Genomic DNA, 144,179 nt, shown 5'->3' on the forward strand with positions numbered 1-144,179 from the left:
GTCATCTTTCTGCATTCAACACTAAGGAAAGCTGTACAATTTGACATGATAATGAGGAAAAAAGGCCTCCGACAATGCAGATCATTTTTTGATCATATCAATTTTAAGATGCGGGTCAAGGCTTAATATTTGGGAGCATAGTGTCCCTTGCCCCTTTCAGGAGCCCCACTGGATTGGCTTTGATCTGAAATATGTGTATAAAAAGCTTGTTAGCTGGCTGTCCATCTCATAATGTTTACATAGAAACTAGCTGTCAATAGGAAATATCAATCAGAAGAATTATATTTTCATGCAAACATCTGTCACAAAAAGAGGTTGCACATTTAAATGCAGGTGTTGTTATGGCAACGTCAGTGGCCAGACAGCCACATTTACTGCTGCAAATACGTTCAAACATGCTGTCGACACGTAAAGCAGTGGCAACTATGCCACCATTGCAGCTGACTTTTTCTCAGAAATACTGTCACATAACATCCATATATTTCAGTGCTAGGTTGATGCTTAGCTAAGCTAACTATGAAACACTTTAACTGACAGGACTCAGGATCAACTGTGTACTACTGTAAGGTAGCTTCTAGCTTCATGTCGAACACAGACAGTAAGTCAACATTTCCCAGAGAGCTTTCTTTGAAATCACCAAGTAACGCTAAAAAACACAACATTTAGATTGTATGACAAAGTGTTTATTTAATATATCTGGCTAGTTACGGCCCCTACACACGGCGGCGTGCGTTGCCGCTTCAACGCTTCTGCCCATTCACTTTGAATGGGGTGACGTCACGATTCGCCAAACTGCATTATGGGAGCAAAGCGTAGCTTCTCTCGAGGTGCTCGCTGCAAAAGTAGAGCAATGTTCTACTTTTACCGCCTCGACGGAGGCGTCAGCCAATCAAATCCCTCGTATGTAAATCTGACAGTACAAGCAGTAGCCAATCAAACCGGGTGTATGTTGGGAGAGCCAGACCGCAGTTATATCCCATATGTCAACAAAAGGAGGAGAAAATGATCGTGGCGGTAGGGAACATACAGGGACACAAACCGGAGGAGCCGGGGGGAGGTGGCAGAGACAGTGGGGGAAACTGGTAGGTTTTCGCTTGTTTGGGGAGTTTATATCCAGTGTATTTCGTTTGAATGGACAGCTAGCAAGCATAGACAGTATATTTAGCCAGCATGGATGTAGCATGAATGCTTTGCTTTGTATGTCCGGGGTGGGACATTCATGTGGTTGGTTGTTGGTCGGGCTGCTCGCGTTGATTCCCCAAGCTCAAGACACGCCCACCGCCAAGCGGCAACGCACGCCGCCGTGTGTAGGGGCCGTTATAGCTACTTGCTAACGGTTTAGCTTACCCGCGCGATTCAAAGTAACGTCAACGTAGCTATAATTTATGCTTTGCTTACATGTTGACATAACTTGTAAGTTTACTGACAGGTACATACCTTGTTCACCTGGCTCCGGTGGTGGCTCTGGGGTTGTTGTGTGAGCCACCACTTGAGAATTGTCGTCTTTTTTATTAAAGAAATGTCTAATGTCCATCTTCAGAATCTCCGCGTCCGGGGCTGACAGTTTAAAGTTTAAACATTGTCACAGAGGAGAGGTACGTACCTGTCAGCCAATAAAACACGTTTATTTCCATGCAACTCTCTGACTGGTCTGGTGGCATCGTCTTGCCTCTGTGTTGCATTCACCGAACATGGGAAATTACAATTCTACCGTCCGTCCTATAGGTAAAGTAGGTTAATGTATTATATTATTGAGGGAGAATTTGTCCGGGGCTAAAGAAAAAACATCCGGGGCTTCCAGGCGACGCCCCTAACAACAAACTAAAATGGCATTCATTTTTTTAAATATGTCGTGTAATAATAGATTTATTTATTTTTATTCTCAAGAGAGTACCAGAATGTGTATTTTATTAGTATTTTAAAAAATTTCCTGGGGAAGAATCCCCCCAGACCCCCCTACAGGGGTTGGGTTTTCAGCATGTCACTCTTTCACCTTTGGGGAAATTGCAGGATTGGCTCCAGGTTGCCCTTTTTATTTACTACAAGACAAATGTGCCTTTTTATTTCATACAGTTCCATTTGGATTGAGACAGGGGAATCATCTAAACCTCACGCGTGGCGTTTCACTGTCAAGGGGAGCGTGTATGTAATTACATTGCAAATACTGACTTGAGCCCCACCACTGTATGGGTTAGCCCTACCATAGATTACTCAACACAAATACTCCGGAGCCGATAAGTCAATGAATTGCTTATCGCGACAGGCATACAATAAAACAGTGGAAACAAACATGTGTTTGACTTTCATTAGTGAAGGAAACTGTGTGCCCTTTATAGTCTGTGTCCAATATTTTGTATTTGTATATTGTATATCCTATTATGCTAAGGTCCCGCTACTGACACGATAGCAGTCATTTCGTGCGCATACTATGTGTAATTAAACCCATGATATAAAAATCTCACTCCAGCCAGGTACCCAAAGTTGGCAACCCTGCGTTTGTGCACGAGATGGAAGGCTGACGGGCCATCCAGTTATTTTAGCCGGGCCGGCTAAAATAATTGGTCTTGCTTTTTACAGCACCACGCAGCTTCCACAGATGCATTTTTTTTTTTTATTTATTGTCAAAGCATTTAATATATTCATTGCTATCGGGATGTTAAGAGCATTCCATGGAATATAACAAACAGTGTTTCTGAAGTGAATTACCTACCCTACCTTTAAGAGACAGGTCAGGTGTGTAAACTGGAGGAAGTTTGAGTAAAATGAGGTGAAATAGTACAACCCAGTCTCACGGCATTTCGTGTTCACCAACACGATTTTTAATCTATTGATTCGTGTTCACCATCACGATTTGCCCCTTTTTTTCGTGTTGCACAGCACGATTTTAAAAGCAATGTATTTCTACTGGTAATGTGTTTCATGCCTGCAGGCTGCAGCACGTCTTTTTCTCCGGTCGGGTCGTGGAAGACCGGAAGCTGTGTGGTTCATAAAAACATGTTCTTACTCAATATCAAGCTTTTATTTTAAATCGTATAATTTCGGACTTTTTTTGTCGTCTGTGAGGAAAATAAATGGGGCTCAGAGCCTCAGGATACTGAAATCTGTATTTTTACATCTTTTTTCCTTCTAATTTGTTATTCTTTTCAAAATAACACACTGTTATTTACTCACCACTAACACACAATTATCCTTGTTTTTATTTATTGGTTTAATTCCATAATCTCGGGCTTTTTCGGCGTCCGTCAGGAACTGAATTTCAAAATAAATATAACCGGAAACAGACGTAGGCATTTCGAGCGATTACCCAAGATCCTCAGCTATGGTTTTAAGCTCGCTGATTGGATGTGTTAGCCGCAATGCATGCTGGGATTTGGTGTTTATATTATATGAAATCCGGAAAACATTTTAAAAGTATAAAATAATACTTAATTCCGAGTGCTCTTGCTTTTCTCTTTGAAAGTCATCACATAACGGCATTGTAATACACGGTTCGGCTGCATTACATATTACAGATCTACCGTAGTTCTTTATTTAGAGAGCCCTGGTGAGAAGACCTTTGGAAAAACTGGAAGAAATGGCGCCAAAACTGAATACTTGACGTGGATCATAAATATATCAACAATTAAACAACATCTTCAATTTCTCTTCACACAATACGTCTCCTTGCAGTATCAACACTAATTCGGCTGCCTTTTACATTTGATCTAATTCATAGATAGGTTATATTTACACCATAACGGTGCACAGCTGATAGAAAAGGACTGTAGTTTTTAAAGATATTACTGATTTTCTTTGAATGTAAGAATGTAAATACTGAGTCTGAAATAGTATAGCAATATGCTGTAAAATGATGTGAAAGCATGCATAAAACTATACATCTTCAGATGTTGTACATACACACTAATAATACAAAGTTATTATGGCTGTGTGCACCTTGTGTACACCTCCTAGTGGTTAAAGCACGTTATTGAATTATTGTTTTTATGTGTTATATTTGATTAAAAAGATATTAAGAGTACATACTTTCATAGGGGGAAAGTATAAATATAGAAATATAGAATATAAAAAATCAAGAAGATACTATAAGTGATCTCTACAATAAAACAGTTTAGTGCAGGATGTACACAGATATTAATAGGAGGAGGTGCAAAACAGAAAAACGGATTAACCTTTATTTAAATATTAAATATTAAGCCTGACAAAGTAATTAACGTCTAATATATTGCTTTCCTGCAATGTTAACTATGTTGAAGCACTTATTTTAACTGATGTTATACACATTAATTATACTCTTATGTATGTAGATAGAATAAGACATGTGCAGAATATGACAGTTTAATGGTGGAGGTACACACATATTGATAGATGTCTTGTAATGCACTGTTGAGGAACCTGTGACCCAAGTTTTTCATTCATTGCATAACTACACCGTAGTTGTGTGTGATATGTCAATAAACCTTTGAAAATCTTGAAAGGGATGTGCAAAATAGCCATAATATACAGTCTTTAATTAACTATTAGTAGAGAATAACGAGTAATGAATATACTTTATTACTTGTTTCCATTCATGTAAATTGCAGATACATGTTTAGTAGGGGTGTAACGGTTCACAAACATTTCGGTTCGGTACGTACCTCGGTTTTTAGGTCACGGTTCGGTTCGGTACGTTTTCGGTACAGCAGAAAAAATTATCACAAAACATAATATATTTTTTAAAAATTATTATTAAACTGTGAATAATGTATTCACTCAAATAAATACAAAATATAATAAAATAAACATTAAGGTGCGGCATTTCGATGAACTGAAATAATCTGTATTTGATCTTTACTGTACTAGTACTCACAAAACATAAAATATTAGTTTTGGGTTTTTAATTATTATTAAACTATGAATATTCACTCAAATAAATATAAAATATAATAAAATAAACATTAAGGTGCAGCTTTTCGATGAACTGAAATAATCTGTATTTGTACTGTACTGTACTAGTACCTAAGCAGCCAGTTTGACATTAGGACTTGCTTGTCATTTCATGTTTTTTTAAAGAAAGATGAACTTGTCCACATTGCTTGCCGAAAGGGCAGATCAGCTGGCACTAACGGAACGTCCACACTACAGCTCCAAAAATAGCTTGGAGCTGGGCGTGTCTGGAGCTTGGGGATTTTATTCAAGCAACACGGCCAACAACCAATCACATGAATCTCCCGCCCCCGACATACAAAGCAAAAACCCCCGTTTTCGGGATTTTATGCGAGCAATATATATATAAACTCCCCAAACAGGCGAAAACCTACCAGTTTCCCCCACTGTCTCTGCCACCTCCCTCCATGCCTGGTTCCTCCGGTTTGTATCCCGGGAGGTGAAGAGGGTCTGGTCATACAAAACCGGGTGATTCGCTACGGCGATAGTTAGTTTCTCCTCCGACTTTTTTTGAAAATATAGAAATGAACGGCGGGATATCTCTCCCAGCTTAGACGCGGTTTGATTGGCTAGCGCTTCAGCTGTCAGATTTTGGGAAACGGGATTTGATTGGCTGGCGCTGGCTACTCCGGCGTCCAGGCGACCAGAAGTTGAACAATGTTCAACTTCTGGTCGCCTGGGTCGCCTGAGACGCCTCGCTCGGCTACCCACAATTCAGTTCGGCGAAAAAGCGCGGCTACGTGACGTCACCCCATTGAAAGTGAATGGGCAGCTTGGAGCTGCTTGGAGCTTTCGACACTCTCGACGCTGTAGTGTAGACGGGCCGTGACAATGTCTCCTGCCGTGGAGAACACCCTCTCGCTAGGGACAGAGGTAGTAGCAGATACAGCCAGGTAGCGCTTTGCTAACATGGCAACATAAGGATATTTGCCGTTTGTAATAGCTTTGGCTCGGTCTGAAGTTTTTGCGAGTGGTGGAGGCTAAATGCTAGTGGGAGTTGGGTTTGCACTTCAGTCTTTTGGTACCGGTGATATTCACATTCGGGTGATGCCTTTTCAAATGAGTGTGCAAGTTTGATGTATTGCCAGCCGCGTAACCAATGTTAGTTGAACAATGCCGACAAACAGCTTTGGTTCGGTCCACCTGTCTTTGTCCGTCATCCTTGTACGTAACTGCGAAACCAAAATGTTCCCCAACCGGAGACTTCAATGATGCTGGAGGATTTTCGAGCTCAACTTTATCTGCGTTCACCATTTCGACAGTTCCTTAAATTACTGACTACATTTGAACGCATCCCTCTGACCAGCTCGTCCAATGAAATGACTTGCTCGCTCTATGACGCGTTGAACACAATGGGAGCAAATTACTCTGAATGCTGCGACGCAGCACCTGAGATTACTTCCAAGAAGTTGTTCACGTTCTCAATTTTTTACGTTTAAAGTTATATTTGTTCGGTACACACATGTACCGAACCGAAGGGCCCGTACCGAATAATTTCGGTACGGGTACGTGTACCGTTACACCCCTAATGTTTAGTCTTCTCAAGCACCAACTATCAAATATCTCTCCTGATTGTTGGCACTTGACAATCACCTTACCTGAATTGTACTCAGGTGTAACTAAAGTCTGATTTAAGGGTTGTTTATATTTCACATAATTAATCAGAATCTGCAAAGTAACTCAAATAAATGCAGTGGAGTAAAAATACCAGGTTAACCTCTGAATTGTAGTGGAGTAGAATTACAAAGTAGCAATGAGCTGTCATGTGGGTATACGGCATTAATATAATGCTGCGCATTATGGACACAAGTGATTTTCACCCATTTATTAATTATATGTTTTACATTTGATAACACCAATGTGTTTAATAATGGCAACTTCTAATTGTGGGAAAAACGAAAACGTTCAGTAGAGACGTCCCATAGAACATTTTGCGAAACACAATAGCCAGCATGTGTAGTTCTGGAGGGGTGTTTGATTCCAGTTTTGGATAGTCTGGCGTGTTTTCGTTCCATTTCACACAGCTGTTTGACGCTCTGCGTAACCTTACGGGAACTGTAGTCCTAAACGATAGCTGGGGATTATGGGTAGTGTAGTGTCTTCGGCCATCCTAAACTAAAGAAATGTTGACAATCACAATGATGCTCGAAATGTCCCTTATAGGCCTACGTCTGTTTCCGGACACCAAAAAAGCCCGAGATTATGGAATTAAACCAATAAATAAAAGCAAGGATAATTGTGTGTTATTGGTGAGTAAATAACAGTGTTATTTTGAAAAGAATAACAAATTAGAAGGAAAAAAATATTTAAAAATACAGATTTCAGTATCCTCAGGCTCTGAGCCCCATTTATTTTCCTCACAGGCGGCAACAAAAGTCCGAAATTATACGATTTAAAATAAAAGCAATAATTGTGGCTTGATATTGACTAAGAACATGTTTTTATGAACCACACAGCTTCCGGTCTTCCACGACCCGACCGGAGAAAAAGACGTGCTGCAGCCTGCAGGCACAAAACACGTTACCAGTAGAAATACATTGCTTTTAAAATCGTGGTGTGCAACACGAAAAAAAGGGGCAAATCGTGATGGTGAACACGAATCAATAGATTAAAAATCGTGTTGGTGAACACGAAATGCCGTGAGACTGGGTTGAATAGTAACAGGAGGTAAAGACGGCAGCACACAAACTACATAATTTCAGTTACAGCTGAACATTAGTGTTAGTGACACTCTATGAGAAGCCTACTAAAAAGTGTTGTGTTGTTGTTAGCGGCTAAGCTAGCGCTAGCTTGCTCATAAATTGCTAGCTTATGTTTCTTGTTGTTAGCTTGTGTGACTAGTTAAATAATTGATGGACTACTATGGAGTGTGAGCATGCACCCGACTGGGATTTAAGGTCAGATAGACCCCACAGTGAATGGGTGAGTGATGAAGACCAATTTTGGACAGTTGGGATGCTACAAGGTCAGATAACTACTGCTGACCGGAAAAGCCTCCGACGAAGCTGTCCTTCGACAGCGTGCCCTCGGGACCAAACAGACCGGTAAGTTACCCTACATTTTGTCTGTCCATCCTACCTGTCTTTACTAATTTTCTTTGGTTGACATCAATCTCTGTCAGTCCCTTAACAGTTTATCTGTGTCTGGGCTTGTCAGCTTTAATCAACCTCACTTAGTCTAGTGGAGCATATCATCTCCACAATGAGGGAGAGCGATCCCTGCATTGGGGATACACTCAACCAGCTTCAGTACTTTTTGGACTGACTAGAAGTTTGAGTACTTCTGCAGAGTTACAATTCTAATTGTGGTGGTTGTACAAGATGTACAGCTCTTGATTATGTGTTATGCTCCTTCCTGCTTGCTAATTACTTTGGTTTGGATTCTCCAAGATAGACAACTTTGTACTAAGAACAATATGCCCATATGTGTAAAAAGTCTATGCACCTTCCTTGTATAAGTGTACTGTAGTTAACTTCCAAGAATCCATAGCCATGTTCTTAAAATGTTTTAGATGCTGCTCTCCCAGAATGTAATCTGCCTCAGAGGTACAGAAAATAATCATAGAATACCATTGACGTTTGTGGTGATTTCTCCCGCCTCTCCCTCCTCTCCCCCTCCAGTAAACAGGCCCTGACTCAAGCCACACTGAGCTTCATGGCTGCCAAATAGCCTAAGGGAGGACAAGGAACATATTGCTCCCCCTGCCTAACACATCCAGGATTAAACATTAATTCACAGGGCTCTGAAACTTTAATATCTGGGCATGTGTGAGTGAGTTATGTAAATTAAGCTCACACTTGTCATGTAGGTTGGATGATATAACAATTGATTTTTTACAGATATTTGATCTATTAAATGGTACAGAATGTAGCCAAAGTAAATGAGCAAAAGTCGTTTGAATTATTTTTAAATGAATAAATATATACATTTGATCTTGGTTATGAATGCTGTCCGGCTGTTAGATATGGTTTTCCAAGAGGCAGATATAATTATGGATATGATGATGAAACTGGCCAAAGAATGAAATAACCAGAACATGTGAAAATTGAAAAACAGCATGTAAAATGTAAAACCTTCTCAAACAATCAAGCTTTTTCTTCCTGAATAAAGCGTTGCTTATTCTCTTGAGTGATTTAAAAATATGTTTTAAATTGGTTTAGGTGACCTTGGTGTTGATTGCTTTATAGTGAGGAAATTAGAAGCTTTCAGAGAAAGAAATGTAACGACACCCCACCATATTCAATCAGAATATGTAATGATGCGAATATACAGTGCCCTATACTGTATGACTAACTCTACAGCAAAAATGCAATCACATCAAACTTTAATTGAGAGAAAATGAAGGGAGGTTTTGATTTTCCCACTCGGCAGAGAGTGAACCATTTTAATAATAAAAAAACCTGCCTAAATTCAGCTTATGAAAGTCTGCCGCCCATGCACTTGTAGTGTTTACCAGCACAAGCCAAACACAAGCTTTCTCTCACTCAAACACAGCCTCAATCTCCATCCCTCGTTCTGTCTTAAAAAATGACATCGGCACACAAACATCTCTAAATAATGAAAATGTGCTCTCAGGGTCAAGCACCTCCTTAGCTCAACCTGTTTCCTGTCAAACAGTCAATACACTGCTGGAGTGAAGAGGGAGAGTGAGGATATGAGAAAAGATCCCACTTCAACCCTGAGGTTAGAATACAGCTCTCCCTGCAGTGGAGCAGGCAAACCGGAGGAAGCAGTAGATCGGCTGGGCCCTTGTGTGTAGTAGCCTTGACGCTGTGTGATTCATATCGTCCCCTCATCTTTTTTGCATGCTTTCAGGTTTCAACAACAAAAAACAGTTGCGGGGCCCGAGTTGCACAATGTGGTGCGAATGTGGCATATTGTGCTTAGGTAAAAACTGTGAGGAAGCACTTATTGCCACTTTCCGAACATCTGATCCACTTTAAAAGTCAGGCATCCCTAACATACTGTAGCCTTGGCCATTGTTGGGGCTAACTATTTATACAAATAAATATACAGTACAAAACAGATATACATACATATGAATTATAACATTTCATTTTACAAATAGGACAGAGGATGAAAAGAGGTGCTGCATGAGAAAAATAAAGAGCTTTTTGAACATTAAAGAACAATATAATCCTTTATTGTCATTATACGATCAAATCCTTTTTTACAATGTATACCCACCGAGTTATGCTGAGTTCACTATTGTATAACTCACTTTCATTTAAAAAAAGATTGTTTAAAATGCATTATTTTTTAAGTCTGCAATGCTTATACCGGACAGGAAGTCAATTTAGGCCTGGCAGAAACCCTGGTGTTTTGGCTCTCCCCTGAGCAGTCTCTCCAACCTGCTGCCTCCTTCTCATACCTGCCTGATCTTTAGTTTTTTCTCTCTGCATAAGTGCTTACACAGAAGCATAATAACTTTGGGGGATGGTGACTTTAACTGTTACATTCTCCCCATTTTCTTGTCCTTCTATCATACGTGACATGATTGCAAATGTGTTACTTGCGTTTTTCATTTGTTATTGTGTGTGCGTTTGAATCTCTCTATAGTGTCTAGTCCTGTGGGGAATAAAGATGATCAGTCTCTAGAGAATCTTCACATCTTTACACGTTCATATGCAGAGCTCCCCGCGGGCTCTGCCGCCGTCTCAGCATATCATCTGCAGACAGTTAAGACATCTCAAAGTTAAAAACGCTGAGTTTACTTATTGAGTTTTGACATTGTTCCTTCAATCCCCTCTCGCGTTATCCTGACTGGGGTTCTTTATTCCCTTCTGAATTGTACTGAGCAAAACCTGTACTTCATTGGACATACGTTAGTGTCTTAAAACATAACATTTCTTTCTAATGGGAGAGTGTGTAGAAATAAGGAAAAAATAAAAGATACATCTCAGTGATCAGAAGAGATAGCATGCCCATTTATATGCTACAGGAAAGCAGTTAGCGAAACGTGCACAGCATCACCCCTGTGAGATGATAGTGAACTGTTCATGAACTTGTCATGAAAAGTTCATGAAATATTAGTGAACCATATTCATGAACAGCTCATAAACAGCTCATAACAAAGTTGATGAACTGTTCATGAAAGTGACATGAACATTAAATGGCACTAGGGCAGTTCATGAACTACTCATGAAACTCCTGTGCTGGAATGGTTCATGAACAATTCATGGAATATGGTTTTAGGCAGGTTCATGAACAATTCATGAAATGGAGTTTTCAGTGAGTGTGTAGGGATATTCAACCAAGAACATTTCAAGAATTGTTCATGAACATATCAAGAACTGTTCATAACAACTTCATGAACCATTCATGAACAGTTCATACCCAGTCACTGTATAACATATTATGGAGATCACAAAAATACACTGTCAATGTTAATAAACAAAAAACAAGGCAATGTGCCTGCAAGACTGCACTCAGGTAAACAAAACATATTACCCGTGCGCAGCAGCTAACCTGCCTGCGAGCCTTCGCTCAGGTCACATTTACCCAGGTGCGGCTGAAGCCCGCGAAAATGGCATCTATTGTTGCCGACAGTTTAGTATTTTTAAAATACCGTTACTATGTCAAACATGCTCACAACCTTCTGACACACTCTCCTAAACATCTCCAACATCATATCTAATTCACACAAGTTAACATCGATCATTTTCATTATGTACTGACCTGTAGAAAACAGAAAAGTGGAGCAGCAATAATTATACACAGGATCCGGTTGATCGTCTGGATTGCTTCTGAGGAGGAGGGGGCGGAAGTGTCCCCCCCTAAGGTAACCCAGATGTCACCGCTCACCTGCCAAAGGTTCCACCTTGGCGCTACTTACTCGTACTGCTTCTCAAACAGTACAGATAAACCATAAAATGATATGAATGTCACCAAAATAAATACAGATAATGTTCAGTTTCAAATTCACTATTGTTTTGTTTTAAGATTAAAAGTTTTAAAAAAGAAAGAAATGTTCAAATAGTAGATGAATATTCAAGAGGTCTTTAAAAACATCACACTGATCATCAAAAGTTCATAAAATGCTCATGAATATTCCAAAATATTCTGAACTTGCCACAATCATCCAAAATTCATGAAATGCTCATAGTCATGAAAAGTTCATGAAATACTCATGCACACTTTTTGGGGTTTTAATTATAATGTTGTGATTGGCTGGATCATGAAAAGTTCATAAATTGCTCATAAAAGTCTGTCATGAGCAAAACAGGAACTTTATATGAATGAACAATGTTCATAAACATTTCATGAACTGCTCTTTAAAATGGTTCATGAGCATTTTAAGAATTTTGGTTCATGAACATGACAAGTGAACATATAATGAGTTGTTCATGAATGTTTCATGAGTGCTCATGAACAGCTCATAAAGTCATGAACTCCATCTCGCAGGGGCATCAAGTCACTTCACCGTTTGGAAAGAGTGAAGAATTTAATTGTAGTTAGAGTTTCCGCTGCAGCCTCTTTAACTTGCATTAGCAGTCAACACACAGGGCCACGCGAGGCTCCAGAAAGTCCGGATTATCATGCAGAAGCACCCAGGACCCTGCCCCCACACTCTATTAAAACATCCACCCCACGGTGTATGATGCAGCGGGAAACACAGGAAATTAGAAGTGGTCCCCCCCACTGGGCATGGCTCACTTCATGGGTTCAAATATTTATCCTTCAGGGTCATTGAACTAAAAAAGGGGTCGTTCCACCTGGTTTCCCTGGAAACTAGGAATCAATTCTAATCTAAGTGGGATTGTAAAGAGATTTTTCTTTTTGGGCATTTTCAAGTCATTTAAATTCCTCTGAACAGACTTCACATGAATTGTCGTTTTATGCCCTTTTTATTTTATGTAAGACTTTTCTGGAAACATTAGTTGTTTATTTCAACCGCTCAGTTATGTTTTCCTACAATATTTAGTATGGCCTCTCTCTTGTTTCAAAGGACATGAAGCTAAACACACACAAACACATGCTTACAGACTCAGTGTGTATACATATAATATGACAAGTAAGTACATGACAGCACTCTGATGTCCTGAGGTGGAAACTGGCGAGATTTAATTTTAAACAGCAATTAAATATATTACATAAAAATGATTATTCCATGCAGCCTTTTTCCTGGCAGCACTTCAGAATGACTCAATGAGAACATTTAGTCTTTCTTCTGTCTTTTGACAAACAACTTTTATTCAGTACACCTTTTATTTATTATAGAAATGGAGAAAACTATGTTGCAAATCTCCCTTAATCTTACATGACAGTAACATCAATACTTAAAGTTTCTCTGCTGTAAAAATTAAAGAAAATTATTTTATAAGCTGACCTTCCCATAACACATCTATACGACTGAGTTAGGAATGCAATGAGCTTTCTTGTACTTAACTACATGTGTGTGGGTGGTGTGCTGTTGGAGGGCAGCACCTTACAGTACGACTCCTCTACCTGTCTCACGGCCTTCAATGTGGGTGCATAATACAAGTAAAATGTCACCATGATAAATCTAACCTTTCCGGGGAGCCCTTAGTGGCTGCATACCTGTGTAGTGTGTACTAGCATTAATAACCAGATTTATCAAAGGGAAGTTTTCAGTTGCATTACTGTTTGGGGAGTAATTGCTGTCAGCGCTGCGGGTCATAAATCCTGACACCTCAATCATAGCAGCTCAATAAATCACACTAAAAAAAGTTCACATCTGATGTTCACTTTCCCCCTGCGCTGGCTGCTAACTACAAACGGCTGCAGGACCGAACTGAGCGAACACTGTGTCTCTCATTATTCAAACTCCTGTATGCTTACATCCAGGTACCATTTTCCTTGTGGGTGAGAACAAGTTAACGACATTAAGAGAGCGTCATGTTCTTTCTCCAGATTTCTCCTAATAGACTCAGCCAGATAATCAAGTTCCACCTTGGGTTTAAACTTTTAAACCGGTAAGCAACCCCTCCCCCTGTCGGTTTCCATTGCTCTGTATATTAGTTACTGTGACAATTCACAGTCCGTGCCATTTACCTTGAGTGAAGGGGGCAAAAGTCACATTATTTTAATTATTTATTGAGAAAGCATCGGGGGATTTATTAAACAGCGAAAAATCTCCTGTGTGGAGGGTCCTTTCCTCTTTGTTAAGGCGTGTAAATGATCGCTCCTTTGAAAACCTGATGGGATGAATTTAAGCTCATGAGGAAAGCCGCTGTGTCATGCATCAGGCAAACAGTTTGTGAAAAGAATACTTCTAATAGACCAATTGATTATGTGATTGTGAGTGGCAACAGTATAGATGCTCATAAAGCTATTGGTAATCTATACGTATTTGGCAGAAACTTCTTTGAATCCCAACCTCTATTTTGAACTTCGAGAGGCTTAAAGTAGGTGGAGGTGTTGATGAACTGTAGGATAAAATAATGTGTTGGTATAAGGCTAATTGCATAGACTCTCTTGAAAAGAGAATAGTAAGTAACTCTTCTCTTCTTCACAGTGAGTGAGAGCTGAGCACACTGCAACTTAAAGAAAACACATGCAAATAAAGAAAACACAATATTTGATGCAATTTGAAACAGTACAAAAAAAAATGCAGCAAATAGAAACACGAGGAGGATTTGAAGCCTTTTGTTCTATTTGCATGTGTTTTGTTTAGCTCTCAGGTTGTGTTTTCTGAGCTATATACACTGTTGAATAACGATGCCCCTGCATACATGTAAAATAATCCATGCATATGCAGAATAATGAATAAAAAACCTTTTTACCTGTTCACTTGCCATTCCACAGGAATAGCAGGTGTAGTATTCCAACATGTTTTATGAATGTTTGGATGGAATGAAGAAAGGTATTTTGCATAGCAGTTCACCAAAGCCTCAGCAGCTCCGGTTTGAATTTGACTTGTTGCCCTTAACAGCACCCCCCCCCCCCCCTTAGTTTTTCTGGCTATCTTTGGCTGTGCTGTGTACAAACAAAAAGATTGTAATGTTGTTAGGACCATGACTGTGTAATTTGGACAGTCCATCACAATGCGTCAGACAGACAGACCAACTGTCCCCCACTGCCGTCAGCCAATTTTGTCTGTCAAACCCCCCCCCAAAAAAGACTGCTTTGCTCATGGAGCTCTTTATCATTCAGCCACAACAGTGTTCCTGATTGTGCATTACATGCTTGTCTCCGGCGTGGAGTATACTGTAAGTACAAGCGAAGCTCCTGTTGCTGATTGAGGGTAAATGCAACCTGATCTCACCAGAATGCGTGACTCCACCACGACTCCTTAATGTGGACCTCCAGATGTGTTATTCTTCTTTCATTGTTAGATCTGTAAGGAAAGATAGATGGAGCCTGTCCGCCTGCAGGTAATCTGATTATGGGACCATTAATAAAACATCATTCATTAAGAGGCTGTATCAATCCGCTGTCAACATCAAGTGGTTCTCTCATCAAAGAATAACAGAGTGAGGTGGAAAGAGAGACAATGACAGGAGACACTCTTCGTCACAGTATTGCTCTGTCCTTGTTATGTATTTTACAAAATCCCATTTTGTATTGATCATGTTGTCTTAACGTGCCTCTGCACTCTAGGGAGGCAGTTAAACAATGTAAATAATTGATTTAGGCTCTTCTATTGACAGGGTAGTGGAAATGTATGTTAATCAAGTTAACTACATTTTCCTATTTAACTTTTATGCTTTGTGATTATAGCTTTTCTATGTGCATTTTTTGCACCTTTCCGTCTCACTTATTCCTCCATCTCTTTCTCCATTCTTATAAATGCTTCTCCTGCGGCAGAGTGACAATAGCTGCCCAGCCTCCGGATCCCACAGGGCCTTCATTATGACTGACTATATTATGTAAAGCACTTAAAATGCCTAGTTATGCTCCCTGCCTGGCTCTATTTTAGTTCCTAAGTGCCGCAGTGTTCTGACTGATGGTCCTCAGGGACCTTACGCATTGGGTTTGAAATATTTTTCTCATATTGTCTCCTCACTTAGCAGTATATCTTCAGACACAAACACCTTCTATCAGAATGGGTGACAGTGTCGAGTAAGTGAAAGCAGGTCTTAGACTCCTGAGATGAATATAATGTGCCTGTAAAAACCAAATGAATGATAATTTTTTTGCGAATTTCAATATGTAAATTACAATAGAGAACTTTTGAATCATGAATACATGTTTGCAAAACTCATTTCAAATTCCTACTATTTTAATTTCCTTCCCCCCGATTTCTTCATCTTTAAACGCAATCATTTCTCGGTGGGAAGATGATTCAAAGCAAATGCTTACATAATTAAAACATAGCCATGGGTGAGAAAATAATTGATACTCAACATTTCAGGAAATTCAAAGCTGTTGTGAAGCTGTTTTCACTGTGATTCATGGTTGGTGATAACATAATGGAATGCGAACATAGAAGGTTATATCGTATGTATGGCATTTTCTCCACGGAGAGACATTTAATTGAATCTCCCCCTGCGTTTCCACTGATTGCACTGTCGCCCCTTTTCAACCTGAACACATTTCCATTCTACTCAACTTGCATACTGCGCTGAGCTTTGAGTGTGTGTGTGCACGCTCATCTGTCTGTGTGTGTGGGTGGATCAATGTGGGTGTGTACAAATGATTGAGAGAAAGTAGTAAAAAGTGATTGTGGATTTTTGTCTTGGCATTGTAGGTGGAATTTGTGGCGTGTGTGTGATAGATTTGTGTCTGATTGTCTCCGAAAATCGCCATGAACAGAACCGAACAAATCCCTAATTGGTTTGGCTCTATATTTACAGCAGATATGCCTGCAGTGAATTGCTGTCTCCCCTGAAACAGGTTTCTTATCATGCTTCCCTCTCCAGAGCGCTGGTTCATATGCAAGTCGTCTCCAGGTTGCACTCAGAGCTGAAAAGATGGCCATGCATTCTCTATAGAGAATGTAAGGTATTGGCTCTGCAGGTGACTGTAAACAGAGATGATTGGGCCATCGCTGAGCTTTCATTTTTTAAATTTCATTTTAAGAACAGATTAAAAAATAACAAATAACAAATGTGAAAAACAGAATACCGTATTGTTATAATACAGTATTTATCCACATTCATGGTAATATTTGTATATTCAACAAAAAAACAAAAAAAGTCTTCATATTAATAATGATAATAAATCATATGTGTCCGAAAGGGAGTAGGAGGAAGCAAATGCTTATTAATTCCCACCCCTTACTTGATCAATGATTGTCCTTTAAATCATTATGCAAGTTATTCCTACATACATTTACATTTATACATACATATACAATCATTTCTCATCTTCAATCACCTTTCTTCATTCTCATATTTTTCCAAAAAAGTGTTTCTGTACATCCTTTTAAACTGAATTATGCTTGTGCTTTGTTTTAACTCCTGCTCCAAACCATTCCATAAAATCACCCCACAGATTGTTATACTCATACTTCTCAGAGTTGTTCTGACCTTGAGTTGTTTAAAATGTAGATTTCCTCTCAAATTATACCCACCCTCTCTGTCGACGAACAATGTTTTAGTAGTAGATTATGTCTTACTCTGTACATGATTTGTGCCGTTTTAAATTTAACCAGATCATTGAACTTCAATATATGTGACTTCAAAAATAATACATTAGGGTGTTCAAGATATCCAACATTATTGATAACTCTTATAGCCCTTTTTTGTAATGTGCATAACGTCTGTAGGTTGGTTTTGTACGTGTTTCCCCAAATCTCCACACAGTAAATCAGATATGGCAATATTAGTGTGTTATATAGAGTATGCAATGAGTTGTAGTCCAGAATGTATCTGGCTTTTCCCAATATTGCGAGTTTTTTGATTTTAGTTTTAGCCAGTTTTGCTTTTACATGAGTGATATGAGGTTTCCAGCTGATTTTGTGGTCTAAAACCACACCAAGGAACTTAATTTCATATACTCTTTCTATGTGTATGTTATCTAGTATTAATTGAATCTGTGGATTAGTTTTATGTTTTCCAAATAACATAATCTTTGTTTTGCTTATATTTAATGATAATTTGTTTGTGTCAAACCAATGTTTTACTTTAATAATTTCTGCTGTTATCACTTCCATTAGCTCTTTGAAATTGTCACTGGAACAAAAAATATTAGTGTCATCTGCAAATAAAATAAATTTCAATATATTTGATACTCTGCAAATGTCGTTGATGTATATTATGAACAGCTTTGGACCCAACACGGACCCCTGAGGTACTCCACAAGTTATGTTCATGTATTCTGATTTATGTTCACCAATTTCAACAAATTGTTGTCTGTTGCTTAAATAATCTCTCACCCAGTTTAATCCCACCCTTCTGATGCCATACCGTTCCAGTTTTATCAGTAAAATATTGTGATCTATGGTGTCAAATGCTTTTTGTAAGTCTATAAATATTCCCACTGCTTGTTTTTTATTGTCCATGCAGTTTGCTATTTCCTCACTTAATTCCATTTGTGCCATAGATGTTGTTCTATCTTTCCTGAATCCATATTGACTGTCGTCCAAAAGCTGATGAAACTGTCAAGTCTTTTTGTAAAAAGCTTTTCAAGGATCTTGGAAAACTATAGGTTACTTACATAACCCCATTACTCATTCATAACACTCCGTTCAATGTCTCACTATGGGATGCGCCTCATCGCGGAGCAAACAGAAGCATCAATCTCATTACGCCAATCCTGATTGGCTGGTGATCTTGACGTCAGCGTCAGGGAAATCACCCCCTATAAGTAGCTTGCGCCACAACGCATGCGTCATTCAAAATAAGCACCTCTTCTCGCTTCACCATAGCAAGGAGGGCCGTCTGGTGAGACATCTCACTTCATGTTACTCTGAGACTGGGGTTACGTAAGTAACCTATAGTTCTCATTCATAACACTCCGTTCGATGTCTCACTATGGGAAATTGTAGCTCCCGTATTGCCAGACGAGCTTATCTCGAAAATCACCGATCAACCAGAATTGAACAGGTAGAGTCCCGACTCAACAAGGTGCCCAGCACTGCTCGGGCCACGCTTGGAGTGGAGATGTCTAGCCTGTAAAAGCGGACAAAAGTGAGCGGCGAGGACCAGCTCGCCGCTGCACAGATGTCTTGGATGGAAACACCCTTGAACAAAGCCCAGGATGTAGCCAGGCCCCGAGTCGAGTGAGCCCGCAGACCCGAAGGTGCTTGCAAATTCCGACTCGTATAGGCCAAAGCAATTGCCTCCACAATCCAGTGGGAGAGCCGTTGCTTAGTAACAGGCTTGCCCTTGTGAGGGTTAGCCCAGGACACGAAGAGTTGGTCATTGAGACGAAGCTCCTTTGATCTGTCCATATATGTGTGTAAATCCCGGACTGGACACAACAGATCCTGCTGCTGCTCCCCGGAGGAAACCAGCGGCGGAGGAAATGCCTCAATGTCAATTGGGGTACAGGAACCAACCACCTTTGGTGTAAAGGCAGGGTTGGGCTTCAACAACACTCTCGTTTGCCCTGGGGCGAACTGAGTGCATGAGGGATGTGCAGACAGTGCATGAATATCACTGACCCGCTTGGCGGATGCCAGGGCCAGTAACAGCACTGCCTTGAGTGACAGATATTTCATGTCAGCTCCTTCCAGGGGTTCAAATGGGGTCATTCTGAGCCCATTTAAAACCACTGCCAAGTCCCATAAGGGCACCAGCGACCTGGAGACAGGGAGGAGCCTGCGAGCTCCCTTCATAAAACGGCAGACCAAAGGATGTTGGCTAGCCGTCTTACCCTCAAAGCCCACATGGCATGCAGCAATAGCAGGCCAGGTACACCTTGATCGTGGAGAAAGCTCTGTGTTTATCGATCAAGTCCTGTAGAAATGATAAAATCACCCCGACAGGACATTGAAAAGAGATGTGTCCTTCTTGAAGGCACCACTCCTCAAACACCCTCCACTTAAAGTCGTAAAGAGACCTGGTGGAGGAAGCTCTCGCACTCTGAATAGTGTTTATCACCTTCTGAGAGAGTCCCACTGTATTCAGATTGTACCACTCACGGGTCAGGCCCATAGTGCCCCGCGCTCTGAGCGTGGGTGAAGGATCGCCCCCACCACGCAGGGACAGATTGTCTCAGGCGGGGGGGGGGCGATCCTTTACCCACGCGGGGTGCCATGGCTGATATATCTCCGCCAGCCCGTACGTTGAGGGCTAGGGCGGAACCATCAGAGTACGTGTGTGGCGTTGCTCTTTCACTCTGGCCAGAGTTGGGGGTAACAGAGCCAGGGGTGGGAATGCGTACAGAGGACCCGGAGGTCAATCGTGTACGAGTGCGTCCCCGCCTAACAGTGCGTTTAAATCGTGCATTAAAGAGAACAGCTGTCATTGAGCATTTTTTCTTTATGCGAACAGACTTAACGCGGCTCCGCTGTAACGCACCCACAGCAGACTCACGATCCTTAGATGTGGAGTCCAGTCTGCATAGAGTGGTGCGCCTCTGGACAGTAGTTCTGTCCCGAGGTGCATCACTCCCGGTACCTGTGTCGCTCTCAGAGAGAGGAGACGTCTGCCGCTCCAAGGGATCAGTTTGTGTGCCAGTGTGTGTGACTGGAGACAATGCAACCTCCCTTGGCGGTTCATACACGATATCGTGTTGTCTGTCCTCACGAGGACATGGTGTCCTCTGAGAGAAGGCAGGAAGCGTTTTAGGGTGGGGAACACCGCTAAAAGCTCCGGGTGATTTACGTGCGCCCGCTGGACGTCACTGCTCTAGAGACTCCTCACCGGGCGACCTTCGTAAATACCCTATCAGCCTGTCTGACATGCGTCCGTGGTGACCACCTTCCGTGAAAGGACAGCACCCGTAGGCGCGTCCCGTACTAGAAAAGTCGGGTGTAGTGCCACTACGCATTACATAATAACCAATACTCTCCGCACGCCGTGGCGCACAGGGTTTAGTTTTATTATGAGACCCATGTTGAGTGGGTGCTTTACGAGGACATTTGTCTGCGTAATCTGACTCTGCTCGGCGGGCATTATAGATAAAACCCTTCTTTCTAGGAGAGAGAGAACCTCTCTCTCCAGAATATGGGTTGACTCTCTCTGGGTTTGTGAAAACAGATAGTGTGTAACTGTTTTGAGAAGCCCAGGCAGATGTCGTGAGTATCTCCTGCTGTATGCTCCTTAGAGCCAGCTGAGATGTCACGCTTACGGCTCCAGCCGGCACTGCGCATGCGCGTGACGGTGGTGCCTTCACAGACCCGTCAGTAATCCGCCTTTTGAGAGATGCCGTAGCTGCTCTCAGAAGGGGAACAATTGACGGGCTGTTTATTGGTTTTATTGATTTTCTTTTCATTTTTTTTTTAGCTGCGCCCTTGGCCTGAAGCCTGGATGCGTCAGTGGCAAATGCTTTATAACAAAATAATCAATCAACGTGTGACATGTGTTTGTGCGGACTTGAGGATGGTGTTTAGGCATCTCTCGAGGCGGCGGGAACACATTCAGAGCCGGGGAATGAACTTCCAGCTCTGTCACAGAGGGGAGAAGGAGGGGCTGTCACACCGCTTGCTTCTTCTTCCTCGACTGCTGGCCGAAATTCTGGGTTGGCTGAGCCTGAGCTGCAGCCGGAACCGGAGATTTTCTCGGCCAACTTGACCTTGTCTCCAGCCTGGGCTGGGGACTCGGGGTGGGCTGCAACCTCTGCTTGTCCGGTGCTTTAAACCGAGCAGAGTTCGAGACAGCTTGGGTGAAGGACTGCTGCTGCGAAGGCAGCGGCTGGACCATTCGAGGGAGGCAGAGGTGGAGTGCCTCGTCCTCCTTCTTCTTCGTCTAGCACTTCCTTCAGGGAGGTTGGTGAGGTTGAGCCATCTCGCTCTTTCCTGCACCGCCATGATCCCCATTACCTTGCCCGTGGCCTGGACGGCGCAGCGCTGGACACGGAGGCAAATGTCCGTGACCGCTGCCATCTCGTCCAGAGTGGCTGCTCCCGGGCTACCCGACAGGTCCTCGCAGAGCTCCGCTCGAAGGCAGCGGCTGGACCATTCGAGGGAGGCAGAGGTGGAGTGCCTCGTCCTCCTTCTTCTTCGCCTCGCACCTCCTTTGCATGGAGGCGAGAGCGGAGCCGAAAATTCCCTCGGGAACGATGGGCATATCCAGCACATCCTCCTTTTCCCGGTCAGGGAGGTTGGTGAGGTTGAGCCATCTCGCTCTTTCCTGCACCACCATGATCCCCATTACCTTGCCCGTGGCCTGCGCTGGACACGGAGGCAAATGTCCGTGACCGCTGCCATCTCGTCCAGAGTGGCTGCTCCCGGGCTACTCGACAGGTCCTCGCAGAGCTCCGCTTGGTAGGCGGTTAGCAGCGAGGACACGTTCAGGGCCCTGGCGGACAACGCTGCAGCTTTGTATGACTTTTCAGTCATTGTAGACTGTCGACCGAAATGGGTATTTGGGTTCAGTCTGTGGACAGTGAAGCTTGCCCGGCTACTGTAGAGATGTGCTCTGAATCGAGAAGAGGTGTTTGAATGACGCATGCGTTGTGGCGCAAGCTACTTATAGGGGGTGATTTCCCTGACGCTGACGTCAAGATCACCAGCCAATCAGGATTGGCGTAATGAGATTGATGCTTCTGTTTGCTCCGCGATGAGGCACATCCCATAGTGAGACATTGAACGGAGTGTTATGAATGAGAACTGAGAGTGCAATGAAACAGGTCTGTAATTTGTGTAATGGTGTTTATCCCCAGTTTTATATAATGGTATAACTTTTGCTATTTTCATTTTATTTGGGAATTTACAAGATTGAAAAGACAATTTAAAGAGATGAGTTAATGGTTCTGCAATTTCTTCAATAACGTTTTTTACTATAATCATATCAATATTATTCCAATCGGTCGAGGATTTGCTTTTACATTTTCGCACAGTATCGATGATTTATTTTTCTTCGACTGGTGTGAGGAAGAAAGAGCTATTGTTTTCATTCCAAAGGCCCGTATCTTCCCCTTTAGTTGTTTCTACGGTTTTAATTTTTTCTGCCAGATCTGGCTCCACATTTACAAAGAATTCATTAAAACCATTAACCACATCTTCTGTATTATTAATAACATTATTTTTGTCCACAAAAAACTCAGGGTAACCAGAGCTTTTTGCTCCATTTCTAATGACACTATTTAATACTTTCCATAAACCTTTCATAGTATTCTTATTATTCTCTAATATTTTATTATAGTATTCTTTTTTACATATCCTCAGAATATGGGTTGATTTATTCTTATATCTTTTATACTTATTTTCTGCTTCTGAAGTTCTATATTTTATGAATTGTCTATATAGTGTATTTTTCTTTTTGCAGGCATTTTTTAGGCCATTAGTGATCCATGCACTGTGAGTTTGTTTGTGTCTCTCTCTGCATTGTTTCACAGGACAGTTTTTGTCATAAAGTGCTTTAAAGATGTTGAAATTCATCATAGGCCTTGTCAATATCGTCTCTCTCATATACTACCCTCCAATTCTGCTATAGTAAATCATTCTTAAATGCAATTATGAATTATTATTACAGTATGAAGTAATTGCGCATAAGAAAACAATGCAATACAGTTATTGGTATTTGTTTCAGTACACTTATTTATTTCAGATAGATCTTATAGTTATTACTGTTAGCTTCAGCTTAAGTTATAGTGCAATGTTTGCATTCACACCATAGTTATATAAAAATAAAGGCAATGAACAGTTACATCTCTACTTTACATAAGGGTGTCTGCACAATCTCAAATTACAGCAACAAAATCCTGCGGTTTTTGGCAAACCGAGTACCAGAAAATATACATTTAAAAAAAACAACAAAACACATTTTCATTGTTAGGGGGGCCACAGGGGGGTCAGAGGTCAGTGTTAGGGGGGCACTAGCCCCCCCTAGAACCGCCCCTGTTCATTAGGTCTCCTATGGGGGAACTTCTCTGTTGGGCCCATGTCTGCTACAGCAGCCAGAGCAGATGGCCGACTATTTACATGCAAGGAAGCCCATCTAATGCAGGCGCTGTGCTGCAGCGTTACCAGCGACAGGGGAAAAGGGTTGATGGAATTTAAAGTAAATTAGCTTTATGATACGTAAACGTTTACTGGAGCCCCGTGAGTTAACCCTTTGGGTGTTCTGGTGAATGTAGAGGAGAGCGGGAAATACATATTTTACAACTTCAATTAATGGATGTTTTTCATTCCATCAAACCCCGCTTATATACTATTTATGGTCAAAAAGTCATTCAAAATGTATTGTATCTGTATCGTTACTGCTAGAGTCCACCTTTCTCGTGCGGTTGTTCACATGGTATTCATGAGTACTTCAGTGTTAGGGTTACTTTGTAATTATATTCCAAATGAAAAATATATATTATTGCAAATAAAAAAAATCAAGGGTGCTTTACTACGGAGCCCCCTAGGGGACATGGAGAAGAAAAAAAATAATAATTTGAACAAAAATTTGAACAAAATGTTTTGCGAGATCTCGCAAAACCCCTTTGCGAGATCTCGCAATACTTTTCATTTAGTACTTCCTGGTCAGTTCGGCTGCTACGGCAACACAGAAACCACAACAATGGAGTGGTTCATCGATTTTACTTTGAGCTTGGCCTTAAATATAAAGATATAACATCAGTGCTTGGCACGGGTTTCACACATAGACTGTATATATAAAAGGGTTTCACATAAGTGAAGACACCTCAAGAAAACACTCAGACAGATTCAAATTTCGCGGATCAATAACTCATGAACATAACGTTGTAAAAATACAAACAACATGACTTTACAATCATAGCAAGGTAGACAACGAGCTACAGAGTCGTTTTTATCAGAACAGTTCGATACGCGCCGTCATCCGAGCTAAACATCAAGAATTGGTCACAATCTGCAGCTGGAGGAAGGAGAGGAGTGCTTAGGGACCGTCTACAAACCGCAAAGGGGTTTTGTGATATCTCGCAAAACATTTTATTTTTATTTTTTTTCAAATAATTTTTTTTTTCTTCTCCATGTCCCCTAGGGGGCTCCATACTTTACAGTTTGAAAGAATCGATCAAAATATATCATCAGGCAAATCGTTTTCCACACAATAAATGTGGTCTCTATTCTTGTTCTACAAAATATGATTTAATCATTAGCCTGAATGTATGTGCGTATAATTCATACATTTTACTTATACTTATATATTATAACATTCTTGTGGAGTCATTAGGATATTGGGCTCTAAAAATAGACTCACAGCCATGAAAGGTTAACATGATCTGCTGTTTGCAAACGTCAAATGCCCACATTTGATTCATAGCTTTTGCTCTGAATACCCAGACACACTAACTAAATGGCCCTCTATTGGCGTTAAAAAAAAAAAGGGGATTATAATGCATGCTATTAGGCTCAGCTGGCAAATAATGTCTATAGCTGCTAACTAAAGAAAGGAAAATAAAATCTGTTGGGTTTATTCACTCCTCAGCTGAAAGCCTCACTGTCCATCTTACCTCAGAAAGCCTTATCAGGTAATTAACGTCATGAATGGAGGTTTAATGACCCTCACATCAACCTTGTTTAAAGGAAGTAGAATTAAAGATGCTATCTGGACATGTAATAATGCAGGAAGAGCCGGGGTAGCAGGGAAGGCAAGCCTGCGTATCAATGTCATCGTTGTGCTGATCAGGCGCTGAGAGTTCAGCTCCTGCATTATGAGAGCCCCCCTGCTCTCTGCAGCAGACGCAGAAGAGTTCACACTCAATAATTGGTCTCTGACCCAGCACAATTTGGATGGAGGCGGTAGTTGCAAAACAAATCACAGATTAAGAAACTATCATTAAATGAAAACAGTTTCCCAATAAATGTAGGAGTACAATATATAATTTGAAAAAAATTCAGAATTGACAAAAACAACTCATTGAATACTAGTCTCATCCATATACTTGCAGAATATAGTGCATAAAAAGCCTTTTTCTGATTCAAACGGCACAATAAAAGGCCATTTGTTTTGTTTTGTTATTAGTTTGGTACGGTTTTAATGGGTGTTGGAACATCCTTGTATTGCAATCATGACCAATCAACTCAATTGATTTCCTTTCCTTTAAAAGCCGTGCACTCTGTACGAGCATGCTGAAGCTGTTTTATGATGAAGAGGCCGGTCTGAAGGGGATCCTCTACACAGAACCTCACTATACTCTTGTCTGAAGTGGGGCTGAATAACAACAGATGGATATACAGCTTCCTACATTTAAGGCAGGGAGGAGATTACACATCAGGGAGTGTTCCTCAGAGGGCTCTTCTCCAGAAAGGAAAACGGTCTTGCTTATGTTTCTCTTGGTTGGAGCACTGCACTGCGGCTCTGCTCTGGCTTTCCTTCTGTGCCTTTTTATTCTAACACAGACATTTTGCAGCCTTTTTACATTTTGACTTATTAACACCTTGTTTTCATTCAGGGTAACGCTCTTTCAAACTGAAATTCGATTTTTCTTTGTTGATCGTGATGATTTAAAACATGGATTTCAACACTTTATTTGACTCGCAATCCATCATGGTGCTTTCTGACAGTTAATCATATCAGTGACACAAATGTATGCATGTGATATACGGGGTGTTATTTTTAACTGAAGGGATTTGCTGAACATCAAAGCCAGGTTGGACAGTTTGTCAGCCGGAGAGAGTTGACAAGCTTTTCAAAAGGATTAGCACATTTATATAGAGCCTTGGACATGTAGGATCATTTTGCTGAGATGGCATCTAACAATAGAATTAAAGCTTGAATGGCAGTTGTTTGAATAAGTCGACAGAAATGTAAATTAACATAAAAAAAACAATATCTGTACAATCCAAAGTCCAGACCTTCTCTGTTACCAATCGATGACCTGAATCATCCTATAAAAGATAAAGAAATATGGTGGGGTGTAAAGAGCATCATTAAAACACTTCCCACTGAGTTTAGGTCTCTTAGGCCTTAATTATATGTCACATGTGTATGGATTGCAGTGAAGTACTATCAGGCTATTTCTCTCACCCACACACGGAAAGGAAATGTGTCCTAATGGCACCATTACGTGTGATGCACAATATTTAGTTAATTTCCTTTTTTAATATCAAAGTGGATATCATTGTACACGCAACAGGGAGTTAAAGATCAGCATAAGTGAACATAAAATAGCAATTAGAAATAATGATGCAAAATCTTCACACAAACATCATGTTAGCTCTTTTAGATTTATGGGTCGAGATGTAATGGAAATGCCACCTACGGGAGGAGATAAGATATGATTCCCGAAAGGGAAAGAAGCATAGATGGGATTTTATGTTCAACACTTAAACCTCAAATCGAGCAAATGAAAAACGTAGTTTGGCTGGTTGCCTTTAAAGACAGATTGTGTCTCCTCAGTCATGCTTCATGTTTTTCGCTAAAGAAGAACCAGTTTAGGTTGGTCAGTGGCCTCTGTAGTTGATTGAAAACACTGTCAGATTGTGTTTGTGAAATCTTTTTACATTCTGCCATGTGGTCGGCCCTCTTTGACAAACACAAGCTGCAGAGATGAAGGCATTTCTATATATCTTGATGTCAAAAAGTCCCCAAATAATAAAGATTTACAGTACAAAGTCAATTTGAGTTTAGTGCCTCACTCTTATAATACACAGAACATTAGCATATATTTGGGTTGGGCAAAATACATTATATACGTTGCAACTGTAATGTGTCCTCGCTTATGCAGCCTCTTAGCAAAGTAACCTGATTTGTACAAATGGATGAGGGGAACTCTGGTTATTTGACGTAAAGGGGACCTATCATACAAAATGCACTTTTTGATGTCTTTTATACATAAATATGTGTCCCCGGTGAGTCAGGGAACTCATGCAGCGTCAGAAAATTAAACCCTCTCTCTTTTCCTCCATACCCAAATCTCTAAAAACGGGGCTACAACGGAGCTGATCCAGATTTGCGTCCGATATGACGTAATATCGGAAATGTGATATCAGAAACGTTGCTATCAGAAACAATGCCCAACTGTTTTGGATGTAATATGGTCGGTGTTTACATTAGCATCGCTAACACTCAGAGCTAACCTGTACTGGAGAGCATGAAGCAGGAAATAAAAAGGAACTCACCTTGTGGTATAACCGGCAAGAGAGAAAGCCTTTGAGCTCCATGCTGTTTCAGAAATAATCCTTGATAATCCATGATATTTCGTTTCATCACGGCAGTAGCCCCCTACTTTTTATTTTTTTTATCAATTTTTTAAAGCTTTATACCCAAAATCAGCACTTTTGAAACAGAAAGTGAAATAGAGGGATATGAGGCATGAATGGGAATCTGTTTGGTATTTTGAGCAAAACACTTTATAGACATGTTTTTTAAATATTTTTACATATCCGAGACCTACGGAGCCCTGGAGGGTTCATAGAGAGAAAAATAAATAAAACGAGGCCACAAATTACATCTCGTGCGCACAAGTTAATAAAGCGTGGCCTCATTTATTTATTTTTCTCTCTATGAACCCTCCAGGGCTCCGTAGGTCTCAGATATGTAAAAATATAGTAAGTAGTAAGTATCTTGTGCGAACGAGTAAGTATCTCGTGCGAACGATAAAGTATATCGATACTATATCGATACTTTCTCGTTCGCACGAGATACTTACTCGTTCGCACGAGATACTGTTTCACTCCGGCAGGACTATAGCACTACATCAAGATTAAGATTAAACAAATGTATTTCACTTGGGAATACACATATGCAGTGGGGCAAAAAAGTATTTAGTCAGCCACCAATTGTGCAAGTTCTCCCACTTAAAGAATCCAGAAAATCACATTGTCTGATTTTTAAAGAATTTATTTGCACATTATGGTGTAAAATAAGTATTTGGTCATTAACAAAAGTTCATCTCAATACTTTGTTATATACCCTTTGATGGCAATGACAGAGGTCAAACGTTTTCTGTAAGTCTTCACAAGGTTTTCACACACTGTTGCTGGTATTTTGGCCCATTCCTCCATGCAGATCTCCTCTAGAGCAGTGATGTTTTGGGCTGTCGCTGGGCAACACGGACTTTCAACTCCCTCCAAAGAGACTGGCTAGGCCACTCCAGGACCTTGAAATGCTTCTTACGAAGCCACTCCTTCGTTGCCCGGGCGGTGTGTTTGGGATCATTGTCATGCTGAAAGACCCAGCCACGTTTCATCTTCAATGCCCTTGCTGATGGAAGGAGGTTGTTACTCAAAATCTCACGATACATGGCTCCATTCATTCTTTCCTTAACACGGATCAGTTGTCCTGGTCCCTTTGCAAAAAAACAGCCCTAAAGCATTATGTTTCCACCCCCATGTTTCACAGTCGGTATGGTGTTCTTTGGATGCAACTCAGCATTCTTTCTCCTCCAAACACGTCTAGTTGAGTTTTTACCAAACATTTCTATTTTGGTTTCATCTGACCATATGACATTCTCCCAATCTTCTTCTGGATCATCTGCTCTCTAGCAAATTTCAGACGGGCCTGGACATGTACTGGCTTAAGCGGGGGGACACGTCTAGCACTGCAGGATTTGAGTCCCTGGCGGCGTAGTGTGTTACTGATGGTAGCCTTTGTTACTTTGGTCCCAGCTCTCTGCAGGTCATTGACTAGGTCCCCTCGTGTGGTTCTGGGATTTTTGCTCACCGTTCTTGTGATCATTTTGACCCCACGGGGTGAGATCTTGCGTGGAGCCCCAGATCGAGGGAGATTATCAGTGGTCTTGTATGTCTTCTATTTTCTAATAATTGCTCCCACAGTTGATTTCTTCACACCAAGCTGCTTACCTATTGCAGATTCAGTCTTCCCAGCCTGGTGCAGGTCTACAATTTAGTTTCTGGTGTCTTTTGACAGCTCTTTGGTCTTGGCCATAGTGGAGTTTGGAGTGTGACTGTTTGAGGTTGTGGACAGGTGTCTTTTATACTGATAACGAGTTCAAAGAGGTGCCATTACGTAATACAGTTAACAAGTGGAGGACAGAGGAGGCTCTTAAAGAAGAAGTTACAGGTCTGTGAGAGCCAGACATCTTGTTTGTTTGTAGGTGACCAAATACTTATTTTACCGAGGAATTTACCAATTCATTCATTAAAGATCCTACAATGTGATTTCCTGGATTCTTTCCCCCCATTCTGTCCCTCATAGTTGAAGTGTACCTAGGATGAACATTACAGGCCTCTCTCATATTTTTAAGTGGGAGAACTTGCACAATTGGTGGCTGACTAAATACTTTTTTGCCCCACTGTACCTATGGAGAACCAGATTTGTGTAAATTACTGTTCGTGGTAATTTGAAAACAAATGCCGGCGGTGTCGCACACACACATGCACGCGCACACACACACACACACACACACACACACACACACACACACACACACACACACACACACACACACACACACACACACACACACACACACACACACACACACATGTATATCACTTCAGGGGACATTACATTGACTTACTGGTGCTGCTTTTCTCAGATTCTGCTGAGTTACACGTTACTGCCTCCAGTGCCCTGCACGACGAAGCCAGTTCAACAGACCCTGGATATGTTTGAGTTAACTGGCTTAACCCTAACAAACGCGATCTCGCTAAGCGGTCCTACGAAGCTGGTTATCAACTCAGTAAATCAACCAGGGTTTCTCTCTCCGGCTGTGAGCGTGTTCACGTGAAAGGGATGGGGTTAGCAGCATTTGACCAATCACAAACATAGACAAGCGTGCTGACAGCGCAGCATCATACTTCATGCATGAATAGTAAATAGCAAATCCTACTTCGTAATGCAGGCCACTGGTGCAGCAGAGATTTCATAAAGTGAAGGAGGTTTTCCTTCTATAAAACAGCTGTGGGCTGCAGATACTGTGAGAGTCACGGACAGGAATTCATAGATCAAAGCAGACTATAAAATATATCTCAAATTATGTATGCAATGCCATTTCTCCACATAAAAATAACAGTCTGCAATGAAACGGTTGTCTCCTCTGTGCTCCACTTCCTACTTGGCGCACCGGTAACTTTCTCGTGCGAACGAGAAACTAACGTGTGCACACAAAATAGTATTTCGTGCGAATGAGAAAGTATATCGTGCGCATAAGATACTTTTTTCCCCCTCCATGAACCTTTAGGGGCTCTGTAGAGACCTATGCTATTGCCTAAAAATAGCATGATAGGTGACCTTTAAACTCTTCAAATAATTTTTGACACTTAAAGTTTTACATTTTCAACTTTTTTGTTTGAATATCTTTTTGATTAAATAATGAACTAGTCAAAGGTGAATGAATAACGGATGTTTTTTTAAAAACAATTTATTCATTGAATTTTAAGAACAATTACTGTATGATATTACACTTGTATAGTGACACATAATGGTGTATACCGTATAATAGTTGGTCCATATGTCACTGCTGGCTTGTTTTTTTTTATATGCTGGCTGAGTCCTGCAGGGGAATTGCTAGAAATGTTGTGCTCTGTACATTTCCCCGCTGTGGGATCAATAAAGAATTTCTGATTCTGAATTTGACATTATAACTATCCATAATCCCTGACGTTTTACCGAGACTTTTTCAAGCTCTCTGTGCCCTAAAATATTCTTGCTTTTCGTCCCCAAAGTGGGCTCCTGGCAGCACGCCATATCAAATGCATTTGTTTGAATCCTGTTGATTCTTGACAACAAAATTGTACTATGGTTGCTAGTGAATTGTTACTGAAACATCCTCCGCCGTGCCTGTCCACCCAGTTCACGATAGGTCACCCAAATTCCTAGCTTGCAAAAGTTGGAAAACACCTTAGTGCAACTAACAGCCGCTTCAATTTTGACGGTCCACAGTCAAAGCGTTCACCACTGTGAAGGAAAATCGATTAGTGTCATATTTATTGTCAGTGGATCGGCTCAAGGCATTTTAACGTGATGCTATTTATTTCTTTAGCTGTTTTCGCCTAGCTTTTTGTGGATCTATTCGTTTTCTCTTATATAGAGAGTGTATCACAGCCAGTACATTCCTGCAAATACCTCAACATTGATAAACAATAATTAACACAATGACTTCAAATTGGCAGTAAACTACAAGATATATATATATATATATATATATATATATAGACATAGTTGTATTAATTCACATATTTTCAGACTTTGCGTAAAAACAATTAAAGGCCAAACCAGAGGTGTGGATTCACAAGTTTCCTACTTTCACTTTAACTATTTTCTGATTCTAACTACGAAACATTCACAAAACAAGTGAGTAGCTTGATAAACAACTACTTTATCCTGATCCTTCGCTGATTCATCACAATTAGCCGTGATTGACAAATCATTGTGCTTTGGGCTCAGTGTGGATGATGCACATGTTTCACAGTTGGATATCACAGCTGCCCACTTACCTGGAATTAAAGCAGATTTTATGAGCTGCTGTTAAGCTTGGAAGTCCCAGTGGGAATATAGGATGTTCAATATGAAAGGAAAAAACTAAAAACATGCTGACATTTTCAGTAATGCTGAACACCTTACATTTCGGCAACCTGTTCTTCAGCTGTGGGCTTGTCAGGTGGGCCGGCACACATTAATGCACATCCACACATGTTGCAGCTGTTTCATACTTAGTGTTAAATCGTGTGAAGGCTTGTGTTATCGGCAGTGTCCTGTTTTATTTGACAGCTATTGCCTTTCACTGCAATTTTTTCACACTGACCACAAGATGGAATGTGCCAACCTGTTCCCCCCCGTCACTGTCTGCTTTATCTCCTTTGTATTACTCAGAGGTAATTTACAATGCCTATGGCGTAATAGTTCCTTAGTATCCGTCCCCACTGATCATCAAACAAGCTTCCAGCCGTGGCCTCTGACTGCTGCCTCCCTATCATCCTCTTCACAGCAAACACCAAACAGAGAGGAAGGGAGACTGTGTATAAATAGAAAGGGAGAGGGAGCGATCAAAATGAACAGAGAGAGAGAGTTATCGGTTCGATTGAACGACGTTTCTTTTCTCCAGTAGCACAGGGGAAATTTCAATGAAAGGCTGTAGCAGTCTATCGATCGGCCCTCGGGGATAGATACTGTGAAGGCAAGGATGGAGTGATAGAGAGGGAGACAAACACAGGCAGAGTAGCATTCAGTTGTGTTACAGGAGAACAAGAGAGAGAGAAAGAACCGTAAGGAACAAAGGGTGAGAGACCTCACAAAATGTAGAGCCTTGTTTTTTTACTATGCTGGTCAACTGCTTCAATAGCCATGAGCAGTACACGCTGATCCTCAGTTTGGCAGGAAGGGAGGAAAGAACCTGAGTACAGGTTAAACCCTGGAGAGCGGTTCTCGTGAAAATAGATCAAAAAAGAAAAAAGGCATTGTGATTGAAACCGTGATACAAAAATGTGTTGAGGTTTTTCTTTATGAGCAATGCAACAAGTTTGCTATATTGATTTCCTAAATGAAAGTAATGTCTTTTTTTTTTTTTAATTGTCACCTATTAATAAACGAAAGGCCACATTCAGGACATCCACTTGCTGTTGTGAAATTATCAGTGACTTAAAGTGGACCTATCATGCTATATTTGAAATATATATTGTAGGGCCATACCTATATAAAACATGTCTGTGAAGGTTTTTTTTCAAAATACCAAACAGATCACCCATTTAGCCATGCCTCATATTGCTCAAACCCCTCTTTTGAAGCCCTGTTAGAGAAATGCAGATTTTGGTTCCTTAGCTTGAAAAAAATAAATAAGAGGAGACGGAGCAAATGCCTGATCAGAATTCTACCGATAAGTTAAATTCGGTTGTGATAAAACGCCATCCTGTTTAAACCACGTCAAGGATTATTTCTGAAATAGTATGGAGCTCAAATACTTTTTCTCTTGCAGGTTTACCACAAGGTGAGTTCCTTTTTTATTTCCTGCTTTTTAAACACATGTGCTCTCTACTAGGACAGGTTAGCTCTGAGTGTTAGCGAGGCTTGCTAATGTAAACAAAGACGTCCAAAACACGTCAGGCCTTGTTTCTGAAAGCAACTTTCTGTGGGTCCGCCGCCGAATTGACGTCAGTTCGGATGGAATCTGTATCCGCTCGTTGTACACCCGTTTTTAAAATATTTGGGTACGGAGGAAAAGAGAGAGGGTTTCATTTTCTGACGCTGCGTGAGTTCCCCGAAGCACCGGGGACACATATTTACGTATAAAAGACATCATAAAGTGCATTTTGCATGATAGGTCCCCTTTAAATCAAAAAGAAAGAAGGTCATCTTCAACTTTTGTTACTCTGACGTGCAAATTGGATCAATGGCAACCTGTTTTCCTCACAGCATACAAAATGACTGCCGTGACTTTTTCAGAATTTGACCTTTGACCGAAATTGGTGCTTGTGACACCCTAGGGCGAAATAAACGTCCCAGTACAGAAAGAAAAGCTGGAGGCCTTTAGAGCTATTGTGAATGATTAGTGGCTGGCTAGCAGTTGGCTCAGCTGCATCAGTAGTAGCCCTATGAGTAGTCCCTTTGTCATCTAGCTATTAGAACCACACTTTTCAAAAATAAATGCTGATAGGTATTGCATTATGTTGATACCATATCACTATATGTTCTTGTTCTTGGTATACTGATAAAAAAGCCACAATGGCTAAAACGACTTTTTCAGAACATGCTTCAGAAACTTTCAAAGCCACTAAGTATTTTGTTGAGTCCAAAACACATTCACATTTGAATCATCACTTGTTAAAAATAACAGCAGAATATAATAAAGAGCATATTGTTATTAAGTAGAGATGGCAAATTGTTCACATTTTAAAGACATTTTGTGACCAGGTAGTTTGCTCCCAATTAGCTTTATGTCAGCTTTACTAATCCCATTCCCGTCAAATTAATACTTTTTTAATTTTGCCTTCGTAATTCAAGCAGGGCTACAAACATATATTTTAATTTAAACTTTCCTGTGATCAAAGTGTTGTCTCTACACCCGAAAATAATCTTTAGTTGTCAGTGGAATAATAAAAACGCCTGAAGTGGAGAGATAGGAAAAAATGATTAAATGTATCTGGTTACGCCTTAAGCTGTATGTGAGGTTTGGCAACATGTGAATACTACTGAGCAAAACTCAGAGCAGCATCTTGCCATCAACATGTGTGTAACTGATCCTCTTTAAGGTCAGTCCAATTTAGGCAAGCGTTTGCCGAAGTTCCACCCGACTTCAGGGCCAAAGCCTTTAATCAGCAGCTGACAAGCAGGAACTTGCCCTCGGTTGAGGCATGTATTCACCAACAAATAGCTTACTGTACAATGTTTTATTTTCCTATGTAATCTGCACCTGATTCAAAATGTTCGGCACAGAATTAGCAGAGGTTTTTGTTAGGACTATTTGTCAACTTTAATGTAATCCCCTCATGCAGGGTCGTCAAATTCAATATGTAACGATTGAAGCTTCAAAGCATTCGGGTCAGCTGTAATAATTTAGCTGCCCTTACCTTGAATTTAAATTGTCTTTCTTCACAGGTAGGATTATGTGGGGATTATTATTAAGATTTCTAAGCGATTTGAAATATCCAATTTGTACCTCAGCATCAATCTGTACAATCTCAATGATTTCTTCACTGAATTATCATAGATCAACAATCTATTCTGTTCTGTTCTGTTCTATTCTGTTCTGCCTTTCACAGAAATCTCTTGACCCACTGCACAAATTGTCTTGAACTCAAGACCAACCTCTCTTTATTCGTTTTTATGCACTTAATAAACAAGAAAGACTTTACGTACTATCATCAAAACGAACAAAACAGAAAGAGAAAGAAAGAAAGAAGAAAAGAAAATAGAAACACAGCCCAAATAATATTCAAGTATCTTCATTCTCCCAATCATGTTGTAGACCATTATGCTCCGTAAAAGGTTAACTAGATTTTCCAAAACCTATCCAGTTTGTTTTTAAGGAAAACATTTATCCTTTCAAGACCAAGGTAGAAAGTCATCCCTTTCAGCCATTGAGAAAGTCCACAGGTTGATGGTTCCTTCCATGTGCGAGCTATGCACCATTTAGCCTCCAAAAAGCAAGCATTGAGCAGAAACCTTACATTCTTGGAAGTGACAAAGTCATGAGGGTGTTATTCAGGATACACAATTTAGGATCAAGAGGTACCTCTTTACCAATAACCACCCTGATCAACACACTCTCACTCCCTAAGCGTCCAATAGCGACGTTTGGTCAGTGTCCGTGGCGTCCAATTGTGACGCTCCTAGGCTCCTTCAGCGTCATAAAGGGACGCAAATAGCTTTCAACTGATTGCAATGTATTCCCATCTGCGTCGGGATTTGACGCTCATGGAAGCACGGCATTCGTTTGTGTCGGGTGCCCTTAAAGGTAATGTGAGCGTCCATTCCCAGGAGTAAAGGATGGCAGAAGACACTACACTACCCAGAATCCCCAGCTATCGTTTGGACTACGCCATGTGCTCTGTTTGACAAACCCCGTGATAGTCCTCAAGCTCTGTGATTGGAGAGTGTGCTCCGAGGGTTAAGCCGATTCTCGAACAGCACTTGAAATGGGATGGAACCACGGCAGACTGTCCAAAACTGGATTTGAACGGGTCCACCGCGTCCCCCAAATATGGCAGTAGCCATCGATCAGCTTAAGATAAGATATACTTTATTGATCCCAAGTTGGAACATTTGCGTTACATCAGCATGTGTAACAGTTAAATATGCAGTTGTGTTTATTTGAAAATCATTTAGGATAATCACACAAATTCTGTGTTTTATATTCAACAATTCTGTGTTCTTTATTTATTGATTGTTCAATACCTGACAAGGCCGGAGATGAAATATCTACATACATCTTATAAGAGTATAATACATTATGTATAATATCAGTTAAAATAAGTGCTTCAACATAGTTAACATTGCTGGAGGTATGCACAAATATTGATAGATGTCTTGTAATGCACTATTGAGGAACCTGCAACCCAAGTTTTTCATTCAGTGCAGAACTACACCACAGTTGTGTAGGCCTATATGATATGTCAATAAACCTTAGAAAATCTTGAAATCTTGAAAGGGATGTGCAAAATAGTCATTACATACAGTCTTTAATTAACTATTAGTAGAGAATAACGAGTAATGAATATACTTTATAGGGATCGTATTAATATCTAATAATACAAATAATTAAATGCAATAACATGCTTTAACCACCAGGTGTCCCTTTATATCAGATGTGCACCTTTATGGTGTAAATACAGCCTATCTACCAATTGGATCAAATATAAAAGTGAGCCGAATTAGTGTTGATACTGCAAGGAGACGTATTGTGTGAAAAGAAATGTAAGATGTTGTTTCATGGCTGATATATTTATGATCCACGTCACGTTTTCAGTTCCTCATGTTTGTCTTCTCATCAGGGCTCTATAAATACAGAACTACGGCAGATATGTAATATGTAATGCAGCCGAACCGTGTATTACAATGCCGTTATGTGATGACGTTCAAAGAGAAAAGCAAGCACACTCGGAATAAAGTATTATTATTATTTTTTTAAATGTTTTCGGTCTGTTTCCGGTATTTGTTAATGACGATGTGCTGTGAGATGTGAGACTGGAATTGCACAGGGGGAAAATAACGTAAGCTATTTTTAGATGCGGATTTTGTTAAACTAATAAATATGTTTAGGCTGTGGACCAACACTATACATTGACGGGGAAGGGGGTAGCAATAAAGATAACACCATTAAACAGTTACACAACATAACAGAAATAATATCGATAGCAGCGTCCCTAGCAAACACCTTGGTAACAATGAAAACGTTGCGATTTCCTGAAGTAATCTTCCTAATAACTAGCAAACTAAAGATCATGTACATCCACTGCACACATAATCTGAAATAACAACTCATATTTCTCGCATCAAATGACATCAAAACGCATTTTAATGGCCAAACTAATTTTAAAATAGTCATTTTCCACCTAGAATAAAACGAAGTTCGGCCATGTTTTCTTTTTCTGCAGGGAGAAATTTGAAGATCATGTGACATAGCCATCGGAATGAATGGTGAAAAAAACGGGGTTTGTCAAACAGAGCACATGGTGTAGTCCAAACGATAGCTGGGGATTCTGGGTAGTGTAGTGTCTTCTGCCATCCTTTACTCAGAAAAAATATTTGTTTCTCCGAATCGAAGGGGAAAAATACAAAAGCATTGCACACAATTTAAACCAATCAATGTTGTGTAATTAACAAGGATAATCTGGTGTTTTTTAGTCGATGAGTAGTGCAGATATCTGTGGTGGTTGCATTCTCCAGCCACCTTCCTTGTGTGTGTGTTTTCCCTTTCCCTGTCTGTGTGGGTGTGGTGCCTGTCACTCCTGGCTCCCGGCTCAAATCTCCACCAGCTGCAAACAGTTGAGCACTCTCCTCTGCAACACACCTGATTCCCATCAGCCATTACAGATGGTATATCAGCGGAGGCTCCACAACCTGTCAGCGCCAGATCGTTGTTAAACCCCAGTGGTAAAACTCTTAGCCTTCTCAGCCTTCTTATAGTATAGTGACTATTTTCGCTACACCTGAATTTATTCTTACCTGTTCTTCTTGTGCTCCAGGATTACACTTCAGTGGATTACGTTCCAGTGGATTAAAACTCCGGAGGATACTCTTCAGTGGATTACGCTCCAGTGGATACTCTCCAGCCGGATTATCTCCTCCAAATAAAACCTTTATAACACACTGCCGTGTCCTGCGTTTGGGTTCTCTCAGATAACCGTAACAGAACGATCTGGCCAGTATGGACCCAGCGGACACCGGCTACCAGGCCAAAACTACGGACGAACTCTGCCAAGCCCTGGCCAGTCAAGGCGCTCTCGTGGGGCATCATGATACAGTTCTCCGTGAGGCATTGGAGACTCTCCGGAACCTCTCCGTTAATGTGCAAAGAATCGGCACGCAGGTAGAACTGCTCACTTCACAGGCTTTTCCTCCGCAGCACGCTGCACAGCCGACAGCCCCTCCCCCCCCTCCTGCCGCACTCCTCCATCAGCTACGAGAGGCTGTCATTCCCACACCTGAACGATACGCTGGAGATTTGGGTAATTGTAGAGCCTTTTTGTTCCAGTGTACGTTAGTTTTTGAGCAGCAGCCTAGTACTTATCACACAGATGGGGCTAGGGTAGCATATGTAATGAGCCTGTTGAGGGGGAGAGCTTTAGATTGGGCTACAGCTGTTAGGGAGAGCCAGCCACACATTTGCTGGTCATATGATACTTTCATTTCCGAAATGAAAAAAGTTTTTGATCACCCGGTACGGGGGAGGGATGCTGCTAGGCGCCTTCTTTCTCTCCGGCAGGGCTCCCGTAGTGTAGCCGAATTTTTAGTGGAGTTTAGAACGGTGGCTTCCGACTCACGCTGGAATAACGAGTCACTACAGGATGCTTTTCTTCAGGGGCTGAACGAAGCAATTAAAGACGAGCTAGCGGCTAGGGATGATCCAGGTAGCTTGGATAATTTAATAGCCACAGCCATTAAGATTGATAATCGCCTCAGAGAGAGACGTAGGGATAGGACTAGCCGTCACTCCAATCCCAGCGACTTCTCACTTGATCCCCAAATTGGAACCGCCACTACCCCTATTCCCCGATCTTTCCCGACTCCTTACTCAGCCTCATCCCATGGAGATGAGCCCATGCAAGTGGGAAGGGCCCGCCTCTCACCATCTGAGCGTGCTAGAAGGATCCATGCTGGGGAATGTGTTTATTGCAGCCAAACCAGTCATCTCGTTTCCTCCTGTCCTAGTCTGCCAAAAGGTCAGGCTCGTCAGTAGCTGTGGGGATTCTGGCGAGCCCTTCCTCCTCTCTCAACCCCCGACCCAGAACACAGCTAGAAGCCATGCTTTGCTGCAACCAACAGTCCCTACCCCTGCTCGCCTTAGTGGACTCGGGGGCGGATGAGAATTTTTTGGACATTGACATTGCAGTTCAGGCAGGAATTTCCTGCGAAGTGTTAGATTCACCTCTTAGTGCTAATGCTCTAAATGGAAAATTCCTGGCCCAAGTCACTCACCGCACCAAGCCAGTAAACCTCATTCTGTCTGGAAACCATCGTGAGTTTATTCAGTTTCACCTAATTTCCTCACCTCAGGCCCCCATAGTGTTGGGCCATCCCTGGTTAAGAACTCACAACCCCCAGATTGATTGGGTAACTGGCAAGATCATTAGTTGGAGTTCTTTTTGCTTATCCTCATGCCTGCAGTCTGCCCTACCGCCAGCAGAGGCCGCCTCTCCACCACTCAAGATCGAGCCGCCTGACCTGTCATCTGTCCCCACTGAATATCATAACCTAGGAGAGGTGTTCAGTAAACAGCGAGCGCTTTCTCTTCCTCCTCATCGACCCTACGACTGTCCCATTGATCTCCTTCCCGGGGCCCCTCTGCCTTCCTCACGTCTGTTCAACCTATCTCGCCCTGAGAGAAAATCCATGGAAAATTACATCCATGACTCCCTGGCTGCTGGTGTCATTCGGCCATCCTCCTCCCCGGTCGGTGCTGGGTTTTTCTTCGTCTCCAAGAAGGACCGCTCACTGCGGCCCTGCATTAATTACAGGGGTCTCAATGCCATTACTGTAAAAAACAAATACCTACTACCCCTCATTAACTCCGCCTTTGAACCCCTCCAGGAAGCCACCATTTTTTCCAAACTGGACCTCCGCAATGCCTACCACCTCGTCAGAATCCGAGAAGGGGACGAGTGGAAGACGGCCTTTAACACACCACTCAGTCACTTCGAGTATCTGGTGATGCCTTTTGGACTGACGAATGCCCCTGCAGTCTTTCAGTCAATGGTGAACGATGTGCTCCGTGACCTCCTCAACCGATCAGTCTTTGTCTACCTGGATGACATCCTCATATTCTCTCGTAACAAGGAGGAGCACATTATTCATGTCAGGCAGGTGCTGCAGAGACTCCGGGAGAACAGACTCTTTGTAAAGGCAGAGAAATGCGAATTCCATGTCAACACAGTCTCATTCCTGGGCTACATCGTTGAGGAAGGAAAGCTTAGGTCCGACCCTGAGAAGATCCAAGCGGTGGTGGGGTGGCCCAAACCAACCTCAGTCAAACTGCTTCAACAGTTTCTTGGTTTCGCCAATTTCTATCGGCGCTTCATCAGGGACTACAGCAGAGTGGCGGGTCCTTTAACCAGACTCACTTCCCCCACAACTGGCTTTTCCTGGACCCCAGAGTGCGATGCAGCCTTTTCAGAGCTAAAGAGACTCTTCACCACTGCCCCTGTGCTCATCCACCCTGATTCCTCTCGCCAGTTCGTTGTGGAGGTCGATGCCTCCAACACCGGGGTAGGAGCAGTTCTTTCCCAGCGCTCGGAACGAGACCAAAAATTGCATCCTTGTGCATTTTTCTCTCGCCGCCTCACCCCAGCTGAGAAGAACTATGACGTGGGTAACAGAGAGCTGCTGGCTGTCAAACTTGCCCTAGAGGAGTGGAGGCACTGGCTGGAGGGAGCTGAACTCCCTTTTATTGTATGGACGGACCACAAGAACCTGGCGTACATCCAATCTGCCAAGCGCCTTAACTCCCGTCAGGCTCGATGGGCCCTGTATTTCGGCCGCTTCTCATTCACCCTCACCTACCGTCCAGGGTCACGGAACCTCAAGCCTGACGCCCTCTCTCGCCAGTTCGCTTCCGATGGACCAGCTGCCAGTCCAGACACTATCCTGCCTGCCTCCTGCTTGGTAGGGGCTGTTACCTTGGAGATTGAGTCATTGGTCAGGGAGGCCCAGCGAGTGCAGCCTAGCCCAGGTAACTGCCCAGCTAATTGTCTTTTTGTGCCTACCCCTGTTCGCTCCAAGGTCCTGCAGTGGGCACACACCTCTCGTTTCTCATGTCATCCTGGTGTCCATCGCACACTGTTCGTTCTCAAACAACGCTTCTGGTGGCCTTCCATGGCTCAAGACACTAGGGCCTTTGTTGCTGCCTGTACAGTGTGTGCCCGCGCCAAGTCCTCCCACCAGCCTCCCGCTGGCCTGCTTCACCCACTGCCAGTACCTAGTCGCCCTTGGTCGCATGTGGCATTGGACTTTGTTACTGGACTTCCACTTTCACAAGGAAATACCATCATCCTAACTATTGTGGACAGATTCTCAAAGATGGTACACTTTGTGGCTCCTTCCAAACTTCCCACTGCCCGAGAGACTGCAGATCTTCTGGTCAACCATGTAGTTCGACTTCATGGGATCCCCACCGACATCGTCTCTGACCGGGGCCCCCAGTTCATTTCCCACGTTTGGAAGGCCTTCTGTCAGGCTCTGGGAGCATCGGTGAGCCTGTCATCTGGTTATCATCCTCAGACGAACGGGCAAACAGAACGGGCCAACCAGGATCTGGGGTCGGCCCTTCGTTGTGTGGCTTTCAAGAACCCTTCGTCATGGGTCCCACATCTGCCATGGATCGAGTATGCCCACAACTCCCTGCCAAGTGCAGCCACAGGTATTTCACCTTTTCATTGTGCCATGGGTTTCCAACCACCTCTGTTTCCAGCCCAGGAAGAGGAAGTTGCTGTTCCCTCCGTTCAGACCCACCTTCGTCGCTGTCGTAAGGTGTGGAGGGACACCCGAGCAGCCCTGCTCCGCTCCGCTGCCCGCAACCGCCTCATCGCAGACCGCCACAGGACCCAGGCCCCCAACTACTTACCAGGTCAGAGTGTTTGGCTTTCATCCAAAGATCTCCCACTCAAGACAGAGTCAAAAAAACTTACCCCACGGTATGTCGGTCCCTTCATCATCGACTCCATTATTAATCCATCTGCAGTCAAACTCAAACTTCCCTCACACATGAAGGTTCATCCAACATTTCATGTATCTCTGTTGAAACCTGTTGCCAGCAGTCCTTTGTCTCCTCCAGTGAGTGTTCCCCCACCCCCCCGCATCATCAATAATCATCCAACGTACACCGTCAGGCGATTGTTGGACGTTCGTCGCCGTGGAAGGGGATTCCAATATCTGGTGGATTGGGAGGGCTATGGTCTGGAGGAGAGGTGTTGGGTTCCCCGGCGAGACATCGTGGGCGCATCTCTGATACGGGACTTCCACCGGGATAACCCTGGAAGACCTGGTAAACCTGGTAGACCGCCTGGAGGCGTCCCTTAAGGGGGGGGTACTGTGGTGGTTGCATTCTCCAGCCACCTTCCTTGTGTGTGTGTTTTCCCTTTCCCTGTCTGTGTGGGTGTGGTGCCTGTCACTCCTGGCTCCCGGCTCAAATCTCCACCAGCTGCAAACAGTTGAGCACTCTCCTCTGCAACACACCTGATTCCCATCAGCCATTACAGATGGTATATCAGCGGAGGCTCCACAACCTGTCAGCGCCAGATCGTTGTTAAACCCCAGTGGTAAAACTCTTAGCCTTCTCAGCCTTCTTATAGTATAGTGACTATTTTCGCTACACCTGAATTTATTCTTACCTGTTCTTCTTGTGCTCCAGGATTACGCTTCAGTGGATTACGTTCCAGTGGATTAAAACTCCGGAGGATACTCTTCAGTGGATTACGCTCCAGTGGATACTCTCCAGCCGGATTATCTCCTCCAAATAAAACCTTTATAACACACTGCCGTGTCCTGCGTTTGGGTTCTCTCGGATAACCGTAACAATATCACTGTAAAATCAATCGACAGTAAGAGGAATACTTACTTCCGGGTGTACAATTCTCCGTTATCCAATGGGAATGGACGCTCACATTGCCTTTAAGGGCAGCCGACATAAACGAATGCCGTGCTTCCATGAGCGTCAAATCCCGAATCAGTTGAAAGCTATTTGCGTCCCTTTATGACGCTGAAGGAGCCTAGGAGCGTCACAATTGGACGCCACGCACACTGACCAAACGTCGCTATTGGACGCTTAGGGAGTAAGAGTGTGTTGCCCTGATCAGCTCTAACACCCTTTTCCAAAAGGAGATTATTTGTGGACACTCCCAAGTAGTTATACAAATGCCACTTTCATCACATTAGTATGCATGGAATGTGACCGGTCGCCCCGCCCCTTTTGACCGGAAGTCCCGCCCCCTAAGCACCACCCCTTCCGGTATAAGCCCCGCCCCTCCTGGCGGATGTCCCGTCCCCACTTCCGGCAGAAGTCCCGCTTCCGGTTTACAAAATAAAATAAAATAAAAATTACAAAAATGAGAGAAATAAAATGCCGTTGTTTCAATCAATTAGTATGCATAGGATATATGTCCCGCCTCCTAACCACTTCCTGTGCCCCTAATCCTGTATACTGTATTGAATGTAACTTACAAATACTTGCAAATAACATGAAATTAATCAAAGTAAAGCATCTAAAAAAAACATATATTTTAAAAAAAAAAAAAAAAAAAAAAGAAAGTCAGCCTCTCTGTTTTTGCGAACAGTCTGAGACAAGTCAGGACATGAGGGGAGAAACCATAAACCCCCTATGGAGATGACCATATGGCGGCCGAGGGGAGGGGGGAACACAAACACACACACACTTTCCTCACCCCTCACCCCTCTCCCGTTAGAGGTTGGCTAAATAAAAGCCAGCGTCTTTTGGTCACTCTTCAATATTTTTCAAGTCGAGAGAAAATGGCCAAGAGACGTCTTGATATGAGTTTAATCAGCGAGACACCGGTGACATCCGCTGGGTGCTCCAATCAAAGTAAAGCATCTAAAAAAACATATATTTAAAAAAAGTCAGCCTTTTTTTGCGAGCAGTCTGAGACAAGTCAGGACAGGGGGGGAGAAACCATAAACCCCCTATGGAGATGACCATATGGTGGCCGAAGGGAGAGGGGTAATATACGTACTCATGTAGAGAAAGTCAGAGAATATTTATCTGAGCAGGACGCATATACTTTGCACAAGCCTGCTAGGGTGCATTTTGTAAGAAACAGAGTTTTCGTACTCAGACCGCTGCAGCAATTTCAAGCAGATCTCTGCGATATGCAGTCGCTGTCCGAATATAATGATGGTTTTAATTATTTGTTAACAGTCGTAGATGTATTTTCGAAAAAAGCCTATGCTCAAGCATTAAAGAAAAAGACGGGTATTGAGGTTGTCAAAGCCTTTGATACAATTTTAACACACAGTGAGATCCCTAAAAAGTTACAAACAGATGCGGGGAAAGAATTCTTTAATAAAGTTTTTCAAAACGTATTGAAGAAAAGAGGTATACAACATTATGCAACCGCCAGTGATATGAAGGCATGTGTGGTAGAGAGATTTAACCGTACGCCGAAAACTAAAATGTGGAGGTATTTTACAGCTAAAAACACTCATAGATATATAGACCTAAAAAAGTATTTGCTCTGCCATAAAAACCAATATAATGCTAATTTGTTAAACAAACAGGAATAACCCCATTGGCTGCTTTTTAGAGTCATTTACATATTGCGTTGCCTATATAAGTAAGATCCGAACCATCTAGACAGCCTCTCTTTGCTTTTCCCCCATCAGGCACAGATATCTGGTAAGTACTTTTTTTATGTTATAATATCATATAGTTAGTTAATGCTGCTTGATGTGTGTTAAAGAACCTCTATGCATCTGTTGTTTTTTCTATTATATGTTTTTTTAAAACAGGTGGCTGCGCCCATCCTGCAGCTTGAAATGGTCTCAGCTCAGATCTCTGCATCAAGTCAGGCTTGACATCTCAATACAGACTGTGCTTGAGAATTAAAAACTACCAGGTAAAAAAATAAATGCTTTTTATGTTTGCTTTTTACAATATGATAGCTAAATGATTTTTTTTTTTTCTTGTTAAATGTATAAGCCTGGGTATTTCAAAACATACTTATACCTTCTTCTTTTATTTCTCTATCTTTTTTCTCTATAGACCATTCCTCCCCCGTTATCAAAGGGAAAACGCTGTTTGTTAAGGTCTGCTTTTAAGGCCACACCATCTGATTAAAACTGTTATTGATGTATCCGCCAGGTATGTTGACTTTACGTCCATAAATGTAGAAGCAAAGTGAAATGTTTCTTCAGCAATGCCCCATCTATTTCTGATTTGTTTTTTTGTTTTTTGTGGGGGGGTGATTTCTTAAAAAGGGTCAAGCATGGATGATTTAAAAGATAGTGGAAGGTCTTTTAGCGAGGGTTAACCGGATACAAGTGACCTATACAATGATGAGGGCTTTGTGTACGAAGACATGCCATTTCCACAGTGTTCAGACAGTAACAGTGAGCTAAATCACGCCATAACAGATGGCGTGGCTATTCCCTTGACAGAAACAAATATAGATGGAGAAAGGTCTTTTATCGAGGGTTTACCTGATACAATTGAAATATGCAGTGATGATGGTGAATTCAGATATGGGGACCTGTCATTTCCGCAGTGTTCAGGCAACAACAGTGAGTTAAATGGCGGGGGCTCAGCTGTAAACGATATGCCATGTGAGTTAAATGGCGGAGGCTCAGCTGTAAACGAGCCCACGGCCTTGTCAGAAACAAATTCAAGCAGTCCAACAAAAACATTAGACGTTGTCTTGGATTGGGTGATAGACTGCTACGAGGACCGGGGATTTTTAGATCAGCCTCTAGATAATGCCCCCAGTCTGAGTGGACAAAATAGCAAAGCTTCAGCCAACGCCGGCCTACCCGTTTCCAGCATGCAAGATGACGGGTGTGTTAATGACAGCTCTAATGACTCAGAATCACCCGTTTGCTCCATGCAAAGTAATGGACATGTTGATCAGAATGACACCCCGAATTCTTCTGAATCACAGGACCCCCTGTCGCAGCATGGAGGAGGAGGCAATGCTTCTGAATCACAGGGCCCCCTGTCACAGCATGGAGGAGGAGGCACTAGCAGAGATGCCGAGCCAAGTGTTTTCTCTCGACCTGTATTCAATAACACAGAAATGAGACAGTCTCTAGTCCTACCGCCTATTAGGGCTGAAGCAGACTTTGGAGTCTATTTTGAGGGTCTGATGAACAATGTGCATAGCATGCTTGCATATGCTTTTGCACGGGCAGAGAGAGAAGATATCGTGCAGATTGAATTACATGGTGAACAACTAAGGGGTAACGTGTCAGCCATTTTAAATGGTCCCGATGACAATCTGGATGATTTTGAGGAGGGGCTGTTCAACGCCATGCAATCGAATATGATTTTAATGGCAGAAAGCAACATGGAGCTAGTGATTCAAACTGTTCAGTCCCCCCGCGGAGGGGTTCAGGGTAAACGGTTGATTAGTAAAATGTTAGACAATGAGATTGTTAAAAAGAAGGGGCGTTTTCTTTACGTTGTTCAGAACTCCTCCAACCAGCTGTGTTTTGCTATTAATTTAGCACTGTTGTTACACGACAACCTCAATGATCATGAAGGTGTTGAGCGGGGTAAAGAGATTCAGAAGAGGGCGGGTTTGACAGCTCATACAGCTGTGACATTCAGCGACATTGATCAATTCGAAGACAGTTTAAAATGCAAGATAGTGGTATTTTACCGAAGCAATGATGATGATCGTACCCTCTGTAAATTCCAGACAGACACCCCCAAACGAGACAAAACTGTGTTTTTGTTCCTCTTTCACAACCACTACTATGGTGTCTTCATATGTCTGTGAACATTGTTACACAGGCTACAGCTCTCAATGGAGTCATTCCTGTACTGGTCATTGTTATGTCTGCCTTGATCCCTCGTGTACTCGGGGAGAGTTTAAACCCATCTTTTGTAAAGACTGCAACAAAACATGCCGTACAGTCGGCTGTCATTCTCGACATAAAGAGCAGAGATCAACAGACATTGCCAGTAACTGTGATTTACACAAAAAGTGTGTAGATTGTCGACTTTCTTACTACACCCCCAAGAGTACAGCAGATAAAACACACAAGTGTGTGACGAAAAAATGTAAGACATGCAGGGAAAAATTACCATCTGCTTCTAAGGTCGGGTGTGAAGCACATTTGTGTTACATACAGATGTAGCGCTTCGTTTCAGACGCCTACCCGTGCGGGTCCGTGATCGGCACGGGGTGGGCCCCTGCTGATAAGGAAACCCCCCCCGCAGGACTTGAAACGCCCCCTTGATAAATACATTTAATTATAATGAAACCAGCTGCAATGGATCATGGATCCACCAGGGGGAGCCGTGAAAAGCTGCCACACTGAAACTCATGTGAAATAAACAGCTGATCTACAGGTATCTGATATAGCGGATATTTGTTAAGATCCATATATGTCACGGATAGGATCATATTCTGTGCTTAAGTAAGAGACATGTAATCATTTACTAAACATCACCATGTTTTTATTTAACAAAATAATGTTTAATTCACGTTGGCGTAAGTACAAAACCATCGCTATGTTTTTAGATCAGGAAATGCATCCAGGGTCAAACAAACGATGTTCGATCGTCATCCTCGCGTTCATTTAATGTATCATATGTTCACGAGTTGAAATGAATGCACTACATTTAATCCACGTGAGTTTACAACAACAACAATAATCGCTTTGTTTTTATATCACATCCGACGGAGGAAAATGCAGCGGCTCTCACTACCGATCACCCTAATCCCACGGGCAAACAATAATATGTACAGTGTTCATAGTTCACTGTATTATTAGTGTCTAATATTACTGCTATAATAATCACACATTGAGTTGTTGAAATCAGACCGTCGTTTTTTTTAAACGCTCTGAATGAAACGGCAGCTCTCGGGTGATCAGCTGTGTGTTTACACAATAAAATATGCAGAGTAATTTAATACCTTCCAACACACATTGTAAGAACAGTTCTGTTTCATATGAGTGTTGAGAGCTGTATCCACAAATCTACTAATTTTGCCCTCAGTGCACCAGATTGATGCATTTAACTTCAATTTAAATAAAAACATCTTCTGTTGTAACAACAATAACATTATAAATAGTAACATAGCATGGTATTGCACATTTACTGTAGCTTTGAGTGTTACTGGCCTGAGATTTTTTTATTACATGAATGAAGGTGACTGACGCTTTTTAATATAGACTTTTCAGTGTCCCACATTTTGCACAGAACTGTCCCACATTAGGAAAACAGATTGAATGAGACAACTTGGCACTAAGAGTACTAATATGTCTACCATTTCTTTTATGAGTTTAATATCTGCATGTTGTCTTTTGGTTTGATTAGGACACATCCTGGGGATTTCAGAATGTTACTGGATTTTGATTTATTGTATCGGCTTCATGTCGCAACATATTCCCGAAGTCTGAAATGCAAAAATGTTCCACATTAGGGCAATTCACCCTACATTTAATCATTTTGTTTATTTCTAACGAAATAAATGTGGTTTAATCCATCATGAAATTAATATAGGCTATTTACTTAGTACATATCTGACATTAACGATTAACACACTGTTCATACTGCTCACAGGCTGATATCTAGTGTATTCATATCCCTCACTGTTTATTCATCATTCAATTAATTATATATTTTATTCTGTAGATTGTGAACATTACTTTTCACTTTACTGCTTGTTGCACCTGGTTAGAAGCTAAACTGCATTTTGTTGTCTCAGTAGGCCTACCTGTAATCTGTGCAATAACAATAAAGTTGAATCTAATCTTGAGCAGGAACTAATGTAGGCTATTTACTTAGTACATATCTGACATTAACGATTAAACACGTTTGTGCATTCTTTATGAATGCAAACCGAGTCATTTCGTTTATTTTTAACGAAATAAATGTGATTTAATCCACATAATTTACTGTGTTAATTGTTTACTGTACAGTAGTATTGTTTAACTTGAAGGTGCCTGATGTGAACATTTAGAGAATGTATTGTCTTCACTTTTTAAATGCCTCTGTGATGTGCTGCAGACCAAACGTCACCAGCCCAACCCCCCATGTGTCCTATGAATGTTGGGGACCCTTTGTTTAAAACTAATTGGCCATCGGAATGTGTGTCACATTCCACAGCTCTCCCCCCACTCCTGTGATCCCCCGCACACAGAGAGGGAGATCGCTCTTCTGAAGAGAGCGGAAATAATGATATTGCAAGTTAGAAACGTAAAATGCATTTTGACAGACACTTGGGGGAAATATGCTGCATTTTGAATGTCCGATAGTCCATCATTAACACCTTAGTCCGGATGTAGGATTTTTCACTTTGTTTAGAGCAGTGATCTTCTACTATATGAACATTTTGGACCCAAAATCACAAAAAAAAAAACGTAAAAACAGATTTTGAAAATGATTTTATTTTTCATAACACAAACATACACAACGAAACCATTTAAAAGCTGGAAATATATACATGGGATGTGACTATGATAATGTGAAAGTTTGATTGAGGTAGCATGGGATTTCATTCTGATAAGGCAAAAGTGTTATTATAAATATAATACAAATATATATATATACACATTATGTACAACGATCTGTTTTTTCTGTCTTTATCTGTGCCACGCTTCAAAGCGGTTTCTGTCAACTACGACACAGAGGGCAACATCACAGATTCCTCCTCCTCCATGTCAAAAAACAAGCTTAAAGCTTGACTCACGTTCAGAGTTCTCTTCATCATAGTTGAGTCTTCAAAACTCTAAATCTATCTAACTATATCTAAATTCTCAATGTTTGTCTGTCACTTTACTTCAATCGCAGTCTCCCGCAGCCTATCTTCGTCTCCCGCCGCCTGTCTTCGTATATCTTCGTCTCTCTCCATTTCCTGCCGTCTCTCTTCGGTTCCCGCCGTCCCTCTTCGTCTCTTTTCGCCTCGTTTCGTATCACTCCGTTTAACTGATTACCTCACCCCCTCCCTGGTAAATACATCCTGTTGAGCAGAATCTACAGTTTCCAGTATTTTCCGTTTCGTAAAATGATAAAATACGGCGAAGATATTAAAATATGTGCTTCCATTATTCATACTTCTGAAATATATCTGTATTCACTTTATATCATCGTATGTCCGTGTTTATTGGGTATTTCTGCATGAAACAAAGACTGGCATATAGTTTCAAGCCAGTACTTTCGACAGAAATACACATATACATCCTGTTGAGCAGGATCTACAGTTTCCAGTATTTTCCGTTTCGTAAAATGATAAAATACGGCGAAGATATTAAAATATGTGCTTCCATTATTCATACTTCTGAAATATATCTGTATTAACTTTATATCATCGTATGTCCGTGTTTATTGGGTATTTTTGCATGAAACAAAGACTGGCATATAGTTTCAAGCCAGTACTTTCGACAGAAATACACATATACATCCTGTTGAGCAGGATCTACAGTTTCCAGTATATTCCGTTTCGTAAAATGATAAAATACGGCGAAGATATTAAAATATGTGCTTCCATTTTTGATACTTCTGAAATATATCTGTGTTAACTTTATATCATTATATGTCCGTGTTTATTGGGTATTTTTGCATGAAACAAAGACTGGCATATAGTTTCAAGCCAGTACTTTCGATAGAAATACACATATACATCCTGTTGAGCAGGATCTACAGTTTCCAGTATTTTACGTTTCGTAAAATGATCAAATACGGCGAAGATATTCAAATATGTGCTTCCATATTTCATACTTTTGAAATGTATTAACTTTATATCATCGTATCTCCGTGTTTACTGGGTCTTTTTGCATGAAACAAAGACTGGGATATAGTTTCAAGCCAGTACTTTCGACAGAAACACACGGCAATGTTGTCCGGACTGTTGTTTTTATGCGGCACCGGCTTGAACAGGTCATGTGATCGCCGGCGTGACGGTCGACTCCAAAGGGTTAATATTAAATACATATAAGTATTTTTACAACTTGTATTTAGAAATACTCTGTTGTAATTATTGATGCATACATGTGTTCATCCATTTAATTTGGCATCTGCTATAATGGGGTTAATGTATGATATTACTTAATAATACAATACATTATAATATATGATATGATAATTACATTTTAGTTTTATTCATTTCTTATTTCATAGTTTCTCATTATTATTATTTTTATCGCTCATCTTATTTTTGATTTTATTAATCTGTGTGAATCTGTGCTGTCCTGTTTTTCACTCTCACCCTGTTGCTGTTTGAACTACTGAATTTCCCCATGGGATTAATAAAGGTCCATCTTATCTTATCTTAATGTATAAGTTGATTTACTTCAATCTACTGTACAATATTACAAGAAATATACTGCATAAAGCAAACTATATACTTTATTTGATCTAAAATATTGATGTTTCTACAACGCCCATTGTGTATTTTGTGAATGAAGCGCCATCTCATGGTTAAATCCTGTAATTGAACAAATGGGGAAATTGGGCAACGCCCTCTAGCAATTTGGCAACACCCCCAGCCACTGGCATCCGCTGGGCTTTTGACTGGGACACACCCATTTGAGTCTGATCTGGAGTGCTACATCTGTAGGAGTGCTGCCTAAAGAGACAGAACACAATGACAACATTGTGTTTTATGATTTTGAAACAATGGCGGGGGCAGATGGGGTACAGATACCTTTCTTGGTTTGTACAAAAACCTTGGGGGGTGAAATTTGGGTCGGCGAGGGAATCAACTGTGCACAGCAGTTTCTGGCACACTTTAGGTGCACACAATTCAAGAATGCAACATTCATCGCTCACAATGCTAAGGGTTTTGACAGCTATTTAATTATCAACGCAATGATTGCACAGGGGTTAAAGCCCCCGTTAATAATGCAGGGAAGTAAAGTGATCTCTTTTACTGACGAGGATTTCGGGCACAAGTACATAGACTCACTGTCTTATCTGTCTATGCGTTTAGCAGACATGCCAAAAGCTTTGGGATTTGGAGATAAAATCAAGGGATACTTCCCTCACGGTTTCAGCTCCAAGGCTAACCTGAGTTATATAGGCCCTTATCCACCCGCACACTGTTATGGGGTTGAACGCATGACAACTGGTGAAAAGAGTGACTTTTTCACGTGGTATGAGACGGTACGCCAGGGTACTTTTGACTTCCGAGAGCAGGCAATGCTTTACTGCAAAAACGATGTGGACATTCTTGCCCAGGGGGCCACATTATTTCGGAAAGGTTTTCTCGGGGAGACAGGAGTTGATCCTTTTAGTCGCTCGACTATAGCTTCTGCCTGTATGAAAGTTTTTACCACAAACTTTCTATCGCCCAAAACCCTAGCAATTCCCCCACCCGATGACTACCGCCGTGAAAACAAGACGTACTCAGACGCAGGTATTCAGTGGTTGGAGTGGGTAGCTCAGACTGAAGGTGTTTTTATTCAACATGCGTAGAATGAAGGAGAGAAACGAGTGGGACGTTTCGCCATAGACGGGTTTGCCGAAGTTACCGGGGAAAAGATTGTCTGGGAATTTCTTGGTTGTTTCTATCACGGATGCCCCTCTTGCTATAAGGGGCATGAGAACAATCCATTGTTAGGTGACACATTTGAGCATCTCCATGCTGTTAGTGAGGCAAAACTGCATGAGCGAGAGTCTGTTCACAGGGCCAAAGTGAACGTTATGCGTGAGCATACATGGGTTGAGATGAAAAAATCCAATCAAGATTTGAAGGCTTTCCTCGGGGTATACAAGGCACCAGAACCGCTGACCCTTCGCGATGCTTTACACGGGGGAAGGACATGTGCAGTAAAGTTGAGGCACACAGCAGCTGCAGATGAATTGGTTCATTATTGTGATTTCACCTCACTCTACCCTTTTGTAAACTGCACAGGCCTATATCCACTTGGACACCCTCAGATCATATTCCGAGATTTCAAAGACCCTCGCAGTTATTTCGGGTTAATCAAAGCCACAGTAGAACCTCCTAGGGGTCTATACTTTCCTGTCCTGCCCCATCGAACTGCAGCTGGAAAACTGGTGTTCACTCTATGCCGCACATGTGCTGAGCTTAACAACCAACAGGGGCCCTGCATGCATAGCAAAGAGGAAAGAGCATTAACAGGGGTTTGGGTGACCCCCGAATTCACCAAAGCCCTGGACGTGGGGTACAAGATGACTGAGATCACAGAGGTGTGGCATTTTGAGAAGAAAAGTGACAGCATTTTTGTAGACTATATACACACATTTATGAAGGGTAAACAAGAAGCATCAGGCTACCCCTCAGAGGCCTCAGATGATGAGAGCAGACAAAAGTATGTGGCAGACTATCATGCTAAGCAGGGCATCTTGCTGGATGCAGATACAATCAAATCAAACCCCGCCAAAAGACAAGTGGCAAAACTATGTCTCAACAGTTTCTGGGGTAAATTTGCCCAGAGAAACAACCTGACTCAGACTAAGATTGTGACCAAAACCAAAGAATTTCTTAACCTCTTGTTTTCAGCTAAACATAAGGTTAAGTATTTCTCATTCCTCAACGACCGAACGGTTCAGTGGTGCTACGGTGACAATTGTTACTCTACTCCCAACAAGGTGGATAACATATTCATCGCCGCCTTTACCACAGCGTATGCCAGGCTGAAACTGTACAGTGAATTGGAGAAATTACAGCACAGAGTTTTCTACTACGACACAGATAGCATAATCTATGTCACCAGACAAGGAGAGAGTCCCCTACCGATGGGGGTCTATCTGGGAGACCTGACAGACGAGCTGGGGGGCGATACGATTAAAGAGTTTGTTTCAGCAGGCCCTAAAAGTTATGCTTATCAGACCAAAAACCAAAAAAAAGTTGTGATGCGCGTGAAAGGCATCACACAAACGCACGAATATTGCGAACGAGTGAACTTTGACAGTCTGGCCGACCTGGTGGAGGGCTACGTTCAAAACCCTGAGAGGGGGAGGGTAATTGAGGTCCCGCAACACAGCATTGCAAGGAATAAAGAGGGTTTCGCTTTGAGAAATGTGTCATTCACCAAAAAGTTCCGAGTTGTGTTTGACAAGAGACGTTTATTAGCCGGGGGAAATACTTTGCCTTTTGGGTATTGAGAAAATAATTGAAAAAGAGACAACATGTTTTCACCAAGTCAAATTGATTTTGACACCCGACTGCGTGTTCCTTTTTCCTGTCTAGTAGTGGGCCCTAGTGGGTGTGGAAAAACTTTTTTTGTCAAGAATGTATTGCAAAATTGTATTCATGTAATGGATGTCCAGCCTCAAAATATTGTGTGGATTTATACTTCTTTCCAACCCATGTATGCTGAAATGCAGGAAAAGAATACAAATATGAAGTTCGTCAAGGATCTGCCTGAATCATTTGAAGATGAATCGCTATTTCCTTCTGATCAGAGTCATTTGATTATATTAGACAATGTTATATTTCAGGCCTCTGAGCATCCGGAAGTAGTCAGACTTTTCACCCAATACCGTCATCATAGAAATATGAGTGTTATGATGCTTACCCAAAATGTTTTTCACCAGGGAAAAAACAGTCGCACAATTAGTTTAAATACTACTTACATGGTCTTGTTTAAAAACCCCAGAGACAGATTACAAATGAACATACTTGCTCAACAAATACACCCTGGTAATAAATAATTTTTCCTACAAAGTTTTGAAGACGCCCCCAAAGAACCTCATGGTTACTTAATCGTAGACATGACCCCCACCTGTCCAGACATCTACAGGCTTAGATTGGGAGCACTACCTAATCAATGGTTAGTTGTTTATGTACCAAAAACGAAGACTTGAAAAAAAAACAGTATGTCGGCCCGTTTAAAAAGAAACATGCCTCTGCTGAGGGCCTTATGTCAAGCCCCGCCTTCAAAGCGCAAGGATATTCTCGAGAAGTGCTCCACGGATTTTCTTCAATCATTCTATGAACTGTCTCTAAATCTTTTAAAAGGTAATATCCCCCTGTCAGGCATTCAGTATAAGAAGCTCAAGAAGCAAAATAAATTTTTCAAACTCTTGGCCAATAAAAAGACCAACTTAAAAACTAAATTCAAAGCCTTAAGAAAACAATCTGGAGGTTTTCTTTTGCCGCTGCTCGGTGCTGTGATCCCAATTCTCGGACAACTTTTAGAGGGGCTCGCTCGATCATGAGTCAAAAGATGTTTTTGCTATCACCTCACCAGTTTAATCAGCTCAATCAGAATGGTGTAAACAACCCTCATAGTAAGGAAACAATGAGACGCACTGCCGAAGATGTTCTGGATGAAAAAATGAGAGCCGTGCTAAATGAAACAGGATTACCCCCTTATGAAAAAATAAGAAAATACAACACCTTGCTACAGAGATATCTCACCTTACTCAAACAAGACGGGGATGAGGAACGACATATTACTCTAACTCTACCTGAAGACACGGGGGTGGTAAAAAGAGAAGAAAAGGATGCCACGTCCATTGATAAAATAAAACACGAGGTACTTCAAAACCTCCCTACGCGTTACCGTAAGAATGCCGATTACGTTATGAGCAAATTAACCACGAGTACAGATGGATGGACACCGGCGGGGGAATTTGTAGAAAAGGGTACAGCTGTAAAAGGTTCACACATGTTAGATTTATTTAAACATTTGTTCTACGCGTATAAAACAAATGTCCGGGAGCCTAAAGGCTGGCGGGTTTTTTTAAATAGTCTGAATGAGCTCAACATTCCTTTATCAGCTTTTCAAAACCTGCACGCTCGTGAACAATATCGTATAATCAGAGAGGGCGAACTAAACGGGGAGAATATTCCCCTAAAAAGAAGAAGAAGAAGAGGAAATAATAAATCTTCTCCTACGACCCCTCGCTGGGAGATGGCAGGAATCTCGGACCCCGCAGAGGAGGAAGAACCTCAGAGTGCCCCTCTTAAGAAGAAGAAAATAATAAGGAAAGATAGAATATTAAGTCCTAGCTGGTTACATTTTACCTCCTAAAGTTGTATTATATTTTTTGTATTCCTAATAAAAACAACAGAGCCACCAGAATTAATTTTGTCTCCAGACCTTTTTTAGTTTCTACATTTTGTAACAATCTTTAAACATTTGTAGAGAACAAACACTGTGATTAAAATGAGTGTCTTTATGACGTCTCTCACACCGTTGGTATTTTTTCACAAAATTCGTTACAGCAGCATCATTTTTTATCACATCATCCTGATACAGAGATAACACATTTTCGTAAGACAATCCCGACGCTCTTTTACATAGATAGAAAACACAATGCTGACCACAGGCTGTAGACATGACATTCTGAAGTTGCCGATTATGGTATAAAATAGTTTTACATTGTTTTTCTAGAAAATGTAAGATGGTTTTTGGATAATGATCAAAATCGGGGGGGAATCCGAAAGAATCAAAAAAGGTTCCAACCCCTCCCTCTTTCTCCAAAGTCACTGCTAGCCAGTGTTCTCCGGGCATGTGGGATGGGTGGGTGTTTACAATCATGTATACAGGATATCTAAATATTTGTTTTACTCGGGGGAGCTGGTCTGAGGCCCATACCCCCCCAAAAGAGTCCCCCACCATATGACGCAGGAGACTGTCCAATTGATGATTATTCATGTTGTAGTCTTCTTAGTAATAATCTACCAACACTTGGCATTTTGAATTAATCTCCAGAATCGAATCAAAACAAGAATATACGATTAATGTCACAATTCACATGTTATGTCACGTTTGTAGTTTTGTCTGTGTTGGTGTTTTTCTTGTCTTTGGGTTTCCTGTCTTATTGTGTTAAGTGTTCACCCCCGTTTCCTGCCTGTCTGCTTTCTGTCTGTTTCCCTCCCTGATTACCCGATTGTGTTTACACCTGTTGTCCTTGTGTTTCTCCTCCCCTGCCCGGCTGTTTCTCGTTGTCATGATTACCCCTTCTTGTATTTAGTCTTGTTTCTGTCTGTGTTCAGTGTTGGGTCATTGTTTGTTGGTGACGGAGTTCACCGGAGAGTGTTCTGTTCTGTGTTTGTCTGTATCCTTGGAATAAAGGGTTTCTCAAGAGTTATCTGCATTTGGGTCCTGCTTCCTTCGCTCATCCGTGACAGAATGACCCAACCTGAAATGGACCCAGCAGCCATGGTCCCAGTACAGGCGCCAGCAGCCATGGTTCCAGCCACAGTACAGGCCCCAGCAGCCATGGTCCCAGTCCCAGTACGGGCCCCAGCAGCCATGGTTCCAGTCCCAGTACGGGCCCCAGCAGCCATGGTTCCAGTCCCAGTACGGGCCCCAGCAGCCATGGTTCCAGTCCCAGTACGGGCCCCAGCAGCCATGGTTCCAGTTCCAGTATGGGCCCCAGCAGCCATGGTCCCAGTCCCAGTACGGGCCCCAGCAGCCATGGTTCCAGTCCCGGTCCCAGCAGCCATGGTTCCTGCCCCAGTGCAGGCTCCCGCAGCCATGTTTCCGGCTCCGAGGCCGGCCCCAGCGGCTATGGTTCCGGCTCCGGGAGCGCCCTATACGGCCGTGTTTCTGGCGTCGAAGCTGGAGCTTATAGACAGGATTCTGGCTTCAACAGCCATGATTCTGGCTTCAATTCCGGTCCCTGCAGCCATGGTTTCAGCCCCAGTTCTGGCCCCAGCAGCCATGGTTCCGACCCCAGCTGCCTTGGTTCCAGACCCAGAGCTGGTCCCAGCTGCCACAGTCCCATCTCGAGTTCCCTCCTTTAGTCCCTCCTTTAGGCCCTCCTCTAGTTCTCCTCTAGTCCCCTCTGTAGTCCCCTCTGTAGTCCCTTCTCGAGTCCCCTCTCTGTTTCCCTCTCGAGTTCCCTCCTTTAGTCCCTCCTTTAGGCCCTCCTCTAGTTCTCCTCTAGTCCCCTCTGTAGTCCCTTCTCGAGTCCCCTCTCTGTTTCCATCTCCAGTTCCCTCTCGAGTTCCCTCCTTTAGTCCCTCCTCGAGTCCCCTCTCTAGTTTCCCTCTCGAGTTCCCTTCTCTAGTTACTCATCTAGTCCCTCCTCTAGTCTCTCCTCTAGTCCCCTCTTTAGTCTCTGTTCGAGTCCCCTCTCTGTTTCCATCTCAAGTTCCCTCTCCAGTTCCCCTCTCTAGTTCCCCTCTCGAGTTCCCTTCCCTAGTTACTCCTCTAGTCCCCTCTGTAGTCCCTTCTCGAGTTCCCTCTCTGTTTCCATCTCGAGTCCCCTCTCCAGTTCCCCCTCGAGTCCCCTCTCGAGTTCCCTCTCGAGTTCCCTCCTCTGGTCCCTCCTCTGGTTCCTCCTCGAGTCCCCTCTCTAGTTCCCCTCTCAAATCCCCTCTCGTGTTCCCTTCTCTAGTCCCCTCTGGAGTCCCCTCTCCAGTCCCCTCTCAAGTCTCCGCTCGAGTTCCCTCTCCATTCCCTATTCAAGCCCCTACGCAAGTGTCGTTGGAGGTCCCGCCGTCTACTCCCCTGCCGGGGGTCCTGCCAACCCTTTCTCCTGTCCCGTTGGAGGTCCCGCCGTCTACTCCCCTGCCGGGGGTCCTGCCAACCCTGTGTCCTGTGTCGTTGGAGGTCCCGCCATCTACTCCCCTGCCGTGGGTCCTGCCAATCCTGTGTCCTGTGTCGTTGGAGGTCCCGCCGTCTACTCCCCTGCCGGGGGTCCTGCCAACCCTTTCTCCTGTCCCGTTGGGGGTCCCGCCGTCTACTCCCCTGCCGGGGGTCCTGCCAGCTCTGTGTCCTGTGCCGTTGGAGGTCCCGCCGTCTACTCCCCTGCCGGGGGTCCTGCCAACCCTGTGTCCTGTGCCGTTGGAGGTCCCGCAGAATACTCCCCTGCTGGGGGTCCTGCCAACCCTGTGTCCTGTGCCGTTGGAGGTCCCGCCGTCTACTCCCCTGCCGGGGGTCCTGCCAACCCTGTGTCCTGTGTCGTTGGAGGTCCCGCCGTCTACTCCCCTGCCGGGGGTCCTGCCAACCCTTTCTCCTGTCCCGTTGGAGGTCCCGCCGTCTACTCCCCTGCCGGGGGTCCTGCCAGCTCTGTGTCCTGTGCCGTTGGAGGTCCCGCCGTCTACTCCCCTGCCGGGGGTCCTGCCAACCCTGTGTCCTGTGCCGTTGGAGGTCCCGCAGAATACTCCCCTGCTGGGGGTCCTGCCAACCCTGTGTCCTGTGCCGTTGGAGGTCCCGCCGTCTACTCCCTTGCCGGGGGTCCTGCCAACATTGTCTCCTGTCCCGTTGGAGGTCCCGCAGAAGACTCTTCTGCCGGGGGTCCTGCCAACCCTATATCCCGTGCCGTTGGAGGTGCTACCGGGGGCCCTGCCAGCCCCATGTCCATCACCGGTCTCGCCGGGGTTCCTGCCAACTCCTGGTCCTTTTCCGTGGGGGATCCTGCCGAAGCCTGTCCGACCGGCTCCGGTTTCTGTCCGGCCGACACCGGGTCCTGCCCGATCTCCGGAACGGGCCCATCAGCGCTTTCCTGCCCGGCCTCCTGATCCTGTCCGGTCGACACCGGCTCGAGCCCGGCCCCCTGAGAGCCGCGGTCTTCGCCCTCGAGCCCGGCCTCCTGAGAGCCGCGGTCTTCGCCCTCGAGCCCGGCCCCCTGAGAGCTGCGGTCTTCGCCCTCGAGCCCGGCCCCCTGAGAGCCGCGGTCTTCGCCCTCGGGCCCGGCCCCCTGACTCTTCCTGCCGCGGTCTTCGCCCTCGGGCCCGGCTCCCTGACTCTTCCTGCCGCTGCCTTCGGTCCTCCATGGTCCCCACCTTGGACTCTGTTTTGACCCCGGGCCGTCCGCCCGATTCCCCCTTTTTGGACTGTACCTTGCCCCCCGGGCCGTCCGCCCGAGACCCCTTCCTGGTCCTCCGCTGTGTTCCTGGGCTGTCAGCCCAAGACCCATCCTCCGGACCCCCTCCGCCCACCCTGCTTGGGGTTTTGGACTTTTTTGTTTTGTTTTTTTTAGGGACGTCTGGAATCCGTCCCTTGAGGGGGGGGTTCTGTCACAATTCACATGTTAGGTCACGTTTGTAGTTTTGTCTGTGTTGGTGTTTTTCTTGTCTTTGGGTTTCCTGTCTTATTGTGTTAAGTGTTCACCCCCGTTTCCTGCCTGTCTGCTTTCTGTCTGTTTCCCTCCCTGATTACCCGATTGTGTTCACCTGTTGTCCTTGTGTTTCTCCTCCCCTGCCCGGCTGTTTCTCGTTGTCATGATTACCCCTTCTTGTATTTAGTCTTGTCTCTGTCTGTGTTCAGTGTTGGGTCATTGTTTGTTAGTGACGGAGTTCACCGGAGAGTGTTCTGTTCTGTGTTTGTCTGTATCCTTGGAATAAAGGGTTTCTCAAGAGTTATCTGCATTTGGGTCCTGCTTCCTTCACTCATCCGTGACAATTAAAGTGGTAGTCTGTGGCAGCGGTACTCTGAACCTCATTTCCAATCTTAAACTGCCGCTTGTGATGGGAGACAGGGCTTCAGCGTCTTCCGCCGCAGTTAAATTAAACACAAATAATGAGTATCCTTGTTCGAAATCATCTCTGTCTATACTTAGAGGTAAGTCTTTCATGTGTCTCCCTGTAGCAGTGAACATGTTGTAAAACTCTCTGATTGACGACCCCCGGTTAAATTGAGGCTGAAATGCTTTGGCCGGTACCTGCCTACCATCTTGACACAGAGCCATGTATTCCATATCATTATGAAGGAAATTAAAAGGTGAAAGCTCTCTCCTTCCAGTGAAGGCTTCCTGATTTACCATAACCAAAACTAAGTATTTTGGCATATTACCCAAAAAGAGATTTTCTTGGTTGCATATTCTGGAATTCATGGGGATACTATAGGTTTTGATATTCACCCTTGATAAGGGGTAGAGGGCGTTACCTCTCAGCAGAGCCGCAGCATGACCTAAACGCACAGCAGGGGAGATGGTGGCTTCCGTGATAAAAAGTGAAGCCCCCAGTATTTTTAGACGGTATGTAGAATCATTAGCACACATGAGTTTGATTCTCAAATCTACAGAGTTCAGGAGAAGCCCTTGTTTGGTCCATTGGCGATCACTACAGAGTCCATAGCCCCCGCGGTGTCTTTATAAAATAAGCCGGCAGTGAACTGAGTTTTTAAAGTAGAATCAGAGTAATTCAATAGCGTTTCAATCATAGCTCTGTAAGGATGAGTCGAACTGGATTGAGAAATTAGTCTGTCCCCTAGAATAACGTTGCATTGACTAAAAATGGTATTCAGAGGATAATTAACCAGGGCCACGGGGGCATCAGCTGCCAGATTAGTCCCATCTGCGTTGGTTATTTTGATCCTGAGATGTATCAAGGTGTCATTCATATCTAGGTATTTATCCCAGTCCCCGGGAATAGAAAATTCAATCGGTCCGTCCTCCGTAATGGCAGACAACGGAAGGACCTCTGTGTAGTGTTTTTCGTCGATAGAAAGTTGTGTCATGGGGGCAGAAAATAAATCCAGCTCTGCCATGCTGCATTCAGCAGATTTATGATGTAAAAGAGCCATATTTAACACTCTAAAATATATCTCCCCCCAATACGTTCCTTCTCCGAGGGTGTTTTTTGCCTAATGATTTTCTTTTGACTGAGTGTTTTACTTTCTTGACACCCCTCGGAACCCGTTTGCCTGGAGGTCTCTTCCTGGCCCTTCTTGCCAAAACCATCAGACCACCTGATCCTTCTTGAGATCCGGGGTCTGATTGGCGGCCGAATCTACGGACAGCCTTACCGATGACATCTGATGCAATATTTTTGGCCGCCGATTTCAGATGAGGTTTAGCTATGGCGAACCCTTTTCTCACCAGGGGGGCGACAAAACGAAACAATCTCGAAAATATAGAGCCAATGCCTCGCCCGTACATCACCGGTGCACCATAAAAACCAGGCAGGGATCCCCCCGCTTGATTTTCATATAACTCACAAAACGTTGAGGGTCTTGATGAATCATCGTTTTGTAAAAGATTGCCCTGCTTTTGAGGGTCGGAAATGAAGTTTCACTACACTTTTTCCGTAGGTGAACTTTACTGGTTTGTTCTGGTCGTTTTTTATTTCTACCTTTATATTCTCGATGTGTGTTTTTGTTACCGGCATGTAGTATGCAGGATTAAAATACTGAGTTACGGTATCGCCGAATGTTCCTCTTATATCTACGGTTCTCAAGATAGGAGCAAAAGCGTCACCTACCCGCTGATGACTGATCACGTCGCTATAACAGTATAGGTGTGTTGAGCCAGCATTTATATCCGCTGGATAGTCTGCTGATTTATCATAACATTTATGCCAATGGTCTGGTTGTATTCCAAGCATATAAGCGGCGGTTTTTGGAAAGCGGAAACGATGTTGGGTCCCTCCTAGAAATTCGATTTTCCTATGAATTGGATTATAGTGTAAACTGACATCAGTAAAAAATGTTGATGCAGGACTCAATTTCCTCTATGAGCTGAGTTATGCTACTATAGTAACCAGCTCTAAACATATGAAGCTTTAACCTGCTAGCCGGGGATATGTCGGGGGGTTTTGTTTTCTTTATCCACTCAAAAAAGGCTGCTTCCGTAGGTAAGTTATACCAGGTGTGTGGGTATGATATTTCTGTCAGGGCGACCTGCCACGAACCATCCAAGTGTAAAGGTTGTGCCAGGTTCACCTGATAACTAGAGCTTGTATTGTTTTGAAATACCTTCAGGCTGGCATTGGACGGCAGCGTAATGTAGAACCCTTCATTTATCTCCATGGCTGTAATGAAGGACTGAGCGTTGATTCAGTTTGCTTTTATACATCTTTGATTTCTCCAGCATCAACCCAGCTGTTGAATTTTTCGGGCCAATTATGCCAAGATACAAACATTTGTTTTTTCCCTCTCACCACACGCCTTTTTAGAATGTTCTCGACTTGAAAAGCCTTGTCATTGGTTATCTTCACTTTTTGTAACTCTTTCTCATAAAAAGTCCCCTTGATCTCTTCTCCATCATAATCTTTGAGCTTGTAAACAGGTGGCTGCCGAGGTAAGCCTTCAGACACCGTAAATAATTCGTCCGTATAACTCTGCTCATATTTTTTTTCGAATACTCTCAATTTGGATATCCTTACAAGCTCCCCCTCCTTAAAGTTCATTTTGACAGCAGCTTTTTTACAAAGGCTGGAGGGGTTATATAGATTCCGAAACACTTGAGCCTCATTTTCCTTGGTTACCTGCAGTGGCGTCATTTTAATACTTCGGTGATAACTATTATTGTAACTTTCAAGTAGTTCGGGTAAGACGTCTATATATCTATGAGTGTTTTTAGCTGTAAAATACCTCCACATTTTAGTTTTCAGCGTACGGTTAAATCTCTCTACCACACATGCCTTCATATCACTGGCGGTTGCATAATGTTGTATACCTCTTTTCTTCAATAAGTTTTGAAAAACTTTATTAAAGAATTCTTTCCCCGCATCTGTTTGTAACTTTTTAGGGATCTCACTGTGTGTTAAAATTGTATCAAAGGCTTTGGCAACCTCAATACCCGTCTTTTTCTTTAATGCTTGAGCATAGGCTTTTTTCGAAAATACATCTACGACTGTTAACAAATAATTAAAACCATCATTATATTCAGACAGCGACTGCATATCGCAGAGATCTGCTTGAAATTGCTGCAGCGGTCTGAGTACGAAAACTCTGTTTCTTACAAAATGCACCGTGCCGGCTTGTGCAAAGTATATGCGTCCTGCTCAGATAAATATTCTCTGACTTTCTCTACATTTATTTGTTTACCCATTTCATTCTGTACAGCTCTATGGAGTTTATCCACACCTCCTAAACTCCCTGGATTAGAAGGAGAGTAATACACTCTATGCATAGCACGTTTCTCAGACATGTTTCCTGTTACACCCCATTGAGGTAATGAGTACAAAAGTTTTTCTTGCCAAGCATTTTATTGATATGTCACACCCATGTATAGAAAAACATGTTAAAAAGAAGTAAAATATAAAAAACAGATCAAAATAAAAACATACTTTTAACGAAAAAGTATCAAATTTGTTTTTCCTATTGCTGCCAAAAGGCCCAGGCACCCCTTATATTCTTCAGTTGGGTCTCGTCGTTCTCTATCAGCTTTTCGTAAATCTGCTCCATTTTAGCCTCAAAGAGTCTGGTGTTTCTGAGATTGTGCAGAATAGCCTCTGTAGCTCCAAAGACTCTCCTCTCTGACACATGAAGCTGGTTCTGGTGTAGAGCATCCCGAATGGCTGGAATAAAACGAACGGTCCACAGTCTCTTTATCACATCATCATAATTTATATCCAGAAAGTAATCTTCGGACGGAAACAGACACTCGTGCTGCCTCTGACTGGGGTGAGCGATTTGACATCTGTTACATTTTTCCTCTCTGTACAGTTGCACGACTCTATCCAATAGATGGGCTACAACCGCTTCTACCGTATTCAGGAATGATGATGTCCGGGCACGTTCTGCAGCATCAACCTCAGGAACACAAGACAAGTATAGCATGGCATATCAACGCCTACTACTGTTGATTCCCCTGGAGACTCGGGTGGAGTAGATGGAGGTTGAGGCATATCCAGCCACCCCGTGATATCAATACCCGCCATATAGTTGTCGAGATCTGGTGTCCAAATTGTTGGTGAGGATGGCGGTCCTGTAGTCGTTTGATCCAGGCTGCAGCTCGCTGTGATAGAGTTGCTTTTTTCCAGATCCATGGTTGTTGATCACAGAACGTTCTTGAGGGGTCCTTACTTTTAAAATGATCTGCTGAGGTGGGTGGGACTTGTTATGTTGATTGGGGGGCGGAGTCCTCTGCAAACGTGAGGGTCTTTTTCACCAGTATAATGTCCATCGATGCCTGACTCTGTTTAAAAAGTTCTTTAAGCTTTGTAGCTTTTCCATCAATCATTTCCAGCCATGCAGTCAGAGGCACCCTCAAGGACGTTTGAAAAACCCCGCATGTAGAATTGAAATACTCCAAAACAAAATCATCAGAGGGGTCATTACCCAACGTCACCAAACGGCTTGAGCGGTAATACCAACGCCCAGAGGGTCCGCTTTTAGTTTCCCAGACGGTGCTTGTCAGGACTCTTCTCCCTTCTGGCTGTGTGGGAATATCTCCTTCTTCTTCCTTCACCTTGAGGGGTAGCGATGCAAACTCTTTAATCTCGCATGCTGTTTGTGTTTCTTTGCAAATATCTTGTACACCGGTGGTTCCACGATGGTTTCTTGATGCTTCTTCCGATACAGTGGTTGCGTGTAGATCTCGGGAAGACACCAGAGTTAACACAGCCCAATCTGTTGAGGTCAGTGTCGCTTTAACACTACGGGGTCCATACGTTTCTCCATTCTTCAGATTGTAGAAATGCAGTTCATTAGCCATATAGTTGAATATATAACCCCAAACATCGCCATTTTTCAGAGTCCATTCCTCGTGAAGTTCTTCGGCTGTAGGCGTCTGAACCCGGCATACAAACTGCATTCGTTTCTTGATTGGAGCACCCAACGGATGGCTGTAAGTTGTCACCGGTGTCTCGCTGATTAAACTCATATCAAGACGTCTCTTGGCCATTTTCTCTCGACTTGAAAAATATTGAAGAGTGACCAAAAGACGCTGGCTTTTTTTTAACCAACCTCTAACGGGAGAGGGGTGAGGGGCGGGGAAAGTGTGTGTGTGTGTGTGTGTGTGTGTGTGTGTGTGTGTGTGTGTGTGTGTGTGTGTGTGTGTGTGTGTGTGTGTGTGTGTGTGTGTGTGTGTGTGTGTGTGTGTGTGTGTGTGTGTGTGTGTGTGTGTGTGTGTGTGTGTGTGTGTGTGTGTGTGTGTTCCCCCCTCCCCTCGGCCACCCTATGGTCTCTCCCCTCATGTCCTGACTTGTCTCAGAATGTTCGGAAAAACAGAGAGGCTGACTTTTTTTAAATATATGGTTTTTTTAGATGCTTTACTTTGATTAATTTCATGTTATTTGCAAGTATTTGTAAGTTACATTCAATACTGTATACAGGATTAGGGGCACAGGAAGTGGTTAGGAGGCGGGACATATATCCTATGCATACTACTTGATTGAAACAACGGCATTTTATTTTTCTCACTTTTTTAATTTTAATTTTATTTTATTTTGTAAACCGGGGGCGGGACATCCGGTCGGAAGTGGGGGCGGGACATCCGGTCAAACGGGGCGGAACTTCCGGTCGAAAGGGGCGGTACTTCCGGCCAACGGGGGCGGGACTTCCGGTCAAAAGGGGCGGGGCGGCCTGTCACATTCCATGCATACTAATGTGATGAAAGTGGCATTTGTATAACTACTCTCCCACATACAGTGAAAGAAAGAGCAAATGTAACATTTGTCTCAGTGGACAACAACATAAACAACATATAATAAAGATACTTGACCCCTGGCTTCTTGATCTTTCAAAATTATGTTTTCTAGAGTGGACAGAGGGGGAAGTTCTAAGCTGCCCTGGCAGGACCTTATAAAACTCCGGAGTTGGAGATATTTGAAAAAGTGCTTTGCAGGAATTCCATTATGTGGTACTGAGCTCTTCAAATGACATAAACGTAGCTTCTTTATACATATCAGACACCTTAGCAATACCTTTGGTAGACCAGGTTTTAAAGCCTGGATCTGCCCTGCCTGGCCGAAATCCATCATTACCAAAAATTGGTGAGAATTGGGATAGATTCTGTATCTCACCAAGGCATTTCAGAACACTGTGCCAAACCACAATCGTGTTTTTGAGAAAGGGGTTCCTTGTCTGTTTAATTAACTTTCTTTTATTTGCTGAGTAAATATAAAGGTGTATGGGGACAGCAAGTGACAGGTATTCCATTGTGACCCATGCAGGAGGGTTGTCCTTCACAAAATAAAACAGTCCCGCCCTTATTTGAGCCGCCCAATAATAGACCAACGTTTTTAATCAGGCTTTTGGCTGAATTGTACTTCATTCTTATTATATTCTTATTTTATTCCTTTTTATTGTTTTTATTTAAATGTTTTATAATTGTGTTTTATTCAGTCCTGCGTTGCTTACTACTCTGGTTATGACCTGGAAAGGGGAGCTAGTATTATTTTTTTTTTACAATTGTGTTTGGTTTGTGAAGCACTTTGAGCTACCTTTGTCTATGAAAAGAGCTATATACATGAAGGTTTATTTGATTAAAGCATCAGTAGTTTCAGACCCACGTGACATAGTGTGAAAGGCCCCAGATACAAAAATGATAAAATTATACCCATTCAAGACTAAGGGTCCGAACCTCCTCCGAGTCCCCTCACTACTGTCAGCCTTACAGTGTGCCTGATTAGTCCAGCCCCTCCTCCAGCTGCCACAGTCCAGCAGCAGAGCCTTGGTCCATCCAGGGTGAGTGCGTTCTCCACAGGAACACATCTGTCCTCCAGGGTCACATCCAGCGCTGATGGATGACTCCTCAGGGACAAGAGACGGCTGAGCAGCTCCTTGTCTCTCTTTTGTCTTTGTGGTTAATACATGAGTAGATAAAAATACCCACAGAAAGTGTATATACAGACAGTTGGGCTGTGACCTTGTCCATGACCGCACACTTAAATGGCCGTGTTTCTGATGAGCGGTTTCCCAGAGGGGAGGGAGAACGGAAAAAAGGGGCAAGATGTGATGATGAAATACACCGATTGTCCCCTGATAGATTGGGGACAAGGCCCCTAATCGCTCTTTATGTCATGTGAATGACCTCCCAGGATACCGAGCACAGATTCATCACCTGCAGCTCTCCTCTCATTCACCACCATCTGAATCACTGGTCCTGTTCAGGTGTGCCATAAATAGCCCCTTTTTAACCTGATGAAATCCTCCATCAACCACTTTTCTCAGGCCTAAGCAACATAAAGCTCTGCTGATACAGTGATGCCATTATTATTATGTTTGGTGAACTTAGATGGAGTAGTCTGTGTTTGTAAGAGATAAATAAGTAAATAAGATTAGATTAGATGTGTTTATATGAAGAGGAGAGATGCAAGGAGCCTGTCAGTGCTCTCTCAACTCTGTGGATTCATTTATCAGAGCTGAATCTGCCCCTGGAGGACTGATGTGATCCTATGGTGCAACCACAGAATGGATCCAACGCTGAAACCAGACATATTTCTTATCCTTAAAATTACCTACCCAGACTGTACTCTTCCATTTAGAAATCCATTGACTAGGATACAATACACTTTTTGTAATGATTGTACAGCTGCAGTCTCACCAGAGAAACTTCACAAAGTATTCAAGGACACACTCTATGGTTTTTTGTTCTGGTGTGACTCTATCCTTTTTAAAGGGAACGTTTTTGTTGCCTTTATTTTGAAGAAATGATTTAACTTCCAGGTCTCAGTGATGTTGCAATCCTGCTTTGTTACAATAGCTGCTTGGGTCACAGTGCCCTTTTCCTTTTGTGCTTTTTATAATAGACCAAGAAGCTCTCTTAAAAGTAAACTACCCTCACTTACAAATGTGATGCATTTGATTACACACAAGTAAGATTCTACATACACATTTAAAAAAAAAATGCATCTTAATTTCCTTTGTGTGAATTGTACAGTGTTAAACCGGAAAGCCAAATGTAACTTTATTACATTGTCAAAACTGGGTTATTTTAGACTTGTAATACATTTCCTTATATCAGCCGGATTCTGTTATTCATAACATTCTCCACGCTATAGACCTTTCTATCCCTTTGAAAATGTTGGGAAACTTCTACTTCCCAGATAACAAAGTGGATTAAAGAGTTGGGGTAGTAAACCCTCCATTACATCCTTGTTGTTGTGTTTATGCCCCAGTGATCCCATTCCTTCAGAGCTCATCTCTATGCAGCCCGCCGGTGTTGTGCATGGCCAGCTCTGTACTCGCTGTATCTATTGCGATGCTCTGTGTAGCGTGACTCTTGCCTGTGTATCATCTATCAGGGGATAGCATAACCTCGCCTTAAAATCATATTCCACTGAATCAGAATTCAATTCCAGAGTCCTCCAAGAAAATATCATAATAATACATCTCCCCTGGATTCTACTCGGGCCACTGTCATAGTGCTTCCTGACTCATTGCCTGTACTGTAATTTCTCAATAATATCTCTGACGGAGACATGATGAAACATTCAGTGAACACATTTTATTGTCTATGTGGAGAGAAAAACCTTTGGGAAGGTGTAATTTTAGTTGCAGGAAATCTTAAGGTGCTTACATACATTGTTGTTGTTGTCTTAACAATGTTTCTTAGTCCTGTATTATTCATACCTCAGATATATACCAGTGTAAGATGGGAGAAGCAAGCTTAGACATGCAAAGCCATGCAGTGTTACTACTCCCTCCCCCCCGCTGTGTTTGAAACGTTTCTGATTGTACAACAATGCCAGTCTTCATTTTCTTCGCACTTAAATGTGGAATAGAGGTAATGAGATTGGAGCTGAATAACAATGAAGGAATTCCATAATGGACACTGCACCGTACACAATACCGTGGTTTCACAGTTTCCCCCGATTAGTGGTGCAAATGTAACACTTGTTAGGCGTTCTGTAAACAGCACTGAGGGAGATTATTTGTCAGGCGTGTAGGATTCTATCAACAGTCAGCCTGTGTGATGTATATGCCTTTCACAAAGCTCTCTGCAGTCACAACCGCTGTTTATCCACCGATCCCCGTCTTTGTTCTACAATGACAGATTGTATTACACAGCAATTCTGATAACACTACAAATACACGTTATTAAATGAGTGAAGCTGAAAATGGCGTATTAACTGTGTGTTTGAAGCAAAAATTAATTTCATTTGTGCTATACATAGATACAAATTATTTGAATAAAATCATTCATTACGTTTTTATGCAGTCAAGAAAGTCTTCGTCGGCTACAGCAAACTATAGTTGAGAAGATGGCCATTGGGCAGAATTTTCACATCGTAATAACAGTTTTTATTCGTTTGTAGTATTGATCCTATTTAAGCCCCCGGCTATAAAATTAAAATCCTTTCTATAGCTATTCCTTTAACCTAATGCTCCTTTGTCGCCTGCACATAACCATTAATATGTTAAACAAAACACAAGTCATGCTTAATCGAATGTACTTTCGGTAAACTTTTTGATAATCCATTCAGTAAGAACATTTTGGACTTTGCACATTAAGATCATTTCCTCCTGTAGGGCAGTCTATCGATCAGGCAGTTATACACTTGGTCACTCTTACACTGGTTTCATTGGCTCTTCGATTGATTTAACAACAACATCCGAATCCCTTCAGATAAATGGTGGAGGTTCATTCTACGTGTGACTTGCTGGGGGTTTAGCCAGACCCAAGGTCAGGGAAAATGATACGAGTGCAGCACACCATCAATCAAAACGGTGTGCTGTTTGATTGGACCTATCGGAGTGTCCTGCTTCTACTGCCCTAACCTCTGTACAGTGCCGCAGCTGTGCCATTACACTGACTTATTCATGTGTGATCTGAAGCGTGGTGCCTTATCTTCCAGGATCCATGTTTCATTGAGCACGAGACGTGAAGTCAGTGGTGCAAGTGTCTGGGGGTCTGTTTGTCTTCATCAACTGTAACACGTGTCTTTTGCTCATTGGCAAGCTGTGTGCTCCGTCCACGCTCCCTCTATAATCAATATGGTCAAATGCGTTTTATTGTTGCATGTTGCAGATTCAAAGTGCTCCTCTACCCCTATGTATTGATCCATTGAGTTGTCTAATGCTCTACAGTGCAACCGTTTTTGGTAATCTTTAACAATGCTTTTGAATACAAATAGTTTCCTTTTTTTAACAAGATTCTGTTCTTCATCCACAAGCATTGTGAATATTTCTTACATATTAGTATTCAGTTCTTTTCTCCTTTTGTTGTTTTCTTATAATGTAAATACAACACATCTGCTGTGGTTCTTTGATAATGTTACAGCTGTACTTGTTTTTTTCTCACTGTCCAATCTCCACTCTACCCATTAAGCGTTAAGAGGTCCTAGTTCTATTAGAATGTTGTCTCTAGTGATCTTAAGCCAACATCATTTTCGACCTCTGCGGTGGTTGTAATAGAGTTAATCTTGTAGTGTGAGATTCCAAGAGCTCATATTTTGACCTTTTTCATTTAGACTTACTCTGTGTAATTCCTCCACAGAACAGTTGGTCTACTTGACTTGATATTTTACACAACACGGCACTGCAATGCTATTTTCCAGCAGATTCCCCTCAGATGTTGTCACGGCAGAGGTAAATCAAGGTCTGGCCTTGCGAGACTAATGGTGGCCTGAAACCTGCCTGGTCCCAGATGCCTGGCACTTGCCTCGCTAGTAAGATAAGAGTAGTGGCTTAGTGTGATGAAATGAAGGTACATTTAGTGAAACTACTCCACTGATGTTATTTCTAATGTTTTTTCTAGTGTTATACATGTTCTTGATACTCATTCCTTATTTGCTTTTGTTTATTCGAGCTGATTTATTGTAGAACACAGCCGTGGTATAAAGACAAGACAGAGAAATCATAAAAGGTAACTGACTTGATGTTTCCATTGACACTTTGGCGGTCCAAAAGCCTCCTGACCTGAACACCCAGAGGCTTTCAGATCTATCATATCTGACTTTAGTTGTGGTTGTTGGTCAGAGATCATGTTTGAGCACTTGGATATACAATATAGGCACAATTATAGTAAAATGTCCCTTTTATATTTTTTCTCACCAGTCCAAGAGAGAGATTAAATAAGCAACTGAATTGAATTCAAAGATATCATGATTAACTAATTCCACTTCAAAACATCATTACATTATATTTTTCTTGGTGAGGTGCTAACTCACACACTGAATATTGAATTCGGGTTTACAAAGGCCAAAGCCTGAAATGAAATGAAATGTTGGGCTTAAAACTGTAAAACAGTTTACGGTTCATGGCGGCAAATTAAACTTAAACCTATTTAGTCCAAAATATCTCCTAACACTGCCTTGATCTGTTGTTGCTTTGCAGGCAAAGATAAGAGCCAGACCGTCTATTGACTGTGTCGATTTGGTTTGGTGTGTACAAAATCAATACCAGCAAGAACAAACCCACTGTCATTTTCGTGATTATTCTTTATAAATGAGCTGTCTGGTTTTAGTAAAGGATATGTCAAGCTAACATTACTTTCAATGAGGCTTCTCCATTCTTTTAAAAACATATCTTTCAAAAGGAAAAAGGGACATGTCATAGTTAAACTCAAAGCTGACTTGGTTTTCAGACAAAGTGTGGAGCAGTTCTTCTGCTGAGGTACTTTAGCAGGGGCTCTGCTTAAACGCTCAAAGGATGAGCTCCCTGTGGAATATGTATGTACAAAGTGGAGGTAAATAAATAATGAAAGAGATGAATGGGGGGGGCTATGCAGACAGCTGGTGATGCTGATCATAGGGAGGGGGGGGCTGTTCTCCTCGGAGGCTGTCAGCAGGGTGCGAGGGTTAGTGGTGATTAAAACTGCTTTCCTCTTACCTGTCAGCAACACACACACACACACACACACACACACACACACACACACACACACACACACACACACACACACACACACACACACACACACACACACACACACACACACACACACACACACACACACACACACACACACACACACACACACACACACACACACACACACACACACACACACACACACACACACCTCTGCCAAGTGAACATAAACAGCTTAAGCTGCTGTGATGTGCAGAAGAGTTTTTTTTTTTTTCCTCAACACAGACCCATTTGACTTGCTCTGCATTTCTCGCTTTTCTCTTTTAGTGCTAAAGTTAACAGCTTCTTCTAGGGATATAAAACGAATTCAGAATATTCTGAATTCATATATATTCAGAATATATATATTATTATTACATTGTATTTAGCTGACGCTTTTATCCAAAGCGACTTACAATAAGTGTGTTCGACCAACAAGATACAAACTTGAAGAAAACAGAATCATATAAGTGTCAGGATGCGTGGAAAAGGTAGGACCCAAATGCAGTATTCACAAAAAGCGAGCTTTAATTTACAAAAAAAAGCCGATGACAAAAGAAAAGAGACAAACAGCAGTGACTCGCCCTAAAATCCGAAAGTAAGCTGCGCTCGGTTTCCCTCATGTTTCACTCGACAAAAAAGCAATGGGATTTCTCCATAGGATTTTGGAAAATAGCTCGAAATAAGGTCAGTGGAAAACGAACCTGTTAGATAAATGCACATTTTGTTCAGTCGGATAATATCCACATGTCTACCCTACTTTTCAAATCATAAATCTAATCGATAGAAGATAGATAGCGTCACTGCACCACTCTCACCGCCGTTACAAAGTAGCAAGCAACTGAAGCAAGTGCAATTATGGAGGGTGGAGATTTGGAGTATTTTAATCAAAAATAATTGTACTAAACTTCCGCTACAGCAGCAACAACAAATACAATCTGATGACAGTCCGATGCCCAAACTGGAGCTGTGTACAGTGAGGAAAAAAGGAGCGAATCGGACATAAAACGTTAAAGATCTCCTGATTTAGTTTGTGAATGAATGCTTATTAGAGTTTCGGCTGGAGAGTGCGTGCGGACCTGTTGGTTAGATAACAGGCGTGTGTAAGTCCTGCATCTGTATGATACAAATGTGTGTAAAATGATACCGGGTGCTGTAATCACTCATCTGGTTACGTTATTACATTGACCACCACACCCCGACCCAAAAGAAAGAACGTATTATTGGCTTCCCCTAATTTTTTTCCCACGCCACGCTACTGGACTCGAGAGGGAACTGGAGAGGTGACTTGAGAGGGGACTTGAGTCGGTCGGTACGCCGACAGGACACGGGGAGCTGGCGTCGGCCAGAGAGCCAACAGGAGACGAGGTGCTGGAGTCGGCCGGTATACCGACAGGACACAGGGAGCTGGCGTCGACCGGAGAGCCAACAGGCGACGCGGAGCCGGAGTCGAGACCATGGCTGATGGGCCCGGTACTTGAGCCGGAACCATGTCTGGAACTGGAGCCGGAACCATGGCTGTATGGGCCGGTTCTGTAGCAGGGACCATGGCTGCATGGGCCGGTTCTGGAGCCGGAACTATGGCTGTGGGACCGGAACTGAAGCCTGGATCATGGCTGTGTGGGCCGGTTCTGGAGCCGGAAACATGGCTGTAAGGTCCGGTTCTGGAGCAGAGACCATGGCTGCTGGAGCCGGCACTGGAGCCGGAACCATGGCTGCTGGGCAAGGAACCGGAACACGGAACCATGGCTGTGTGGGATGGTACTGGAGCACGGTACCATGGCTGTGTGGGCCGGCACTGGAGCACGGAACCATGGCCGTGTGGACCGGTACTGGAGCAGGGACCATGGCGGCTGGGCACGGAACAGAAGTACGAGCTGGCTTCCTGACCTTGCGTTTTTTAGAGGTCCTTTGGCGGCTCTGTGGACCTCCAAACGCCAGGCCAGACCCCAAGAAAGGGTCAGGGGCTCGAGACAAGCTTTCAGGGCTGCTTGCAAAAGTTTTAAGCCACTCAGGCAACAAGCTCCTGAGCCAGGGCTTGCAAGCAACCTCCTGGCGTGCCTCCTTCATAGCAGCCTCTTTAGCCTGTCTGGATGAGGCTGCCAACTAAGTATAAAAAATGGCCTGTTGAGCCAACGAAAAAGAAACTGCTGAGTCCATTACTGGTCAGTTCATTCTGTCAGGATGCGTGAAAAGGTAGGACCCAAATGCAGTATTAACAAAAAGCGAGCTTTAATTTACAAAAAAAAGCCGATGACAAAAGAAAACAAGAGACAAACAGCATTACCAAAACAGGGGAGCACGAGTAAATAATCCAGGACCAAAACTTCAAGGACAAACATGGAGCGTGACATGAAGGGAAAGACAAACAATGATCCGACACCGAACACAGGAAGAGACTAAACACAGGGAGGGGTAATCACGAGACGAGAAACAGCCGGGCAGGGGAGGCAGAAACACAAGGGCAACAGGTGAACACAATTAGACAATTAGACACACCAGGGAAACTAACGACAGGGAGGAAAACACAGGGAGAAGGACCAGACAAGAAACAAGGAGGAAAACATAAAACAGGGAGAAAAAAGCAAAACAAAACCCATTACCAGACACACCAAACTAAAACCGTGACATGACATAAGAATCGTGACAATGAGTGCATCAGGTTTCATAGAGCTAAAACATTTCAAGTGCTACTTAACTGGCTTTAGATAAGCCAGTCCTTTATTAGTATATAAGTGCATTGTTAGTAATTCTATCGCTCGATGGGGAGTCGAAAGAGATGAGTTTTCAGTCTGCGCCGGAAGATGTGCAAGCTATCTGCTGTCCTGATTTCAATGGGGAGCTCATTCCACCATTTTGGAGCCAGGATAGCAAACCCACGTGTTTTTGCTGATGGGAACTTGGGTCCCCCTCGCAGTGCGGGTGCAGCGAGCTGTTTGGCTGATGCAGAGCGGTGTACAGTTTAACCATGTCCTGGATGTAGGAAGGGCCAGATCCATTCGCAGCATGGTACGCAAGTACCATTGTCTTGAAGTGGATTCTAGCAGTTATCGGAAGCCAGTGAAGGGAGCGGAGGAGCGGCGTGGTGTCGGGACATTTAGGAAGGTTGAAGACCAGACAAGCCACTGCATTCTGGAAGAGCTGCAGAGGTTGGATGGCACATGCAGGTAGACCAGCCAGGAGGGAGTTGCAGTAGTCTAGGCGTGAGATGATGAGAGCCTGGACAAGAACCTGCGTCGCTTTCTGGGTCAGGTGGGGACGTATCCTCCTGATGTTGTAAAGCGTGTATCTGCAGCAGCGGGTTGTAGCAGCAATGTTTTCAGTGAAGGACAGTTTGTTATAGGGTCACACCCAGATTCCTTGCAGTCTGAGTCGGGGAAACAATAGAGGTGCCAATGTTGATTGTCAGGTCAAGAGTGGGACAATCTTTTCCCGGAAGGAAAAGCAGTTCAGTCTTGTCAAGGTTGAGCTTGAGGTGGTGAGCAGACATCCACTGAGAGATGTTCGCTAGACAAGCAGAGATGCGTGCGACGACCTGGGTCTCTGAGCGGGGAAAGGACAGAATTAATTGGGTGTCGTCAGCATAGCAGTGGTATGAAAAACCATTCGGGCTAATGACAGATCCGAGCGAGTTTGTGTACAGGGAGAAGAGATGGGGACCAAGAACAGAGCCCTGAGGGACCCCTGTAGTTAATTGACAAGGGTCGGACTCGGACCCTCTCCAAGTTACCCTGTAGGTACGGTCTTTGAGGTATGAGGTGAGGAGGGAAAGTGCAGAGCCTGAAACTCCAAGTTCTTGGATAGTGCGAAGGAGGATCTGATGATTCACCGTGTCGAATGCAGTAGACAGGTTCAGAAGGATGATGACAGGGGAGAGGGAGGCTGCTTTAGCAGTGTGCAGTTCCTCAGAGACAGCAAGGAGGGCAGTTTCTGTTGAGTGACCTGCCTTGAAACCAGACTGGTGCGGATCCAGAAGGTTGTTCTGATGGAGATAACAGGAGAGTTGTTTAAAGACAGCGCGTTCAAGTGTTTTAGACAGGAACGGGAGGAGAGAGACAGGCCTGTAGTTTATAACATCGGACGGGTTGAGAGTGGGTTTCTTTAGGAGAGGGTTTACTCTTACCTCCTTGAGACTATTTGGAAAGTGACCAGAAGTTAGAGAAGTGTTGATTAAATGGGAGAGAAACGGTAGAATATCAGGAGCAGAGGTCGCGTTAACCGAATATTTTCCGTCTATGACGGATTTTTTTTAACAATGACGGACAAATCTGAAAGCAGTCAGTCATTTTGACAGATTAGAACAAACTCGGAAAACAGCGCCAAAGTTTCCCCCCAGCGAGGCTCCGGTGTTATGCCGTGTTATGCATGCCCTCCAAAAAGGAAATTATACCGTTTCCAAACCTAACTGTGCCGTACAAATCATTGAAATGTCCGTGAGTTTTGGCTTTACACTGTGCACGCTCCCGCGAGGTGTAGCAGCCATGCATAACACAGCGCATGTGAACTGTCCCCCCCCCGTTGACAGTTCACGAGCATGCTTCCCCCCCGTCAGAGTTGTGTAAAGGCCGACGGGTAATTATGGATTTTGACGGAAGTTTTACGATCCTTTCCGTCAAAATGACGGGCAGCGAAAAAGTCTAGCGCAACCTCTGATCAGGAGTGATAGTTTGAAGGAGGTTTGAGGGAATAGGGTCCAGAGGATTGGTGGTAGGGTGGGCAGAGGTAATGAGGGTAAGAACCTCACTTGGAGAGAGAGGGGAAAAGGAGGTTAGTGTGTGGGTAAAAGGTGGGTCTGGTGACCCAGTGGTGAGTAAAGTTGAGTCAGAAAAAGAAGAGCGAATATCATCAACCTTTTTTTCAAAGTGGTTAACAAAGTCGCTTGACAGAAGGGAGGAGGGGGAAGGGGCTTTGGGGGGGTCCAAGAGGGTGGAGAAGATGGAAAATAGTTTTTGGGGATTGGAATAGGAAGATTGGATCTTATCTTGAAAGAAAGTGCTTTTTGCCTGAGAGATCGAAGAAGAGAATGAGGAGAGGAGAGCCTGATAGGTTAGGAGGTCGTCATGGTGTTTGGATTTCCACCGTTTCCGCTCTGCTCTCCGAAGGATGGTTCTATAGAGAGGTGAAGTCCCTCCCCTTCCGGTGGGACTCATGGGACCTTATTTCGGAAAAAGTTTGTATTGAAGTCAATGGAGAGAGAAAGATTATCTTTCGATCACGTTTGAATTGTGCCACGAATTACACATATGATGTACAGTTGCAAGAAAAAGTATGTGAACCCTTTGGATTCTCCACACATAGCGTTGTGTGTTCCTTCCAAACAACTCAACTTTGGTTTCATCTGTCCACAGAATATTTTGCCAGTAGTGCTGTGGAACATCCAGGTGCTCTTTTGCAAACTTCAAACGTGCACAATGTTTTTTCTGGACAGCAGTGGCTTCCTACATGGTGTCCTCCCATGAACTCCATTCTTGTTCAGTGTTTTACGTATCGTAGATTCGTCAACAGAGATGTTAGCATGTGCCAGAGATTTCTTTAAGTCTCTAGCTGACACTCTAGGATTCTTCTTCACCTCATTGAGCATTCTGCGCTGTGCTCTTGCAGTCGTCTTTACAGGACGGCCACTCCTAGGGAGAGTAGCAACAGTGCTGAACTTTCTCCATTTATGGCTTTTAGAGATACTTTTGTAACCCTTTCCAGCTTTATGCAAGTCAACAATTCTTAATCGTAAGTCTTCTGAGAGCTCTTTTGTGCGAGGCATGGTTCACATCTGGCAATGCTTCTTAAGAATAGCAAATTCAAAACTGGTGTGTATTTTGTATAGGGCAGGGCAGCTTTAACCAACACCTCCAATCTCGTCTCATTGATTGGACTCCAGGTTGGCTGACTCCTGACTCCAATTAGCTCTTGAAGAAGTCTTTATTCTAGGGGTTCACATACTTTTTCCACCCTGCACTGTGAATGTTTACATGGTGTGTTCAATAAAAACATGAAAACATATAATTGTTTGTGTGGTATTAGTTTAAGTGTGTTTGTCTATTGTTGTGACTTAGATGAAGTTCAGAACACATTTTATGACCAACTTATGCAGAAATCCAGGTAATTCCAAAGGGTTCACATACTTTTTCTTGCAACTGTATGTCAATCTTAAATAATAATTTCCATGTCAAAAAAGTCACAGTTTGTCGTAAAACTGTTGAAATATAAGGCTATGAAAAATACGCAACTAGAAAGACTACAAATCCCAGAGTTGCGTAAGTGATGTCATAACTGTTTTCCTCCACTAAGAGATAGCTAAGATCAGCGCCATATAGATATAATCTATCTATATGGCGCTGGCTAAGATAAGATAACTTTAACAAGATGCCTGTGTGCTTAGTACCAGGTTGTTATCATACCAGCATTGGGTCTTGCTCGTTCTTTCGCTTCCCGTCTGATGAAAGGACCAGGAGTGGCTAGCATGTTAATTAGCATTACAGCCTTGTCATTTGTATTAGCCTTAACATGAAGTAACATTAAGTAACCCAACATGTTAAACAGTAAGAGTAGTAGTAGTCACATCTTTTTTTTTTGACTTGCAAAATTATCTTTTAAATTGACAAACATCATATGTATAATTCGTGGCACAATTCAAACGGGATCGAAAGATAATCTTTCTCTCTCCATTGACTTCAATGCATAACTTTTCAGAAATAAGGTCCCATGGAGCTCAACCGGAAGGGGAGGGACTTCGCCTCTCTATTAGCACGCATTGCGTCATTTAGCCAGGGAGCAGGAGGGGACTGACGAGCCTGCAGAGATATGAGAGGACAGAGAGAGTCCAGAGAGGATGAGAGAGTAGAGAGGAGAGTTTCTGCAGCAGAGTTTGGAGGCAGGAGTTGGAACGAGTCAGAGGAAGGGAGGGCTGAGAGCACCAATGAGGCAAGGGTAGAGGGGGAGAGGGAACGAAGGTTGCGGCGGACAGGTGCAGAATTAGAAGAGATTAGTTTGTTATGTTTGGAAAGGGGTAGAGAGAATGAAATGAAGAAGTGATCGGATGTATCGAGCGGGTTTACAGAGAGGTTACAAGTAGAGCAGTTCCTTGAAAATATGAGATCAAGGACATTGCCAGCTTTATGAGTTGGTAGGGATGGAGACAGTGAGGTTAAAAGAGATGTTAGTTAGCTTGAAGCCTCCGAGAAGTACAGCGGGAGGGCCAGTTTCAGGGATATGTGAGAGGAGATGATCTAATTCCTCCAAGAAGTCCCCCAAGGCGCCTGGTGGACGGTAGAGAACAACACTGGTTAATTGTATAGGATGGGTTACTGTGACGGCATGGAATTCAAAGGTGGAAGGAGCGAAGTTAGGTAGCTTGAAGAGGGAAAAGCTCCATTTGGGAGAGAGCAGGAGACCAGTGCCACCTCCTCTGCTAGTGGGTCTGGGTGTATGTGTGGGTGTATATATATTCTGAATTCGTTTTATATATTTATATATTTTCAGAAATTATATAAATAGCTGGGGAGTGGTCAGATTGGTTGCTAACAGTCTTATAAAAATTAAAAGGCGAACAAAAACTGTTAACCTGCTGAATTAAACATCATGTACATTAAACAAGCACTAATTGTTTACAATTACTGTTGTAAAGTATCCACTTACCATCTTTTGGCTCTGTTTTTAGTTTTAATGTTTGGCAGTTTGTTCCCAGTTTGTTTGCATGTACAATGAATTATTTAATTTTGACCAAACAGACTTGGTCTTTCAAAAAATGATGGTGATTGTGGTATATTTTTAAAGCAAAAGCTCACGACAGGCCGTGGTACATGCTCATTATATCACTAATAATTAGCTTCGCTCCACTTTCTCCGGTCCCCGAGATTCGGCTTCCAGTAGCTCTGGAGAGAGCTTTCGCACCTGTGGCCACTGACGGTCATAATTTCTCTGCTTTGTTTCAAGACCCGCATCAGAAAGCTTTTGAATGGTGGTACTTTTCCAGTTGGTCTACCTGTTCTTCACGTAGCTCTGCATGTTGTTTAGGTGCTTTTTTTGGAGATAGGCTCTCCTCAATCCACTCCTCCATAGTAAGACCCCCCCCAGAGGTCGAAGTTAACCTTAAATGTTTCCATCTTAAGCTTTGTAAGTTTGTTTCGTAACGGACAAAATGTAAATATATTTATAAGTCAAATCAAGCAATCTGATTGGTCGATAGCGTTTTTGCGGACCTTTTTGATTATAGATTTGAAAACATCGTTGCTTGCTTTAAAAGTAGCACAATTCATCATGTCAAACCTTGAAAAGTGTATCTAGATATCCCTGCCCTAATGCCAAAGTAACTGGCAACTGAATATGTTTTGCCGTTTGATGTCTATGTCTGGATCGATGCGTAAAAAGGAGAGTTTCTGCCCTGTTACTTCTCCGCTGTTTTCTTGTCCCAGTTGTATACAGTTAAATCGACCGGACTTCTTTCTGAAGATGTGAGCGTCCTTTAACAACGGTCAATAAGTCCTTGCTGCACATTATCCCTTACATGTTTCCATCTTAAGCTTTGTTAGTTAGTTAGTTTCGTAACGGACGTATGTAACAGTTGTAACCAGAGCCGGCCCGACCCACTAAGCGACATAAGCGACCGCTTAGGGCCCCGCAGCCACTAAGGGGCCCCCTAGCAAAAAATGATGAATTTGAATGAATTGTGTTAATATGCCTAGATTGCCTACTCTCAAAGTCATGTATTATATTATTGAGTCAATATATTATTGAGTCAATAATATAATACATTTACCGTGCTTTACCTGAACATCATCATGACACTAGAGAGGACGACAGGATTGTAATTTCCCGTGTTCAGTGAATGCAACAGAGGCAAGACACCAGACCAACCAGAGAGTTGAATGGAAATAAACATCCGTCGTATTGGCTGACAGGTACCTATCCTGTGAGCTGTGACAATGTTTAAAATAAACTGTCAGTCGGACTCAGAGTTTTTGAAGATGGACATAAGAAACATTTTTCTTAAAAAAGACGACAATTCTCAAGTGGTGGCTCACACAACAACCCCAGAGCCACCACTTGAGCCAGGTAAACAAGGTATGTAAATGTCAGTAAACTTCCAAGTTATGCGAACATGTAATCAAAGCATAAATTACAGCTACGTTGACGTTACTTTGAATCGCGGGGGAAAGCTAAACCGTTAGAAAATAGCTATAGCTAGCCAGATATATTAAATAAACACTTTGTCATACAATCTAAATGTAATGTTTTTTAGCGTTACCTGGTGATTTCAAAGAAAGCTCTCTGGGAAATGTTGACTTACTGTTCGACATGAAGCTAGAAGCTACCTTACAGTACACCGTTGATCCGGAGTCCTGTCAGTTAAAGTGTTTCATGTTTTTAGCACTAAAATATATGGATGTTATGTGACAGTATTTCTGAGAAAAAGTCAGCTGAAATGGTGGCATAGTTGTCGCAACAGCATATTTGAACGTATTTGCAGCAGTAAATGTTAATGTTGCTCTCAAAGTGCACCAGATTGATGCTTTTAACTTCAATATTTAAAACAAAAATCTTCCTGGCAGAGGATGCCCCCGGACCCCACTAGAGGAGGTTAGGTCCACGGTGTTTACATGCTTATATATACAATATGTGTGCTTATGCTAACATCACAAGACAAAAGTTGGTTCCGTGTTGTGTGTAGTGAGAACGCGCTAGAGTGAGGAGGGCCCCCAAGCCAAAGCTCGCTTAGGGCCCCCAAAAGTCTAGGGCCGGCCATGGTTGTAACGGTTGTAGCTTTTCTCAGACGTGCAGGGATACTGTTTTGTGATGCTTACTGCGATAACAAAATGACATATTATTGTATATTGTGCCCTTATTGCCCACTTCTCAAGTATATAGCGGTTTAAAATTGTCAGTAGGGTTTTACGATTTCTGGTAGCAAGCGTCTGCTTTGGGTGATATGGAACAACCTAACTCATGTCCAGATCATTATAAGAGAATGTGCAAAAAAGGTGTAAGGTGAAGGATGGAATATAATAATATTAAAGATTTATGTTGAGATAGAGGGTCGATACTTTAAAATTCAAAACGACAAAGAACGATGTGAGATACCAAGGAGATATTCCATCAGTACTAGTAGAGCATGTTAAACGACTTTTTCTCTCCATTAAAGGAACCATCTATCTAACAATTTCATTGGAGGGAAAGAATGCCACATTATTATTCATTTTCTTTAAGGCCATAGTGCATGTATGCTATGTATAATGTATCATTAATCTTAAGTGGCCATGAATGTCAAATGGACGTATTTCTCCTCGCTAGCAGGCGATGTCAGAGAGGAGAGGTCACTGTACTGTACGTGCTTAAAGAATATAGTTAGCCTTAACTAGCTTATTGTACCCGCTGCTGAGTATCTGTAATACCTGCAAATGACTCAACGTCCCTCCCTGTCATGACACGCTGATAGAAATACAGAATATGTATTCAGATATCTGGAGGTGCCTTTTATTTAACAGACAGAAGTTAACCTTTCAGCATAATGAGAATACAATGATGGATATTGAAAATGTTCAATATGGAAAAAGGCCACAACAAAGCAGATAATATATTCAGTGTGTGCAAACTCTGAAGAAATCTAATGAAACTATATTGCCTGTGCTATATTAAAATGTAAATATGAATGATCAGCTCTGAAATAAAAGCTTGGCGTACTTGATTAGATAAAGAAAAAACCTACTGTTCCAGATTACAGCATACGATGTGTTACTAGGTAAAACTACATCTGTGTACTGTTACTGATTACAGGGTATGTGCAACTGAACTAGCTTTGTAGAGTCTTTTAAATCTCAGCCTGTGTTTCAACAACATCCCTAATGTAGATAGATGAAGTTGTACTCAAGAAGGAGAAGATGGAGTGCTAGACAAAAGAGAAAAATAAGAGGTAAGACAACAGTTGTGAGAGTGGAAGGTTTAAACAAGGTGAAAACAAAGCAAAGAGAGGCAGATAATTACAGAAGAGGTAGAGGAAAGACAATGAAGAGCTCAGTGTGTATAGATAACAGTTCAGAGAAGGAGACAACTGAGGACATATAGGAGCAACAGTTAGAGAAATCCGAAGGGAAACAATAAGAAAGACCTGCCCTGTTACCCCCTCTCCGTATTTCGCTTATTCCGCTTCTTTCAGTTGTTCTTGTAGCAGGAGATGAGTGCTGAAAAGTATTAATTGTCTCGTCACCTCAGAGAAATGTGCCATGACAAACCTGCAATAAACCCCTCCAGCCATGACATCAGTGTCATCAACAACTTGGCACCTGCCTGACACCTCTTCTGCACAACTTCAACACATTTCATATGCAAACTGTAACAGTTTGTGCCTCTTATTTTTTTTATCTAAACATCGTAATACATTTAAGATTAAACATCAAATCATGAAATGAGATTGAAGACCAGGTCATACCGCCGGGTCATAAAACAGCAACAATTTTGTGGTGAGTCCATGCACAGTTTTTAGCATTGAGGTCAACCTTGACATTTAAATTTGTACCATTGATCAAAAGCAAACTGTGTTGTCAGCAGTGTTGGGCAAGTTACTTCCAAAAAGTAATATATTACATATTACTTATTACTCTCTTTTGAAAGTAATAAGTTACATTACAAAATTACTGTCTCTGAAATGTAATGAGTTACACTACTTTAGTTACTTTTTAGTTACTTTCACCAAAATAACCGCAAAAGAATGGCTAGGTATTTTAAATGCTGAAATGTAGTTTAGTGCAGCTCATTATACATCCAGTGAAGGGCAATGTGGTATAGCATAACAACTGTGTAGGCCCTTAAGGCTACTGACAACTTGTATTAAGTAAGTAAACACTAACAGGACACGGAATGGGCTCTGTAGTGTGTTTAGCATGTGGCCGTGTGCAGGCCCGGCTCCAGAACAAAATGACTCAGGGTGCCTCTGAGGTTACAGGGGGCGCAGCAGTAGTAGGTTTACATGAGCAATAGTGGCCGGCAACAGCAATGAGAAATAGCATTGATGGTCCCAATGAACAGATTATGGCATTTGTTATGTTTTGAAACCAAGCAAGTAAGAACATTTCAAGTGAGTTAAAAGTGCAATCCTGAAATATTTCATATAGTCCAAAATGGACTATGACAAAGAAAAGCACAAAAGCTTCAAAGCTGTAGCCTACTGATAAAACAAATGAGAACATATTGTAAATCAAGGCAAATATTATTTGAACCAGCTCATGGTTTGAAATGGCAAACATTGAAAAGCAAAAGTATTATTAAAACCATGTAGCCTACTAAACATCACCTTGGTCCCATCATATACTCTGGGAAGAGAACATTTACTGTGCTTGAGAACTGGTATCACATCATCAGGTTGACTTTGTGACCTGGAGATCATTTCAACTGCAACATCAGCTCGTTGATAAGCTTGGGATATGAGATCTTTTTGTAGCCATTCGTGGTGAAGGCATCTGTGCTATTGTGTGCATTATTTTTGACCCAACATTTCTACAGGCATGGCAGAATATGGCACTATTTTCACATATTCTAGCCATTGTCTATTTGTATACCACGAGCTGCAAAATGACCGCCTAACCCCACTGTACAGGCGGGTACTTGTTTAGATATACCTGGGCAGGCTCTGTGTTGCCGTGGTATCCTGGCTGGCACCTGCGGGCCGCAGAGGGGCGGCGGTGTTTCGGGCGATGAAGAGTGCTGCTCCGGGGTTGAGGGCGGCGAGTCAGGCGGGAGTAAACTAGTTTCCACAGCGGAGGGTAACGTGATGTCCCCATCTGACCCGTTGCTACGGTCTGCAGTAGATGCAGTGTTGCTGGCGTTTAGTGATGGTTGCTTTAACCATTTTCGTATAAATGATTATCCACAAATGTGTGTCACTGCTGTGGAAGCACTTTGGAAATGATGCACGCGCAGCGGAGCAGGTCACGCGCACCTGACACAATTTGTTGTTGGTATTTTTCGCTCCGTTCTCTTTTTTGAACATTCAACTGCCCCGAAGATCCCGGCGCGAAGCCTGAAGAGTAAACACCAGGTTTACTAATCTACCCGCACAATTTGTCTGGTGTCGGAATGTCTCGCTATGTTAGTACATTGTTACAAAACAAAACACCATTTAATTTCGGGTTAAAATGTGTTGTAACTGCGTTACTGAGCATTGTAACGGGTAATATATTACCCACATTTCATTAGTAATGCGTTACATTACTTCGTTACAGCAAAAAGTAATATATTACTGTAACTCCGTTACTTTTGTAACGCGTTACACCCAACACTGGTTGTCAGTGCTGACCTTTGAGGAACACAGAGTCAAAGAGTCCAAAATGAAGAAGCTGTCGCCTCTACGGTTTGTATTTATCCCTCCTCTGTCTTAATATAAACTGCCCCAAAGACGAATGCTTTGCAGACAGCTAAAAAACACAGTGGATGGTACAAATTAGGGTTGCAAAGGGGCGAAACATTTCCGGTAAATTTCCATGGGAAGTTAAGGTGGGGAATTTTGGAAATATTCCATATTGGAAACATTCCATAATGGGAATTATGAGAATTTATGGGAACTAACTGGGAATTGAGGGTAATTGTATAATATCCAAGCATAAATATAAACATTTTGTTTTGGCATAAGAAAACATCCATGCAAAAAATGATACAATTAAAGAAACATGACATTTCAACAGATGCATTTGTGAAGGCCGCTACACACCAACCTGAGACCAAAGAACGCGTACCGAAGGCGTCCCGACTTTTACGTCCGCTACGTCGCCTGCGTTGCCTACGCCGCCCGCCTACGCCGCCTGCCTACGAACACACCGCAAAGACTTCAGTTGACGAGTGGCAATAATTGTCCTTACCAGCAGGCAGCGGTAGTGTGTATTCGTCATTGAAAAGAGGCAACAACCGGAAGACAGACTATACACAGAGAGAAGAAGAACAGGCTGCGTGATAAACAAACAACAAATAGCGTCTGGGTTCCATTTTCACTTTCTCTCGTCGATCGAAAACATGTAAACATAAAAAAGAAACTCTTGCATCCAAGTGAGATGAAAATGATTAATTAATTAATTAATGATTAATCGTCTGTGTGTGCCTTCTTAATCGTTTGTTTTGGTTCCTCACTTCCACTTCGCTTCTCATGCACTGACTCGCTAAGCTGAACAGCCAATCAGAGTGATTTCTTTGTCCCGACTTTCTTTGGCGTAAAGCAACGACGGTGCGGGACCAAGCCCCCAGGAAGTACGCCGGACTCAGATGAAAATATTCGTGGTGGCCAAACGGCGGTACTACACTTCCGTTTGGTTGCCAGGCCCGCATTTTTTTTCCCATTGACTTATGGCGCATTTCCACTGCAGCGGGTAGCCCCGTTTAAGCGTCCTTAATCGTCCTCAAGCGGCCAGGCCAGTTTTTAGTGGCCTTTCCATATAGCGTAGCACCGACTAGCGGGTACTATTCCCCTCTGTGCTAATAACGTTATTCTGAGAGTTATTTCCCTCTGCATTATGAACGTGCATCTAACCCACGGGACCGCGCTGCCCGGCACGTTCATGTTACGTGTGCAGTACTACATGAGTTTCTCTTTACCCATGGATGCACAATAACAACGGACCATATCGCCTTACTGCCAGCCCACGGAGCTGTAATAATGGATATATTGCACATGTTTGCTGTAATTCATCATTTGTAAAATATTATACTACATGGGCTGTATGATTAAATCTTGTACCGTAAATGTTGTATTAAATAAAGTTAATATTACCGACGTAGATTAACGTTCCTGTAGCTTCTTATTGCACTTGCAATTGTTTTAGTTACTTGTGGGCTACTTAACATGAATAATCACAGTTACTATCCTTTTACTCCATCACATTTCAAAAAGAAATAGGCTATTGTTATTTTAACTCCACCACAGTAATCCATCATCAGCTTTACTTTTTAGATAAAGTTTTAACTCACAATTGATCATAACAGGCTTCAACATATACATTTGTATATATTACCAAGTGGTTTCATGTACAACCCACACAAGTATCATGCTAAATGAAGCTCTGTTGCTTGGATATCACTAGATCCTGATGTCAGCGTAATATAAAAGTACATAACGATTGATGTGTAACTTAGCATAATTTACTAGCTAGCCGCTAGCTGCTAACTGCCGCCTCGTTAATATAAATCCAGTACCATGCTGTCATGAACGCGCGGTGCTGTTACGTGTACGCAAATTCACGTGCTTAATGTGAACGAGCCTTTTGGGCGGCGTGGTTAAAGTTGCGCATGCTCTATGAGTGCACATACAGGTACTTCTCAGGCATGCCGGGTAATCTGTGACGTTTCGCTCTCTCAAAAGTAGAGCCATTTTGTCATCATGCACCATTGAGCTCTCATAGGAATGAATGAGGCCCCGCCTCCCACACTGTTTCCCTGGTGGGAGTGACTAGTCGCAGGGAAACGACGCAAGTGAGGGACACAAGAAATCCATTTAACCGAAGTGAGAAGGACCCTCTATTAGAGTGAACCTAAGTGGGTACACTCCAGCATACACCTCTATGGTGGACTCAGTGCAGTGCCAGTCATCTAACTAACTGTAAAAAAGAGTGAATGCACTTATTTTACACATGTGCGATGTGCCATAAGATGCTTGTAAGGTGGTGATTAAGTCGATGCACTTACTATGTGGGCCATAATAAGAAGTGAAACAATTGTCTTTTTTCCTTGGACCTTGATGTGAAGTTAATATTTTTGATTGATTGCAATTTCACACGTGTACAGAAGTAGCTTAATTCAACTGATGAGTGCTATGTGAATAAATGTAAGCGATGTGATGCAAGTAGCTCTTGACCACTTTCATTTTTCAAAGTAGCTCCCAGATGAAGAAAGGTTGGAGACCCCTGCTATAGTCTCAATAGCCATGCAGTAAGCTGTGTGCTATGTGCATGTGATTGAGGAATGGCATGGATATTCAAGTATACTTGAATGGCATCTGTTTTAGTCAAGTTTGAGCTAAAATATACTTTCCCCAACTATATTTAAGTTCCCTGTGAAGAGCCAACCTTCAATTTAGAAAATTCCCAGTTTATTCCCATTTATTTCGGTTAGTTCCCATGGAAAGTTTCCATCTTTGAAAATTCCCGGAATTTTGCAACCCTATTACAAATACGGCTGTTGAAGAAATTGTGTTGTTAATAACTAACAACAAAATTCCTCCGGAGAGATACAAGGCCTGGTACAAATGAAATGGAGTGAAGCTTGGAATGCTAACTGATGATTCTGTTTTACTTATCTTTAAAAGCAGTTTACTCACTAACCCTGCGAGTAGTCACTGTCACCAAGCTTCCAGAGAAATCCAATATTTGACAGAAAACGTGGATTAATTTGTTCCCCTTTTTGCTATATCCGAATTGCCTGTGTCCTTTTTTTAATGGAGAATACAGACCTCACACTAGTGTGGAATGCATTAGATTGAATTTGCCAAAATTAACCTGCTTTAGTAACAGCAGGTAGTGGGATTAGAAGAAAAAAAGTAATTACCTATATCGATTACCCTACGTCCAAAAGCAGGGCTGCTTTATAAATAAACATGCACATATGGTATTGGCCCACCTTCAGGGAAATATGTATGTTTTCATTTGGAAAGAATTTAGCTCAAGCTCTAATGAAATATTCACCAATCGATCCCCCCGCGGCTGCACCAAGCTCAACATATGGTCATTGTTCCACTCCCTCCCCCCTCACATTGCTTTTCTCAACTCTCATATGTTTGAAGGAGGCACTGGGCACCTGTGAATCATGTGTATACTTATTTGTGCACTTATACTTATTTGTTAGCCATTTCCTATCATCTAAAGATCAAGTAAGCCCTGAAGAGAGCTCTTGTTTCAGAGGACATTGGACTAAACACACCTCTAAACTGTTTTTTTAGGTTGGATAGCCATCATCTTTCACACCATTCAGAAGGTTTCAAATGATCGAAGACTAAATGGATTGAATTGATCTTTCATATCCTTGAGCTTTTTCCTTTTTGGCCCATTGAATTGAATTGTCTTGTCGTCCATGCTGTGAAGAGACTCGGTGATAGCCTAAGTCCAGTTAGTAATGCCATCATCTTAGATAACTGACAAGCAAATAAATCTAATGTGATGACTCAGTTTAAACACTCATTTCCATCCTTGTTTATTGTCCAATATCCATTAAAGCAACGTTCATAGCATGAAATATTAATCATGTTGTTTACAGTGCTTTGCAAACAGCAGTATAATGATATACAGTACAGCACTTTATGGTCCCCACAGGTGCTTTTAAAACCTTCCCCTCACTTTCCCCTTGACTCCAACACTAGTGTTTATAGCACAATCTGCTAAACAGTACAACAGCTTCCACATTTCAGATGATCTCCACAAACATTAAATCTATAAACACATTTTATGATGCAATTACATGCTCCAGTATTGTGCCTGCTTGACACACTGCATTGATGCATGTCCTAATGCCGGAGAAAAGAGGTCACGGAAAGGAGGAAAATATAAAAACAATCTTTCTGTAGAAAGTCATAGACCAGTGGCGTTCTATAAAGCAGCAGCATGATGATTAACTATCCATGTTCCTCTTTATCTAGACTGACAGGACACATCTGTGGAGGGGACTGGGTGGCTCCAAGCAGGGGGAGGCCAGGTGTGAATATTTCAGCAGGTACATGAACATCTGGACAGTTGGGTGGAGGGCTTAGAGAGGTGAATAAATACAGGACTGTGGTAACTGTGAGTGGAAATATTCGGATGAAATCAAACAGACATGGTCCATCTTTTCTTACAAACCTAAACTGACAAACACAGCTTGCCCACCTTAAAGTGACTTCTAGAACCTGATGAGTTTAACATAAAATGTCTGAAAATATATCTCGAAGGTTAAACTTGGTTTAGTTATAATTGCGTCAACCCAGGGTTTTCAAAAGGAAAGATACGTTCAAACTATACTGATTTTATTGATAAACAAGTAGATGGGAATCTAGTTTTCAGGATATAGGTTTTTAGTTTTCACGTTATTTCAATTCAATTCAATTCAAAACCTTTATTTATCCAGGTAAAATCCCATTGAGATCAATGATCTCTTTTTCAAGGGAGACCTGCTCCCAGAGATGTCAGTATTGGAAAAATGATGCTTAATTTTTCTTTAACCAACTTCTTAGTCAGATGTATTTATGTTTAGAAGCTTAGGTAATTTATCTTTGTGGATTCTCAATTGCATGACAGATGCGTTTTGATAATTATTAGATAGAAGTGGATGTGATTCCCTCCGGATCCCCTTGATTCCCATTTTGTAAACAAGAACATTTCTAAAAGGATCTACATTATGTATTTTTAATGAAAGATCTTGGATAAGCCCTTTTCAATGATAATAATTATACCAAATTACTTTAATCATCAGCAGCTTTATTGAAACTTAAGAATGACGTATAATTCCAAAAACAAACCAACAAAACATCTAGATATTTGGTGTAGTACTTTTTGCATTTTTAAAGAACCAAACAAACTTTTGAAATAAGTAGTTTAATGAATTATTGCAGTCTGTGCACATCTCTATGTTGTTTAAGGTTAGTAGTAGAATAAAGAGAGAAATAAGTGATAATTCAGGCTAGCAATTATGATAAAAATAAAACAACAATTGAGATTAAAATGGTTTTGAATCTGGGTAAACTTTCATGCATAAAGAGGAATGGTGTCACTGGTAGATTCAATGAAGGAAGCTGAACAGAAAACAATGTTTTATTTGACATTGTGAATCATAACTGACCGCTTACACAACCTGCTGTAAATGGAGTTATTTCATATGTTCTACATCAGCAGGTGTTCATTTACAGTAGTGTTTGTATGCCTATGATTTTGTGATGAGTGGGTGCTTATGCATTCACTCACTGCATAAAAATTGTTATTGTGTTCCCCGTCATTGCCTCCAGCTGCTCCAGAACAACACAAACAAAACGTTGCGTGGGCTCCAAACCCTGCCCGCCTCCCCCTGCCTCCCATTTCAGACACAAACATCGATCCCCTCTGGGCAATAGATGCTGCGCTCATTCATTAACAGAGATATCTAGGCGAAAACAAGCATGACCCCAGGGAATCTGGGAAGAAAAGAATAAGAGAGGTTTAGCTGCGGTATCCCTCTCTACCCCTTCTCTCGAGAGGTCCTAATTACCTATCTGATGTCTCTCTCATCTCGCTGTCTGTTCCCAGATACAGTGAGCCCTCGGTGGCCTGAGGAAGTTATCGTAGTGCCGGGCTGACCATGATGCCGTGCTGCTGAGATGAAGTCTTCCTCCTCTTCTGCTGGCAAGGTAATGCTCATTAACAAGGACACCGGAGGGACTGACCCTCAATCCTCACATTCTGCCCTACATATCCCCTCTCACTTTCACACAAACCAGCGAGGAGTTGCTATTTAAACTAATTCCATGAAATTCCCTTCACCACTGTCTGCCACACACTGCTGCCCTGAACCCCTTGCTCTTAAGGGGAGTGTGATACACTGATTGAGACCACCTCACTTCCTGCTGAGGTGTTACATGTGCTATATTGAAACCTGTTGCCTCCCCATCTAAGTGCTTTTTGTTCTTCTACAAAGTCTTTACCCTCCCTCATTTGAGGATTCTTTGATGTCCTCTTCTTTTACATTCCTACTCTGAAAAAATGAACGTGTCCATGACTGATGAGTCCGTCAGTCCTTTGACAAAAGTTTGAAACGTTAATAATACTTTTCACTACTGATGTTGGCAGTATTTGATGTTTGTCGGGCGGACAGACACAGGCGAGTTTGTGAGCATGATTGAATAATGATGATCCATGGAACTTTTAGCAGAACTCATCAAAAGCAGACAACTGCTCCGCCAGCCACTGTATTTCCCCCCCCCCCTCCAAAATAGATTTTCAAAGTAACAGTGGCCTGATTTGATCCTTGCAGAGCTGTTCCTCATGATAATTTACCCCCATCCCCTTCTGTTTATTCTACCTCCTTCAACGGCTCATATGCCCTCACCTGTCGCATCCAATTAGCCTAATTGGAGGAATAATTCCCCATCTGTCAAACACAGCACTCTTTCACCTGTGGGGTCACATTGATGTTAACCCTCACCTCGGCATAACGACTCAAGAAGCCTCCCAGCTGAATATAAATGAAAAAAGTTTGATGCAGTACATTCCTGTCTTTTATGTGTAATAGCACTACAGAGAAAGTTTGTGTCACATGGTTTCCCCCCAGGAGAGAGAAAACATACCCTCTCGCCTCCTGAACTGTTTAGATGACACTACATTGAAATCGTTTCCCTGTGTTGTATTTTCGAATATATGGGCAGGCAATAACGTGGGTGTGTTTGGCCATGAATTATAGATCTGTTGTTGGCACAGGGTGTGTGGATATGAACTGTGCATGCCGGGGCCAGATAAGGCCAGATTTATACCTTGAGCTGCCAGGCGCAGACTCGGGAGCCAGCTCTCAAATTAAATGGAAATTGAGTTTGAGGAAGCTAATAAAACAGCCGTAGCACCCTCACACAGCACCGTGTCCTCTTAGCATACAATGCATGCGTGATGGAAAAGCACGCTAGTAGATTGCTGAGGCTCTTCGTCGGAGACTAAATAGTCCAAGGCAGTATTTCATCATTCTGTCCGTCTTTCTATTTATATAGGTGTCCTTCCATTTCCTCCAATTGACTTAATACTTTAGGGTGTATTGTTGTGGACCCGCATGAAACGTTTCAAGTGTAAGCTCTTGAGATCTATAGGATATATTTCCTATTTATTTGTAGTGGGTTATATACACGCTGGCCCACGCTGGCCCCCTGTGAACTGTTACATCTCAAACGACCTGAAGCTGGCTCTCAGTCGATGGCTATAAAACAAACTGGCAATAATCTACAGTATATTCAAGAGCTGCAGACAGACAATCTGGAGAAACTGGAGATATATGGGACTCATTTATTACAAGTTTTCTTAACAGCTTTTCATCCAATCAACACGTCACTTGGCAGGTGTATTGTTGAGATCCAGAGGAAGTACAGTGTTGAGAGTGAAGTTGTTGGGAAGAGGGGTTTTAAAGAAAACTGCAAGCAGCTAAACCAGGGAACAAACAATTGGCCTTTACTGAGGATGCTTTTTCTGAACAGGCACACTTGTGAAGACAAATTCTCTACCCATTTGACTCTCAATATTTAAAACTTTTTTTAAGTGATCCATTTGTTCCTATTACACAAAGGGCACCATATTTATAAAATAGTTTTGTTCAATCATACATAACTGAGAGGAGGCCTGCTTTTGTGATAACTCTCTCTTACTGCTTTCACAAATGTTGCTGCCACTATTTCAATAATTTGTTTTATCAATGCGAACCCTCCATCTTCTAAATGTGTTATTAGAGTCGAAGAGATGCATAGTAGTTGTCAGGTTGGTAGTGTGCAGCCTGAGACAGAAGGGATTTGTTATTTTGCAGAGCCGGTCAGGCATCAAAGGATGCCACAAGCTAAGGCTTTATCAGTGATTGCACTCTGTCTCCTTTTGTGTCAGATAGATCTCATCAGGCTTTCTCTTTACTCCTTGCTCTCCGTTTCAAATGTGACAGGAGTATTTTATAAGACCAACTGATGCCTGTACTGCCGCTTCACCACATTGAAGAGGAAAGGGATTCTGCTCAATGTTCATACGCTTAGGGCATGTACTATTTCTTATTTGATGGTATCAAAAATCAGACATATTTAAATTGCATTTTGTAAAACATTTGAAATCTGCAGTGTGTTTCAAATATCAAGATCGAGCATTTCCTGACCTTGTGGTCTATAATCTCATCCTTACATGATGCACAGGCAGGCTTGAACAGTTATTGATTCCCTTTGTGGAGAGATGCATGTAATGAGCCCAATCTTTGTATGTTAATCAACCCAGTCTCACAAAAAAACGTGTAATAACTACGTTGTTCCACAACGTAGGACGTAGTATTTCTACAAAAACGCCTCTGAAATTGTAAGATCCCTACGTTTTTTTTCACCATTCATTCCAATGGCTGGCGTCTATGTCACGTGATCTTCAAATTTCTCCTTCTCTTCAAAAAATATGGCCGAACTTCGTTTTATTCTCGGTGTAAAATAACTATTTAAAGTTACTTTGGCCATTAAAATGCGTTTTGATGTCATTTGATGCGAGAAATATGAGTTGTTATTTCAGATTATGTGTGCAGTGGATGTACATGATCTTTAGTTTGCTAGTTATTACGAAGATTACTTCAGGAAATGGTGTCTATACAACGTTTTCATTGTTACCAAGGTGGTTGCTAGGGACGCTGCTATCGATATTATTTCTGTTATGTTGTGTAACTGTTTAATGGTGTTATCTTTATTGCTACCTCCTTCCCCGTCAAAGTATAGTGTTGGTCCACAGCGCAAATGTATTAGTTTAACAAAATCCGCATCTAAAATGGTGCAGAAACGTTATTTTCCCCTGTGCAATTCCAGTCTCACATCTCACATCACATCGTCATAAACAAATACCGGAAACAGACCTAAAAGACTTTATTCCGAGTGTTCTTGCTTTTCTCTTTGAAAGTCATCACATAACGGCATTGTAATACACGGTTCGGCTGCATTAAATATTACATATCTGCTGTAGTTCTCTATTTATAGAGCCCTGATGAGAAGACTTCTAGACAAACATGAGGAACTGCCGCCAACACTGGAAACGTGACGTGGAACATACATATATCAACAATTAAACATCTTACATTTCTTTTCACACAATACGTCTCCTTGCAGTATCAACACTAATTCGGCTGACTTTTATATTTGATCCAATTGGTAGATAGGCTGCATTTACACCATAAAGGTGCACAGCTGATATAAAGGGACACCTAGTGGTTAAAGCATGTTATTGAATTTCATTATTTTTATTATTAGATATTAATAGAATCCCTATAAAGTATGTTCATTACTCGTTATTCTCTACTAATAGTTAATTAAAGACTGTATGTAATGACTATTTTGCACATCCCTTTCAAGATTTCAAGATTTTCTAAGGTTTATTGACATATCATATTCACAAACGGTGTAGTTATGCAATGAATGAAAAACTTTGTGTATACCTCCAGCAATGTTAACTATGTTGAATCACTTATTTTAACTGATATTATACATATGTATTATACTCGTATAAGATGTATGTAGATAGTATAAGAAATGTGCAGAATATGACAATGTAATGGTGGAGGTATACAAATATTGAAAGATGTCTTGTGATGCACTGTTGAGGAACCTGTGACCCAAGTTTTTCATCTCCGGCCTTGTCAGGTATTGAACAATCAATAATTCTATAACACATAGGTGTGAGCAAGCTCTCTGATTGGTCAATAGGCGTGTTTGATTCCACGATCAAACAACGGTCAAATAGAACGTGCCTTTTCACAACAAGTCAGTATCCCTCCGCGTCTGAGAAAAACGGTATACCGTTGGGCCGAAAAGCAAACTGCCTGCAGTTTGCTTTTCGAACTGGAACAAGAAAGCAAATGCCCGAATCAGCAAAGGCTTTTACCACCATCCAAGGAAGTCGGTGAAGCCTGGGGATGCGGTGTGGTATAGCATGGAGCCCTTGGGGGTGAACAGCCTGGGGTCCATGATGACCCGCATTAGTGAAGAGGCTGGCACTGCTACGCGTTACACAAACCATTGCGTCAGAAGCACCTGCATACAGCGGCTGGCGGAGGCAGGGTTGGAGGAGAGGAATCATATCCGTTAGCGGGCATAAAAATGAGTCATCGCTTCGCAGCTACTGGGCTCCATCTCTGGACAACAGGCGTACGGACCTCGGCGCAAGCGCCTCGGTCCTGCCGCAGTACTGTCGTACCAATAATGACGTTCAAGAACGGCCTCTCGTGTATGATTGCTTAAATAAAGAACACAGAATTATTAAATATAAAACACAGAATTTGTGTGATTATACTAAATGATTTACAAATAAATAATCACCACTGCATATTTACAACTATACACATGCTGATGTAACGCAAATGTTCCAACTTGGGATCAATAAAGTATATCTTATCTTAAGATGATCGATGGCTACTGCCATATTTGCAAAATGTGCCTGAACCTTGACAAGTGCATGTTTCAGGCTTATCAATTAACAACAGGAGGGGTCACAGACATAAGACCAGCTGTTAAATAAAGCTCTTCTGACCTTAGCTGTCGTGTGGGTTGTGGTGACACGTCATTGGACATAATTCACCTCTCTTATTGTGTTGCCACACGGACCTTTTAGTGGGAACACCTGTAGAGTTAGCCCTCATTCCTGCTAGCTCGTTAAGCAGAGCAGACGTTGTGTTGACCTCTCTATAACTAAATGGATAATAAAGATTGGAACTCCGTTCTGAATACACCGCCTCCGACTCCCTTTTCCTGGCGCTACACTGGTGACCCTGACGTTTCCGAGAAAGTTCCCGGAAAATTAACGAGCATGGCTGAACGCGATGTTTTCGTAAAGCTGCCGGAATTCTGGGAGCACGCCGCGGAGGCATGGTTCGCACATGTGGAGGCGCACTTCGCCTGCCGACAGGTCCGTGACGGGGACCTGAAATACTACCATGTAGTAACAGCGCTGGGCAGCTCTACGTCGTCCAGGTTGGTGGGATTCATCGCAGCCCCCCCACATCATGGCAAATATGAGGCGATTAAGGCCCTTCTCCTTAAGATATTTAGCTTATCTGCTAAGGAGAGGGCCCGCCTGTTGCTTGACATTCAAGGCCTGGGAGACAGCAAGCCATCTCAGCTAATGGAGAAAATGCTAAATCTGCTAGGGGGGGAAGATCCCCGGATTTTGTTCATGGACATTTTCCTGCGTCACTTGCCTCCCCGGGTCCAGACGGCGCTGGCCAACACGCCTGCCACGGAGCCGCGGGCCTTGGCGGAGGAAGCGGATCGTTTTTTCCTGGCTACACAACAGCCCGGTGCAGAGACGTTAGCCGCGACGCGCAGCAGCCCATCTGCAGTCAAGACAGCATGGCGGGGGCCGGACACGGCTGTGGCAAGCCGGCGTGGAGACACCGGAGAGTGCTCTTACCACGCACGTTTCGGGACAATGGCGAAGAAGTGCATTGCTCCGTGCAGCTACAAACCCCCGGGAAACGGAGGGGCCGGCGCTCGGTAGTGGCCCTGAGCGTCGGCGGCACGTGCAGGCTCCTCTTCGTCAGCGACAGCGTTTCGGGGAGCCTGTTTCTGTGTGACACGGGCGCTCAACGGAGCGTAGTTCCCGCGTCAAGTGAAGACGTCACCCGGGGAGGGCACGGACCGCGATTGACGACGGCTAACGGCGGTCCCATTCGCACGTACGGCGTGAGGCCTATGTGTTTGTGCATCGGAGGACAGCGTTTCAGCTGGGATTTCGTGACAGCGGATATTTCTTTTCCCCTCCTCGGAGCGGATTTTTTGTGTGCTCATGGACTCTTAGTGGACGTTAAGAATAGGCGTTTGATTGATGCCTTGACATTTTCTTCCCTCGTGTGCACACTTGGCAGCGCAGCGTACGACGGGCTGTCGGGCTCGCTGTCAGGGGCAGACATTTTTCTCAGACTGTTGGCCGAGTTTCCAGACCTGTCGCTGCCCACCTTCTCTGCGCTTACCACTAAGCATGGCGTGGAGCACCACGTCACTACCGGGGGGCCTCCTGTCTACGCCAGGGCCCGGCGGTTGAACCCTTCTAAGCTGGCTGTGGCGAGGGCGGAGTTTGCAACCATGGAGCGCCTGGGCATTGTCCGCCGCTCTGACAGTCCTTGGGCTTCACCCCTGCACGTCGTCCCCAAACCGAACGGCGGGTTCCGCCCGTGCGGGGATTACCGCCGACTCAACGACGCCACTACGCCTGACCGCTATCCAGTGCCGCACATTCAGGACTTTTTGGCGCATCTGGCCGGTACAGGGGTGTTTTCCAAGGTGGACCTGGTGCGTGGATACCACCAGGTGCCCATGCACCCCCTGGACATTCCCAAGACGGCAGTGATAACACCTTTTGGACTTTTTGAGTTCCTGCGGATGCCTTTTGGACTCAAGAATGCCGCTCAGACGTTTCAGCGCCTGATGGATTCGATACTGCGGGACCTGCCGTTTGTGTTTGTCTACCTCGACGACATACTCGTCGCCAGCGCTTCAGTGCAGGAGCACCTGTCCCACCTCCGAGCCCTTTTCACACGGCTCAATGAACACGGATTAATCATCAATCCGGCAAAGTGCCAGTTCGGGGTGTCTGACATTGATTTCCTGGGGCACCGCGTCAACAAGGGCGGTGCGACACCTCTGCCAGCGAAGGTGGAGGCTGTTGCGGCTTTTCCTCGCCCGCTCACAGCCCGGTCGCTCCGTGAGTTTCTGGGGATGGTGACCTTCTACCACCGTTTCATCGCCCGGGCCGCACACATCATGCGGCCGCTGTATGAAGCTTTGAAAGGCAAGACCCCCGTCCAGGCGATCGACTGGACAGCAGAGGCGGACGTCGCTTTTGCTGAGGTCAAGACCGCGTTGGCTCAGGCGGCTTTGCTGGCACACCCATCATCTACGGCTCCCATCACCACGGACGCGTCGGACTACGCGGTCGGCGCAGTGCACGAGCAGTGGGTGGAGGGCGCTTGGCAGCCGCTCGCCTTTTTCAGCCGCCAGCTGACGCCCAGGGAACGCAGCGCCTTTGACCGAGAGCTCCTTGGACTTTATTTGGCCGTGCAGCACTTCCGTTTCATGCTGGAAGGCCGTGAATTTACGGCGTTTGTCGACCACAAGCCGCTCACCTTCGCCATGTCAAAAGTGGCGGAGCCTTGGTCGGCATGTCAGCAGCGGCAGCTTTCCTACATATCAGAGTTCACTACGGACATTAAGCATGTGGCTGGCAAGTCGAACCTGGTCGCTGATTGCCTCTCCAGAGTCGTCATCGGTGCCGTCCAGTTGGGCCTGGACTATACTCGCATAGCGGCGGACCAGGTCACAGATCCCGGCGTCCAGGCTCTGAAGGTGGAGGGCGCGGGGCTGCGCTTGGAGGACGTAGTGTTCGGCGACGCGGGCATTACCCTCCTGTGTGACGTTTCCACGGGCCTGGCGCGGCCTGTCGTCCCTGCCAGCTGGAGGCGCTCTGTGTTCGAGGCGGTGCACGGCCTATCACACCCCGGCGTTAAACCTTCGGTGCGCTTGGTGGCCGCGAAGTTCGTCTGGCATGGGCTGAAAAAGGATGTGAGGACTTGGGCCACGGAGTGCGTGGCTTGTCAACGCGCTAAGGTGCACCGCCACACGAAGGCCCCGTTGGAGCGTTTCCTGGTGCCTGAGAGGAGGTTTGATCATGTCAACATTGACCTGGTGGGTCCGTTGCCTTCCTCTCAGGGGTTTTCCTACCTCCTTACCATGGTGGACAGAACGACCCGTTGGCCGGAGGCAGTTCCGCTCGTTTCGACATCAGCCGCAGACGTTGCCCGGGCCTTCATTGCAACGTGGGTTTGTCGTTTTGGCACCCCGTCAGACATTTCCTCAGACAGGGGCTCTCAGTTCACGTCCGAGCTCTGGAACGCTGTGGCAAGCGGTTTGGGGGTCAAGCTGCACAGGACTACCGCTTACCACCCTCAGGCTAACGGCCTCTGCGAGCGCTTTCATCGCTCCATGAAGGCGTCCCTCAAGGCCGGCCTTATGGACGGTAACTGGGTCGACAAGCTGCCCTGGGTGATGCTGGGCCTGAGGACCGCACCTAAGGAAGATCTGCAGTGTTCTACAGCGGAGATGGTCTACGGTCAGCCGCTGAGAGTTCCGGGGGATTTCCTCCCAAATGCGTCAGCTCCCTGGTCTGCCACGGCCCAGCGAGTTTTTCTGCGTGACGCGGTGGAGGCTTTCGCTCCAGTCCCGACTACTCAGCACGGTGCGTCGGGGTCTCAAGTTCCCGCGGAGCTACGCTCAGCTGGGCACGTCTTCATCCGTCACGACGCACACAGAGGCCCCCTGCAGCCCCCTTACGACGGACCTTTCCGGGTTTTGGAACACGGTGAAAAACACCTGGTGGTCGACATGGGCGGTAAGGCTGAGCACGTCTCGGTTGACCGGGTGAAGGCTGCTCACTTGGACGTGGACCGGCCGGTGGTGCTGGCTCGGCCGCCGAGACGGGGCCGACCCCCGGCTTTGATTCCTGTCAGGGAGTGTGGACCTTTTGTTCCGGTCCCTCCTCTGTCAGGGGCCGCACGGGCGGAGGTCGCTGTACCGACTCCGGTGCGCAGGTCTCGTGGGGGCAGGCGGATTGTTCCTCCCCGCCATACGGATTTTGTTTATACGTGAATTCTGGGGGGGCTTGTGTGGTGACACGTCATTGGACATAATTCACCTCTCTTATTGTGTTGCCACACGGACCTTTTAGTGGGAACACCTGTAGAGTTAGCCCTCATTCCTGCTAGCTCGTTAAGCAGAGCAGACGTTGTGTTGACCTCTCTATAACTAAATGGATAATAAAGATTGGAACTCCGTTCTGAATACACCGCCTCCGACTCCCTTTTCCTGGCGCTACAGGGTATATATTAATGCTGCCCATTATGGGCACAAGCAATTTTCACCCATTTATTAATTATATGTTTTAAATGTGAGTGTTTCCTATCCCTTAAACCTCCAGGGATGTACACAGTTTAATACTGGCAACTTCTTATTATGGGAAATACGAAAACGTCTTTTAAAACTACAACTCCCAGTAGAAACGTGCCATAGATAGAGAACATGTTGCGAAACACAATAGCCAGCATGTGTAGTTCTGGGGACAGGGGGGAGGGAGGGGGGGAGGGGGGGACGCAGTGGACCCGTTCAAATCCAGTTTTGGACAGTCTGCGTGGTTCCATCCCATTTCAAGTGCTGTTCGACGCTCTGCACACTCTCCAATCACAGAGCTTGAGGACTATCACGGGGTTTGTCAAGCGAAGCGGAGAGAATACTTACTTCCGGGTGTAATATTCTGTAAAGCAAATGAGCTGCTCCGACCCTCGGTCCTGACGGACTCCAACTTGTGTTTATTAATCAAACAAATAAATAAACACAAGGATAATTATGTGTTATTGTTGAGTAAATGGAGAATTGCACAGGGGAAAATAACGTATCTATTGTGGTGATTGACATTATTCACCCACGGATCTATGGGTTAGGGTATTGTTCTGCACGGACATTTTAGTGAGCCGGACTTCCTGTCTCCGCCGGTCTTCGCTTCCCGGGCATGAAGCTGTTTACATGTGTTTTGAGATGCTAAATAAAAGTCTAGCTTGTACCTTTGATACCCCGCCTCCGACTCCCATCTCTCGGCACCACACTATGCCACAATTGTAGATGCGGATTTTGTTAAACTAATACGTTTGCACTGTGGACCAACACTATACATTGACGGGGAAGGGGGTAGCAATAAAGATAACACCATTTTACACAACATAACAGAAATAATATCGATAGCAGCGTCCCTAGCAACCACCTTGGTAACAATGAAAACTTGGTAACTAGCAAACTAAATATCATGTACATCCACTGCACACATAATCTGAAATAACAACTCATATTTCTCGCATCAAATGACATCAAAAGGCATTTTAATCGCCAAACTAACCTTAAAATAGGCATTTTCCACCGAGAATAAAACGAATGTCGGCCATGTTTTTTTTTTCTGCAGGGAGAAATATGAAGATCACGTGACATAGACGCCAGCCATTGGAATGAATGTTGAAAAAAAACGTAGGGATCCTACAATTTCAGAGGCGTTTTTGTAGAAATACTACGTCCTACGTTGTGGACCAACGTAGTTATTACACGTTATTTTTATGAGACTGGGTTGTGTTAACATGCACATCAAGTTAATCCCTCTATTTTGATCATTAATAGTTGTACAATGTCACAATCAATTCATAGACTTGGATTTAGTCATTCCCCATGTCCATGATTTCATAGAATACAATTCTGCTAGCCAGTATTTGTGAAAAACGTATAGTACACCAAACACATCTAAACTCAAAGGCTTATACCATGTTTCACGACAATTATGGGGCCGGTAGTTTTTAATCCTGAAGGGAGTCAACTTCGGCCCATCGAAAACCATGGAATCAAACACAGTTTTAATGATTATTACTTTTCTCCTCTACATATACCAACCCCATTCCAGCCTTCCATTTCCTGGACAGAGATCAGAGGAGCATAGGCTTCCCCTGGAGGTCTCAGCTTGGACATTTTTGTTGTTGTTGTTAATTCATTACCTCCCTCAAGTCTGACTGGGCATCCCAATGCCGAAATACCACCCAATGCTGTGTTCTCATTTTCTGCTTCGCTCTGCTCTCTCATTGCCCTCCTTTCCAAGCCAAGGAGCAGATCTAGCCTGGAGATAAGCCTCAGGGGACTGGACAACATCCATTTTGAAATGTCTTGGATATATATGGTCCTTTATCCATTTTTATATATATACTTACTTTTTATTTTGAGAATCCAGCCTGGTGCGTTATTTGGGAAGAATCTTTCTTCCATGTCATAAACTAGAAGGGGAATATTTAGTATAAAAGCATTACGTGTTTGAAGAGAGGTAAAGGATCTCTTGGGGTTTGCTGAAGCAGGAAGATACAGTATCATTGATTATTTATAAATGAGAACCTAAGTGATAAGTTGGCTAGAGATGTGACTTCAGCAGATTTAATAGAAATTAACAAACAGTTACAGCTTTCAGGCACTTAAATAGCTGAATATTAGCGCTGCTTTTAAAATAAATGAATGACGCGGTATATATTAAAATAATGACCTTTAATATATGCCTTATTCTTTGAATACATTAAGCTTTAACCCAACAAGCAATATTTTGTTGCTGGAGCCTTTTCTGTGAAGCCTAAAGGCAGATGTCTTGTTGCAGAGAGGAGCATATAAACAGTTTTATCGGGGAATAAGCAACTTGTTTGTTTTACGGAGTACTTTCCCACATCATTTCAACATATATTGCACTGTAGGACATGGTAGGTCAGCATGAGATTGACAAAATTATATAACTCATGACAGTTTAATCCAATGCGCAGTCAAAGTTGAATCAAGAGATCTAAAACTGAAGGAAAGATGGATCGTTAGCCTGCTCTGTTGATTATTTATCTTCTTAAAAATGAATAACTTTGCTTGTAGCGGTGAGTTTTTACATGAGATCAATTAAATCAGTGTGTCAGGAAAGGCAAATTGTAACAGTTGAATACACCAGTGGGACTGTGGCTGCGAGGGAGTGTGGTAGTCTTTCAAACAGAAGGTTGTGGGTTCGATCCCAGCCCATGCAGTCAACATGTCGATATATCCTTGGGCAAGATACTTAACCCCGAGTTTCTCCCGATGGCATGGCCAACGATGTGTGTGAATGTGTGTGAATGTTAGGTCCTGGAGCAAGTGGTACTGCTCTGTATGAATGGGTGAATGACATGTAGTATGTAAAGCACTTTGAGGGGTTGTAAAGACTGGGTAAAGTGCTATATAAGACCATTTACCAGGTGGGTGTTGGAACAATGGCTTCCAGGCCTAACATTAGGTTGTTATGGTGGTACACTGCGGGCCATCATGCTGTGCATTTTTCTATTCATCACTTTCTCAGGTACAGGTAGAAGATCTGCTGCATGGCCAGCCATAACGGGATGAAGAAACACTTACAGACAGTAATGTGCATCAGGCCAATGAGCCATTCATTGGCCTGGTGCCATCTCATTAGTCTTCCAATGACACCGGCAGAAGCATGCCTAACGTCCCATTGTCTGTCGCAGTGAGAGACGGGAAGGGAGACAGCCCAGGTTAACGTTGCTGAGAAAATTCACACCAAAAGTGTCTGGTTTGTCTCTCTTTAACTCGCCTCCTTCTCTTTTCACTTGGCATATTCCTGTGGGATGCAATTTTTTGGAAAGCTGCCTTTAAGCTTTCATTTCTGGTGACTTTTGAAAGCAGGGCTTTTGGCCATTACTATGATAATAGCTTAGAGTTTAGATTCTGACTATGAACCTTTATTCAGTTTTCAACGAGGTCCCAATGTTCATGAGTGAATAATGAGTCCACTTAATAATAATAGAAGTTCTCACCGGTCACTATCCTAACTCTGTCTGATCCATTTAAAAAACAGCTCTCCTTTGCAAAATAAAGTATAATCTTAAGCATATAGCATTGTTCTTCACACTTGACTCATGTAGTGTTGCTTTAGAAGGAATGTAAATTCCCTCAATTGACCCTAAATTAAACCCAGGCTAACACTATCCTAATCATGCTATTAGGAATGTTACAAAGTCCTCCTGTCAAGCTTCTGATTTCTCCAAATGCTGAAGTAGTTTGTGTAATGTGGTACAACCCAAGACATTTATTTTGTTTACCAAGTTGCTACATTTGACAATTTATAGCTGCATAGAAACAATTATTTTGATAACTCCATTGTATCTGAAAACGGGGTGTAGAGTTACCCTTGTTTAAGTAAAACTGTATATACATTGACAGTGTCTAACTAAAAATCATGGACTTGTTTTAAAAAAAATACTCAAACATGTCAGGTGCTGAATCTCATTTCAAGCTGCATACGTTTAGTGCAACATTTGGAACATGCTGTGCTGTAGCAACTAACCGTAACCAAGGGGGATGATTAAAAAAAAAGCAAAAAAAGTACTATTGCTAGTTTTTAAATCATTACATGGTTTAGGACCAAAGTATATTGTTGAACTCCTACATAATTACGAGCCATCAAGGTGCCTCAGGTCTTCTGGGACGGGTCTGCTATCGGTTCCGAGAGTAACAACAAAACATGGAGAGGCAGCATTTAGCTGTTATGCCCGACACTCTGGAACAAACTTCCCAAATCATGCACGTCCAGAAACGCTTACTATTTTTAAATCGAGACTAAAAACATATCTCTTTGCCGCTGCTTTTAATTGAGATGATCATATTCGAACTACAGTATGCCTTTTAAACATGTATTGTATACCTGTGGTGTTTATTTTTATTATTTCATTATCTTTGCTTTGTAATACCTGTTGTAAAATGCCATTATATAATGTGTTTTTACTGTATGTATTCCTAAAAAGTCTTTTAATTTGTTTTGTAAAGCACTTTGAATTGTCGCGTACAGAAAAGTGCTATATAAATAAACTTGCCTTGCCTAAAAAGTTAGCTTATAAAATCACTTTCGTTGTTAGAAAATGTAAAATTACAATTCTACTATCAATATCAGACTCACATATACTGTACATACGGTAGTCTTTCACCTTTGTGTGTAAGAAATATGATAACATTCATTCAATGTATCAAAAAGTTTCATGGACTGTTTCATTACCTCAACCTTCTCACAATGTTCAGAAAGCCTCTAGTGGTGACTGTCTCTTCCAGGCAAACAGAAAAACCTGTTACCTTACATTTATTATACTTTCTTTTTATAATTTTACGATACATCAATTCAGGTGCATCACAATCATAAATGCCCTGTGCTCTCTGCAACAGTAATTATGCTAACATGTGGTCACGACCCAGACACTGCTGCGCTTGCCCTTTAACTGTGTTGTCTACTGTAGACATGGTATCTGCAGTGAGAGTTTTTATGCTGTCACTACAAAAAGAAAGGATGGATAATTGACCTCTATAAAGGATTTTACTATGCAGTACATTTGGTAAAAGCTCAACATCACTGAAAAGCTGCACTGTATATTCACGCTCAACAAAGACAGTTGAATCAATCCAGCACTTAAATGATGGTACTCACGGAGATAAGGTCAGATGTATTCATATTTTAGAAATATACTATGCATTAAATGACCTTATTGCTAGGTTCAAAGGCAGGGCAGATTGGGAGTGATTTAAAAGCTGGGTTGTGATTGGCTGCAGTGGGTAATAATGGACCTGGTCAATGATTGACATTGGGTCATCCATGGAGACAAGGTGAGTGGGAGGGTCAGGGTAATGACGACTGAACCTTGACTTTGATATTAGGTACAAATCCCCCCCTTTTCTCCCTCTGGCTCTGCTTCTGTTGGGTAATGTGCTGCAGCTTTATGCTAACTGGTGGCAGTGAGGAAGGCGAGGGTGTGGGAGGAAAATGGATGTGGGTCATTTAAGCTTCTCGGAAACAGAATATGAGTGACTTGTTGGTTGCGGTACAAGCTTTAACCAGTCATTTTTAGCCATTAGGTAATGATTTTGATAAAAGCCATCCTGTAGGAGGATGATAAGAGCACAAAGGCAATTCATTTGAACGCAGCATTCAATTGTGTCTGTGCTCAAAGGCTACGTTTGAGTGAAATCATTTAATGGATTATGATGTGAACATCCTCACCTTTTTTGACATGTTTCTGTTCCACTTTCTTTTAGCCTTCAGTCAGAAGAGTTGACAAACTGTACAACAACTTTTATTTTCTATATTTAACTTTTATATTTCTAAGCCTTCAGTGCTCTACATACTAACATTTGCATGAGCCCTGATGTGAGACACAAATGAAGCCACCTGGATGTGCAGTCTTTACTTGCATCCAAGAAATCCCCTGTATGATTTGTGTGAGACCCAGAGGACACTGAGGCAGCAGTTCACTTTTGATATAACTCCTTTGTTGTCTGTTGCACTGCTATCCTTAGCCACTGAGGTGTTCATAGTGTTGGTTTGTGGTTGACATGAAAAAAGCCAGAAATAAATAAACTAAATAATACTGTGATAACACCCATAGCAATTGTGTGCGGTGGCCTTCTGAACATTTGTCTCAAAAACTAAAGCTATGTGCTATATCATTCCTTCCCAAATTAATTAAATATTCTCTTTGCACAAAGTACCTTGGAGCACTTTTCAATTAGCAGCCTGAAACTAAAAGCATTATTCCACAACTCAAAAATGCATGAAATTGACAATCAACTCTAAACCAAGGTTGTTTTCCCCCATATTATGTAACACACATAAAGAAGGGTTTATGAAATATTGGACACATTTTATGTGGGTTGTAAAGCAGATCTCATTAACTAAAAATGATCATAATGCCAACCTAAAAACCCACATGCCACTGAGTCACTGCATGTGGGAGGCACACACAACAAATAGTGGGGTACAACAGAGTAGGTATGCAACTGCTCTGTACAGCATTAACTATTGAACAGTATTTAAGGAATGTAAGCTTCAAAGTTCAGCGTTATCATGCAGGACCACATGTGAATAAACACATACACACCAAATACACTTGGAAAGAAGCACTCAAAAGGGATTTTAATTGGGAAGTCTGGCCAGTGTGTTCAGTGTTGATAGTGGAACATCAGTCTAGAGCTGATCATCTTAATGTGTCCGGAGCTGCAGTTGTCGACTGTAGATACATGATGATAAAGCCGGCTGTTATGCGTGAATGCGTGCCAGAAGGCAATTGTGTCTTTATTTAATAAAGTGTGATTGGTAGAGATTGATAACAGGAGGACATAGCTGGGCAATTAATATCCTGAATGAGGGGCTATGGAGAGGGGGTTCACAGAGCTGTTATTGCTGCAGCCTCCAGCTGGCTCTGTAGTTTGAAGGAAATAAATGACTTCAATGATAAACATCACATTGATGTTCGTTTCTCAGCTAACAGATTGACTTGTCAGTCTTTGCATGGGGATATACAAATTGGTTTTGTGCCACAGATCGTTGCAGGTTAAAACCTTCAATACCACAACACTAATGCCAAAAGATGATTACAAAATTAGGTGGTAAAAAAGTACAGTCGCAGTGCAAAACAAAGTGAATTATAGTTTTTCAGGTTCCAGTTCAAAAATACCCATTATGGTGTAAACAAACAAACAAACAAACTACTTGTAACAGACTAGGAAGGGCTTTTTTTTTCTGATAAGTGTTCTCATATTTTTTTATCACACTTTGTTTTTAGAGTAATAGTAAAGTCTAGAGGAATCTGTACCCGCTGCCAAGGATTTGTTGATTTTTGAACTCTCTTCTGTGACGGATAACAAGCGGGCTGTTGTAATTGCATGTTTCACTTAATACTTACATACTGTGTAAAGCTTTCATAATTTCACTATACAGTTTTGGTTATTATTTTTGTTATTATATCAACATATTATATTCTGTCAAGCAAAGACTTTGCTTTACTTTACTTCTAGTCTCTGATAGACAGGTATCTTCCAATGACACTCTTGCAGTTTTAGAATAACCACTTTTCACAAACACAGTGTAAATTACCCAGTAGTTTGATAACTTCAGTCATGCAGAAGGAAAAAGTGATTTTTAACGGTTGACTGTCGCTCAACTAAAAATGGATGACAAGTCGCCCGTGAAGCAACTTCAAATGATGGTTTCCTTGACAACATGTTGTTGTGCTTTTAGCAGCCATTTACCACAAGGACAACCAATGTCTGACAAAATCACCCGCAGCGGAAAATATATTTCATCTCTGTGATGTAGACGCTTCAAAAAAATACAGAATTGTATCTTTTATTATCATCGTCAAATAACTTTCCTCAAGGTTCATCTCCTAAGTGTTGCTATTGTTAGCCTTATTTTACAATATGGTTCATTAGGTGTGTTTTTCTATCATTTGAGGTTTTTGTATAATTATGGACACACGTGCCATCCTTGTGCTCAGTTTGCTTTTCACATACCAGGTATAGGTATTTTGTGATGTGAGTTCTTTATTTTTTCCCCCATTCAGAAACCTCCTGCTTTAGTGCCTGTCTCTTAAGGACCTCTCAAAAACCCCAGTCTGCTCTTATTGGCTGGCGAAACAAATTTTTTATTTCCCAAGCTGTTGGGGGATATACTATGGTGGGGGGGTGGTATATTCTAATAAGCCTTTATGGGAACTACAAAGGGAAATCTGAATGGATTGGTAAATCCCATGTCTGTTGAAAGAGGCGGCCCACAAAGACTGATTGGGTTGTTATATTTCAGTTTTTGGGGTTGGTAGGCACTCCCGATTTGAAATGAATATTTAAGCACGGAAAGATTAGTTTTTCAGAATATATCCCATTTACATATCACCTAAGGAATAAAATATGTAATTCTATTAGAAAATACCACCATCGATTTTGAAAATATATATCGTTTGATCTGATAAATATACAGTAATTGTATGCTGAATGTTAGTTATATATTACTTGGATATTAGGTTCAGATATGATTGACTTGCATACGTCAGAGTGCCGTAAAAACACGCAAGTCACTGTTAATACAGGTCAGAGTCTGTCTGCCCACAATTCCAGTAATCATGCGGACAAAAACACCCACCCACCAGCATCCCTCCATTTACCTGTCTACCCGGTGCTTTTGACAAGACAAATGATAAGCAGTGGCTTAAAGAGACAGACAGAGAGAAAGGGAGAGAGCCGAAAGAACTACACAAGGGTCTACTTTTAATACCTTGTTCCACCGAGCATTATAAGCACACAAATTAGGGTCAGACAATGTTTGTGTGGTTGCAATGGATTAAAATCATAGCATCATAACTCACTCCTGTCAGACTCGCATAAGGCGGCTCTTTGAGTAAGACGTTATAAAGCGTTTGCACTGACATGAAATCACAATGTGAGGTGCCATGTCAAGACGGCTCTGTGTTGGAATAAGTGTTTGTGTGCTGGTAAATCATACTATGGATTACACTCGTGTTTCAATAAATAGCGGCAACACAGACTATACATCTGATTAGATTAGCAGAAAGGGAGATAGGTGTTGAAGTATGACTATACTACAAATCAAATCAAATCAAATCAATTTTATTTATATAACACATGTATAAATGATTTTTGGTCGAGCCAAAGTGCTGTACATATAATAAAATTAGCCTACAGTAGAGACACTTTACAGCAAATACAACAGCACAGATTGTTCAGAATATCAGTATGAGAAAAAACGACACCCTCTGTCCTTAGACCCTCACATCGTACAAGGAAAAACTTCCAGAGAAAACCCACAGTTTAAGGGGGGAAAAATGGGAGAAACCTCAGGGAGAGCAATAGAGGAGGGATCCCTCTCCCAGGACGGACAGACGTGCAATAGATGCCGTGTGTAAATCGAAGAGATAATACATTTTACAGCATATAGACCGAATGTTAGGAAATATGCATGTGTAATGCATGTGTCTGTAATAAGAAGATGAATCCACGAGGATGTCAGCTACAATCCTGTGGAAGCCATCAGGGAAGCAGCATGACGAGACCCAAGGCAGGACCGCAGAGACAGGTTCAGCCACGACCCGAAGTCCACGACTTAATCCAGAACTCAGGATAGAGGATCCAAGACACAGGACCACAGCAAGAGGATTAGCCTAGACTCCGGATCCCGGCGTAGATATAGATACAAAACAAGAAAAAAGATTTGGCTGGGTTAATCGGAACAAGAGAATACACAGACACAGACAGATCGGAAAAGGTCATTGGATCAAAGTTATTCTTGATAACCCTCTAGAAAGATCTCGCACACCATCAGCTTCTATAAATATATACATATATATATATAAACCTAAACTACACAGGTTCTAACTAGGGGTGGGAATTTGAAAGCAAATTTATATTCGAATATTCGACCCCCCAAAAAACGGTTAACCGATTAACCAAATTTACATATCCTATAAAAAATGTATTACTATATATATTTTTAACACTTAAAAAAAAAAAAAGGTTTTTACTAACCTGGTAAAAATATTTCTACACATTACTCCGTTTTGACGCCATGTTTGTTGTGTAGGACTCTCCGTTAGAGTGTAACGTTACACGTGTTTTTTCTTTGATATTTTTCTTAAGATATTTCAAAGGGCACTGTCGTATATATTTAATTAATCCATTTGATAATATGTAATCAACTTAGGCACCCCTATCATAACAAAAAATATATTGTGTATTCGAATACCTGAATCATTTCAAATATTCGAATATTCAATTAATCATTCCCATCCCTAGTTCTAACCCATGGTTCTAACCCTATCCCAGGGTAGTGGTAATGCGATGTCGTAGTTTTTAAATGTCCATTATGTTTAAAAGATGATCCCCACTCATGAACACTAGGCTGATGACACCATAGTTATTCTATTGTCCTCTTCAGTTAACAGTGTTGATTACAGTATAGTAATGAAAAGGGCTGCACAATATGGACACATATATATATATGGAACATGGTGTGTGTTTTTAAGAGGATGTACGAATGTATTTTTTAAATTAAATCTATAGAAAAAACGTTTGTAAACCTGGACTTGTCTGCAGCTCCACAATACCTAAATGAATACATTTGTTTACATATTTTGCCTTTATCAAATATTGTGTCAGGGTATTATAATTATAAGTGATCAGTGTGTTGTGACATTGAATATTATTACGTTTTTTGCTGAATTAAAAGTTGTTTATTGAAAATACTTTCACAGCAAACTTGCAGTTGTAAACCATCCAACGTAGATGTCTACTTATTAGAGCAATTGTTTTTAATTCACTGTCTTTGTTAAGCTACGTCTGTTGTAAGACTACGTCACACGTATATGTCAGTAATGAAGTATATATGCAATATGTTATAACTGAAGATATCTATAAAGAACAATATTATTCCCCCCCCATCAACCCACACCTAATGTCTGAAGTGGCTTTCAGACCACTTACTTCAGTTTTAATGATTGCTTACTTCAGACTAGTTTTTGTCTGACTGTTAAAGGAAAATCTCAAGCAGTTCCACTTACATTAAAGTGCTCCTATCATGGTATTTTTAGGCATATATTATGGGTAAAAAGTAGTGCTGTCAAAATTATCGCGTTAACGGCGGTAATTAATTTTTTGAATTAATTGCGTTAAAATATTTAACGCATTTAACGCATGTGCAGAATGGCCCGCCCCATATGTGCCACCAGTGGCAGCGCCAGGGTATGGCTGGGGTAGGCTACACCCAAACCAAGAAATGGCTTAGCCACACCATGAAAAATGATGTTAAAGTAAGCAAAATAAAGTCTGCCAACTCGCGCGGAGTAAATTGCACAGACAGCAGTTAGTAAGATTGATTTCAGTAGCCACGGTTTTGAAAACTTTTGTCACGTAGTGATCGTCTTCTCAATAGAACATCTTTGATAACGGCGTGGTGTTGTTGCAGGAAGTCCCGACGGAGAATACTCTTGCTGTAGTACAGGGCAGAGCCATATAATAGTAATAATATGGCTCTGGTACAGGGGTGCACATAACTGGTACGCAGGTTATGTGCGTAATCTGAAATGCGTACCATCACTTGTGTCACAAAGCGCATTTGCGTACCGACGTACTTGTGAAGCTTTTCCAGAAGGCGGTTAGATCACCGGACGACAGAGTCGGTCTCCGTGTGCACAGACAGGGCTGCTGTTAACGTCAGTCTGTACAACGGAACTGTGCCAAAACTACGCCAACCGGCTGCGGAGGGAGACTCCCCCCATCACTGGAGAACTGCGCTAAAACAGCTGATCACAACGTTCACACTCTGTGGTCACGAAGTACTCCACTAGCGCGCCCCCCCCTCTGTCGACTTTCCTGAAGTACTCCCCCGTTGATAGAAATCAACACGTAATGAATTAAGACCCCACGGTTTGATGATTGATAGGTGTGTGGGTTGTCTTTCATTTTGACATGCAGAACATTTTTATAATAAACATACATACTGTATGTTAAATGGATATATCCGCCTGCTTTCATTTATCTTTCCATTCCCACAACAATATACATAAATAAATGGCATATTTTGGACATAGTTCGAATGGTGATTAATCATGATTAATTAATTTTTAAGCTGTGATTAATCTGATTAAAAATTGTAATCGTTTGACAGCCCTAGTAAAAATATATAAAAGCATGTCTATGATGTGTTTTGCTCAAAATACAAACAGATCATGCATTTTAGACATCCCCCATATCCCTCTGTTTCAGCCCTGTTAGAGAAACGCGGATTTTGGGTCCTTAGCTTAAAAAAAAAAAAAGAGGAGGCGGCGCTAATGCCTGATCAGAATTCCACCGGAGATAAAGTTAAATTATGCCGTGATTAAATGTCATCCTGTTCCAAACCACATCAAGGATTATTTCTGAAACAGTATGGAGCTCAAATGCTTTTTCTCTTGTGGGTTTATCACAAGGTGAGTTCCTTTTTTTGATTTCCTGCTTTTTTTACACGTGCATGCTCTACACAGTACAGGTTAGCTCAGACTCAGACACTTAGGATGTAGGACCCAATTGCAAGACCCGGGAGACAGAGGTAAAGTATTTGAAAGATACTTTATTTTTCCAAAACAGCATTGAACAACAAAAAGGTAACTATCAAATCTCTAGCCGAGATGACAAAAATAGAGAACAAAAAATGAAAGCTCTCACGTAGTGAGGAATCAAATCATCATAGACCTAGTGATGTTACGTATTGTGCCGAGGCTTCGGAGCGTGTGTAGAGTAATCCCCGAAGCTTTTTGTGAAGCATGTATTGAGGCTTGTATCGTTTTGGGACAGTGACGTCATCGATGACAAACGAAGCCTCGCTGCCTGTCGATACCACGTGACTGCTTCAGGAAGCCATTCAGATCGGATGAACCATTGAACCACAACGCTCATAACACCCATGGATGTATAACAAGAACCATATTACCCCTCCTGTACCCGGGCCCGGTGACACGATGGAATCAAGAGAGCTCAGACCCTCACTTATATAGAGGTCGGAACATGTCATAAGTATAAATAGACACAAGCATAAATAAATGTAGGAATAAAAACATCAATAAAAACATCAATAAATACAGGAATACATATCTTGCAGTGTTTTCAGGGAGCTTTAGTGTGTGTGCTGTGGCTCAGCTGGAAAACAGTTGACTCATGACCGCAGGGTCCCTGGTTCAACGACTGAACAATACGTATTTTTTGTTGTTTATAAAAGCTACAGCTAAATGAGATAATGTAGTTAATAAATGTATTCTTTGATATGGTTTAGCCTTTCTCAGGCTACAACATGGTTATGTTTATGAATATTATTAAGGAATACAAATCCCTCTTTGCAATGTGTACCAGCCTCCTTAGGCTTTTCAATCACAATCATTAAACTGTAATAAATACAATATTGTTAACATGAAAATATGATTTAATGTTCGTTGTTTAGAGTTATTCTAAGACTTTACTCATTGGGAACTCGGTATGAGATAGAGCACACTGTTGATATGTCCAATCTGCCTGTTTTACACACTTTGACCAACAGGGGGGTTTGTGTTCAAATGAAGCCCATGATGAAGCCTCATGAGATGAACCCTTTTGCGAACCAATTGGCTGGAAAGCTTCAAAGCTTCATAAGGCTTCATCTTGCCATCACTACATAGACCTGACCATAGCAAGAGACAATAGCACATAGACCTGAACATGGCAAGAGACGAAAACGAACTGACATTGAACACTGGGAGACAGGGGAATTTAAACACAGGGTAACAAGACACAGAATAATCAGGGACGGGACTGACGCTGATTAGCACAGGAGACACAGAAGGGGTAACAGGTGAAAACAATCAGGAAATTAGACACACCAGGGAAACTAACGACAGACAGGAAAACACAGGGAAAAAATACCAGACAATATACAGGGAGGAAAACATGACAAGGAGAACAGAAAAACACCCACTACCAGACACACACAACTAAAAACGTGACAGTACCTCAATTTTTAGAGATTTGGGTACGGAGGAAAAGAGAGAAGGTTTTATTTTCTGATGCTGCGTGAGTTCCCTGAAACACCGGTGACACATATTTATGTATAAAAGACATCAAAAAGTGCATTTTGCATGATAGGTCCCCTTTAAATAAAATAAAGAATATTCTCCATCCAAGCTATAGCTATTTATACCACAGTACATTTTGCTGTATCTTGGTGGTAGTATAACTACATTCTTATTTCTTATATGAAGAAAGAAATACACATAGGCATGCATACTTACAGTTAACATAATTTATTTTCGTTTATGTCATTAAGACATTTGGTTAACACGCATTTCAAAGAGGAAAATTACTTTGTGACGTTTCTTCAATCATCATAAGCTAATATGAAGGTGAGAGATAAAACAGGATTCTCTGGAGTCAATACGTTGGTGGCGGTGAAGTAAAGCCAGCAGGTGGTTAATGGAACCGCCTGAAGGATAATTATGGGAAGGTGGTGAGCAGAATGTCTTAAAGACAGACAGAACTGCCATTATACTTAAAGGTCCCATGTCATGGCCATTTCTACTGATCATAATTCCATTGTTGAGGTCTAGAATAGATTTACATTGTTCAATGTTCCAAAATCACATTGGTTTTCTCATACAGCATCTCTGTGTAGTATGTGTATTCACTCTCTGTCCTAAAGCTCCTGCCCCCCCTCCCTATGAGCCCACTGTGCTCTGATGTGTATTTATTAGGGCTGTGCATCTTCACTGGTCTCACGATTCGATTCGATTACGATTATCCTGTCAACGATTCGATTCGGTTCGATATCACGGTGCATCACGATTCATACCAATGCGTTGCATCCTCAATGTTCTATATTACTGCACATGGCTTATTTTTCATCAATGCATACATGCAGTAAATACATATGAACTCTCTTTTTATTATTTAGAAAGTGCTTCAGAAATCAATAACATAAATGTCTTGACATTAATTTATAAACCAAAATAAATGAATTGTATAGGTCTAGCCTCTGTGTGTGAAGTTGTTCCATCCTCAAATACAAAAAGCTAATGCTTCTGCGGTCGAGCTGCAGCTTCTAGCAACAGTCTTCTGTTAAAGAAAGGACACTGAATGTCCTAAATGTGGCATCACACACAGGACTTGAGTCTGAACACAGCAGACAACAGGAGACGATCGCGGAAGCTTTTTTCCTCCTGCCTTCACAAACTTTACACACGTATCGCCTGAAAATTGCTAGAGGACATTCATACTCCGCGATCCAAGACTTAATTAAATCCACCAAAAACCTGACATGTTTGTAACGCGATTATTTTTGAAAAACATAAATCCCTGTCTGTGTCTCTGAGCCGCAGCGACACGGAGTGATTCGGAGCGGGTCCTTCTGCTGTGGGTTCTGGACTGGTGTTCTTGTGTTGGTGGATAAAGCAGACTGCTCCGTGTTCGGTGTTGCTGTGCCGCTGTCACGTATGTTCCTGATCTTTGCGTCACCGACCGATTTGATATTAAAGTGACAGAAAAAACGTTATAGTAAAGCCGCGGCCAGAAAATCAGGAAGCAACGTTACTACTCTATAACCGATTATCTTCCGTCACTGCATCGAGACCGAATCGTCCACGTCCGCACCGAAATGCATCGTAGAAACGATTATTTTCAACACCCCTAGTATTTATGTGTTACAATGGCGTTTGTTAGCAACCAGAAAAGGACACCAGTAATGACAAACAGATGAGAATGCTGCGTGGGGTCTGGGTGCCGTGTTGGTGGGACGTTGCGGGGCTCGAGAAGCGGACAGTGTGAACTGGCTTACTGGTGTTGTTTCCTGGTTGCTGCTTGGGGTCTGCGAGACAGCGAGACACCGAGGAACTCAGCCTGAGCACACACACATGGGGCGAAGCCTGCGAGCTAGTTCAGGCAGTCAACTCGAGCACTTATGCTGCATTCATACATAACGCCCCTTGCCACTCTACAACCAACCAAACAGAGTCTCCTTAATATGCTGCTCTATTCACGTCGCTATACTCAGGAAGAAAAAAATGGAAAAAGAGAAATCCCTAACGAGGCGTTCAGGGGCAGCATAGACAGGTATTTTCTGTGTTAGAGTTTTACTCGCTACAGGGTGTACTTTGAGGGTTTGTGACTCTGCAGACCGTTTACATGCAGAAAAAACTACATAACACACAAGGGGACGGGTAATAACCAGAAAAGCATGACATGGGACTTTTAAAGAAAAGCATCGTACCACTGACTGGATGTAGGGGTAAGATAATTGGAAGAAGATGTACAAAAATGTATCCAATGAAAGGCAACATCTGAAAGAAGTACTTTTGCCAAAGCTTTATAACAAAGTGTAGTACCTTGCTAGTAAGAGGAACCGCTCTTCATCTAACTGCTTATTGTGGTGGCTCCTGCTTGTTCCATCATTAATTCACAACAAATAAAACATCATGAAAAAACAATCTTTGTTTTCTAGATGCATTTTTCAATTGTGCAGCGAGTTGAGAAAAACATCGCATATCCTGTAGCTGCTTCGGCTGAAGTGATTTATGTAACTTGTTTACATTTTGGGTGTGTGACATTTTGCTTATTCAGCTTTTTCGTTGTCACTCCTATTTGTGTCAAATAACTGAGTGTGTCCTAAGTGCAGATGCTAAATCTGTTTAATAGCTGCTGCTGCTTTTCACTTTCTTTAATCTTCGGTGTAAATATTGACTTGAAATCAAAGCTGGCAGGAAGCTGTTGCATCCCTGATTCATTTGGCTGTTAGAACAGTTTCATCCTCCAGGCCAGAGGAGGAGGAATATAAGTATATGGCAACCGGCCATGGTGGATAGCCATGGCCGGTTGCCATATACCGGCCATGGCAACCGGCCATGGCCGGATAGAAATGGTGGATGGTGGATAGATGGTGGATAGAAATGGACATATAATGAAATCCCTTTACTAGAGCTCTAATTTAACAGTATGTGGATATTTCCTGTCCAAGCCAAGCCTGTAAATGCAATTATGAATCCATAACAATAGGGAAATTATACAAAAAATAGTAGTTTTTGTGTTAATTTTAGTTCACAACAGGCCAATGTATAGATCAACATCAGTAGTTGGCTAGCTATTGGCTCTACAGTACATGCACTTGAAAGTCATTATTCTGTATTTCAAGGTGGCCAACATGTGGACAGGAAGTAGTGAAGGGTTAATTGGACAAGCATCCAATGGTTTTAGGGGAAAAAGTTAGATGTCAGACGAAGTGTTGCATCTTTTTGATGGGACATGTCAAGCCAGGACTATTTGAGTTATGAGCTATTAAGGATATGTAGATGTGACAGGACTCCTCTGGAGGAAGGCTGATGTGAATTCTCTGTTGGTTGCTTATCCAGATCCATAAATAAATGAACACATCAGTGAATGAGTGAAGGGAATATCAGAGGAGACACGCTCCATGATCATAGAATGAAAAATAACCTCAAACCGTATTATTTCTCCGGGCATCAGCCGACGTTCCTCCTCTGATTGTTTAGCACCAGACGTCCCTCATTGTACAATGTCAACTTGGACAGACTCAACTTGACAGCAGCTTTGTCCGCTGGAAATACTTTATGTCATTGTGATAAGTAACCAATCAGACAGGTACTCCTCTGTGTGCCTGTGTGACCTCACTAAAAAATAATACGTCTCCATAATGTTCACTGGCAATGTCAGAGTTTCTGGTCCATCAGATTGATGCACATCCAGGGTATTAGTTATCTGAATACATTACACATTTTATCTATATTCGTAAACATTGAAAGACATCGTTGGGAATTTTGGAAAATACTTTTATTTGCTGAAGTTATAAAACATGATATTCTCATAGCTAAATAATAAGCTACAGCTAAGAGATATGAGCTTAGCCTCTCTAATAGTGACTTCTGTTAGGAGATATAAATGTTAATTAGGCCGCATTTCCAAATCTCCTCGCGTCCCTACACAAGCCATTATCTTACAGGAAGGGAATCCAGATCATACAAGTAACCGTTTAACAATAATCCACTTTAATGGTAATATACAATGCAATACAATCAAGTACAATCAATACAGTACAAATTACATACAGTTCTGTGGGATCCCACATTTACCTGATACTCACGTGAGCCAGCCAGCCAGCCAGCCAGCCAGCCAGCCAGCCAGCCAGCCAGCCAGCCAGCCAGCCAGCCAGCCAGCCAGCCAGCCAGCCAGAGGAGAAAGAGGCCGAACACAGCGGGGTTTCTGTCTATATCCCTCGCTGACCCAAGGAGGAGTTATCTGCGCTTCCCTTCCAGACCAGTGATTGGCTGCCCAAATTATCATCAACATCCCACATCAGGGATGACTGTATGTTAACTCCTGACCTTCCCCCTCTTCCTGTGTCCTCTAAAAACCACATGTTAGCAGGCCCAAAACCAGCCCAGTTTTCTACACAAATCATTTTCAAGCTTCTTCACAGTTTGCATGAATACATACAAATATATCCTTACAATTCTTACAGTCCAGTAACCACTCCAGGCCAAGAAAAGTGTCCTTAAGCCCCTGAGGAAACCATAATTGTAATAGTGACATTTAGAGGTGCTTGTTTGCAGATGTTTAGCCTTTGGACAGAGTCTGTCTTGCCGTTTTCCCCTGTTTAAATCTTTTATCCAAGCTAAGCAAGCTGTTTCCTGCACTGTAAAAAAAGATCGTAATTTTACAGGAAATAACTGTAAATTTGTATAGTAATTATCATGTTTTTTTAAATAACTTGCAAAATCCTGTAAAATGACAGATATTAACAACCCAAAACATTATTTTAAGTATTTTGACAATAACAACAAATAACATTTTATTTAATTTTTTTTACAGTAAATGTACTATATAATATTTACAGTATTTTTGCACTTTCAGAAAATACATGCAGATGTACGTAAAATAAAAAGTATTATCTGTAATTAAATATGTAACTCGTAATATAAAAGTGTATTACTATTATAAGACATTAAGATATGTCTTTGTAATTTGAAGGTAAACAAAACTGTAAAAAAAGTCAACTAATTTTTTTTTTTAAATGTAAGTAAAACATTTTAACATAAATAATTTTCTCTATATTCGATTTAATCCACCACAAACACAAAATATCCAATGTTGAAACAAAAGTAAATAAATGTTTTCATGAAATTCCTAACTTACTATATTGTCAACATCTACAGTCTGAGTCAATATAATTTATCATGTACTAAATAATGTTAATATTTACATGAATTATGTGACCATCTATGTTTCCTGTAGTTATTGAATTGCTCTTTTTACTGCACTGTGTACAGCTTATTATTACGCTGCTGTTTATTGTATTTGTGTAACTCTGGCACAACCATTTATTTCGGGATGAATTAAGTCCTATAACTTATCTCATCATTTAAAAAAAATAAAATCAGAGAAAGTGGAGAAATCTCTGCAGGGACAAAAACAAGCATTGACCGTCTGTTACCTTTGACCCCCCCTCAGACCTTCTCAGTTTGTAATGTTAAATTGACTTTAATTGTCAAGCTGTAGTGCTGCACCCATATATTTCTATGGTGTAAGCTAAATTACATTACTTTTTTTTTTTAGCACAAGGAAAACAAACAAGACAGGACAGAGTTCAATCCACATTTGTGGTATTTATTCTGTCAAATTCAAACCATTTGAAGTCAAGGCATATATATATATATGAACAACATTCAGGAACACTTCACTGGACTCAATGTAATTTGTAGAACTGAATAAGAAAGTGGAAAACTAAACTAAAGATAAAACCATCATCCAACAGACAAACTGTCCTGTACTTTTATATAATGTGCTGAACGTGCCATGTCAGCAAAAAAACAAAAAAAAAGATTTTGAAAAAAACAACATCATCCAGATTGTAGTTCACATCATTGTGATGACTTTTTATTCGGTCCACTCAAAATTAGCTAATTTGGTGATGAGACTCAGCACCCTTGGATTGACTGCATGCTGGCGTCCCTTTTCCTTTCTCTTCACTTTGGTCCCCTTGTCAGGATTGATCTTGAAGATGCATCTGTTGGAAAAAGAATGTTCAAGTGTGAGATTTAAAGTGATAACCTGTTCTGGCATTAAAACTCCTGTAAAAAAAAAGTAAACAATTTGAGTTGCAAAAACTAATCTCAGATCGTAAAGGATGTTAAAGAGCAACTTGCAGGTTAGACACACCAGTGAATACATGTGTAGGAAAATTATGTATACACTAGATTTTCCAAGAAATATACACAAATATACACTACAGTGACATCTGGCGTCGTTTTTGTAAGACATTTTTACTTCCGCATAAAAAAAGCCTCCCCATGTGACTCCCGCGTGTGACGTAACATGGGGGAGAGCGGCCGGTCTAACCTATGAATAAACATGGATCACAATGCTAGTTTTGACACAGAAGAGGTTGAAGGTTGCTAGGCGTCCAAGAGACCAGGAGCAGCCAAGGATTAGAAGAAATAACGGCCATCGGAGAGAAATGGAGCTGTGGTGTGAGGAGAACCAGTGGAGAGCTGGGCAGCTGTCAGTGACCGGCGTTAGCTACAGTTAATGTTAGCTAACATCAGTCACATCACAACATTGTAAAGTTAGCTATCATATCAAGCTATAACTAAAGTAGTATTGATAATATAGTAACGTTACTGGCAGGACTGTTGATACTGATCCATAACAGAAACTAATGCGTAAGTATCAGCCGCATCTCGCGTCGCTAAAACATCCAGGTATGAGAAAATAGCTATAATGCTAAGTAGCCTTGAAGTTATACCACTGTGGTTTTACAACGATCTAGCGGAGAAAGGCTGTGGAGCCTCCGTTGATATGCCGTTGTAAATGGCTTGATAGAAAGCAGGTGTGTAGTCGGGGAGGGTGCACAGCTGATTGCAGCAGGTGAGTGGAGGTTGATCAGGGAGTGACATCCACCACACCCACACAAACAACACAGACAGGGGGAAACAAACAAACAAACAAACACAAAGGAGACGGCTGGAGCGGTACAGCCACCACAGCGTTACCTAATGCAACTCCACACTATGTCTTACGGTGCTGTGTACCGGAGGGGGGAGAGAGAGGAGTGAAGAGGGGGAGAGAGAGGAGCGAATGGGGGGAGAGAGATGTAATTCGGTTTCCTGAAAAACGTTTTGTTTGATAGGCCTCAGCTGTGGAGAGTATGTGCTGCAGGGAGGTGGATGCACCTCGCACAACACACCCAGGAACGAAAGCTAGCTCCGGCCCTTTTCCTGTTAGGGAAACTGTGGACTCGATGTCCTGACAGGCTGGAGTTTGTGCAATGTGCACAAACACCAGCTCACCATGATTACCAATGGTGAAATACAATGTAAAATTACCAGCTCACTAAATCACAACCGCTCAAACCAACTACAAACTACTGGCAGGCATTCAGAGGGAAAGGAGCCGTTTTGAGCTCTGCTACTAAAAACTGCTTTTTTTTAACGTCAAACGCGTCATTACGTCATATAGGGGAGCAACTTTCTCGGACTCCTTCTCTGCCCAATCCGCGGTATAATTTTCAGGCAAGGTTAAGCATAAATGTAGTAAAAAAAATAACCTGCAAGTTGCTCTTTAAGATGTCAATCACTGTTAACACAATGGAAATAAATGATTTTGTAACGAAACAAATACATTTCACTATTTTAAAGCTTCTGTTTGATTACTTGGATTATATTTGAAAATTCTCAATTCAGTTTGAAATGACATGTTTTATGTCATTTCAGAGTCAAGAAGTCTGAGGAAGTAAAGACAAAGACCATGTGGTTTCAAGAAATTCTAGACAACATAGGCTAAAGAATTGTCTTTACATTACACTCCTGCTGAATACGTACCTCTGCAAGAACTCAAGTGTAGCAGCAATCTCTACAGGATAGTCAATGTTTTGCACATAATATGAGCAGAACATGAACTGTAAGGCTTTGGTAAAGATGGGAAGCTGCTCGTTGACGATAACTTGGTCCACTGCAACCATAAATGTCTTTGCAGTTAGTGGGCTGTTACCTGTAAACAGTTAACAGGCATTCAGATTATGATGTCCAGTAAATAGGTTGTTGTGTTATGAACACTGCTTTAGGACTTCATTTCTGAAAAGCCTATATTTTGGTGTGAACAGCAAAATATAAAATTGTGTCAAGTAAAAATAAAATAAGACAGGAATATCTTGTTACACCATTTCTTATGCCCTGTTTTTTTGTATTTCAGCATTGTTTAACTATGGATGTATTACATTTAGTACAATGCACTCCTAACCCATTACCTTAGTAAAGACAAACATTTAAATAATAATTCAGACAGATGATTAAAAATAGAAAAAAGGGGACAAAAGAAGAACAGAGGATGACATAAGCAAGGAGCAGAAGGATGAGGGGAACATTTCTTTTTAGGAGCCAACCTACCGCAGACCACAATGCAAGGCGTTGAGGGCAGGTTCTTGACATCAACTTCACTTGCAATAGCAGTGTCGTCAACAGCTACAAGCATCTTCTCTTGTTTCTCTCTGAAATGTGTGAGGAGCATTAACACTGCTGCAAATGTTTCATCCCCACCTGCCAGGGTTTGGCTGAGAACAGCTCCTGCTGTGTTGGTTGGGTCACTTTGTTGAAACTGAAAGTAGCGAAGGATTCTTTTGAATTTTGTCTCTGTTGACTCATCAAAGTTGAGAGTAATGTCCACTCCAGTTAGCTCCCTGAAATGGATCCGGATTCCATTTTCCTGGAAGAGGAAAGGCCACTCCTTGACAAGGTCTTCCATCCCTTTGGAGGATAAGATGTCTCTCCTCTGTGAATGAAACGTCTCAACCATAAGTCTTTCAATTGTCTTTGCATCCCTGGCATTTTCGTCAAACATCCTCTTGAGCTCTTCCTGTTTCTGCTTTTGCATTGATTTAGTTTCACCAGCAGGAAGCTCTGGCTCAGAATTGATGCAGCCGTATGAATCTTTACGCCTTTTCTTTGCATCATTAGTTTCACCTTCAGATTGCCTTTTCTGGAGAGGACTTTGGAGCCGTCTGTAGTTATCAATGCGAGACAACATTTGCTTTGTAAGAGAGTCATATCCGGTACCGACGACCTGGCCCTCAATCTCATCCCGGAAAGACTTAGGATATTGTATTACCATCTTTCTAGCAATTTCACCTAGGTGTTTCTTTCCTGGTTTTTTACAAACACTTAATATTTCAGCAACCACAATCCTTACAGCCTCCCTTCTCTCTGCTGCAGATGGTCTCTTCTCAGTCTCCAATGACCTTACTGTATTTGACGACATCTTATTCCAGGGTACTTCAAAGCTGTAATGCCAGCTACTATCTTCTGTGGCTAGAGATGACGACCCAGTCTCGCATGAAGTGGGTGAGGGTTGACTCTGCATACCAGATGAGGGTTGACTTCTCATTGGAGAAGCTAAGCTCCATGTGGCAGCGATCTTTGGTGCAGAGTGAACATTTAAGGCAATTTCATCGTTATTACTAAAGAATGAGTCTTCGCCTGCGCTTGCCTCCTCATTTTGGGAAGTTGCTATTGAGGAGGAGTCATCCATTTCTCTTCGTTGTGAACCTAAACAACACAAAGATGCATTCATGTCAGTCAATATTATTTTCTGGTTATTTTCTGTCCAGCAAGTCTTTAATCATCCTATTGCTATTGTTTTTACTTACTTTTGATGCAAGCCATCACTTTTCTCACTTCGATTGGCTTCAGGAACTTTGCAAGGTCATCTGCTTCCACATACTTAAAGTCCTCAGTTGAACCGACTCCAAGGTTTTCAAACACCCCCAGTAGTCGTACAACATCCTCTTGGCTGAATACAGAACTGAAGGACGAGGTTAGGCCACTTGTCCATTCCTCCATGACTTTAAGAGATGCGATATTGTCCACCGGATATCTGAGTGTAGTAAATACATTACAACACCATTTTATGTCCCCTGGGTTAATGCAATACATTTGTCTTTGTAATGTAGACCTCAACACTCAACAACACTGTGCTTAAGGGATATGACTTTCTGTCCATTCAGACTATAGAGGCAATGGGTAGAAATCCAGGCAGTGTTTGGCATTTACACAGTGCATAGCCTCGGCTGCTTTTGTGACTTCATAGAGTCCATACTCTGGTAAATAACACGAAGTGTGTGATGTCACCAAAATGCACACCTCTTTGTCATCTTTAATCAAAACAAGCTCAATCTGTCCGAACTTGATTGACTCATCAGACTCACGTTCAAGGCAGAGAAAAGATCCCTTCTTGTAAAGGGTGCCCTTCAAATTCATCTCAGTGGACACAGAATCAGGTTCTGTATCCATGTATGCTTCAACTGCATTGCGCACCACATCGCTATACAGGTGAGCATGATATGGAGTTGAGTTTTTTAAACTCAGCACTGGTGCAAAAAAGGAATTTGTGCTGAGGGTTGTTTGGAGGAGTTGGTGCTGGTTTGCAAGGGACAGGCACACATTCTTAAAGTTTTGTGTCCTCCTCACACATCTCTTGAAATATGAGTGTTTACTCTCAAATCTCATGGTCCATAGCCGTATTAGGGGGCCAAGTTTCAGGATCAATGATGGATAATGGAGAAGATAGTGATGTTTTGGTTTAAGACGTTCAGAAGGAAACAATGCTTTTCTTGTTTCAAGATATTCAGCCACAACAATATTAAGGTATGCGACTTGGGCAGTGGTGATCTTGGGTGCACACACTAGTTCAACAAGTTATTTTAATGTGATCAACAGTTGCCATACTGGGTCACAAGGATCAACTTTGTCACCAATAATGACAGGCAGAAGTCTAAGGAGACACCAGTTCTCTGCAGCTTGACCACCTAATGTGTTGGCCTTTTCATTCACCCGACAAGGAGATGAGCTGGAATCTGAGTCCTTGTAAGCAAATTGTGTGATTCGTCTGTTCAGCTGAGAGTATGTGAACCAATGATTTACTTTTATAAAGTAGCGCAGGTAAATAGCCAAGTCATAATTGACAACCCCCTCAAACAAGTCATGGCCTATACATGGGGGAAGACCTGGCTGACATACATGGAAATGTTTCAGAGAGTTGAAGATTGAATCACGATATATGCCTTTGACATCATTCACATCACTCTCCTGCAATATCTGCACTGCTTGTTTGTAGCCATCCACTGTTCGGGTAGGAAAGCTCTGGCTCACATTCTCAAGCTGGTCTCTATGTACCTCACAATACCTGCAGAAATACTTGGAAGTGCTGAAATTCTGTGTGTAGCCACCAATGCAGTGTGAACCCAAATTGTCACCTACAATAGATATCACTGTAGCTCGAACAACATGACCAGAGGTGGTGACAAGTCCATGTTCCTCAAGCTGTCTCAGGTCTGACAACATTTTAAAGAACACTTTTTCCTGACCAAAGTATTTAAAGTCTGTCTCTTTGCACAATAGTACTAATTGCATGTTTTCAATGCGAGAACGATGAAATGGCTCAAAGTCAGCAAGTGTAAAGTAGACTCCCAAAATCTTATGTTTCTTTCTGGATGACCCAAGTGGGTTGACAACCTCAAATGCATCCTGATATAAGATCAGTTTTAAGATTGTGTCAACTGTTTGAAAAAACAGCTCTTTGGATTTGAAGACTGAACCATCAGAAATATCACTCAAGATGCCATCTGAAACTGGACGAGTTTGAGAATCAACACATTCTTTCAACACAATAGGATCTTTCAGGATTGCCGTTATCGTGTTTGACACAGGTACGTATTGGGCATGACAGTCTCTTCTATGTTCGTCTTTTCCCAGGTAAATATCAACTGGGCGAACATAGCCAAAGTTTTTTTTTAAATACTGCCTTCTGGTGTATTCAGTGGAAAGGGGCATGCTACACCTGGCATGCAAATCTAAATCCTGAATACTGTCAAAAACTGATTCAATCTCAATATCTGACATGTTAGTACTCAGTCGAAGTGTCTCTTTAATCCTGTCTTTTGTGTGCTGATGACAAATGCCATTTAGACTATTGATCTCCTCAACAATGATTTGGATAGTTGAGGATGGAACAAGATACTTTGCCTGTAGATGCATATAAAACAGGCACAGAGATCTCATATACAAAGACTTTAAATCAGTGTCCTCTCTAACCTGAGACTGACTTTCACTTTGGGCCATTCTAGTTTCATTTTCATTGGGCACAATCTGAGATGACGCAGATGGCTCAGAGTATGTTACTCTAGTATTTACATCACTTTCATGTCTGTGTGTTCTTGAAACATGGGCTGTAAATGACGACTTCACTTTGAAGGCCTTGTTACAATTGTTGAATGGGCAATGTACTAACTCATTCTTACTCATATGTACTTTAAGGTGTGCAAGAAGATCTTGTAAATCTGTGCATTGCTTCTTACAATTCACATCCTCACATACAAATGATCTATGTGAATCATCTACCTGTGAAACACGTCTGTTATGAGAACGATACACATGAGATTTTAAGGCAGTGTACTTCATGAATTTTTGTTTGCAGTCTATGAAGCAACATGGGTAGTACGTGTTTGCTTCATGTCTATGCAAAATCTGATGATCTACATAGCTCTTAACAGTTTTCAGAGTGATACCACATGAGCGGCAATCAAAGTTTGACGTAACATGTTCCATTGTAGCCCACTGCTGGAACACTCAGCTATTCTACCTGCTTCACGGAGGCCCGCTGTGGCAATCAGCTTTTAATCTCTGCATGCACCTGTAACAAGAAAAAAAAAGCATTCAATGTTTCAGAAAAAGAGTCTGCAAAACAAGAGGTTCCAAATCATCATGTGAAATACAAAACAAAACTAATAAGTTGTTAAAATGTACATTAATTATTGACAGAAACTCTATATTTAATTAAATTCTTAAACTAATTACACCCCATTTAATACAGAGGCTGAGGAGTTTATTTTCATATCTTAAGCTGATATTGACTCATATGCAGGGGTTACATTGGGATTTGATATGTGGGGTGGCTGTGTGGAGGTTTGGGATCTCATGATTTGACCTTAAGGGCTATGCTGTATATGAGGCCCAAAGCAACTGCTCCGTTATCTGTATCAAATGCACACATTCATGCCACCAAATGACAAAATAAAAATAGAAAGTACTGTAGATAAATTGGAATTAATTTAATTAATCTTAAATTATTTATGTAGACAATTTTTTTTACAAATATCCAACCTTCACATTTATATTTTAAATCAAAATTGCTCTGCACACTTGCTAAAGAACATTTGTGTGGACATCTCAGTACATTTGTAGGGCTGCGAGATTATGGCCAATATGCTGTACATTTTACTGTAAACGATTGAATCATCACCTGCCCCTGATCGGAGCACACACTTTCACTAAGCTGAAAAACTGTATCCGGTCACAGAGATCTGTAAAGTAAAGTTTTAACATATAGTTTTTTTTTACTTTGCGAGGGTGATGACGTCAAAGCATCGTCCTATGGTCAATGTAACCCCTGCTCATATGCTTAATAGAACCACGGGGGGGGGGGGACACTTCTAGCTTTGCATGCTAAATCTGATGATCAACACAGCTCTTAAGACTTGTCAGAGCTTCAACGCTTCTGCCCATTCACTTTGAATGGGGTGACGTCACGATTCGCCGAACTGCATTGTGGGAGCAAAGCGTAGCTTCTCTCGAGGTGCTCGCTGCAAAAGTAGAGCAATGTTCTACTTTTGCCGCCTTGACGGAGGCGTCAGCCAATCAAATCCCTCGTATGTAAATCTGACAGTACAAGCAGTAGCCAATCAAACCGGGTGTATGTCGGGAGAGCCAGACCGCAGTCATTTCCCATATGTCAACAAAAGGAGGAGAAAATGATCGTGGCGGTAGGGAACATACAGGGATACAAACGGAGGAGCCAGGCATGGGAGGAGGTGGCAGAGACAGTGGGGGAAACTGGTAGGTTTTCGCTTGTTTGGGGAGTTTATATCCAGTGTATTTCGTTTGAATGGACAGCTAGCAAGCATAGACAGTATATTTAGCCAGCTTGGATGTAGCATGAATGCTTTGCTTTGTATGTCCGGGGCGGGACATTCATGTGGTTGGTTGTTGGTCGGGCTGCTCGCGTTGACTCCCCAAGCTCAAGACACGCCCACCGCCAAGCGGCAACGCACGCCGCCGTGTGTAGGGGCCGTTGGTTAGAAGGAAAGCTCGCTGGCCCTTCCCTTCCGACCAATCAAATCATCGGAAGGGAAGGCCTGACGTGCAGTGCGTGAGTGACGCTGCGTCTCACATACACAACTGCCGTAGCAACAAGAGGCAGATATGAAATCTCCCTTCTACACAATATAATATTTGCAAGTATATAGTGGCCGGTGTTTTTAGTCAGAAACAGGTCAACTATAGTGTACACTTACTACTAATAAATAACTTTCGTGCTGAGTTACTTAATTGCACTGTCAGAGACTGTATATTAACGCAGCCTGTCAGTCTTCTCACTCGCACTTAATTTCCCGCCACGTCTGGCCGAACAATGAAACCTAGCCAAAGTAGCTAGATTACATTTAGATTAGCCTGCTAATGCTATCAATATAATGCCGATTGAAGAATGACGGTCACAGAAAATAGTGTAAACTACATTAAGTTAAAATAAATATAATAAAAAAGAAGAAAATAATTGTCATCCAGGCAGCTAAATTCAAACAATAGTTAGCTGTTCAACATTGGCAAAACATATTTATTTAAGTTAAAACATATTTATTTAGACCCCTAGCTTGCTCACATTATGACAGTATATCTGCTCACTTTGTTAAAAACGTTTTGTTTGTGTATAACTTACCTGTATTAACTTAGTGTTAGACTCCCCTCCGCTGACACATCCAGTCTCCACAGCAGCCAGAGGTGAAATGGCAGTTGGGATATTTGATGGACAGATGAAAAATGATACATTTGAAATAACTCAACGTGATTGGGCATTTTAAGTGAAGTGAAGTGCGCCGGAATCAGAGGACAATATTCGATGTGGCCAAACGGCGGTACTACACTTCTGTTAGGTTGCTGGGAAAGAGAGAGAGTGAGTGAGTGAGTGAGTGAGTGAGTGAGTGAGTGAGTGAGTGAGTGAGTGAGTGAGTGAGTGAGTGAGTGAGTGAGTGAGTGAGTGTGTGTGTGTGTGTGTGTGTGTGTGTGTGTGTGTGTGTGTGATATCTTATCATAAAGGGACTGTATCTGACAGATAATGCATCGGGGACTTGTTATGCAAGAGACACACACACACATCTTACACCATGTTTTCTTATGATTTATCGTCCAGATGTTCTCAGTTTCTGACAGTGATGATGTCAGAGATCACGTGACGTGTTTTCCTTCTCTTTCAGCAGGTACCGTGAGTCACTCTGATAATGAGACAGTTATTAGAGATCATTCGGTTCATTAATGTAATAAGAAAGGCCATGATGACGGACTGTGGTCATTGATTATAAACAGCATTAATCACTCTTAATGGAAGCAGGAAGAGACACAAAGAACAACACACAAACACACGTCTTAAGGCCCCTACACACCAAGCTGACACCAAAGAACGTCCCGACGGAACACGACTGCTGTGTCGCCTCACGTCTCCTGCGTCTTGGCCAACAGTCGCACTGGAACACACCGCAAAGACTTCAGCCGACGGCCAAGTAACACGTCGTACGTCATCGAGTCCCGCCGAAGTACTGTTCCAATGTCCAGGATACTTGGAATTATACCGAGCCCGGCGTACTTCGTAGGGAGAAATTTCGAGGCTGCATATGTGTAGACTCCGCATCTTAAAATCCCCACAATGCTTTGCGCACGGACCAATTTCCCCAAATCTGTGGTGGAAATTGTAAGGCGGGGCCTCTCATATGAAGCACACCTGCACACTTGCTCGCCTGTTCCACTCTTCGTTTCCGAATGCCAGGAAGTATGGCATTCTGAAGCAAGTGACTCGGAAGACATGTGCTACCAAGCAAGCGTACTCGACATTGAGAAACACCCTCTGGCCTTTCACTCCTCCAGTACCGGTGTTGTGTCAAATTATGCACCCCCGTTGTGAAATTAACCCCCTGGCCTGCTGTAAAAAGCCCCCAGGAAGTGTGCCGGACTCAGAGGAAAATATTTGATGTGGCCAAACGGCGGTACTACACTTCTGTTAGGTTGCTGGACCACACTTTTGCCCCTTTCACACCAGCGCTTTTTCAGCTCCGGCTCGGAGCTGGAGCCTGAAAAGCGCCGGTTTTTCCTGTTCACACCGCAGTGGCGTCAGCTCTTAGCTCCGGAATCGGGTTCACTTCCAGCTCCAAAAAATTGTCGGTCTACTCTAGAGGCAGGAGCTTCGGAGCTAAGAGGTGGCGTCGCTTACGTCTCTCTTACGTTGAGGCGTGCAGGAAACTAAACCCACCTCCCCTGAACATGGGTCGACTGTTATGCCTGCCTACAAGCAGTAGTGCCTATAAACACACTTTATAAAGTCAGGCAACACTAACCAGGCTTCGTGTGATTCTGTTTATTTGTACCTTACTTTGACCATCCGCATTTTTGTGGACTGTGCATGGTGAATTCATTACATTTATTGCAATTGAACATAGAGACATTCTTCAGGTTGTCCTTGTTTGAAATACATTTGATTTTTAAACAAGGACACATGTTGCTTTTAATGTGGTTAATATAAACGTCATCGAAGAAACCTGCCAATGAGAACTGTCCGCGCCTGTCGTTCAAATTTGAAACACCCACTTCAGTTTGAGCTGGTCGGTTTGCCAACCGCCAAAAAACACCAAAGAAGAAGAAGTTTGAGCGGGTCTCCAATCCATCAGGTCTCCATGCGCAGCTGCTCACTCTGTCTGCTCCAGGAGTTTTTGGATTGATATTTTATTTCTACCCGTTTAATATGATTAGCGGGACATCAACAGAGAATGGAAGACTTAAGATCAGGTGAGTCCTGTATTTAGATAATCCTTAGTTTGTGAAAGTTTACTTTTTTATTTATGGTTACGTTTCTTCTTCTAGTTCAGTGAGTTTTCAGTGATAAGATATAATTTAAGGGAATCTGTGGAATCTCAGCTTTCATATGATACGTTTGTGCAGATAGCATGAAGTAGAAAAGATCGCTTTTGCCAGTTATGTGCTAAAGCCAAAGTTAGCCCCGTTAGCTGTTTTCACTAAGTGCTGATTTGCTTGGTGTTAGACTTGTGGTTCGTTTAGGTAAACATGGTTAATATCGTCAGTTAGCTGAGTTTCCATAAGTTTCTTCCCGTGGGTAAGCTACATTAATAGGTTGTTAAATGTTAAGAAGCCCCAAGATGCTGTTTCTTGCAAGATGTTGCGACCGGTGGGACAATCGGGCTTTACAGGTTAACAGGTGGCTGCTAACGTTAGCTGACAGCTTATTGCAGTGCTGCCCCCACCCTCTCGTCTCCAACACCGGAGAATTACACATAAACATGCAGCGGTGTGTCACAGTGTTGTCGCCAAGTTTAATGTAAAGTTTCACAGCTTTCTTACAGCGGAATCCAGTTTGTTAATGTTCAGTAGCCAACAGCTAGTATAGCATAAACTGCCAACTTACTAGTTAGCACTGCTTTATATATTACAAGCTAACATGACTAGCTAATGTAACAGTGTATGAACTCAAATAGTTGTTGTATTACTACATCATACATGCTTGGTCCAAATCTCTGCTAAAATAATTATTTTTAACACAATTATTATTAAAGTATCTTTATTCTTTTGCATTTGTATCACACTTGGCATAAACTATTTTAGTTCATCAATTAGAATGGGCGGGGAGTCTCCCTCCGCAGCCGGTTGGCGTAGTTTTGGCACAATTCCGTTGTTCAGACCGACGTTAACAGCAGCCCTTTTTTTTCTCTCCCGCGGGCGGGGGGGGGGGGGGGGGGCGAATAATCGATTATTATTCGCCAGGGCTGTCGGATTTTCGATTTTGATCATGGTCAGTTTCTGGCATCCCTAATTCCACCAGGTCCATCTGCGCCGCGGTGACCCAGTGGAATACAGGGGAAGGGCGGACTGGCCACCTGTGTGTTCTGGAGAATCACAGAACGGCACGGTTCGCTGACGGCCGGTGTTATGCCGTAGGTTGATGCCTTGCTGTGGATTGAAGCCCTGTTCGCGGGGACGCGCAAAGGTGACGCAATCGCCTGTGTTGAGCGTTCGCCATATTTTCACCCTTTTCAAAGCTTTTTTCTCTCTTTTGAGTGATATATCAGATTAAACAGCAAACGGCTGAATAAATAATGTGCATACAATTGCGAGGAGGCTCGTTTTAAGGACACGTTTTTCAGATCTGTCACAATCTTCGTATTGGAATAAACTTCCGTTTTTGAGTGTATAGTCCCACTCTGTTATATTCCTCCTTCCTACAGAACAGACAATGACAGGATAATATGTGATTTGTCAATAGTCCTATTTCTTAAAACCTTCTCTGTTGTTTAAGTGTCTGATAACCACGAATAGTAAGCAATGATATAACAGTATATCACATGATCATGTCAGACACTGTGTTATTTTCAATCAAGCCTAACAAATTATGTGTTCAAACTGGCTTCACTCACTTGAATTGCTCCTTTGAATATCATTTTTATATATCCCTACTCAACACATGTTTGTATTGTAATGCCACTCCTATTTTTTTTCAATTGTATTTTAAAGTGACATTGAATGCTTTGAAAGGTGCCCTAAAATAAAGTGTATTATTGATCTTGTATCTGTGCCTCTATTACATTACATTTCATTTTCTATCACACTATTAATGTTCCTTATTTTAGACTAGGTTAATCCTGGTGTCAATAGGGAAGATCTGCACTGTTCTCTACATAACATGTTCAGAGCAGGTATTTCTCCTGCCGGGTTTGGAACCCCCCCTATATCTTTCTCCAGGATAGTCACAGACTCACCAAAATCACACTGGTGCTGGTTGTTCCCCTCCAGTTTGTGCTCACAAAAGCATTTCACTCTGGGCCCTGCAGGTGAAAAACTAAAGAGGGGCTTCCATATCCAGCAGAGCAGACTTTCTATCCTGAGGAAGATTTTCTATTTGCTTGCAGTCCAAGTCATTGCTGCGTTTCTGTGTAATATCATAATAATAAAGTTATCCTTTTTCCTGGCAATGATAAATCCCTGTTTTTACAAGTTCAAGTGTTTTGAATTCTTTCAACAGCGCAATTACACAGAAACGCAGCAATGACTTGGACTGCAAGCAAATAGAAAATCTTCCTCAGGATAGAAAGTCTGCTCTGCTGGATTTGGAAGCCCCTCTTTAGTTGTTCACCTGCAGGGCCCAGAGTGAAATGCTTGTGTGAGCATAAACTAGAGGGCAACAGCCAGCACCAGTGTGATTTTGGTGACATTGTGACTATCCTGGCCAAAATGACAGGGGGCGCTTCAAAATCCGGCAGCTCTAACAACTGCACTGCCGGATATGGAAGCCCCTCTTTAGTTTTTCACCTGCAGGGCCCAGAGTGAAATGCTTTTGTGAGCACAAACTGGAGGGGAACAACCAGCACCAGTGTGATTTTGGTGAGTCTGTGACTATCCTGGAGAAAGATATAGGGGGGGTTCCAAACCCGGCAGGAGAAATACCTGCTCTGAACATGTTATGTAGAACAGTGCAGATCTTCCCTATTGACACCAGGATTAACCTAGTCTAAAATAAGGAACATTAATAGTGTGATAGAAAATGAAATGTAATGTAATAGAGGCACAGATACAAGATCAATAATACACTTTATTTTAGGGCACCTTTCAAAGCATTCAATGTCACTTTAAAATACAATTGAAAAAAAATAGGAGTGGCATTACAATACAAACATGTGTTGAGTAGGGATATATAAAAATGATATTCAAAGGAGCAATTCAAGTGAGTGAAGCCAGTTTGAACACATTATCTTTTAGGCTTGATTGAAAATAACACAGTGTCTGACATGATCATGTGATATACTGTTATATCATTGCTTACTATTCGTGGTTATCAGACACTTAAACAACAGAGAAGGTTTTAAGAAATAGGACTATTGACAAATCACATATTATCCTGTCATTGTCTGTTCTGTAGGAAGGAGGAATATAACAGAGTGGGACTATACACTCAAAAACGGAAGTTTATTCCAATACGAAGATTGTGACAGATCTGAAAAACGTGTCCTTAAAACGAGCCTCCTCGCAATTGTATGCACATCATTTATTCAGCCGTTTGCTGTTTAATCTGATATATCATTCAAAAGAGAGAAAAAAGCTTTGAAAAGGGTGAAAATATGGCGAACGCCCAATACAGGCGATTACATCACCTCTGCGTGTCCCCGCGAACAGGGCTTCAATCCACGGCAAGGCTTCAACCTTCGGCATAACACCGCCACCGCCCTTAATTTTTTAAAACGGCATCATGTAACTTGCGCTGACAGGCGACAGAGGTCCACAGTTGCCGCACAGCGAGGCTCCCCCCGCCCTCCCGTAGACAGTTCACGAGCTCAGTCACTTCATAACACCAAAGATGGATCGCGGTAAACGCTCTAAAGTGAGGCTCCACTACACTAAAAAAGAAAAAGACAAGGCACAGTGTATCAGTGGGGGCAGCACTGCAATAAGCTGTAAGCTAACGTTAGCAGCCACCTGTTAATATGTAAAGCCCGATTGTAAAATAAATTAGTGTTTGCCTGTTAATAGCTGGCCACAGGCATTGCTCAGTTAAAATAAAGCACAGTTATTCTGCAATACATTTGAATTGCACGTATATTTTTTATTTGTAAAAATGTCAGTTAAAGCTTAAAAGAATAAAGATATTTTTGTTATCTCAACGTTTGACCTCTGTCTTTTACAATTTTGGAATCGATAAGAACCGGAATCGATAAGCAGAACCGGAATCAGAATCGATACATTTCAAACGATACCCATCCATACTTTTGACGCATGTTGGTTGTATGTTGTGTAGCATGTTGGTTGTATGTTGTGTAGCAAAGGGTTAACATGACAGCTGTGATGTTCACTCTTTTGACAGAGCACCAGTGGACAGCGAGGACTATGGAAGAGAAGATGTGATGGCTTTGTGTGGAAAGCTGCTGACGCCAGCCTGTGTCTCTCTCATCAGTCTCTCCAGGCAGCACCCAGCTATTCTTCCATCTTGCAGATGAAAAGACTTTGATATGTGAGTAATAACTAACTTGTGTCTAACATAATATTGAATGTGTTTTAGTAAAGTATTTAAAAATACCCCACATTGTACATGTACAGGACAATCAGACCTTGTTCAACAAAGATCATAAGACAATTGTTTTGTCTTTGAGGTACAGCCGCAGCAGAGAGTCTGAGTTTGAAGAAAACACTAACATTTTATTTAGTGTTGTTTAATCAATCAATATTTACTGGTCTTGAATTTCCTCACTGGATTACAAAATGCTCAAATCTTATTGTACAGGGACATAATGAAGATTTTATCAACTGAAGATGAAAATATAGATTGAATGATATGTACCATTTTAAGGAAAAGAAGCTAATGTATAAGTTATACAGTTATTTCTGTTTAATCTTCACATCTTGTATTCATGTCTATAATTTTGAGCACCAAATTATTGAAAAGTATCGATAAGAGTATCGAAAAATACCGATAAGCAGTACCGGTATCGATAAAATCCTAACGATACCCATCCCTACGTGTGTGTGTGTGTGTGTGTGTGTGTGTGTGTGTGTGTGTGTGTGTGTGTGCGCGCGCACACTTCAAAGGTCCATCATACAAGATTTAGGGGATCTATTGGCAGCTGCTGATAATAACATCCATCATTATGGTTTACTAATAGTTATCACTTCACTTCCTCCTCCAGCACCTGGACACAGCAGGAAACTACGCCAGGATCCTGTTTGTGGACTTCAGCTCCGCCTTCAACACAATCATCCCGGCTCTGCTGCAGGACAAGCTCTCCCAGCTGCACGTGCCCGACTCCACCTGCAGGTGGATCACAGACTTCCTGTCTGACAGGAAGCAGCACGTGAGGCTGGGGAAACACCTCTCTGACTCCCGGACCATCAACACCGGTTCCCTCAAGGCTGCGTTCTTTCCCCTCTGCTCTTCTCCCTGTACACCAACAGCTGCACCTCCAGTCACCAGTCTGTCAAGCTCCTGAAGTTCAGATGACACCACCCTCATCGGACTCATCTCTGGTGGGGACGAGTCTGCCTACAGGTGGGAGATGGACCATCTGGTGACCTGGTGTGGGGAAAACCACCTGGAGCTCAACGCTCTCAAGGCAGTGGAGATGGTTGTGGACTTCAGGAAGAACGCAGCCCCACCCGCCCCCATCACTCTGTGTGACTCCCCAGTAACCGCTGTGGAGTCTTTCCGCTTCCTGGGCATCATCATCGCCCAGGACCTCAAACGGGAGCAGAACATTAGCTCCCTCATCAAAAAAGCACAGCCGAGGATGTTCTTCCTGAGGCAGCTGAAGAAATTCAACCTGCCAAAGACGATGAAGGTGAACTTCTACACCTCCATCATCGAGTCCATCCTCTCCTCCTCCATCACCATCTGGTAGGCTGCAGCCACAGCCAAGGATAAGGGCAGGCTGCAGCGTGTCATCCGCTCTGCAGAGAAGGTGATCGGCTGCAGTCTGCCATCCCTCCACGACCTGCACGCCTCCAGAACCCTGAGACGGGAAGATAGTGGTCGACCCCTCCCACCCTGGACACAAACTGTTCACCCCCCTCCCCTCTGGCAGGAGGCTGCGCTCCATCAGGACCAGAACCTCTCCATCAGGACCAAAACTTCTCGCCACCTCAACAAGGCCCGCCCACCCCCCCACCCACACTTTACCTCAGCCACAACGCAGACTATGCATTACATAATGGTGGAGATCACAGGATGGTAAATAATGCAATGTTTAAATATTGTTTACTGTGCTGCACATATTTTATATTCTATAATTTATTTCATTCTATTTCGATGTAAATTACTGCTTTATTTTATTGCTATCTTACTATATTTTTATTCTTGTTCTTAATATAGTTCGCTATCTGTGTACTTTTTTTTATTTTAGTTTTTTATTTGTATGTATGCACCACGACACCTAGTCAAATTCCTTGTACGTGTGAACCTACCTGGCAATAAACCCGTTACTGATTCTGATCTGTTTGTCCTCTAGGTTGCACTGCCACGTCTACAGCAGCGCAGAATGGACAGAGGAAACATGATTGGGCCTCAAGTTTTTTGCAGCCAATATTCATTCTCCTACAAACTTGGGATAGGAGGGTGAGTGAACAAGCTATCCATTGGTTGGAACCTACCATTGTTAGACATACTAAATCCTGCACACTGCTCCTTCAAATGGACAATGTGAACATATGTCGCCATTTTGCAATTTCTTTTATTTTCAGTTGAGAATGTTTCAAAGTACTAAAAATTAAACTTACTTTTTGTTTATACTGTTTATAAGTATGGTGTTTAAATATTAAATGCTGTATTCATTATTTGTACTATAATTCTACAAATATTTTAAGTTTTCAGAGTTATTGTTTCCTACTGAACATTTTGTGCTGTCATTTTATTGAACGTCTTTGATTGGAAAATGTTAGAAAAAAGCTGTAAAATAACAGTATTCTAGCTGTAGAACTTTAGGTTCTGTATTTATTTTAGTGTTTGATCATACAAATCTAATAAAAAAAAAATGTAAAAAACAGTTTTTCTCATTAGAACTTTATTTAAGGTATTTTAATGTAACATTTTAAGACAATGGATTTTGAAAAGAGAGGAAAGTTTCCACTAAAATCTTTAAGGACAATTTCTGTATATTAATTGCTTTTGCACTTTATTTCAGTTAAAGTATTTTTACTTTAATTTTATGGTTTTTGTTTGGCAGCCGCTGCTGCCAGTCATTTGACCGTTTTTTAACGATTTTTTTACCCGTAGAAGTTTTAGTGCTGTACTTTTATTAGAGGTTATTGACTGTAAAAAGAGGAGATAAATCCGTAAAATTAGAGTATTTGCACGTTAAAGTATTAGTGCTGTACTTTTATTAAAGGTTATTGACTGTAAAAAGAGGAGATAAATCTGTACAATTAGAGTATTTGCACCTTAAAGTATTAGTGCTGTACTTTTATTAAAGGTTATTGACTGTAAAAAGAGGAGATAAATCCGTAAAATTAGAGTATTTGCACGTTAAAGTATTAGTGCTGTACTTTTATTAAAGGTTATTGATTGTAAAAAGAGGAGATAAATCTGTAAAATTAGAGTATTTGCACGTTAAAGTATTACTGCTGTACTTTTATTAAAGGTTATTGACTGTAAAAAGAGGAGATACATCTGTAAAATTAGAGTATTTGCACGTTAAAGTATTAGTGCTGTACTTTTATTAAAGGTTATTGATTGTAAAAAGAGGAGATAAATCTGTAAAATTAGAGTATTTGCACGTTAAAGTATTACTGCTGTACTTTTATTAAAGGTTATTGACTGTAAAAAGAGGAGATAAATCCGTAAAATTAGAGTATTTGCACCTTAAAGTATTAGTGCTGTACTTTTATTAAAGGTTATTGACTGTAAAAAGAGGAGATAAATCTGTAAAATTAGAGTATTTGCACCTTAAAGTATTAGTGCTGGCCTTTTATTAAAGGTTATTGACTGTAAAAAGAGGAGATAAATCTGTAAAATTAGAGTATTTGCACCTTAAAGTATTAGTGCTGGCCTTTTATTAAAGGTTATTGATTGTAAAAAGAGAAGATACATCCGTAGGATTAGAGTATTTGCACGTTAAAGTATTACTGCTGTACTTTTATTAAAGGTTATTGACTGTAAAAAGAGGAGATAAATCTGTAAAAGTACAGTATTTTCCTGTAAAATGTTAATGGACAATTCCCGTAAATTAATGGCTTTTTCACTTTATTTCAGTTACAGTATTTTACTTTTATTTAAGGGTTTTTGTTTGGCACCCGCTGCTGCCAGTACTTTGACCGTTTTTTTACGAGTTTTTTTTTTACAGTGTGGTTATACTGTCGTATTTAGCGGACTTATATGGTATCAATCTTGTCATCTAACTCTTGTTAGAAAAGCTAATACATGTATTTACCAATATTTTGAAAAGTGTTTCCCCAACCCTCAGAAATACCTCATTAAAGTGAGATGAGTTGTTTCTTTTAAAACTTTAAAAGTTGGTATTGCCTTTCACAAAAGCCTGAGTTGGATATTGGAGTACCCTTTATTTCTGAATGGTGTTTCAGAATGATTTTAGATTGTAGAAAGTTCTCTTTTAACAGTGTTTTCACATGAGGGGTTCGCAAAAGTGTTACATTTGGGACAAACAATTGTTCAAACCGAAATAATCACTACCAAGGAGTATTTCCTGATTTAAATGTGATGTGTAGTTGGCCCGCTAAGGCAGAAGTTACACACATCATGATGAAGGATTTTATTTTAATATGTATATATTTACTTTTTGAAGTTTCATCGTCTGTAGTCATCACCCTTTTCCTATATGTTTGGCCAGAGTCACAGTTTCTTGCAAGTATACAAAATGGGAGCTGCTTTAGAATATTTTCCTGGAAATGTTGATTCCCATTTCGTAATACTGCACGTCCAAGGGCTTTAATAACTGGGCAACTACACCAATGAGCTGAAGAAATGGTTACCTGGAGTTAAAACAAAGACATACAAACCCACGCACTCCATTCTCTAAGAATAACCAATACATATTGATTGAAAGCCGACCTGACCTGATTTGTCTTTTCACTTATGCACTCAGAGAATTTTTTTATAACATGCTATCTGCAAACTCTGTGTTCATAATGTATTTAAAACTACACCATTTTCATAAAGAAAAAAAGTAAATGATCCTTTACTTATCTTGTTTTCTGTAGTTAAATCTAAGCTATTTAATCTTCCCCTCACTCTATATCAAGCTCATTGCCTGGCTTCTTTTCACTTTTCAACCAGATGCAACAGCCTACAAGTACAAACGGGTAAATGCATCAACTGGAAGCACTTCACGACAATGTGTCGGATTTTCAAAGAGATGCCAATATAATTACTTTTACTCCCACATTAATAGCTTTTGACAAGCTGCTACCTTACCTTTCATCTTGCAAGCTCTGCCAAATATGTGTGCGTGGAAGTCAAAACGATGACTTGCTAAAAGATAGGAGTATGGCTTCAAAGTGAATTTACTTATGCAGTTATGTGAGAAGTTTCAATTAATTTCATTCAAATGAAAGCTGAACCTGTGCTTATAATGAACAATAAGCTTGAGATATTAAAGGTTGAAGCTGACAGAACAAAAAGGGGTATAATTGGAAGTCAAGTATGTTTCTTTATACTCAAATATGCTCAATTAAGCTATCCTCAGATCTCCATTTGACTGTGGACGGGAGCAGTCAGAGGAATCTGGTGCGAACATATGCAATACACTATATTTTATTTCTTCAAAACTGCTTTATGGCACTCTTAGCTCTCTCAAGAAAATCACTCGATACTATTGACAAGGCCAAACACATTTGCAAGTCGAGCATCGCACACTATTTTCTGACGTAGGATTAATGCCAAAAGTCATGCCAGGGGTGAAAAATCCATTTCAGGCTTATTTGACGACAGCCAGTTTGATTATTTACCCTATAATTATATCTCGCTCCTTCATTAGAAGGGCTACTCCTTGATTCCTTGATACAACTGCAGTCATTTGAACATTTCTCAGGCCCACGCTGTTAGCCCTCTCCTTTGAAGCCGGGATATTGATTTCAATCAGGAGAGACGTGATGTATGGAATACATATTTATTATCAGTCACATTATATAAATGAAACATAATGATGACAGTTTATAACAAGTGAATGAAATGGTGTTTTGGCGATTAGGCCCAGGTTTTGTAGGATATCAATCGGGAAGGGAAGAACCGTTTCCGATGAACCCCCCTGGGTCTAGACACTGGTGGTGGTGATAAGTGGTTAGGTCCGGTTGGAAGGGAGAAGGTTAAGCTTGGCCCTGAGTTGAAAGCAGGAGGCGAAGGGGTGGAGGAGGGTTGCGCGTTGACACCTGGAAGACAGCTGATATGAAAGGGGAGAGCATATATAGAGGGATTAACAGGTGCGATCATTAGGCTTGTAAATGGAGGGGCGTGATAGGTTAGCTGAGGACTGGCGCTCCCTGTCATTAGTGCAGGGAGCGAGTATTGCCATGACGAGCAATACGGAGTGATAGGTCTTCCTGTCTGAACTTGCGCTAAGCTTCATTTCAATCAGGAGAGACGTGATGTATGGAATACATATTTATTATCGGTCACATTATATAAATGAAACATATTGATGACAGTTTATAAGGAATGAAGTGGTGAATGAAATGGTGAATGAAATGGTGAATGAAATGGTGTTTTGGCGATTAGGCCCAGGTTTTGTAGGATATCAATCGGGAAGGGAAGAACCGTTGCCGATGAACCCCCAAAAGAATGAAGTATGAAGTACTGAATGTGAAGAATCTTACCTTGTGGGATGCAGTGGAAATCTATGGATGGAAAGGAGAGGTTAATACATGTGAGCATTTAAACGACTGATGCCTCCCGGGCATCCTCCCTGGACATACAGGGCTTCCCGGACGTATGAGGCATCCCGGACGTACGGGGCATCCTGGACATACAGGGCATCCTGGACATACAGGGCATCCTGGACATACAGGGTGTCCCCGGACGTACGGGGCATCCCGGACGCACCGGGCGACCCGACGTGCGGGGCGCCCGGAACATGCAGGGCTTTCCGAACGTGCCGGGCAACCTGACTTTAGCAGGGACACATTATACGGACCGGAGGTTTACGACCCGGACATACGGGGCTTCCCGGACGTACGGGGCATCCCGGACGTACGGGACATCCCGGACATACGGGGCATCCTGGACATACAGGGCATCCTGGACGTACAGGGCATCCCGGACGTACAGGGCATCCCGGACGTACAGGGCGTCCCGGACATACAGGGCGTCCCGGACATACGGGGCATCCCGAACATACAGGGCTTCCCGGACAAGGGGGCTTCCCGGACGTACGGGGCATCCTGGACGTACAGGGCGTCCCGGACATACGGGGCGTCCCGGACATACGGGGCATCCTGGACATACAGGGCATCCTAGACATACAGGGCGTCCCGGACGTACGGGGCATCCCGGGCGAACGGGGCATCCCGGACGCACTGGGCGACCCGACGTGCGGGGCGCCCGGAACGTGCAGGGCTTCCCGAACGTGCGGGGCAACCTGCCTTAGCAGGGACACATTTATACAGACTCGAAGGTTTTACAGCCTGGACATACAGGGTTAGATATGCAGAAATAAACATGAGCCGCGGGGCGACATATGTGCTGACATGCTAAGAACCACCACCAGTTATATGCATACGTACCAATTTGTTAAGGTTGGAGAGACCGTTGGATAGCCAGCACGGCATTGAGGTCAGGGCGAATGTAGGATGAGAAAGCGGAGGACCACCGTCCGAGTTGTTGCAGGGATGAGGATGAGACACCTTGATTAGCTGCGGAAGTAGCTGCGCCTATTCTAAAGGAGTGCCCCGTGTATAGAAGGGATAACCCGGATTTAATGAGGACTTGTTTTAAATAGACATTGAACTGTCGTTGAGTTAAAGGAAAATTCCCTGAGATGA

General features: G+C 42.3%; 1 protein-coding gene across 1 annotated transcript; it reads right to left on the reverse strand.

The window, feature by feature from the left end:
- Positions 1-121,284: 121,284 nt before the first annotated feature.
- On the reverse strand, positions 121,285-124,991 carry LOC117449811 (uncharacterized). The gene is made up of 3 exons (XM_034087704.2): positions 123,996-124,991; positions 123,432-123,600; positions 121,285-121,618 (listed from the first exon to the last, which is right to left on the reverse strand). The coding sequence occupies exons 1-3, from the start codon at positions 124,987-124,989 to the stop codon at positions 121,489-121,491; spliced, it is 1,293 nt and encodes a 430-aa protein (XP_033943595.1). The 5' UTR covers positions 124,990-124,991; the 3' UTR covers positions 121,285-121,488.
- Positions 124,992-144,179: the final 19,188 nt, after the last annotated feature.

Source organism: Pseudochaenichthys georgianus, chromosome 7 (assembly GCF_902827115.2).
Source record: "Pseudochaenichthys georgianus chromosome 7, fPseGeo1.2, whole genome shotgun sequence".
Lineage (NCBI taxonomy): Eukaryota > Metazoa > Chordata > Actinopteri > Perciformes > Channichthyidae > Pseudochaenichthys > Pseudochaenichthys georgianus.

Coding starts and splice junctions, on each gene's coding strand:
- LOC117449811 (XM_034087704.2), bottom strand. CDS start 124,989: ATGAGAAGTCAACCCTCATCTGGTATGCAGAGTCAACCCTCACCCACT. Junction 123,601..123,995: donor GCCTTGCATTGTGGTCTGCG/GTAGGTTGGCTC, acceptor AACTGTTTACAG/GTAACAGCCCACTAACTGCA. Junction 121,619..123,431: donor ACACTTGAGTTCTTGCAGAG/GTACGTATTCAG, acceptor TTTTTCCAACAG/ATGCATCTTCAAGATCAATC.